The 144,179-nt window shown below is 34.1% G+C and overlaps 9 protein-coding genes and 1 long non-coding RNA gene across 18 annotated transcripts in view; 5 read left to right on the top strand and 5 right to left on the bottom strand.

The window, feature by feature from the left end:
- LOC109723708 (uncharacterized protein At5g39865-like) lies at window positions 16,858-21,574 on the top strand. Of its 5 annotated transcripts, none has more exons than XM_020252171.1 (4): window positions 16,858-17,581; window positions 20,054-20,139; window positions 20,914-20,959; window positions 21,252-21,574. In XM_020252171.1, exons 1-4 carry the CDS (start codon window positions 17,039-17,041, stop codon window positions 21,408-21,410), a joined length of 834 nt encoding a protein of 277 aa, XP_020107760.1. In that variant the 5' UTR covers window positions 16,858-17,038; the 3' UTR covers window positions 21,411-21,574. The 5 variants fall into 5 exon arrangements, 3 of the variants coding, with proteins under 3 accessions (XP_020107760.1, XP_020107759.1, XP_020107761.1); XM_020252170.1 differs by having other exon boundaries at window positions 20,911-20,959; XM_020252172.1 differs by lacking the exons at window positions 20,914-20,959; window positions 21,252-21,574 and adding an exon at window positions 20,357-20,557 and having other exon boundaries at window positions 16,861-17,581.
- On the bottom strand, window positions 24,800-29,485 carry LOC109724326 (probable ADP-ribosylation factor GTPase-activating protein AGD11). 5 transcript variants are annotated; one of them, XM_020253114.1, is made up of 8 exons: window positions 29,196-29,479; window positions 28,931-29,049; window positions 28,146-28,239; window positions 27,200-27,275; window positions 26,614-26,777; window positions 26,324-26,525; window positions 25,697-26,005; window positions 24,800-25,394 (listed from the first exon to the last, which is right to left on the bottom strand). In XM_020253114.1, exons 2-8 carry the CDS (start codon window positions 28,950-28,952, stop codon window positions 25,113-25,115), a joined length of 1,149 nt encoding a protein of 382 aa, XP_020108703.1. In that variant the 5' UTR covers window positions 28,953-29,049; window positions 29,196-29,479; the 3' UTR covers window positions 24,800-25,112. The 5 variants fall into 5 exon arrangements, with proteins under 5 accessions (XP_020108703.1, XP_020108704.1, XP_020108702.1 ...); XM_020253115.1 differs by lacking the exon at window positions 28,931-29,049 and having other exon boundaries at window positions 25,697-25,792; window positions 25,889-26,005; window positions 29,196-29,478; XM_020253113.1 differs by lacking the exon at window positions 28,931-29,049 and having other exon boundaries at window positions 29,196-29,480.
- Window positions 34,172-35,417, top strand: LOC109724327. Its single transcript, XR_002219887.1, has 2 exons — window positions 34,172-34,293; window positions 35,191-35,417. It is a non-coding gene; the product is annotated as an uncharacterized LOC109724327 (long non-coding RNA).
- LOC109723763 (E3 ubiquitin-protein ligase SINAT5-like) lies at window positions 37,394-41,520 on the bottom strand. The gene is made up of 4 exons (XM_020252245.1): window positions 41,394-41,520; window positions 39,854-40,085; window positions 38,916-39,302; window positions 37,394-37,882 (listed from the first exon to the last, which is right to left on the bottom strand). The coding sequence occupies exons 2-4, from the start codon at window positions 40,058-40,060 to the stop codon at window positions 37,562-37,564; spliced, it is 915 nt and encodes a 304-aa protein (XP_020107834.1). The 5' UTR covers window positions 40,061-40,085; window positions 41,394-41,520; the 3' UTR covers window positions 37,394-37,561.
- LOC109724075 (F-box protein SKIP5) lies at window positions 62,310-66,752 on the bottom strand. The gene is made up of 5 exons (XM_020252726.1): window positions 66,261-66,752; window positions 64,872-65,016; window positions 64,708-64,786; window positions 63,199-63,257; window positions 62,310-63,046 (listed from the first exon to the last, which is right to left on the bottom strand). The coding sequence occupies exons 1-5, from the start codon at window positions 66,361-66,363 to the stop codon at window positions 62,692-62,694; spliced, it is 741 nt and encodes a 246-aa protein (XP_020108315.1). The 5' UTR covers window positions 66,364-66,752; the 3' UTR covers window positions 62,310-62,691.
- Window positions 69,268-77,143, bottom strand: LOC109724076 (mitochondrial fission 1 protein A-like). The gene is made up of 5 exons (XM_020252728.1): window positions 76,840-77,143; window positions 74,327-74,456; window positions 73,581-73,702; window positions 69,846-69,909; window positions 69,268-69,641 (listed from the first exon to the last, which is right to left on the bottom strand). The coding sequence occupies exons 1-5, from the start codon at window positions 76,930-76,932 to the stop codon at window positions 69,547-69,549; spliced, it is 504 nt and encodes a 167-aa protein (XP_020108317.1). The 5' UTR covers window positions 76,933-77,143; the 3' UTR covers window positions 69,268-69,546.
- On the bottom strand, window positions 77,577-85,585 carry LOC109724402 (integrator complex subunit 9). Its single transcript, XM_020253220.1, has 11 exons — window positions 85,448-85,585; window positions 85,040-85,339; window positions 84,066-84,283; window positions 82,608-82,919; window positions 82,281-82,491; window positions 81,035-81,127; window positions 80,852-80,943; window positions 79,483-79,600; window positions 79,268-79,353; window positions 78,362-78,413; window positions 77,577-78,273 (listed from the first exon to the last, which is right to left on the bottom strand). Exons 1-11 carry the CDS (start codon window positions 85,454-85,456, stop codon window positions 77,764-77,766), a joined length of 2,001 nt encoding a protein of 666 aa, XP_020108809.1. The 5' UTR covers window positions 85,457-85,585; the 3' UTR covers window positions 77,577-77,763.
- LOC109723772 (vegetative cell wall protein gp1-like) lies at window positions 86,958-92,135 on the top strand. The gene is made up of 4 exons (XM_020252257.1): window positions 86,958-87,078; window positions 87,322-87,635; window positions 90,706-90,884; window positions 91,007-92,135. Exons 1-4 carry the CDS (start codon window positions 86,958-86,960, stop codon window positions 92,025-92,027), a joined length of 1,635 nt encoding a protein of 544 aa, XP_020107846.1. The 3' UTR covers window positions 92,028-92,135.
- Window positions 107,268-122,925, top strand: LOC109724152 (pre-rRNA-processing protein TSR1 homolog). Its single transcript, XM_020252867.1, has 21 exons — window positions 107,268-107,453; window positions 107,539-107,621; window positions 108,305-108,382; window positions 110,271-110,402; window positions 111,401-111,451; window positions 111,568-111,708; window positions 111,800-111,922; window positions 112,049-112,126; window positions 114,599-114,691; window positions 114,768-114,887; window positions 116,213-116,296; window positions 117,138-117,236; window positions 117,346-117,534; window positions 118,008-118,083; window positions 118,783-118,886; window positions 118,986-119,245; window positions 120,092-120,178; window positions 120,306-120,533; window positions 121,110-121,188; window positions 121,283-121,346; window positions 122,463-122,925. Exons 1-21 carry the CDS (start codon window positions 107,363-107,365, stop codon window positions 122,570-122,572), a joined length of 2,370 nt encoding a protein of 789 aa, XP_020108456.1. The 5' UTR covers window positions 107,268-107,362; the 3' UTR covers window positions 122,573-122,925.
- LOC109723688 (two-component response regulator ORR9-like) overlaps window positions 140,545-144,179 on the top strand; it is a 4,601-nt gene continuing 966 nt past the window's right edge. Inside the window, exons 1-4 of the mRNA XM_020252147.1 lie at window positions 140,545-140,855; window positions 141,427-141,524; window positions 141,648-141,725; window positions 141,850-141,920. Coding sequence (XP_020107736.1) covers window positions 140,750-140,855; window positions 141,427-141,524; window positions 141,648-141,725; window positions 141,850-141,920 — 353 coding nt within the window. The 5' untranslated portion in view covers window positions 140,545-140,749. The remainder of the gene's footprint in view (window positions 140,856-141,426; window positions 141,525-141,647; window positions 141,726-141,849; window positions 141,921-144,179) is intronic.

Raw genomic sequence — 144,179 nt, 5'->3', positions numbered from 1 at the left:
TGGGGTGGTAGTACTAAATTCTACGTCGCCCAATCGGATTAAAGGAAGATCTTTTCTTTTATAACTTCTCAGGGAAATTTCTCCTCAACTTTTTTCTTTTTTTTTTCCTTTTCTTTTGATCGAGTGGTTGATGTGAGCTTTGATTGGGAGATCCAAGTGTTTCGATTTCGCCATTGCGATAAATTTTTTTTTAAAAAAAATTTAAAAAGAAAATAATATTTTTGTTCGTGGGAAATGTTCTTCAGCTACCAACGGGGACAGTGCGCACGTGCGAGGGACAAGAGCACGTGTCGCTGTTAGATGTTGGCTCCGGTAGCAGGTGGGATGATGTTGAACCATTCAATCATTTTTGGGGCTCTTTGGTTTGATGCAAGTTATAAGAACATAATAATTCGAAGTACATGTAATTGTTCATATTTTTTCTATTGAATAAGCTGCCAGTGAGATTTGTATTTATAAATTTCCATAATTTTTAGATGGAAATGTGAAATTATCTCTTTTTCTAAATATAATATAATCATAAAATTCTTTGATTATTGATTAAGACTTTTATATTTATATATAATTTATATATTTTAAAATTATGTATGAATTTAATAAATTTTAAATACAAATATAAAAAATTAAGGCATTATTGAACTAGTAGACTGGAAAAAAAAAATAAAGCGTATGAAAAAAATTTATTGAATCCTAACAAATATTTTTTTTTTGAGAGATAGGTAGCATGCTACCCGCTTTGTTTATTTCATTTAGAAATAAACTTAGCTGGAAATGTGAATCAACTAGGATTCGAACTTGGGTCTCGAATACCAACCACCAAGCCCTTTGCCACTTGCTCTAGAGACTGTCGGTTATTTTGCAGACTTTTGAATAACATTAGTTGGTACAGATGCATTTCTCCAAACATGTGAATTGAGATACGAAAAGATTATTTCTACTGATATACACCGTGCACATGAATGAAGATGTTAAGATTATTTCTATCTAATGCTTCTAATCAAAATGTTTTTTTAGGTTATATGACTTTATATTTTACAAACTATAACAATTTACAGAGTCCAGCTACTATACTTTTATGAGTATTGGCTTTCTTGTACTCATAAGTTTTCGGCCTTTAGATTTATTCCATTGATCATTTCCACCCGTTAGATCATACTATTCAACCAACTACCCACTCAACTCTAGGAGACCACTATCATTCTAAGTGGAGACTACTATCATCCTAACCGCACATCCCATCAATCAACGGTTAAAAATTTATGAGTACAAGAGGGTCTATATTCATAAGAGTATAGTAGCCCCAGCCCAATTTACAAACTTGTGGATAGCAAAATGTTATGTTTTAGGGTAAACTTCAAATGCCATCCTTGTGGTTTCACACTTTCTCACTTCAGTACCCGGTGGTTTAAAGTGTATCAAGTTAGTACCCTATGGTTTCATTTTTATCTTTTCGTCAGCTTCTTCGTTAATATTTTGTTAAATTATTTACAAAAAACTTCATATACCTCACATAGGTTTATCGAATATTCACTTTAGTATTCTTTAGTTTTAACTTTGTCACTGATTTAACGAAAAAAAAATAATAAAATTGATAATTAAAAGAGAAAAATAAAACCACTGGGTACCAAATTGATACACTTTAAACCACAGAATAACAAAGTGAGAAAGTGTGAAACTATATGGGTGGTATTTGAAGTTTTTTTTTATTTTTATTTTTTATAAAGGATAGAACAGGAAAGTGCTTTATCTTTATAATAAACTACATGATGACAAAATTTCTTACAATTACAGAAATTTACTAATCCTATTTACTGGTGGGAACTTCAATGAAACTAAATATTATTTTACAGGTGTCAGAGTTAAGTTGGACAGAGTCACAGGGAGGCTCTCTCAAGTTTATCTACAGATCTTTCTTTTCCTTTTTATTTTTATTTTTATTTTTATTTGAGGAAGGTTTATCTACAGATCATTCAGTGTTGTTGGTGATTGATTAGCATTATTAAAATATAATAATGAGGCAAATGTCATTTTCATTCACAACTAGGCTCCTTCTTGGAAAGAGACTCTCTTTCTTTTGGTGGTTATATAAACATGCCCATGGCCTAAAGATAGATAAAGAATCATCTCTCTGAAGAAGCAGAGTTTTTTTTTTTTCTGTTCTATTTTTTGCTGAAACATCTCAAGAAGTTTTTTGAGTTCTTGTTCTCTGCCAATTCCCCTGCCATGGACAACAAGGACAATTACCAGCCTCCACCCCCACCAGGTTTCTCTCTCTCTCTCTCTCTAGATCTATGTGTGTTTTGAGTATGAATACGTGTTAAAAATACTGTTCTCTACAAGTTTAAGCTTTTAGAGAAAGAATGAATATTTTTGTATACTATAAAAGCAGCTTTGAATTTTTCTAGATCTTAGAACCTGTTTTGGCAAAACACTTGATGTAGAGACAAAGAATTGAAGAGTCTATTGTAATAGGAAGAAGAACGGAATTTTAAGTCTCAAAAGTAGAAGATCTAATTTAGTGCTTTTGTTTATCGTAAAGAGAGAAGTTTTTGAGTATATATTATTATAGTTGTTAAAATATTGAAGAGAAAAAGGTAAAAATTTTTCTGTAGCGAAAAGCTAAATGAGATTTTGAATCACAAAAATAGAAGCTCTGGTAATTTAGTATTTATGACGAAAATAGGAGTGCGGTGAGATTTGAACTCAAAAACTTTTTCCTAATTCCAAACCAACAAATAGTTTTCTCTAAAATTTCAAAAATAGAAACCAACTATATTCCCCTTTTCCTATAACAATTTTTTTGGGAAGTTTCAAAATATCTTTTATTTTATGTTTAGGTCTCTATGAATTCTATTTTATAATCCTTTTGAGTTTTATTTTGATTTGTTTTATGCTGTGATTGTGAAGGTTATCCAACTGCTGAGGAGCAGCCACCACAAACTGGAATGAAGCCAGAAACAAAGAACAGAGGAGAGAAAGGCTTCATTGAAGGATGGTAAGTGTATAAATATATATATATATATACATATATACTCTTTGAATATATATATAGAGTTGGATGGGTATTACTATTAGGTAGCCAATAATCCATTATTAGCCGACAGTTTTTTAATTGTGGATCAACTCTTTTCATATTTCTTTTAACATGATTAAATACTTAACCCAGTGGGACCCTCAACCCTAGGGGGACCACTCAATTCTAACCGACTTATATCATCTTATCCTACAAATTTTCATTCAATTGGCTTAAAAACTTGATAGCACAAAGAGCGTTTACTATTTAATAGTATTCGCCGAATATATATTAAATATATATTATATATATACACACACACACACTCACACAACAGAATTTAGTATAGGGGACACCATGCTTGGGATACTTTTATATAAGTGTCCTATTTATATCAAAATTTTTAAAAAAATCCTGCTAATGGCGAAGTATAAAGCCCAATTCAATAAAAACAAAAAGGTACTCTACTCAACCAATACCATTCATGCCATTCGCCCGATTACAAATAGAAAAAAAAAGAAAAGAAAAATCGACGATTACCATTCCCCCCCTTCTCTCCTTATCAATCCACTGAATCAGAAACAAAGATCCTTCCTCTAGTCCTCCTCCGCCACCGCAGCCAACGAGTATAGTTCCGGCATTGCTACAATACTTAATAAAGTAGTTGGAAATTCAGCCGCATCTTTTTTTAGGTAATAGCGACACTCTTTTAACCTGTCACTATACTAGGACCTAATACAACACTTTTTAAAAGGTCTGGTAATTTAGAGCAGCACTTTTTTTGACCGCGACATATTTAAAAAGTTCGCTATAAGACCTTTTTGTTGTAGTGATATATATATTAAAACACTATTTTCTGGTGGCTTAAGTTTTTAGTGTAATCATGGGCTCTTTGTTTTGATTAATTTTCTCGTTATTTAAGTTCAACATTTGTTGGCTAATTAAAATATATATTCCAAGGCTAGATCAGAGGGAGAGCGTTGAATATAGATATTATTAAAACACTATTTCTTTAATAACTTAAAGTTTCTTATTTCATCAATTTCATATTTTAATTTGCATGCTTATATCTAACACTCCTTCTCATGTCTAGGCTCGAAATATTTTAATAGGCCCATGACATAAATCTGAATTAAATGTGAAAAAATTTAATTATACTAGGAGTCTGTTGTGATTCGAATTTAGTACCTTCTGCTTTGATACCGTATATTAAATTAAATAAAATAACCATTGTTCTCTAAAAGTTTAAACCGGTCGAAAATAATATTTTTACATTTATTTTTAATAATATTATATTAATTTGTATATTTTTCTTCTTGATGCAGTCTTGCTGCACTTTGCTGCTGCTGGCTTTGTGAGGAATGCTGCACTTGAGTAGCAGACTTTGGGTCTTTTATTTGCTTCACATGGGGACTACTTATTGCAGTGTGCTTTGTGAACTTATTTTGATGTAATAAAATATTAAAGAGATGTTATATATGCATTTGTTTGCATGTAATTATAGTGGTATATCGTACACTTTATTCTATGTATCAATTAGTTATTAATTAATGAAATTATGGTGGTATCATAAACTTTATTTTATGTATCAATTAGTTATTAGTTAAAGTTGTTTGTCAAAAATAAACAGTCATTTTGTAGGAAAATTCTATTGGTTTTGGATTTTCACTAATCCAGTCCAATTATTTAAATTGTGCATATTTAGTCCAATTTTTTTAAAAAAATTGGCCAAATTATCTCTCTTTTAAAATATGTATAAGTATACATATTAAATTTTTTAAAAAATACAAATGACAAGTCATGTATATACCTTTTTCTCGAAAAAAGTGAATCTTTGTCTAACACAAAAATTAAAAAACACTAAAAATAATAAGCAAAGAAGAAAGAGTATGCTTTTTCTTAAATAGTGTAATTTTTATAAAATGATCGATGCAAAATAAGTAGCACAATTTTTTTCTTTTCCGGAGAGAAAGACAATAAACTACTCACTTTGTATATTGTTTTTTTAAAAAATAAACTCAGTTAGAAATATGAAGCAATTTGCGCTATATATGGTCGATCAAATAGAAACTTTTTTTGTTTACAAATAAAGCAACATACATATAAATTGTGAACACAAATAATATAAATCATTCCATATGTTTCTTTTATTCTTCTTTCTTGTTCTTCATTATCTTCATCTCTGTTCTTCTTTTTCTTTGTTCTTTTTCTTCTTTCTTTTCCTTTCTTCTGCACCATTATTCTTCTTCTTTCTTCTTTATTAAAAAAAGAAAAGAAAAGAAAGCAAAAGAAGTCAAAATTATCTCGAGCTTCAAAACCACCTTTAATTTCATATAATGACTAAATTTATCTATTCTGTAACGATTGGGTCGAAATAACTAGCTCAAGATGTCTAAGCCTAATTATTATTATTATTATTCCAGTGTGTAGCTTTTTATATTTTAATAAATATCTCTTTCCCGCTTGATGTGGGAGTACTATTCAGGTGTTATGTATTCAATCGTCTCTAAAGCGAAAGAGAAAAAAAAGAAAATCTATATATTAGGGGCCAACGAAAAAAAGAAAAGAAAAAGATCTCACTATTCTATCTATAGAAACATTACACGAATCACACGAATTTAATTAAGATATAGATTTAGCGATTCTATCGGAAAACAAAAGGCATAATTTGACATAATTTTGTGACGTTACTGTTAGTCAACACTCAATAGCAAAAACATATTGATTGATTCATATAATTTAATATAGTACCAGAGCAAGGTATTCTGAGGTCGAATCTTACTCGATTCCTGGCATTATTTAATGGTTCTCTCATTTAATCAAATCCCACTAGACTCACGCCCTCGTTACTTAATATCCTCCCATTTAATTAAATCCGGGATAATTAAAATACCTCGCACCTAGACGAAAGAAAATGTGCTGAACATAAAAATATTAAAATATCGTTCTCTAATAACTTAATTTCATATAATTTAACATAATCTTGTACTTGGGCCGGCTTATTTGGTCTTATCCACAAGTAATTATTAATGGTAGTCATTTCATCCGCGTCACAATATATTCTACCCCCACTAGTGGTGCACCATAGTCTCGATCACATAATTAGATATTAGGTTCATTTTATACATGTCCTTCCAAATATAGTGAATGGCAAATATATTTTTATAAAGTTCAACTTTCATATGTTGTTTTCTGTAAAAGATTTGAAATTTTCATATATTTCCATGCCGTTAGAATCTGTTAATAAATTTTAGTTAACCATAGGTTAAGTACTTAACTCTGGTTAATTTTTGACATTTTTATCCTTCTTATATTATACTACTGTTATGGCTTTTAGAGGGACATATTTGCGATGACAAAATTGAAAATATAAAAAGTTCTCTAACAGTAACAAACCAGAAGGACATATTTAAAAATATTAGGACTTTTGTAAAAACAACATATGAAAGTTGATATTTATAGGAATATATTTATCATTCATCATATATTTGCAGGGATCGTATGAAATTAACCCTTAGATATTTCACTGAAGATGCCTTATTAAACCCTAGCATTTTGCTAACGCAAGTGTGGGGCCATCATAAGCTCTATTACAATTTAGGGTTTTATGAAGCTCAAATGACAAAGTTACAAAGATTGTTAGGCTTTAGGGTTTTCCACTCGAATTCTCCGCTGTAACTCAACCTTCTCAGAACAGTACTCATATTCAGTCTCTTGAGTACTCGAGCCATCTTCTTTTTTTTTTTTGAGAGATATGTGGGGGTGGGGGGCGAGGTAGGTTAGCACGTACCCCTTCGTTTATTTCATTTAGAAATAAACTTAGATGGAAATGTGAAATAAAAACCTAAGGATTCGAACTTGGATCTCGGATGCCAACCATCAAGCTTGCCACTTGCTCTATGACGGTCAAAAACTCTTACCTAATTAAGCCGTACTGACTAATAATGTTGGCTTGAAACTATTGAAGCTACAATTACTGGAAAACTACAGAAGTTTTTGTTTTTTTTTTTTGAGAGATAGATAGCACGCTATCCGCTTCACGCGCCAGGTATCGTTTTTTCAATTTGAAAGCGTACAGAAGTTACTCCTCCTTTTGGTGAAAACAAAGGAACTAGTATTATCCCAAAATCGACTGAGAGATAGAAGATATGTATTAAAAAAAAAAAAAAAAAGTTATTTCTTCCTCTCCCTGTATGGTATTTATAGGCTCTACTCTACGAATCCAAGTTCGCGAAAAATCCTCGGCCAAATCCTGAAATCTTCGGAATAATTATATATCACTTGCTAAACAAAAGAATCAATATTAAGCCATGTCCATCTCAAGAGAATCTGAGTTTGACTCTCATATTTGCGATTTTATAGTACGGCGTTATATGTAAATTAGCGCACGTCATATGATTCATCTGATATCCACCACAAAAGTGCTTTTTTTCTTTTGGTTTTGTCAAAGAAAGGTAGTATACTATCTAATTCATTCTTTTTAATTTTTAATTAAACTGAAAATGGAAAGCAATTATGTTTTGAACTTGAGATTTCGGATACAAATCATTAAGCTTTTTATCACTTATGCTAGAAACGCCCGGTGTGAACAGAACTAGTGTTTTCGCTATCCGCTTCGTTTATTTCATTTAGAAATGAACTTAGCTGAAAATGTGAATCAACTAGGATTCGAATTTGGATCTCGGGTACCAACCACCAAGTCCTTTACCACTTGCTCTAGGGATGGTCGGTGTGAACAGAAGTGTTAAGGTTGATTTCGTGGTGAGAATCATTTATGCTTGAAAAATGTGGAGCTCAAAAAGAGCTTAAGTATTGGTACTATCATATTCATAGATGGATTCTCCAAGAAGCATTTATACTTTGGAATCAATGGTTAGGATTCTATTTTAATAGTTCCATGATGGGTGTTACTTTTTATTTTTTTTTATCTTATTTTATTTTATTTATTTTTTTTGTTTGATAATGGTTGTCAATTAGTACACGTGGTATGATTCACCTAATGTCAACTACACATGAATAGAAGTGTTTTTTTTTTTTATTATTTTGTAGAAAAAAGATAGCATTCTATTCGGTTCATTTATTTTTTCAAAATTACCCTTAGCCACATCCACCGCGAGAGAATCTAAGTTTGACTCCTATATTAGCGATTTTATACTATGCTATTATATTTCAATTAGTGCACGTAATATGATTCATCTGAATATCCACCGTACGTAAAAGGAAGCGTGCATTGTTTTTTTTCCCTTTTTTTCGGCTTTGTGAGAGAAAGGTAACATGCTGATATCCACCACACGTGAACGAAAGTGTTTTTCTTTTTTTCCTTTTTTAGTTAGTTTTGTGAGAGAAAAGTAGCATGCCGTCTGCTTTGTTCATTTTCTTTTACAAATAAGCTAAGTTAGCTAGAAATATGAAATAATCAGGTTTCAGATTTTAGATTCCGAATACGAACTATCAAATTCTTTATCACTTGTATTAGAAACGGCCTGTGTGAACAGAAGCATTAAAGTTGATTTGGATTATTTCCCACTAAGCCTACATTCAGGTGATAAGAATCATTTATTTTAGAAAAATGTGGGACTCAAAAAAAAAAGAAAAGAAAAAGGGTGAGAACTGGTATAAATTCTCCAAGAATCACTTATACTTTGAAATCCACATTTAGGATTCTACTTTAGTAGCTCCATGATGAGTGCTTTTTTAATTTTTTAATTTTTTAAAATTTTATTTATTTATTTTGGAGGTAATGGGTGTCAATTTTGGTGAGTAAAGTTAGAATAAAATCTAGGTAAAATTGCGTGGGGACCACCTCAACAATAGGAAATTCTGAAATAGCCCTCTCAACTTTAACTTTTTAATCGAAACTTTTTTGTTCTTTATTTTCTTGCAATTGGGTTATTCTAGTCATTTAATTTCGTTAAAAAATTTATTAACAATTCCAATTTCGTTCGCTAGATCGAAACTGATTCAAACCATTTAATTTTTGCGAAATCACTGATGAATTTGATAAAATTTTTAATTTATTTGATTAAAATATTTGATTCCAAAAAAGTGAAATTCGAGGGGGTTTGAGTCAAGTTTTGGTCCGCATTTCTGATTCTGGATCAGGTTTTGATATGAAGTTATGAACTCGATCCCAATCCCACTAGAAAGTTTGGGCATGGATTCAGGTTTCGGGTTCGGATTTGGATCAAAGCCCGATCCAACGGCGCCCAAAATCCGACTATAGTATGAAACTAAAAATAGGACAGGCCCAGTTTTTAGCTTTACCCTCAATTTAGGAACATATTACACTCTGTTGTCAAAATTACTTAATTTTATAAACTGAATCAAACATAGTAATACTATATACACTGTAACTCAATATTATATTACTGTATTAAACCAAACGCGCTAATACAGCATCAGTAGTAATCTCATTCAGAAATTCAAGATATCTGGATATGTCGAAATAATCTGTAATATTACATAACGCAAATCTTATGCTCTATTTGAGACTGCGAAAAAATTATGTCACAAGCAAAAACAAAGAAAAAGAAAAAAAGAGTAGTATCTCATTGTTCAAGATATCTGAATTCCACATGGGCCCTTACTTGAGGGCAGAAGTTGATTTTGATGAGTTATTTGGTCCTGCACATGAACACAAAGTGAACTTTGATGATGCTCATTAATGCTGGCAATCAAGCTTGCTGTTCGCGAGCCACCTTATGGTCGGCTTGAAATGAACTTGAGATAGATCGCTCGTTTAATAAGTGAGCTGAACACGAGCTGGGATTAGCTCGCTCGTATTAGGCTCGATATAGCTCGAATAAATAAATTAATTAATATAGTGTAGAGTTATATAGCGTAGAGCTATTATGCTTTCTAAAATATAAAAGAGTTGGTGCTTCCGACTTTTTAACCTTTGGGTCAAGAATTATAGGATTGAGATAATAGTGGTCCCTCTTAAAGTTGAACGGTCCCCTTTATTAGGGTTTAGTGGTCCCCCTAGGGGAATAATATTAACTCAATGGCTAGAAATGGTCAACGGAATTAATCTAAGGGTTTAAAAATTAAAAGCACCAACTTTTTTATACTTCTAGAAGCACTATAGTCGGACTCTCTCTCTCTCAGAGAGAGAGAGAGAGAATTGAGCTTCTGTGCTTTTAAAAGCACATAAGCATTTGTGATTGTGACTTTTAAGCCATCGGATTGCCTTAAGATCCGTGCAATACTATTAACATTGTGTACCGTTAAATCCCTTTACTACTGTTGCATGGATTTTGAGGCGTTCCGATAGCTAAAAAATTACAAGCACGTTGAGCTCCTGTGCTTTAAGGAGCTCAACTCTCTCTCTCTCTCTCTCTCTCTCTCTCTCTCTCTATCTCTCTCTCTATATATATATATATATATATATATATATATATAGTAGGGCTACTGTGCTATTAGGAGTACAACAACCCTTATACTCCTAACTTTCTAACTACTCATCAAGTTTGATTGGTGGTTAGAATGAAAGAGGGAGGAGATATTGGGTAGAAATTGGGTGTTTCAATTTCTCTTTTTCTTAAATTTCTCTTCAATATCTCCTTCCTCTCTTATTCTAACCAACCATCAAATTTGATGGTTGGTTAAAAAGTTATAAGCACATGGGCTGCTGTACTTCTAATAATATCAATTTCTACTATTTGGATTTTAGGCCAACCCAGATGTAAAAAGATTTATATTTTTGTAAATTTTAATTATTAGATTAAATTCTATATTTCTAATTCTCTTCGAACTTTTCACTCGGCAGTAGCACTGATAATCTAACTTGCTGGTCGCGAGTCAGCTCGTGATTGAACAAGTTAAGCACGAAATGGATTTTTCAGCTCGATATTTTAACCAGCCATAATTAACCTATACATTAGGGACTAAATCATAGTGAACTTGGGCCTTTGGGATGCGAGGTCCCAATTAATTCTGTGTTAGGTCTTTAATTATTTGGGCTCAACACAATCTTAGAATCTAATTAATCCTAAAAAATTGAGCTGAGATTGTTAATAAATGGTAAACCCCAATAAAGTTCATGTGGTTTAACACATTTTCACTTTGCCATACGGTAGTTTGAAAAATTTTACCTTGCTATTTTTGTAATTTAATTTTTATTTTACTATAAAAACCCACTATTAAGTAAAATAATTTTATCTAGTTATTTCTTATTTGATTTAAGTCCACGTATAGAAGAGCATCTAAAAACTAATTAAAAGCTTATATGTTTGAGACTATCCATAAATTTCCCGCAAAACTTAAACTGGTCTCTCGAACGGTTTGAGTCAATCAAGAGAATTAATTGACTTAGAAAATTCTTTTTTTTTCTTTAATACGAAAAGATTTTTCTAAACTCTAAGATAAAAAGGGTGTAAAATTTACGCTCCTTTTTGAACTGTACATGTAACAGTTCTTCCGAACAAAGAACACCGCTATCTGTACATCCGAAAAGAAGTGTACGTCTCGTACTCCCTTATCTTAGGGCCAAGAATTAATCCTTGTCTTTAAATACTAAAAATTTAAAAATTTTTAAAGCTGTAAGCGGAAGAGAGAGCGTAAGATATATACCATACTGTGGAGTGTACCGATAGCATTACTCTTTGCTTATTTACCCCTAACTATAATTCAAAATTTTCAAATTTATTCTGAAATTATCAAAATATCCTTCTAAACTCCAATTCCTATTAGTAAACTTTACAAGGATTTGGGAATATTTGAAGGAATTTCTGAAAATTAATGGGAGACGTTTTGGTCAACTAGAAATATATTATATATTTTTAAAATTTCGAAGGGTATACCAGATATTATACCTACTTTTTTATATGATTGTTTAGATTTGGGGCAAAAGTATATAAATCTTAAATATATTAGAATCATATCAACATTTATTCATTATAATTAACTATATAAATTTTAAAAAATTTATATTTACTACGCAAACTTTTAACTTTTTGCCATTAAAAAGCTTAAGGAAGCACGCCAACAATATAGAAAGAATTTTTTTAATAATAAAACTTATTCTTTTATTATAAATTTGGACTATTTCAAACTGTACCCTCTAAATTTTAAAATTTTATAAATGTCCCATCGAAATCTAAAATATCATTTATATCCTGAATTTATCAGGAATGCCTCCACTTTCAAATTTTTTTAAACTTTGTTTGGAATAGAAATGTATTAGATACTAATTAACTTTATGAAATTACGATTTTATCCCCAACTATTTTTTAATGGGGCAAACTATTAATACTTACTGCTTTACTTTTTTTTTTTTTTAAGGATATAGATTTTAATTTTATGATTTTTAGCATGATTATTTTTATTCTTTGTTAAATATGTGATTTATTACTTATATTTGATTAGTTTTTTTCTTCAAAAAATTGTTAAATTTTTTTACTTGATAAGTCTACTAAGTTTTTAGGTTATTGAGAGTAAAATTGGAATTTTAGAATTATATCTTATTAAATTTGATTGAATTTGATAATTTTAGAATATTTTTTATACTTAAAGTATGATACTTTGAACTTTGAAAGGGCTTTAAGAAAATTACAACTTTTCAGGAGGGTACTCAGGAAATTATCCCTAAAATAATTATGTTTTGTCGTTTAATTGTTAAAAATTAAATGCAATAACTGTGGTTTATTGTACTAAAAAGAGTTATTTTTAGCATAAAAAAGATTCAGTTATATTCATTTAAGAGTTATTTTTATATATAGAATATGTCGAATCGTTGGCGCTAACAATTAATCACAAAAGCTCGAATTATTAGAAAGATGCAATTAATTCACTTAAAACGTACAGATACAACGCCCACGAATTTTGATTGTGACTCAGTCCAATCAGCCTTACGTCACTTCGAACATGACTCGATCCAATCCGATCTCATGTCATTTTGAATGTGATACCGTTCAACCTAACCTCCCGCCACAGAGTAAGATGCTGATCTCCTTATGCAAACAGTATACAGTATAGATATAAATATAAATACGTTTATTTTATATACGTGCACATATACAAAGGCACTCTTATTTCTGTTTCTTAGTTTGATTAGTATAGGTTTTTTTTGTTTTAATTTCTCAATTGAAAACTAGACTATAATTTTTAATTTCAAGTTTTTTGACCTAAAATCAAATCACTTATAATTAAAATTTGAAATTTTGAATCAAAATAAATAGAATTTTAATTTTTCTAGTTTTTTCCCTTCTCATTCCTCCCAAAGGACAGATTCCACATTCCCTTTCAAACTCTTCTTACCAACCAAGCAATCATATATACTCAAACAAAAACAGAAAAATCAACTTGACATTATTATAATTATTAATTATGTCATTGTACTTATTCTTCATTATCTGTAAAAATAAAATAAAATAAAATAAAATCTAGAAAATCCTCTCCAACTGCCAACTTCCCCATCAAACCCCTCTTTCCCCCACAGGCCACAACCAACTTAATATTTCTAATAATAAATGACTGTTGAGAAAATAATAATAAGGGATAATTATTACCTCACTTAAATATTTTCATATAGTAAATTATAAATATATCCCTATAAAATTCAACTTTCATATATTGTCCCTGCCAAAGTCTTAATGTTTTCAAATATGCCTCTCTGATTTGTTACCGTTAAAGCACTGTTTATTTTATAAGTGAAATGATTTTTTTGCCATAACAAATATGTCCCTTCAAAAGTCCCAAGTATTAATTAAAGAGGGATAAAAAGGTTAATTCACCTCAATAACTAACTAGGATTAAGTATTTTATCTATGTTTAACTCATTTTTTCCAATAGATCCTGACGGTAGGGACATATTTGAAAACATCATGACTTTTGTAGAGACAATATATAAAAGTTGAACTTCGTGAGAATATATTTGCAATTCACTATGTTTGTAGGAACCTGTATTAAATTAACTCTTATTTGAAATAGAGCATTTTATAAATTAAAAAAAGACTAAAATACAGTAAAATTTTCTATAAATATTTGATTTTTTACTTTTTTTTTCTTAGTTTCAAAAACTTACATTTTATCCTTTCAAAATTTCAAGTTCAGACATTTAGCCCTTTTTTTGGAGGACTATATGACTATTCTATTCATTTTTTATAATTTATATCGAAAATGTTCTTAAAATGACAGAGATATATTATATTTTTCTATAGAACTAGTAAAAATAATTTGGTTATTTCGTCCTCTCTATCAACGTAGTAACCTTCTGAAAATATTTTTGAAATTAAAAGAGCAAAATATAAGTTCTTAAATAGATAATTATAGGAGAATTTTCTGTATTTTAGCCTTAAAAAGTTTCAAGAATTTTGCTGTAACAGAATTTTTGAAATGTAAAATAGAACTTATAATATAAAGCTTTTGAAATCGCAGCAGAAAAAAAAAGCTAAATTATATAAAATCTTTCCATTAATACCCAATTTTTCATTTTTCCGCTCTGTCATTGAAAAATATATAATGAGGATTTTAGGAGTATTTTGGGTATAAAAAATAAAATATAAATGGAACACTAACGAAACACTGCCAGCGGGGACCGAAATAATATTTCTTATTTTTTGAGGGGGATAAAGTGTTAGTTTTTGAATGACTTAGGAGAAAGTGAAAGAACATGTATTGGCAGAAGAGTTTTCTATAATTTAGCCTAAAAAAAAAAAGAAAAAAAAAATTGTAGAGAGAATTTTGTTTTTCAACTTTTCCTAATACCTAACATTAAAAAAAAATGTTTTCGTGACGTTACTTCTACTTAGGCTCTTATTAGGACATGTAATGCACTATATTAAATTAAATTATCTCCTTTATTTTTTTTCTTAACCAAAAAAAAATTACCAAATTAGATCTTCATCTGGTTCCTGCCACAACAGAAAACTTTATATCGAAGTTGTTACTACTATTCCAAGCAAACGAAGGGCCTTAAATAGGAATAACTTCAAATATCATTTCAGTAGTTTCATATTTTTTTATTTTAGTATTTTATAATTTAAAATATATTATTTTCGTACTCTGTGATTTTCTTTTTTTGTTATCTCTTATTGTTAAATCGTGATAAAGTTAAAACTAAAGAGTATTAAAGTGGATTTTCGATAAGCTATAGATGGGTACCTAAAGTTTTTTTTATATATAATTTAAAAAAAAGTCAACGAAAGGGCTGATGAAAAGAAAAGAAAAAAAACAACAGGATATTAAATTGATCAGTTTAAACCATAGAGTACAAAAGTTAGAAAGTACGAAAAGTTTACCCATCTTTTTATATTTAAATGAAAAAAGAAAATTTTTTTCGGATACGATCTTACTTAAAGTACTCTTTTTGTTTTAAGCAACAAAATTTGAAGCCTTGTTTTTTGTTTTAATAAAATTTTATATAAAAAAGTGCAATAATTATTAATTAATAATGGATTGCTTGAAATTTTTTTCATTCAAGATATTCATTAAGAAAGAAAGTTAAAATTAAAAAGTTTTTTGCTTTCCAAGTTTTTTTAAAAAAGTTGTATCTATTATTAGCAGGATACATTACAAGCTAATCAATAGTAACAATAAAAATAAAAATATCTCCTATCATTATAACTAATTATGTAAAATTAATATTTTTAAAAAATAACAATAATACCAAACGAGGTCTAAGATTTCAGTGTTAAGTCTAAATTACAGAAATCCCCGTAAAAATTCACTTTTTTACTTTTGTCTCGTCTGTCATTTAAAAATCTACACTTTATTTTCTTAAAAATAAAAAATATTCACAGAGAGTACAGTGTTAAATGTATTGATAAAATGACTAAAATATCCTCTCCATCTTCGTCTCCTCTCCAACCCTCGTTCATCCGCAATTTCTCCACCTGTCCTTTGTGCCTCCCTCGACCCCAACTCCAACTTCGCTGACTCCACCTGCTCTCTTTGCACCTCTTGCACTCCCGACGCCGCCTCTTCATTCGACGGCAGTGAGAATAGATCGGATGGGCGTGGACAGAGGGTGGGCGAGGGTGAGACGACGGAGGAGGCGAGGGCATAGACGTGGGCGTGGACGGAGGGATGGACGAGGGTGAGGCGGCGGAGGAGGGTGAGGGGGCACGGCTAACAACATCGTCTATGAGCAGGAAGATGGCGCTGCTAAGAAGGATATTTTTTTATTTTTTAAAAAGCCAAAGTGTATGTCTTTAAATAACAGCGGGGTCAAATCAAAAAATAGATTTTGTCAAAAATTTTTCTACAATTTAGCCTTTAGTTAATTTAACATTAATAGATAAACTGACTTTATCTAAATCTGTTGCAATTCTTTTTATTTTTCTATTAAATTAGATATTAAATAAAATAAAATAAATTTATTATTTATTAATTTTTTTAGGGTTAATTGCATACAGGTCTCTAGAAATATAGTAAATTACAAATATATTCCTATAAAATTTAATTTTTACATATTGTTCTTACAAAAGTCTTAAATGTTTTCAAATATATCCTTACCATTGAAATCAGTTAAAAAAATTTAGTTAACTATAGATTAAATATTTAACCCTGATTAGTTTATAAGATAACCTAATATTTTTACCCTCTTTATATTATACTGTTGTAATTTTTGAAGGGACATATTTATGATGGCAAAATTGACATTTTACTTATTTATTGTTAAAATATAAACGGTTCTCAAACAGTAACAAATCAAAATGATATATTTAAAAATATTAGAATTTTTACATAAATACTATATAAAAATTAAATTTTATAAAAATATATTTGTAATTCATTATGTTTACATAAACATCTATATATTTAACCCTTTTTTCAATTTCATAATACAAAACGAAAAGTGCATTGCACGCGCATTCATACTATAAAGTATATAAATAAAAAAAATAAAATAAAATAAAAATATAAGAGTAACAAAGCGATCCCCCCATTTGCGCCCTTTGTTCGTTGTACGTTCTCTCTCTCTCCTCCTCCTCCTCCTCCTCCTCCGATCGTCTCCTCCAAACCCTAACCCTAGAAGGGCCGCGCCTCCGATCCACCACCCCAACCCCTCCGGCGATCCTCTCCATGGACGGCGGCGGAGGCGGAGGCGGCGGCGGAGGATGCGGCGGCGGCGGAAACAAGAAACCCTACTTCTTCACGCGGTCGCTCACGTACCACCACCACCCTCAGCACCGGCCCCTCTCCTCCCCCTCGAAGGCACTCCGCCGCCCCTTCTCCGACGACCCCCGCCCCCGGCCCCGCCGCGTCGTCCTCTACTCCACCTCGCTCCGCGGCGTCCGCCGCACCCACGAGGACTGCTCCACCGTGCGCGCCATCCTACGCGGCTTCCGCGTCGCCGTCGACGAGCGCGACGTCTCCATGGACGCCGCCTTCCGCCGCGAGCTCCAGGGGCTCCTCGCCGCCCGCTCCCGCCCCTTCTCCATCCCCCAGCTCTTCGTCGGCGGCCGCCTCATCGGCGGCGCCGACGGCCAGGACCCCGCCCACGTCTGCTCCGCGTGCGGCGGCGTCCGCTTCGCCCCCTGCCCCCGCTGCTGCGGCAGCCGCAAGCTCTTCGACGAGGCCGAGGGCCGCATGCGCCGGTGCGACGCCTGCAACGAGAACGGCCTGGTACGGTGCCCTCACTGCTGCTCCTATTGATCCTCAAAATCAAGAATTCTGATTAAAACAAGGAATTTTTTTTCCTTTTTTGATCTTTTTCTTTTTTGATTTGGGGTTAATTTGAGTGTAATTGAGCGGTTGTTGATTGCGTTGTTGTGGTTTTGTGTATTAATTTGGTATCACAGAAAAAAAAAAAAAAAAAAAAAAAAAAAAAACCTTCTTTGGTGATTGAGAGGAGGAGAAAAGAACAATTTGGGTTCTTTTCCCCCCTGATAGTGTGTGGTGATGGCAAAAAATGAAAGTGTAAGATTGCTTGTGTAAAGATACGGTACAGTAATTACTATGTCAATGTAAATATTGAGATTGAGTTGATTGTTTCTTCTGAATATTTCATTTCTCTTTAAACATTCTCTTCCCATGATTTGATTGAATAACTTGACAAAATGGTGTTTCCTTTCATGCTTTGTGGATGCAATCATGCAACAGCTTAGGGTGTATCTTTAATGATTTTTGCTGCTCAACAAATTAAATTGGTCTTCAGGTGGTTATAGGTACAAAATTTAGTAATATCGAGTTGTAACATTGTTGGATTAGTTGAAGTAGGTGTATGTTGGGCTTTTGCTGAGAATGCTGCATTTGACTTACCGGAATAAAGCATTTAGTTGATCTATTGTTGCTTCTTTTCAGTAGGATTTCTATTGGATTACCTTCGAGGTGATTTCATATTGTTATACTTTTCTCAAGCCTGCGAGGAACGATGATACATATCTCCTTTTGTGAGGCGGGAGTTCCGGTATTAGTCGTAACCGATGTTCATCTTCAATTATTGCCTGCATAGCTGATAACTATTAAGTTCCGGTATTAGTTATATGGCAATATGGCTCTAGGTTGAAGATGATTAACTAAATACTCATTGTTAGGAGTTCTCTGTACACCAAATGATCAAACTCTTATTGAATTCCTTATAAGAACAGCAAAATATCGATGCACATGAACACTCTTCATCTATTAGAAGAATATACACAATAACCAATTGCAGAGAACTAATACAGAGGACTTGAGCATTAAAAGAAATAAAATCAGGTGCTAGCATAGAATGATGTTATAGAATGATGCCATGGAAGTAAAAGTTTTGTCCAATATTTTTTTCGCAATGAGTTGGGTCATTAAAAACAAAAAACTGAAAAAATCTCTAATTATATAGGTGCTACTTCCTAATTAACGCCCTAGAGTTAAACTTTGATAGATACATTGACTGAGGGGATAAGTTTTGTTACCCGTGTGAGCTGTTTGATGTTGATATCAAGTGTTTTCTTTATGCAATTTTTAGTTGGGAAGTTTACTGGTTTTTAACAACATGAATTGACATGGAAATGGAGTAAGTTTGGTGTTCTTTATCTATGTGAAGAAGCAAAAGTGAGGGACCGCACATAAAGGATCTTTGTTGTGACTTATAAGCATTATTAGAACACAGAAGATCATTTGTCGGAGTTTTGGCTTTTAGTTAATCATATCCCAGACTCCCAATTCATTGATTAAATATTGTGGATGATAGAGGTGAGGCGTTTGTATCCTTTTGTTATCATTATTGATGTGTATCTGTAGCATTCAATTGCCATTTTGCTTTTCAGTCTGATATGAAAGGTTTATAAACCCAACAACTTTTGAAATATGCTCAGAATTTCCTTTTGGTATTTCTGGCTTTTTTTTTTAATTAATATTATCTCTTATCTTTCCCTTGGAGATATTCTGTCTTACTTCTGTCGGCTACATGAAACTTTGAGTATAAGCAATTTGGTCCGCGTTTCTTCTTCTGAGAGAAAAGCAAGTTGCTTATGCTGTTAGTTTAATTTTAGTTAACTTCATTCATTGTCAAAGCTATATATTCCTATTGGTGGAACAGTTGATAGATCTTTCGTAACTTATTATAGCATGCAACAGTTCTTGGATGGATAATTTCATCAATGCCCGAGTTTATTGAAGATGTACTTGGTCATGGAATCAAATTCTATATTTTTATATGTTTTTTCCCTTAAATTTTGACCTTGACATACCTGCCTACTTAGTCATGAAATTAAAATACGTATTTTATATGTTTTCTCTCAAAGTTGTCTTGGCATACTTGATCATGAAATCAAAATATTTATTTTTATTGTTTGTCCCCTTAAATTTTGATCTTCACATACTTGGTCATGAAATCAAATTATGTACTTTATATATTCTATTTTAGATATTCTCGCTCCTCAATGCATGTGGGAGGGCATTGACATTTTCATGTATTTGACTATATATTCTGATTTTACAAGCTCTCTTGATCTTTACTATTCCAATGTAAATGAATGATAAGTAAAGGTTTCGCAAATGCTTCTCGTGGATTCTTCGAGGGTGATGGCTGTTTTGATTTGCAGTGTTGAAACTTCCAGTTTTTGCACGATGATGCATAATTATATGCTCTCATTATTTCATTTTGTTTGTATGTAGATGGTCTATGAATTCTGTAGTGGGTTTGCGACTTATCTAAGTTCCATTGGTGCACGTTGGATTGTTGATGACCGAGGATTTAGGAGGTAGTTCTGTGATCATATGTTCGATTTCGAAGTTTAGGGCCTCTTTGATGCCAAAACAAGTTATATAGTAATAACTTGTGTTGGATGGTTTTCTTTCTTTCTCTTTCTCTCTTTATTTTTTTCTTTTTCTTTTTTGTTTTTAACATTAGAGTTTTATTTTAGTACTTTGCGAGTTTCTAATTATCATGGTTTCTGAGGGTGCTTTATTCCTTCATAGTCACTTTAAGATTGTAACATAAAGGGGAGGAGATATGCCGAGCAAGTTATTCTAGCATGCGAGGGGCTCACACGAGAACTTGATGTTTCCTGATCCACTGTTATGGAATTTCTTTTAAAAGAGCAATGTTGTTTCATGTATTATATATGCACTGTTGTTTTCTGATTCACTTTAATTCAGTTCCAACTTAATTGTTTTTTATTTTTTGAGAATTTTACCTTCAGTAGTGATAATTTGAAGATGGGCTAAACTTAGCACTACTTTTCATGTACAAAGAATTGCTTTAAGGAGAAGCCTCAGACACCCTTTTTTTTGATTTAGTCACTTTACCACCTCTGCTTTTATTTGTCGCACATAACTATTTGCGCTCAATTATTTTGTAGTTATTGTTTTGTTATATTGTTAGAACACACTGACAATAGGTTACAAATGACATGAAGGGATTATTGCTCTATTTTTGGCTTGTATATGTATTTTGAGTTGGTTTGTGATCTTATTGGCCTTTTGTAACCTACCATTAATCCATTAATTTTATGTTGGTTATTTTGTTTCAGCAGAATCAAAATCATGTCTCAAATAAAATTATGCGACGGTGAATTCCAGGTGTGCTAAACTTTTTTTATGATATTATAAGATGGGTTATTTTTCCTGGTAATCTTTAAACTCTGAATATCTAATTGCTCATTTAGTATTAAGGATCACTTGTTTTCTTGTGAGACTGCAAAAATTAGAATATATATATTTTAACCGATTCATTGCGATATATGCAGCATGATGTTTCTTACGGATCGTACTTTTTTACCATATGTAATGTAACAAATGGAGCATAATTAAGACATTTGAATAATATGAAAAAGCATGCTTACTCAATCCTTAATTGTTTCTTTGTTTATAGGAACATCAAAACATGCATTGGTCCCTTAAATGTTTCTTTGTTTATGGGAACATCAAAACATGCATTGGTCATAATGATTATGATGATGCTACAAGTGATATACACAAAAATAAGAAAGAAAAAAGCAAACCTATCTTTTTCCCCAGTGGTGTGAATTAGGTGTAAAGTTAACACATGATGATGGTGTTGGCAATGTTTAGTGGTGGGGCTAGCTAATCAAATAAACAAATGCAGTGTATTTTGTTGAAGTGGATGTGTTATTTTTATAGTGTCTATGATGATTCTGGTAACATGTCAATCAATGTTGGCACCATTTATTTCCCCTCCTTTCTCTCTCTCTCTCTCTCTCTCTCTCTCTCTCTCTCTCTCTCTCTCTCTCTCTTTGTTATTTTGGGTGGTGGGTTGATTGAATGAACAAATTGTGGGTGGTGGGTTGATTGAATGTACAAATTGTCATTAAGATATTGTTATAGCATTTAAGGGATGCATATGAGATGTTTCATGAGGAATCATGCTTTTTAATGAAGATGCTAGTGAAGTTACTCGCGTATTATGGTGGGCTAATACTATAGAAGATATAAGATTGACAAAATTAGAATTTTAAATTTTTTTAATTTGTCATAAGGCGTCAATAAATATAAATAAAAAATATAAAACATATATGTGTAAATATTGCAAAATCTATAATAATAAATAAATTACACATAACAATAATGAAAGAAGCAGTAATAAAATTATTAGTTCACACGCACCTTGATCACGCTGCTGAGATTGAAGAGGCGATTCGCGTTCTCCACGTCACCTCACCGTCGTTGTCGGCGTCGAGCTTCTCTTTAGTTACGGTCATGTCAATGTCGTACGGATCCCCCCACACCCACCGCTTCTTTTCCCTCATTGACTTTAAATTTATCGCAGTAACCTAATTTCAATACCTACACAATTTAAAAAAAAAAAATAATAAAGAAAAATATAAAAAATGAACCCTTCTTGTGAACAAGAAAGAAAAAAGAAAAATATGTGATAAAAAAGAGTACGAAGAGATCTTATTTTTATTTTTTTTTTTAAATAATTTCTTTAGATGAAAATGAATTATATGAATATATTAATTAAAAAGTGAGTGGGTGGAAGACGAAGCATCGTGCAGAGATAGAGATGGGAAGGTGAGATGGGAAGGTGAAGCATCAAAGAGTGGAAAGTAAGGCTGGCAAATGAATGAGCCGGCTCGTGTCTGTTTCGCGTTCGGCTCAATATTCAGCTCGCTCGAGCTCGACTTGAAATTAAATGAGCCGAGCTTGAACAGAAAATAAAACTCGAAATATATTTCAAGTCGAGCTTGAGTATTACTGGGCTCGCTCGAATTGGGCTCGAAAAGCTTCGATGCTATCAATAGTATCAAGTGCTTGGTGCTATCGAGTTTTCTGCCGTTAGATCTATTCATTTGACCATTTCTACATTCTTAGATCATACTATTCAATCAACCACCTACTCAATCCTAGAGGATCACTATCATCCTAACTGCATATCCCTTCATCCAAGAGCCGAAAACTTAATAGCATAAAGTGCTTGATACTATTAATAGTAAATTAGCCTAATTCTATATATATATATATATAGTAGGGCTACTATACTATTATGAGTATTGGGCCCTTCGTACTCATAAGTTGTTTTCAATGATAGAGCTTCCGAATCGACGATTCACTCCATTAAATATGATCTAGAGTATTTGAAACTTCTAGAAAATAAATTTCGTAATTTTTCGAAATCATAATAAAGTCCATCAAGCGGGCATAAAATGAACGGTCAAAATCGAACGATGTCTTAAAAATGAATAATCGGATCCTTCAATTTAAGATCGGAGTTATTGATCTTTATCTAGGTAGTGAATAAAATTTTCTATCAAAAATTCAACCTATTCGGATTCTTTTGCACCGTTAAACTAGCAAGTATTCCATACCGGCCGTTAAAAATTGTTAATTTCGTGAGCTTTTGATCGTAAGGTAAATTATGTCGAAAAATTATGAAATTTGATTTTTAGATGTTTCAAATGTTCTAGATAATGTTTAACGGTGTGGATCGTCGATTCGTAAGCTCTATCATCGAAAACAATTTATAAATACGAGGAGGATCGTACTCATAATAGTATAGTAGCCGGACTCTCTCTCTATATATATATATAGAGAGAGAGAGAGAGAGTGAGAGTTAGGCTGAAATACTATCAATAGCACCAAGCTATTAGTGCTATTAGTTTTTTAGCCCTTGGATTAAGAAATGTATGGTTAGGATGATGTGGGCCTCCTAGGATTGAGTGAGTGGTTGGTTTAATAATATAATCTAACGGATAAAACTAATCAAAGGATTAAATCTAACGGTGGAAAATTCGATAGTACTAAATCCTTGGTGTTATCGATAGTATCCCAGTCGGACTCTAAATATATATTTATTAATTATATATAATAATATATATTGATATTTTAATTATATATATTTAGAGTTTAAGTTATTAGGCATATTTGCTGGCCCACAAAAGGAATCAGCAAATCCCTACTTTAATTGCTCTCTCTCCTTTTCACCTACTATAATATCATATTTCATGCATTTAGTATGTTTGTTGAACTATTAGACATTCTTTGTATCAAATTTTAGATAATGTTTTTATACAAATTAAACTATAAATTGCATGATGTTAAGAATTTTAAGCGGCTCGTTTAATGCTCGAGCTCATTCAACTCGAAGTTAGGCTCGATCAAGCTCGGCTCGAATTAATTTCAAGCTGAGCTTGAGCCTAAATTTAGGTTCGAAATTAATTTCAAGCCAAACTTCAGTCGAGATAAGCTCGCTCAAGCTCGGCTTGTTCCCACCCCTACTGGGAAAGTGGGTGAAGTAGGAATTGCCAAAAAGGAGAGAGAGAAAGAGAGCACAGTTTAGAAGTAAAGATCACAAATAGGAAAAGAAGATCACAAATAGGAAAAGAGAAAAAGAATAAAGATATGTTGTTGTTTTCCTATTTTAAGTATTAGTTTACTCAAACACAGGAAAGAGTACATTAATAAATGGCACATTAGCAGCATTGTAGACTACAGTATGTAAACATTCAAAATGAAGATTTATTTGTCTTTAAATTCTACATGTTAATTTGCGCTAATTGTTCCTCTTATAGTCTATTGTTTCTTGTTAATACAATAATCCCAGATTAAGTCTCACTTTGCAGTACGTAATGTTGAATATAAATATTAAAAACATCGCTATCTGATAGTTAAAACTTCTGAAGAACAACAATTGTTTCATATTCTTTTAATATGACATCAGAGCAAGAGCTCCGAGTAAAGTCCTATTAAGCATCTAGTATTATTAATTGTCTCCCATTTAATTCAAGTACACAACTTATCGCATAATTAAACCTTCCAACAAATGAATTACATAAGGTTTGAGGACTTAATTGCAGTGAAAGATTATGAATTCAAGCTGCAATAGCATGAAAAAAAAAAAAAGGGGACCATCTAATTCTTTCTAAGTATGTAGATTTAAATATTCTTGATGGAGTAATCAAATACTATGAAGCAACTTAAAGGAGCTCTCAAAACTGCATCAGTTAAAATGAGTCATGAACACTTCTTCCTCTTACAGCATAAATAGCCGCGAAAGCACTTTGAATCATCAAATACCATTGACAACTAACCACTGTATCAAATATGTGATCCGAAAATGGCGCAAATATAAACAGAAGAGAGAACCATCTCATTAGTTTTAATGTCGATGCGAGGCTACAACGTATCTGATCAATCAACACTCTCCTTCGGTTTCGTGAACTGCATACTTGATTCAATGAGTAATTCGAAAAGTTTGTACTTCGTCGTGTGATGATCATTGGCTGAGAGGGACGCACTCGAGCTCGATCTCCAGCTCGCCTCGCTCGACATTCTGAAGTCTTAATGTGATTTCCTGCTTGATCTTGCCGTCCACGAGAGAGATGACACTGTCCTTGACTAGATTACTGTCGTCGCTGGCCAACCATCTCCCGAGCTGCAACGAGTCCAAGGCTGAGGAGTTCTCGTAGGCTTTTGCCGCAAAAACCAGCGGCTGGATGTCTATCTCCGCCTCCCCCATCCGATCATCTGTCGAGAACGTGTCCTTGTCGTACACTTGCTGCACCAAGAAATGTAATCGAATTCACAAAATCTCGTAATCAACGAGGAACTGCAGATCCAATCTCTGATAGTCTCGAAAACAAAAGAAATCAAATACGCAGTATGTTATTGCAAATCGAATAAAACTTGCAAAACTACATGGCAATGTAAACAACTACGATGCTTCGTAGGTGGAATCGCAATAACCAATTGCTTACTTACAAGTCAACATGACGAGAAGCAATCAAAAATTATTTCAAAAGATAAGCATGTCGACATAAACTGTTGAAAAAGTGAACTGCGATAAGTGAATCCTCTCACCAGCTTCAGCGGCGGGATGGGATCTGGGATCGATAACATTAGCCTTTCGTTCCACACTGGATTCAAATTGCTCTTTATCACGCGTGTTTTCATCGACTGCAAAGGGAACAGAGGGAGGAAAAAAAAAAAAAAGCCTGAACCATTTCGCGACCCCGATATATTTAGATTTAATCGGTGAAAATATTTGCTTACTTGGTGTCCGAGATTGAGGATAACGTAAGGATCGCTAGTCATCACATCCCTTACGGCTAAGTTGGTCCCCCTTATTATGTTGACCTTTACTAAACCAACAAATTCGACCATCCCCATCTACAAAAAAAAAAAAACAATGATTATACTGTTACGAAAGAAAACAAGATATCTGAAGTGCAGTACTGACGCAAACTTGAGAACCTGGTTGGCCGAACTTTTGGAGTGACTTTTCTACTCTAGAAAGCAGAAGCCTGAAGCTAAAATGAAATTTTGGGCTTCTGCTATAGCAGAAAGTTAAAATGAGCTCTTCTACCCGAAAGTAGAATCTCCAATAAAAGCAGTTCCAGTCAAACTAGCTTTTCTTCAAAAACTTCAATTATTTGAGGCAGTGATAATTCAGTGGTACAGTACAGTAAGATAGTAAGTAAACAATACCATCTTCTTCGCGGCCTTATTCTCTGACTCCTTTCGTCTCCAGCTGTTTCTGAAGGCATGGCCTAGACCATGACGGATTCCGGTGTGTTGTTTCTCATAACTTTTACCGCTGTAACAGTTGTTTTGTGCGGCGAAATTGGAATACGCTGTAGATAGTATAATTGCATTGGAGCTCGAAAAATGTTGCAGCTCATACTTTCTCCTGAATATCAAAATAAAAAGGTTAACTTTGTTCTTGATTCTGCGAGAATCTTCCAGAGAAGTTCACGTTTGGTTCCACGGAATCCTACCTGATAAAATCCGCACGTTCCTCCGTTGAAGAATCTGGTCGCGGTTTCTTATAATTTTCAGGCAAAAAGGCCTCATATTTCGTGTTTACAGTGGCATTACCGCCCGCGTTGGTCAAAGAATCAACTTGTTCATCTGTCCACTCATCTAGCTTCACTGAGAGGACCTGCGGAGGGAAAAGTGATAGACTTTATATTATTTTACGCTCACGATTCTCTGCGTGAAGTTCTCAATAAGTAAATCTGCTTTCATTACATAACATTATTTTAAGTGAATGAGCTTCAATTTCGGATTGAACAGAACCAGGTGAAACTGAAAATTTGAATGGCAATTTAAGTGGTTCCGACAAATTCAAACTAGGATTTTAACATTTTGGAAGATGTACTACGTGAATTCTGGGTGTAGTTCACTGAGTCGCTTCACTCCCACAACATGCAAAGTTAACGCTAAAAGATTACTGAAGAATACTCCATTTTACCAAATCACTATTAGTGATAACTGATAAGAAAGGATGTTAAAAATTTAATAGCAAAACGAGCAAATGGAATGAGTCGATACGAAAACGCAAAGTTCAGTTTAAGATCATACCTTAGATATATGTACACCAAGGCTTCTGTGCACTCCAGAACACTTGATACAGATAAATACACCAAGACTAAGTGACCTAAGTATCGTGATTTGTGCTCATCAGATATCAGCATGTTAGATACACTAGATTAATGTAGAAAACGACATTAAAAGAAAAGACTCAAATCTGTTTACATCGAAGGCGAAAATAAATATAAACATCTTCCTATCCAAAGGCAGTTAGTGAAATATTAAGGCCTCATTTCATTACGCTTCTGCTTTTTCATTATTAAACCCAAATTCAGTTGAATGTGCATGCCGCTAGATGGATCACTAGTTTGCACGCTATACATCTACGGATTTGCTTTGCAACTTAAAACAAGAATTCAGTATGCCAAATAACTTGTTTCTCGTTTACTCTATGTTTTCGAGGAAGATGAGTTTCAAACATATCTTCAATAATAAGAATAAAACAGCACGTCAGGCGGAAGTGATTCCCTAAGTTATGATCCACACGAAAGCCAAGATTCTTATTCAGACATTGGCCAAAAATTCAATTCTCACACAAATCAGAGAATCCTTGTGTGCATTGTGAAGCGAAGTTGGGGGAAACAATTATCAGATGATTCTGAACTCCGTCTTGCGACAGTACCGGTAATTTATAGTTCTGTATATTTTAAGATCAGGTGACTTTTTCAGCACACACATGAAACTCTTACATTATTATCTATTGTTTCCAAAGCATTTGCATTATAGTGCGACAAAAGCCAAATTAGCAGTTCAGCATCAAAATCGATTCTTGAACTCATGTATATCATGCTTAATAGTAGTTCTAATCAATTTCCTAGCACCAAATGCGTGCAGAGAATATGAACGACATATTATTAACCAAAAATGCACAGAATTATAGCAAATAGGATATTGAACACGAAAGGCTCGAGTAAAGTTCCCAGGATCAGATACTTACACCCATTTTGGATCTGGAGAGCCACAATCGGCGCAAACTCGATTACCTGGTTGGGTCAACAAATTTTCCAACCTCTGCGGTGGAGTAGAGGGACCTGCAATTTGCAACCATATATATTATTAAATCCAGAACAAACCACAAACTACTAAAGTGGAAAAAAGCCTAAAATTTCAGAACAAAAGAATGAGTTTGTTGCCACAAATGCTATATATTATTGCATGCAAAATAGGTTTAATACACACACAAAAAAAAAAAAGATGAAAAAAATAGCCTACTTATAAATTTAATCGGAAACTCGATTCTATGGTTTTTGTGAAATGATGTTTGATACAGTGCAATACATTGAATTGCTGAACATAACAAAATTGAAACTTGACTGTGTAAAATTTATGCTCCATGTAATTTACAGTAAACTATTGATTTACACATCAGGTGATCATCTTACATGGATATAATTAATCAAGTAGATTGTAACAGATGATCAAGTTTCAATTTTCTCTTGCATGGACAATTGATACCCAATTATTTGTAAGATATGATTTTTTTTGTTTTTTTTAAGAAAAACACCAATGTATCAGAAACTTTATATCTTCCAAGTATATGTAGACACAAATAAAATACATTTAACAGCAACAACAACAATTCAATGGAACCCATTACCCCCAAACTGGAAAAAAAAAAAAAAATCAAAAACAACAAAAAGTGGACCCTAATTTGAACATGAAATAAAAGAAAATTCATAAAACATCAAAAAATTATGGGGAAAAATTTTAAAAAAAAAGGACCTGGAGGATTTGTTGAGCTCATGATTCTCCTGTTGGGTAATCATTTATTTACATGCTCTGCCCAAAATCACAGCAACCTCCTCTCCCAAACCCACTTTTCCATTTGCCTCAACCCCTCCCTGAAAACAAAAAGAAAAAAAAAAAGAAAAAATAAAGAAAGAAGAAAAAAGATATTCTTTAAGAGAAAATTATGAAACCAACAACAACAACAACAATAACAAAAACAAAAATAAAAGCCCCCTTAAATTGTGTTAAAAAAGATTACCTTTGGCTAATAGGCCATGGAAAGGGAATGTGATCAACCCATATGACTGCATGAATCTTAATAATTAATTAACCAATTGATTAATCAATTAATTAATATATGATGAAAGAGAGAAGGGAAACTTTTTGATGGGTTGACCACCCTATCCACCTATAATAAATATAATAAATAATACATTAATTTCTTCTTTTTCTTTTGATTAGTGGGTTTCCATTTCCTTCAACACCAATGAGAAAAGGAAAGGGACAAAAGTTGGAAAAGAGGAGGTTAAAGGATGGTTGATTCTTGGTGGTGGTGGATAAGACAATTGGTTTCCTTTAGATGTCAACAGTTACACATACACCAAATTTTACCCGAATCCAAATCCGAACCCAATAGGACAGATTTAATTTAATCGATGTTAGACAAATATGATTTCGGATATGGGTATAAAGAACGAATATCTGACAATTCGGGTTCGGATATATATATATATATATATATATATATATATATTTTGTCCGTTACTCAATCCAAACCAGAATCCAAATTTGAATCAAACGAATATGATTTCAGATATGGGTATAAAGAACGAATATCCGTCATTTTTGGATTCGAATATATATTTTGTTCGCTACTCAATCCAAATCAGAATCCTAATGAATTTCACGTTATATATATATATATATATATCGAGAGAGCTAGCCTCGTATACTGTCGATAGTACCAAAGCTCCTGTACTATGGTCTCATTTTCGATCTTAGAGTATTCAAATCAACATCCACACCGTTAAAACTGATCTAGAATATTTAAAATTTTTAAAAATATAATTTTATACTTTTTCAATATAGTTTACTTTATAATCATACCATTTCAAACTTCTCAATTTTTTATGGCTACTATGGGGAGTTTGTAGTTTAACGATTTAGAAGAATCTAAATTTATTCAAATTTTGATAAAAAATACTTTAAACTCTCTAGATCAAGATCAGCATCCTTTATCTTAAATTCAAAAGTCCTATCCTCAAATTTTAAAGATTGTTCAATTTTACTGTTCATTTTGANTATATATACATAAATTTTTAATTTAATGTTAAAATAATTTAGTATATTTTTTATTTAACATGAAAATTAATACGTGCAGCGCACGTGCATTAACTAGTATATATATATATATATATATAGAGAGAGAGAGAGAGAGAGAGAGAGAGAGAGAGAGAGGGGGGCTGGAATACTATTGATAGCAAAAGATTTTTTTTGCTATCAAGTTTTTAACCTTGAATGAAAAATTATAGGATTATGATGTATTAGTCTCTTAGGGTTGAATTGTCCCCACTGGGTTATAATATTTGATCCAATGGTTAGAAATGATGAAAACAATTGATCTAAAAACTAAAAACTTGATAGCAAAAAAGATCTTTTGCTATCAATAATATTCTAGCCCAACTCTATATATATAGAGAGAGAGAGTTGANCTAGCCCAACTCTATATATATAGAGAGAGAGAGTTCGTAAGCTTAAAATTGAGACATATAATTTTATATTTATAATTTTAAATTTTAAATTATTATTTTTAATTTTTTAAATTTAAAATTTGATTTTTGATATTTTTAAATTTAAATTTAATCTTAAATTTAAAATTTAGAACTTTAAATTTTTGAATTTAAGATTTAAAAAATTAATTTTTATTTTGAATTTTTTAATTTTTAAAGTTATATATTTTAAATTTTAAATTTTAATTATAAAATTTAAATATTTAAATTTAAATATAAAGTTGTTTCTATTTATAACTACCCACTATTCTTCTTATTCCATCTTATCGATCAAAACATTATTTTTCTTATTCCCGAAAACAACTCAATTATTATCCAAACACAAAATTGGTCTATTCCAAACTTAACCCTGAACTTAATCCTATCCGTGAAATAACTAGTTCTTACTTAATCCCGAACCAAACGAAGCCAAAACCAGCCGTTAAACTTTTTTCGAGAGAAAAAAAAAATTTTATTATCTGCATTAAATACAAACGTACTTTTTTATATCATGAATCACTCAATTTTCATTTATCTAGTACTTTAGGCTCAATCAATAATATTTTAGACAGAAAAAATTAGGTTAGTTAGATCATTGGTCCCCAATTTTTGCACTATTTTTTTACTTTTTTTACTTGGATCCCTAAACAATTTTTTGCAATCAAGTCTCTAATCTTTTGATATTATTACAATTACGTCCCAGTCGTTAAAAAATGAGTAAAAATTAACGGAATCACTGCGTCAACACCTACTTGGCTTTCTTTTGCATGTTAATTTCGGTCTCTAAATTTTGCACATTTTTCTCTTTAGTCCCCGAAAATAAAATTCAAAATTTTAAATTTAAATTTAAATTTAATATTAAAATTAAAATTTTAAACTAACCAGAAATTAGAATTTTGAATTTGAATTTAAAGCTACAATTTTGATTTAAAGCTGAAATTGAAATTCAATTTTAAATTGAATCTAAATTTTGAATTCAAACTTAAAATTTTGATTTTGATTTCGATATTTCAATTTGCATTTAAAATAAAAATTTTGAAACTGAAATTTAAGTTTAAAATTTGAATTTAAATCTAAAATCATATTCAAAATTTTGATTTTAAATTTGAATTCAAAATTTAAATTTGAATTTAAGATTTGATTTCAATTCTAAATTTGAATTTAAACTTTGAATTCAAATTCATGTTTTGAATTTGAAATTCAAAATCAAAGTTTGAAATTAAATTGGAATTAGAATTCAAAATGTGAATTGAATTTAAAATTAAATACAAAATTTGAATTTGAATTTGAATTTAAATTTGAATCCAAAATCAAAATTTAAATTTAAAATTTAAATCTTAAATTAAAAATCTTGCTTTGAATTTATAATTTAATTCAAAATATAAATTTACATTTAAATTGTATAATTAGCTAGTGCTGATATAGCGCCTTCATGGCGTTGACACAGCGCTTCCGTGGCGTTAACACGAAACTGACATGCCATTTTTCGTTAATTTTAATACTTTTCTGATGACTGAAATTTAAATATAATGAAATTAAGAGATTAGGAAGTTGATTGCAAAAAAATAGATTAGGATCAAATTAAAAAACAGTGCAAAGATTGGAAACAAATGGTGTAATTAATCCACGAAAAAATCGCAATCCAATGGATGATATGGATTAAAATTTGAGATAAATTCGACGGCTAATAAATAAAGGACTTGATTGTGCTATTATTTAACTACACTTCAAATTTTAAAGGCAAGGTTTTACAGTGAAAAAAAAAAGAGAGAAAACCATTAAAAGCGGCAAAATGAAAATGAGCTAAATCATCTGGAGAAAAAATATTCAAAGTTGAGGGGCCCATCTACTTCAGGGGTTCTTCGTATATTTTACCGTGGATAAATTAAGAATTAATTGTATTTATTTTGAAATAAAATACTATCTTAAGTTTTGTTGTGGTTTTTAAAATTTTTGAGTTGAGACTCTAAACTTTTGGAAAGGTTTTGATAGTTTTTGCATAAATCGGATCAATGTGAGAAAATTGGAGGACCAAATCGCAATTCATGACAAGTGTAGGCACTATCCATCCACTTAACCCATTAATAAAAAAATAAATAAATAAATAAAAATTGAATGAGAGTGAGTGGTCGTTGATCGACCACCAGTGTCCCCACAAGCACCCAACACAACTGTCTTAATAAATTAAAAAATTTTGGTGGGGCCCAAGCAATAGAAACTATAATATAACAAAAGTTATCTCCGATATTCCGCCAAACGGGATGATTTTTTACCAGAATATTTTATCTCGGTCAAAACTTGCTATTTCAGGCTTTCACAGAATAGCTTGAAATTTATTATTCCACCATTTTTGTGGAATAGTGTTATTCCAATGTTTAATTTCAAACTTTGTTAAAATTATAAGTTAAAGTAAAACTAAATTACATAAATATAAGTTATATGTTATAGGCCAATTTGTATAAAAAATTTACTAATTTTGGGCTTTTGCAAAAGTGGGTCACATTTTTCGTTTTTGCAGATTCGGTCCGATTTTCAGCAAACTGATCAAAATACCCTTGTACTTTTTTCTCTCTCCTCTTTTTTTTTTTTCTCTCGTTCTTTTTTTCTTTCTCTTCCTAGAGAGCAGCGAAGGCGGAAACGCCACGCCCCTGCCCCGGTGACGTCGCCCTTGCCCGCTCCGGCGACGTCGCCGGCGACGAGCCCGCCTCCCCCGCCTCGGCCTCTCCCCCGACCCTTCCTCCTACCGCACCCTTGCCCAGGCCCTCTGCCGCCGCGGAAAGGCCCGCTCCGCCGCCTCCTTGCTCGACGACATGCTGCACCGCGGCCTCCCCGCCGACCCAATCCCGCCACCAATACTGCCACCCACGCCATGGCCAAACCCACTGCCAGCCCCCTCCTCCTTCTCCTGCGCCGTCCTCGCCCGCGCGCTCACCTTGACGCTCCCCAACATGAAGAGCACCACGGCGAGCGCCATTTTTCCTCCGCCGCTTCCCATGGCCGCTCTGTAGAAAGCATGGATTTTGAGGCCAAGTGGGTGGGGGAGTGATGCTGCGACAGGGGTGGTGAGATGAGACGAGCCATGGTTGGGGTTCTTGTATAGGGCGAGCATTGAAGGAGGAGGAGGAGGAGAAGGAAGAAAAAAAAAGAGAAATTGTGTAAATTTCACCCAAACAGTACAGTTCTATCTCAAAGAGTGCAATTGTATTTTAAAAAATTGCATTTTATATAAAAATTATACTATTTGAGACAGAATTTACACTCTTTGGGACGAGAGTTGCATTCTTTAGACGAACGTTGCACTATTTGGGTAAAATTTACACCATTTGGGGTGACAAAAATTACACTTTTTAGGCGAAAGTTGCAATTATTTTTTTTTTTCTTCCTCCTTCCACTCGGGCGCCTCCGTGCTGAGAACCCCGAGCTCGCCACGTGGCTCGGCGGCGCCGCCCACCTCTCCGCGCTCCTCCCCCGCGACTCCGACTGGCTTTGGGCCGAGTCCGCATCCCTCCGTCGTCGTCTCGCTTTGGCGCGCCGACAGAGAAGGAGGAGGAAGAAGGAGGCTCGGCGTGGTTGGACAAGCTTTTTGAGGTGGGTTCATCATCGGATTCCTACTCCTACAGTCTCGTTGTCGACATGTATAATTAGTGTGTATACTGTCGTTTTAGCTCAAATTCATGTTGTTGCATGTTTTAGATATATGAATTGAATTTGGAGCATGTTATCAATTGTTAATAATTATACATGTTGAATTTGGACTTGACATAGGAGAAAACCAGCGATTTGGACCTGTCACTTGTTTACACTACCAAATTTAGCTCTAGAAGCTGTTATTATTTTGTATCGCCGCAGTATCAGTGTGGTGGGTACCCCAGGTAGTGTAGTTTACTTTTACGCTCGTGCTGGGATGCCGAACCTATTTTTACAGTAGAGTTCAGACTGTTCCGAACTGTTGGGTGCCGTTGGGACTAACGGTGGACCCGGATTGCCGTTTGGCATCAGATTGTGTTGAGGGTACGTGACTTGTTGGTTGGTAGACCAGTTAGACCCTCTATACTTGACTATAGCCTGTGAGAGCCTGATTGAGCTCGACAGAGATACGCTTGCATACTCGGTTGGATAGCTCCCACGAGTGCCACTCTGAAGTCGAGCCTAGTGCTATTGCGTTGGTGTCACTGTGTCTTGGTTAGACTCGCTCTCCACTAACTACCAAGCGTGGTGGTTGTTAGTGTAGCTTCGACAGGCGGGACGGGTGTATTACAGTCGTTGGTTAGATTGGGTCAAGATTTACATTCACCACAGATGGTTAGAGTTAGAGCATGATAGTGTAGTGGCATCTAGCTGTAAATGTAGTTCCAGCTTTCCTACTATTCCAGCTCCTTTTTGTAGACTTAGTGGGTGGACCGATGATATTGAGGGCGGCACCCACTGAGGACTACTTATTTTCACAGTAGTTCTCACGCCCTGTTGTTTCTTTTCGTTTTGCAGAGCCTTCGGTGCCGGCTGCTACACCCTCTGAAATTGATCGTGCAAAGGGCGTCGCGATTTAGAGCCTTACCAGACGAGCCAGAGCTAGTGAAGTACCTTATACAGGTAGTTGTAATTTTTGAGTTCTTATACATACCGTTATTTCTGTTTCTCGCGAGACGAGCTTTTGTGTACAGATGTTGTATGTATAGAGAACTTTTATTTACTACCAGGTTATGTTTTGTTTCTTACAGCTCTATACTACTGTTTGTAGTATTTTATGTTTTACAGATACAACTATCGTTTCGTATACAGAGAAAATTCTTTTGTATACGGCGGATTTGTCGGCGTGCCCGGAAAACGTGTAATCCAGGGCGTGATAGGTAATATCATTATTTTTTATTTATAAATACCCACTATCCTTCTTTTTCTATCTTATCTATTCAAATGTTATCTTTCTTATTTTCGAAAACAACCTAAATTTTATTCAAATACAAAATTAGTCTAGTTAATTATTCCTTATTGGTTATACCTGAATTTATACCTATTTCTGGAATAGGCAGTTCTTGCTTATACACAAACCAAATGATAGAACAGTCTTATGATGTTTCTAACCTTATTCATTTGAATATTAAAATATATTCGTTACAAATTTACACTCTAAAAGGGTATAATAGAACCGTCTTACCAGGCTTTAATTTTTATTCGTTTGAATATGAGCAAGTATTTATTGCAAGTTTACACTCTTAGAATATAATAGAACAGTTTTATAATGTTTCAATTCTTGTTCCTTTGAATCTTAAAATGTATTCCTGCAAATTTACACTCAATAAATAAATATTAGGCTAAATTACAAAATCCTCCCTTGCACTGTTAGCTTCTATTGCAAACACCCTTTTGCGTTAGAATTTGATTCAATTTGAATCCTTTGTTTTTATCACTGCATCAAAGAGAGAGAGAGAGAGAGAGAGAGAATAAAAAATAAAAATAAAAAAAAAAAAATTGACCGTCGCTGATCGAGTTTGGGTGTGAGATGTATCGCGAGAACGAGTTGGTCGGCAACAGCTGTTGCAATATTCAGTAAAATACACATTTTCATCCTGCACGAATCTTAAAGCAGTGCTGTAAAGATGCAAAAAAAAAAAATAAAAAAAAAAAACTACGGGATCTTAAATGGAAAAAAAAAAAATGTTACATTCGGCGAAATATGAACTCCGCTCCGCACGAATCTTAAAGCGCTGCTGCCAAGATGCGAAGGAATTTATGAGATCTCTAAAAGGGGGGAAAAAATAAAAGTTACATTCAATTAAAATATAAACACCACTTTGCACGACTCTTAAAGCATACTATAAAGATGCAAGAGATTTTATGAGATCCTTTATTTAAAAAAAAAAAAAAAAGGTTACATTCCATGAAATATGAAGGGTTAATTTCATTTACCTCTCTAAATTTCCAAAATACCATAATTTACCCTTACAAATTTTATTATATCATAATTATCCCTCCAAATGCATACTTTCTTTCAAAAATGTCCTTACCGTTATACTTCCTCTATTCAAGTTATTTTGATCTTCAAAAGTATTTTAAAAATTATTTTTAAAAGTTTTTCATATATAAAAAGGTATTCACGATATTTTAATTTTTTCCAAATATGAACTCCACTTCGCACGATGCTTAAAACACTGCTATCAAGATGCAAAACATTTTACGAGATCTCTAGAGTTACAAAGAAAAAAAAAAAACGTTACACTCAACAGAACTATAAACTCCACTTTTGCACGAATCTTAAAGCGTACTATAGAGATGCAAGAGATTTTATGAGATCGTTTTTGTTTCAAAAAAAAAAAAGAAAAAAAAAATGTAACAATCCAACGAAACATGAACTCCGCCCCGCACGACTCTTAAAGCACCGCCGTCGGGGAGAAGGGCCTTTTCATGCTGAACAAAATTTCCCAATTAAACCAACACACAATGAGCTGCAGAAAGCCACAGAAAAAAAAAAATCAGCAGAGTTTGGTAATAAAGCTTTCGAATGGGGTTTAAGAAGAACCAAACACATCTCAGCACAGTCTGCAGTCCGCAGTCTGCACATGTTCTCACAGAACAAGAACTCATTTGCCTGCAGCCCCGCAGGGAAGACATCAAACACCATCGAAATCGGAAAACATAGAACATGCATATTACATGCTGTTGTTAGTAGCTAACTTTGCAAATAACCAGCAGATTAGATAACCAATCATAAGAGATCAAGCAAAGAGAGATTGCCGTTCGGTTTATACATCGCAGTCAGCACCCCCAGATTTTCGTACTTTCAGAGAATACAGCTGCTGATCAAGTCTGACAGTTAAAAGTTTCGAAAAAGCGCTTCGCGCAGAAGCAGCAGTTGGCTCGCTCATTGCTCCTTCCAGATCCTCCCGGTGACCCGCAGCTTCAGCTCCTTCCGGTCGCCGCCCGAGAAGAACAAGGCCATGTTCCGCTGGATGATGAGGCCGTCGAAGCTGTCGCGGACCTTGCGGTGGCTGTCGCGGATGCTGCGGGGAACCCCCTGCCAGATCAGCTTCCGGCCGTTGCCCCCGACCTCGAGGCTGTAGCTGTAGTTCTTGGCCTCGACGTCGTCCCCCATGAACCGGAGGAATGCGATGTACACCGGCGCCATCCCCAGCTGGAACGCCTCGAAGTGGAGGCAAAAATATTGGCCGAAACAGCTGAAAACCTATGTATATATATATGTATTGATAAAAGCAACATTCATTACTGTGGTTCAATTAGAAAAATATGAGAGAAAATGGGAAAGCGAAAAAAGGAAAAGCCGAAAAAAGGATAAAACTCTAGATACTGTAAGATATATTAGTACACTACATCCTTGATTTTAGTTATATTTGTTAAATTATATGAAACAATCAGTGTTTTCCAAAAGCTCAAGTTACCGGAGAATGGCATTCTTAATATTAATATTCAACACTCCCTCTCATGTCTGGACTCGAGGCTTTTTGATATGGATTTCGAACTCGGGACCTCCTGCTATGAAACAATCGTTGTTTTCTTATAGCTTAAGCTACCAGAAAACGGTGTTTATATTATATTCGCCAATAGTAAACAACCTAGTAATTGCATATGTATGGTATAGAACGCAACGCGAAGAGCTAACAAAAAGATAGGTTTGATCATGCCACATGACTTTTCCCTTGGTTAACATTTAGTCATATCATAATTTGCGTAACGCCACGTGTCCTCGTGTCGCAAGAGTAGTTAACAGGCATTATTTCAATAGCGTATTTCCGTTTGGAACTTCACCTCGCACTAGAGGCATAAGTCTCAAACAAATTTATGAACAAAGCACGGAAAAATGTTTGCTCTCGTGTCTACCTATAAATCCTGTTCGGCGTAGCAGGAGCTTCTGCAGATGTGCTGTTTAACCAAGGGCAAGTTTGATAGTGCTCGCTGGTGCTATGCAGTGCAACAGGATGCGGCAAAACGGCCTTTCGCTGAAGCATCTACTCTGATGCTTCAGCGGACAGTGCTTAAGCAGACGTTGCTAAGGGTTTAGGGTTTATAGTTTAATGTGGCCCTTTGTAACTATTTATCCAGCTGTAACTCCACTGAAATGAAAGAGTGTAGTATCAGTTCGACCAAACCACATTAAACCCGTCTCTTCTTTTTGTTTCTTTTCCGGTTATGGGCCTTGTGTTTTGAGCAACATATATGCGAACATCCAAAAAAAAAAAAAAATTGCGTTCGAACAGTACCGTTAGCATCCATGTTGCATTCTCGACCTCATGAGGGTTCGCTTTGACATATCGATGGTTAAAGGTGCTCCCGTTGTGCATGTCGACCTTATGATCATCCTTTAAGTGCGTCACTAAATACGGAATGTCGCCGACGACAGTGCATTCCGATCCAGCATACGGGCAGTTGTAGGGTCGATACTGACACTGCGATTCGTGCTTCAGTTTGCAGTAGTAAGGATATATACCCATACACCCAAAACTCTGGTATTTGCAGGGGAGTTCGAGAGAGGCCGCCACTTTCTCTAACGCAAGGCATCTAATGTTGCCAAGCTCATGCCTACAAGTCGGGCAACGGTTGTGAACTCGTGGCTTGCACCCCGAGCATAATGTGTGGCCGTTCGAACACTGCATACACAAAGAGAACGTTAGATAATGTTTCCCGGCTAGGAATTACAGTAACAGGACAAAGTTTTCGAGGCGTGGCATAATCTTGGATCTTGCCATACGGTAAGCAAAATTAGATTATGATGATAATTTATTAAATAAAAACTTTCCAAGACAGATGATAAGAGAGAAACAGGTCGCATTCTCTAGGCTCTAAAAATAAGAGATTAATAACGCTGCAAAGATGCGGCGCATGGTAAGTTGGCAATTTGGATTAAATTTCCCCGACAAATGGAAATATCAACTATTCCCTGTTAAGATCTCCAAGGAATCGTATCGAATTATGCCGAGAATCAAAGAAACCTCATCTATTCATTCTTCAATAACTAATTTTAATAATAAATTTGCACCAAAAATCCAACTTTAATATGCTATAGACGACGGTACGCCAAATTGCTACATCCAGCTTTAGTTTCTAGGATCGTAAACAAGAAATTGCCTATAGATGTTCTTCAACAACTCATTATTGTATTTGTAGTCGCTTAAAATAAAATTGAAAATAAAAAGGTTACCTGATGAATGGGGGGATACATAGCATTCAGGCAGACAGGACAATCTAAAAGTTCGCGGACGCTGCTAGCAACAGATACATTTGGCTTCGGTGAATGCTGGATATGGTCACTGACATGTTCGCTGACATCCATTATCTCTTCATTTTTACATGGCTCAACAACCTCCGGGCTAGCTCTCATATCATCGAGAAAAGTGGCGGATGCCATAAGGAGCAGAAATGATTAAAGGGCCCTGTTCAAAATGAGTAGGGAAATTTATCGCAAATTTTCATCGTTAAATTTGGAAATTATAAAGAAATATTTTAGGCCATAATATGAAATATGTGACAAAATAAGGCCGAAAGGGAAAATCCATGATTTATTCTTACTCCTTGAGGCAAGGGTCTCATGGAAAGACTCGAATACGATTATCAAAGCATTGCAATACGACGGCTACATAATGAGACAACAAAATACATGACAAATAACTATTTCAGAGAATATTTTCCTAAAACAAACAAAAAGGTTGATTGGATCTCCCTTATCTCATATCTCATTATCATGCGTGATCGCCTAGATGTCCAACTTAGATTCGACAAGATTTATTGTTTGCAAAGCCTTATTTTAGAGCTGAGATAACACTTACACAATCAAGTGATCTGAGATTCAGATGAAAGACCACGAAGAACTAACTACGACTCGAACTAGACTATTTAATTAAATATCCTTTCGGATCATTTCGGTGGCACTTAACTAGAACTAAAGAGATGTATACTGAATTAATCATCAATACAGCAACTGCAGACCTTTCCAAGAATGTCGATGCTCGATAATTTTGAACATTTTAAGCGCCGAGCCGACAAATGGCCTGTGCAACTTTAATCAAAGAGAAATGGTCTTTTATTCAGTAGATTTTAAGTCTAATTGAAAAAAATATTACCCTACAAATCTTTTTAGAAGAGAAGATCCACAATTTTGGTACATTTTTAGCAGTTTCAAAAAGATAATTGGGAAATTTGAAGCAGCAACAACTGATTTCACAGTAACTCAAACATTTTATTTTTATTGATCTTAAGAAAATGCATCTGAAAATGAACTGCATTATGTGTTAAAATAATAGTAATAATAATAACAACAACAAATAGGAGCTTAATTGCATCATGGAATAATCAATTATTACAAATCAATGCAAGGATCAACTCATTCAGAGACTAAGTGGGCATTTAATGTACTCCTAATATACCACATTGTCAACAGATCAATCAAAACAAGCGCTACAAAAATAAATAAAATAAAATAAAATAAAAAAAGGCCAATATTTGTAAGCACATAAAACCTCAAAAGGTCGGATTTTTCCCTCATGAGGTAAATCAAAAAGGGGGGGAAATTGTGAAATGAGCGAATACAGTACAAAAAAACCCCCAAAATCAAAACTTTATCAAACAAAATGGATCAAAATTCGAAAAAAAAACAAAAAACAAAGCTTGGATCAAACTGGGGGATGGAAATGGGTAAAAAATTGGAAGAAAAAAAAAAAAGTGATTTTGACGACATTTATTACCTGTGAGGAGAAGTAGGGGGGAATCGAGGAGCTCCAAATCGCTGTAAAAATTGGAATGGGGGATTCAGTGAGAGGGTTTTATTATGCAGAGCGAGAAAGAGAGAGAGAGAGAGAAGCTTTAATTCGAATTGTGTCTCTTCTCTCTCTCTCGTGCCTCTTCTTTTTGTCTTTTTGTTAGGTAAAAATGTATGGAGACCCCTCAACAATGGAAAATTTTTAAATCACCTCTTAAACTTTGACTCTTTGGCTGAGGGCTCACGTAAAATAGTGAGAAATAATTTTCATAAAAAATAATTTTAGTGAAAAAAAATTTACGCTTTATAATTTTGATTTATAGGAAAAAAAAAGTTTTTTATCATCACATAATTGGTCCAAAGAAAAAAAAATCTACTTTTATTTAGTTTCCCATAAAACGAACCAAAAAATTAATTTTGAAATGAAAATTATTTTTTCTCTTGTTTGATTCGAAAAAAATATTTTTAGATTTGGGGACAAATTTAAGTTTTCGTATTTCGCTGTCTTTCAGTGAAAAACGAAAACTGAAGCTGCATAAATTTTTTTTTCTTTTTTTTACCAAACCAAACAGATATGAATTTTTTGCCTTTCAACTAAACAAATGCTGATGAAAAATCTCTTTTTTTTTACGAATCAAATACTATAAGATATAAAAAAAAATTTCCACCGAAAATTTTTTTCCATAGAAAATTAATTTTTACAGTTTTATGTTGAACCAAACGTAGTAAGTGGAAAAAATGAATGAAAAAAATTTATACGGCTTGAATTTTTATTTTTCGCCAAAAACCAATAAAAAAACAAAAACTTTAATTTTTTTTCAAATTTGTAAATTTAACAAAAAAATATTTTTACATTGAACCAAATAAGAGTATTTTTCATACCGAAAATAATTTTTCGGTTCATTTTACGCCGAACCAAATGACCCAAAGTTATTAAGCGCCCCTTTGCACTTTAGGGCCTGTTTGTTTGGGCGTAACCGGAGAGGAGTGAAGTCATTTTCGACCGTAAACATTTACTTCTACTATTTGTTTCGCCGTAATAAAAATACGGATCAAAACCTAAGTTATCCGAAACAGCATAATTACCTTCACTCTGGGCCGAAGTCAATTATGGTGAAGAAAGACGAAGTGAAAAATAAAATAATACAATGAGTTATGCTAGTTATATTTAAATATAATTAATTATGGAACTAATTATTCTTTTATTTAGTTTGTATACTTAAAATATAATAAGATTTGATGAATTAAGTTTTATTATTTCCTTCATTTAGTTTGTATATATAAAATATGATTAGCTAAGTATTTATATTTTTTTATTTTATAATTTTATTATTGTATTATAATAATTTATGTATAAAAAATAATTTAGTTATTTTAAATTATTTTTTTAATTATATAGGAAGATAATTATATTATTTTTATTTATTATTTATTATTTATTATTTATTAAGTTATTTATTATTTATAAATAAATTATAGTTTTACATTATTCACTTTATGCAAAATAAACAGCAGAGTAAAATTAGTTTTAGGGCATGTTTGGTTTACCGAAAGTGTAGTATCGAAAATGATACTTTTAGAAAGTGAGGTTTTATCGGTTGTTTGGTTTACAAAAGTGAATATAAAAGTTACTTTACGAAAGTAGGCTGATAAAGTGAGTTATAACTAAATCTCACTTTTTTGACTTCGGCTCAAAATCATCGAAAGTGGAAAGCTTAACTAAGATGATATATTAGTTCTTAACTTTAATATTTAAATTTATTTTTAAAGTTTAATTTCACTTTAAATTTGAATTAAAATTATGATCACATTTTGAATTTTATTTGTGAATTAAAATTCAACATAAAATTTTAACTTCAAATTTATGACTTTATATTTAAATTTAAATTTTTAATTTTTATTTTGAATTCTAGAATTTAAATTTATATTTAAATTTAAATTTTAATCAAATTATTTTTAGTTAAGAACTTCAATTTGAAATTTGAATTCAAATTGTTCCAAGTATAAATTCAAATTATTGACTGAAATTTAAATTTAAAACTTAAATTTTCATGTTAAAATTTAAATTCAAATTTGTTATTTACATTTAACTTCAATAATGAGTTTCAGTCTGAATTTGAATTCAAATTATGAATTCAAATGTTTGATTCGAATTGTGATTTAAACTCATATTTTAATTTAAATTTAAATATTAATTTAAATTATGAATTCATATTTGAATTCAGAATTTAAGATCAAGAAGTAAATTAATATATGATTCAAATTATAAATTCAAATTTGAATAAATTTTCTAATTTTTGTGTTGATCTTTTATTTTAAAATTTAATTTCACTTATAAGTTTTAACTTAAATTTTAAATTCAAATTGTAAATTAAATTTATGTCTTAAATTTTTAATTTAAATTGCAAGTATAAGTCGTTTGTTTATATTTTTACATCTTTATATATAATTTAATAAAAAATATATATATAATTATAGTTAATTTTTTACTTTATAGCAACCAAACAATTGAACTAAAAAATTACTTTTATAAAAGTCACTTTTTCCACTTTGCTGACTTTCGAGTAACCAAACATGCCCTAACCAAACTCCACTTCAACCCAAGGTCTAGTTTCGGTACCCCAGTCTCAATTACATTACTATGTATTAAAAAAATTCAATTACCACCCCATACTTTATCATCATCTCAAATAGATTCAAAAATATTAAAATTTAAATAATTAGATTGTAAAACTCTACTTAAACGAGTTAGTATATACATTAATCCACATGACAATATATATCTAATTTGTAACTCTAATAATATATAAAAAATTAAAAAAAGGAGATCTCCTATTTATTCAATTTATATGATTCTCTTGCTTAATTATAAATAACTTTACATACAATTTATATTTACTAAGTTTTATAACTGAATTCAATAATTATTCTAAATAGTTGGACCTATTTGAAATAATAATAAAATATAGAAGGATAATTAATATAATTTATTTTAGTACCTCAAAACTTGGAGGGCTTATTAATTTGTCGATAATTTCATTAATTTATGACTTTATTACATTTTAGTAAATAGAATTGGAATAATTAATAACTAATAACTAATAAAATTACTAAATTTGGTAGAAATTTTAACATAATTAAGTATTAAAATTAAATCTCTATTAAGAAAATACTTGAGGGGCCTGTTTCAGAATGACGTATAGTCGAGGGGGGTCGACCTTTTGGTTTGCCTTTTTTAATTGCTATTTTTTTATAGGAGTTTTTATATACTTGGTTATCTCACAACTTATCATACTTAATAACTCTACTAGTCACTAATCACCAATTAGTCTAATTTTATATTATTAAAAATTAATTTTGTAAACTAAAATCACTTAATTCCAAACCCAAAAAAAAATAGTTGAGGATTAATTTCAAAATCAACTAGAGTTGAGGGGGTCTCCGTGTATTTTTCACCTTTTTGTCTTGAGATTAAGAGGCATATCTAATATTATATTATATTATATTATATTATTTGTCCTAATATATTATTTTATTTTATTTTATTTTATTTATCGGGGCTCCGTATTGCGATATCTCGGAGTAATAATCCCAAGTTACCAACTATATGGTAAAAATGCAGTGAGACCCCTAAACTTTATCATATATGTAGAAAGTAGGAATGTCCATAGGTGCGGATATCCAAAATTTTATGCAAACCCGAACCCAACAAAATAAATTTATCCGATACTAAATGGACATAGTTTCGAATACGATATCAAAAAAAAAAAATCGACGGATTTGGATTTGGGTATGAATTTTGATAGTACCCGACCCGAATTTATTTTACATTATATATAGTATGTATATAAATTTTTGAGAGTTAGGCCGGTATACTAGGTCGGTAGCATAGAGGGATCCATGCTATTAAGTTGTTTTCAATAATGCGGCATCCAAATCGACGATCGGCTCTGTTAGACTTGATCTATACTGTTAAAAGTATTTAGAAAATAAATTTCATAATTTTCTGGCATCATTTGTCTAGTGATCAAAAAGTCTCAAAATTGACAATTTTAATGGTAGATGTGATGCGTTTGTGAATTTAACGGTGTAAAACAATCCAAATATGATGAAATTTTTATAAATTTTTTTTTCACTATTTAGAGTAAGATTAGTACCTCTGATCTTAAATTCAAATCTTTTATCATCATTTTTTTATGAGATTTTTATTTTCAGCCGTTCATTTTTATACTGCTCGTTTGATAGGTAAATGATGCCGAAAAATTATGAAATTTAGTTTCCAAATACTTTCAATAGTGTAGATCAAGTCTAACGAAACTGATCGTTGATTTGGAAGCCGCATCATTGAAAACAACTTGGTAGCACGGAGGCCTCCGTGCTACCGATAGTATACCAGTCTAGCTCAATATTTGATGTCATATTTGAATTTGTATTTTAAAAATTTAGATTTAATGCAATATATTTGGAAATATTAAAAAGAGAAATAATTATTTTAGGTTCGGATTTTCAGGTTCAAGTTTCGAATTTTTGGTGGGATTCGAGTTTGGATATGGAGTCTGGCTCAGGTTCGGATTTCGATTCGAATTTTTGGCCGGATTCGAATTTAGATTTAATATAATATATTTTGAAATATTGAAATGAGAAATAATCTTTTTAGGTTCAAATTTTTGGGTTCCCGATCGGGTTCGGGTTTCAAATTTTTGGTCGGATTCAGGTTTTGGGTTTGGAGTCGGGTTCGGGTTTGTGTTTTTGAAAATCTGTCCGGAATCCGACCCATGAGAGCAGAAACCTTCAAATTTTTAATTTCAACAATTAGACCTCCTAAACTATATTAAAAAAGTTTAATTCACATAACTATTTCGATCGCATATCTTGCAATTTCGATAATTTCGAAACGCAAAGAATATTTTTTTCCTTATGGTTCTAGTAATCTATTGTCTATTATCTATTATCTATTACTATTCATTATTTCTCCAAAATCTTGCCACATGACAGCATTTTCTTCAATGTTGTTGGTTGTGGGCTATACCGGTTTCTTTTTCTTTACTTGAACCGAACCGGGTTGTCAAGTATGAGTGTCATCCTGAACAGGCTCAAGTCCTCCAAATAATTTTACCTTTTTTTACTTGAACCAAACATGGTTTTCCTTTGTCTTTACTTAAACCAGATAGAGTCAAATTGCTTCATTGGACTGAACCAGACCAATTGTTTTATACGTTTTCATTTTTGAACCGTATTTTCTTTTTAATTGTTTGAACCGATCCGATTATAGTTGAGTGAGGCCTCTACCCTAAACTGGCTTAAGTTTCCCTTTTTTTTTTCTGCCTAAGCCAAACTGATGCCTTCTTTTTTTCCTTGAACTGGTTTGCTTCATTGGACCGAACCAGACCAATTGATTCATAGTTTCCATCTTTCAACCGATTTTTTTGTTGAGTGAGGGCTCCACGTTGAATGATTGTATTAATTTGTATAAGCACCACACTCTAAACCGAACTCGCTCATTTTTTTTTCTAAATTATTCTATTATCTTAATAGTTTGCGGAATTAAATTATTAAGTTTCAACTATCGATAATATTTTACTTCGGACGTGAACCGCGAACACTTTATAATTATATATTCTCAATAATATAATTTTTGTCAAATATTATTTTATCTGTGAACAAAAAAAAATATTCTTTTTTCTCCTTTTCTTTTGCTTCTCTATATTGAATTTTTGCTTGAATACTAATTCTGAAATTTATTTAGCAGTGAAAAAAAATATTTTTAAGTAATGACAATTTATTAATATTGTATTATTTAACTAAAAATATACTTTCTAATATTAATTATAAATTAAATATAATATTAACTATCCGCCTCATTACGCGGGTATCTTAACTAGTTAGGCATGATTATTGAGGGCACTTTGATTTTTTTTTTTTTTCATATGTTAGAATAGAAAAATAATTTTTTTATATTTTAAAACTTTCTAAGGGTATGTACATAATATGTGATCAAAACAACTATATAATTAATAATTTTAGTTAAGAAGGGAAGCATATTAAACTATTTAATAAAATTTAAGAGTCTCATAGCCAAATTAAAAGCTAGAGTTTTGGGGTCTCTATACAATATTTTTTTCTAAATAATATAATAGAAAAAATATTTAGGAAAGATCCCGCTTCGCTTCTATCTTTTTCCCACCATCATTATTGTATGCAATCCATTTGTTTTTCCTACTCATCGATATTGTCGTGATGCTCTCAGAATTTGAAATAATGTTATGTATAAGTTATAATATAACTAAATCTCTTAATCTAGTTATAATATTTTGGACGATGACTAGATTCAAAAATATTAAAACGATTAAGTATGTTAGGACTATAGTAGTTTTAGAATATGCGACCCCTCGAAAAGTGGGCCCTTCGCAGTTGTACTAAATCTAAACGGCTTATTGTCAGGAATTAAATTTTCAATTAGTTTTACTGATGGAGTGATCTTATTGAGAAAAATTGATAGCACGGAGATTTTATTAAGAAAAATTGATTATACAAAGAGCGCAAGTCATAAGAATAAAAGATTATGCGGCAATTTCAAAACAGGGAACAGCATAGGGGATATAAAATTAAAAAAATCTTATCTCTACACTCTAAAATGAAATGCACATCTTGCATTCATTAATTCGAGAATTTTAAAAAAATTAAAATTTTAGTATTAAAAAAAAAGGCCAAGTTGTATAAAAAAATAACGAATTTTGAGTATTTGCAAACTGATCAAAATATCCTTATTACTTTTTCTCTCTCCTCTCTCTCTCTCTTTTTTTTTTCTCTCGTTTATTTTTTTTTTCTCTCGCCAAAGAAGGCAGCAAAGGAAGAGGCAAAGCCGGAGGTGGAAACGGCCCGCCTCGCCTCTCACTCTCATGCATTCGCCCACGCACCCCCGCCTTCCTCACCTCCGACCCTGCCAAGGTCGCACCGCAACTCTTTTTTTTTTTTCCTCTCTGACCCTCTTCCACTGTTTCCGACTACAACTTCTCTCTCGCTCTTCCCCGGCTTTTTCGTCGTCTCCTTCTCCCTCCTCCTCCGCTGCCTCCGAGGACGACGCATCTTCGCCGACGCCGATGCTGCGGAGGTCGCTGCGGCGCTGCAGCCTCGGAGCGGAGGGTCCTTAGCGACGGCGTCGCCGACGCCATGATCTTTGACAAACAGGGGTGACAAAAATAAAATTGTAGTAGAAAGAAAAAGAAAAAGAAAAAAATAATGACCAAAAATAAAAAAGAAAGATGAAGATGAAATTGCGCTGTTAAAATAAAATTGCACTATTTTAAAAGAACTTTGCACTATTATGGATATAAGTTGCACTATTTAAGATGTAAACTGTACCCTTTAAAATAAAAATTATATTTTTTAAATAAAAATTACACTCTTTGGAATATATTTACATTGTATCTTCTCTTATTACACTCTTTGATATGTAAACTATATCCTTTAAGATAAAAGTTACACTTTTAAAACAAAAGTTGCACTTTTTGAGAAATATTTACACTGTTTTTTTCTTTGTTGCACTGTTTGAGATGTAAACAGCACCATTAAGAGATAGTTACACTGTTTCTCCCTTTGTTGCATTGTTTCTTCTCTTGTTACACTATTTCTTCCTTTGTTGCACTCTTTAAGAGTAGAAATAGTGCAACAAAAGAAGAAGCAGTGCAACAAGAGGAGAAATAGTGTAATATCTCTTAAAATCTGTAGTTTACAGCTCACAGAGTACAACAAGAGAAGAAATGGTATAAATATCTCTCAAAAAGTGTAAATTTTCTTTAAAGAATGTAACTTTCATCTTAAAAGATATAGTTTACATCTCAAAGAGTGTAATAAGAGGAGAAACAGTGTAAATATCTCCCAAAGAGTATAATTTTCGTTTAAATAGTGTAATTTTCATCTTAAATAGTGCAGTTTACATCTTAAGTAGTGCAACTTATATCCATAATAGTGCAACGTTCTTTAAAATAATGTAATTTTATTTTAACGATACAATTTCATCTTCATCTTTCTTTTTTTATAATTCTTTATCTTTATTTTTTTCTTCTTCCTTCTTTAATTTTTTTTTTCACCCGTCTCTGCTAACGGTCACGTCGCCGGCGCTGGCGACGACGCTACTAAGGACCTCTCGCTCCAAGGTTGCAGTGTCGCGTGACCTCCATAGTATCGGCGTCGGCGAAGATACGTCGTCGTTAGAGGCGGCGGAGAAGGAGAGAAAATAAGAGGACGAGAAGGGCGGGGAAAAACGAGAGTGGGCAAGAGAGGCGTTTTTGTCGGAGACGGTAGAGGAGGGTCGGAGAAAGGGAAAAAAAAAGAGTCGTGGCACGGCCTCGGCAGGGGGTCGGAGGCAAGGGAGGCGGGGGGGGTGCGCGGGCGAGAGCGAGGGCGAGGGCATGAGGGTGAGAGGCGAGGCGGGCCGTTTTCGCCTCTTCCTCTGCCTCCGCCTCCGCCNTTATTTTAAGAGTATAATTTTCATCATTTTCTTTCTTCTTCTTTATTTTTTGATCTTTTCTGTAGGAAAAAAATAATTTTTATTTTTGTTTTTTATTATTATTTTTTTTTCTATAACCTTTTTTTGTTACCACCTCTTCCTTACTTTCTATCGCAACCACCGCGACGTCGTCGGAGGCGATCTCGCCGCCTGCCGCCTCCGACGACGTCTTGGCGTTCCGACGCGCGGTGGAGAAGAAGAGCCTGCGTCTCGATGTCGCCGTGCCCTAGTGAAGAAGAACGGTGGCGGCGCGGCCTCAGCAAGGTCGGAGGTGAGGAGAACAGGTTGCACGGGCGAGGGCGAGGGCGAGGGCGTGCGGGGCGGAGGCGAGGCGAGTTGTTTTCGCCTCCGCCTCCGCCTCCGCCTCCGCTACCTTCTTTGAAGAGAGAAAAAAAGAACGAGAGAAAAAAAAAAAAGAGGAGAGAAAAAAAGTAATAAGGGTATTTTTGTCAGTTTGCTAAAAATTTGGCCTGAATCTGCAAAAACGAAAAAGGTGGCCTGGTTTTGCAATTGCCCAAAATAAGTGGGCTTTTTATGCAAATTGGCCTATATTGTTCAATTTTATTTTTTAAAACCCCGTAGCTTCTATTTTTTTTCAGAATTAAGTGATTTTTAGTCAAATAAATTAAAATTTTATTAAATATATTGATAATTTCATTAAAATTAATAATTTTAATTAATCTTTAGCAAATAAAATTAGATCAATTAACATGTAGCAGTTAACAAAATCATTAAAGTTAATAACAATTCAACTAAGTATAATAATGCAGATTAAAAAAAGGGTAAATTATAGAAAATTTCTCTGTAAATATCCGTTTTTTTATTTTCCCTCCTTAACTTTCAAAAATATATATTTTGCCCTCTTAAAATTTTAAAAATATTTTCAAGATGATACGGTGTTAATGGAGAGGGCAAAATAACCAAATTGCCCTTACTTCTTATATAAAAAAAAAATAATTTTTTAAATATATTTCTGTCATTTTGAATGATATTTTCAGTATAAATTATAAAAAATGGACAAAATAGTGATGGAACCCTGATAGAGAGGGGCTAAATATAACAACTTGAAATTTAGATTTAGACCAATTCAAATGTAAAAATGCTTATATTTTTTGAATTTCAATTATTAAATTAAGATTCTAATTTTTTTTACATTTTTTTAATTTTTCATCCAGTAATATGGCCGACAAGTTAACTTGTTGTTCACGTGCGTCAGCACGTATTCAGCTTATTAATAAACTAGTCGAAACAGAAATTTTTAACTTTTTGATGGAGGCCATTCAACTTTTATTTTGTTTATTTAAGTTTTTTTTAAGTTAGTTAAGTATTATATTAGCTATTAGTTATTAAATATCCTTATTTTATTAGCTGAAGTGTAATCAACACTATTAAATTTAAGGGAAAACTTCAAAAACCCCCCATGTGGTTTCGTAGTTTCTTACTTTGCCCCCCTGTGGTTTAAAATATATCAATTTGCCTCCATGTGGTTTTGTTTTTCTTTTTTTCTTATCAATTTTATTATTTTTTTTCCTTAAATCAGTAATAAAGTTAAAATTAAAGGGTACTAAAGTGAATATTTGATAAATCTAGATGGGTATTCGAAGTTTTTTGTATATAATTTAACAAAATGTTAACGAAAAAGCTACCGAAAAGATAAAAACAAAACCACAGAGGGGCAAATTGATACACTTTAAATCATAGGGAGACAAAGTGAGAAACTACGAAGCTACCTATAAGGGAAAATTTAATAAAGACACTCACGATAAAGTTCCTAATTTTTAGATGATAAAAACAATACTCACTTGTCAAAAAAAATAAAAATTTAGAAAGCATCAATCCAGGAAAAATAAAGTTGAGGTACCAATTTCAAAATCGCTTAGAATTGAGGGGGTTTCCACACATTTTTATTTTATTTTAGGGTTAATTTCATACAGATTCCTACAAATATAGTGAATTGTAAATATATCCTTACAAAATTCAACTTTCATATGTCGCCCTTACAAAAATCTTGATATTTTCAAATATATCCCTACCGTTAGAATTCGTTAAAAAAAATTAGTTAACCATAGATAAAATATTTAACCCTAATTAATTAATGAGGTGAATTGACCTTTCTATTCCTTTTCAATTAAGAGTTGGGACTTTTGGAGGGACATATTTGTGATGGCAAAAAGGTCATTTTACTTATAAAATAAATAGTATTTTAACGATAACAAACCATAAGGACATATTTGAAAATATTAAGACTTTTGTAGGGACAACGTATGAAAATTGAATTTTATAGAAATATATTTATAATTTACTATATTTGTAGGGACCTGTATGAAATTAACTCTTTATTTTATTTTATTTTATTTTAGGGTAAACTTCAAATACCTTCCCGTGGATTCACACTTTCTCATTTTAGTATCCTGTGGTTTAAAGTATATCAAGTTAGCCCCTGTGGTTTCACACTTTATAACTTTAGTACCCTATAGTTTAAAATATATTAAGTTAGTACATTATGATTTTATTTTTTTTTATTATCCATTTCACTAATTTTTTGCGTTAAATCAGTGACAAAGTTAAAATTAAAGTGTACTAAAGTGAATATTCGATAAACCTACGTAGGGCATCTGAAGTTTTTCGTATATAATTTAACAAAATATTAACGGAGGAAAAAGAAATCAGTGATAAAGTTAAATTAAATGGTACTAAAGTAAATATTCGATAAACCTGAGTCGGGTGTCTGAAGTTTTTTGTATATAATTTAACGAAATATTAACAAAGAAACTGACGAAAAGAGAAAAATGAAACCACATGGTACTAAATTGATGCACTTTAAACCAAAGGGTACTAAAATGAGAAAGTGCGAAATCACAGGGTACTAAATTGATACACTTTAAATTACAAAATATTAAAATAAAAAATGCGAAACCACGGAGGTGGTATTTGAAGTTTTTCCTTTATTTTATTTTATTCGCACTTTCCAAATTTCCCACGGAGTACGCCGCAAAACGCGTTGATTTTAAAGCGGACGTAATTTAAATTATAAGATACTAAAGTAAAAAATGTGAAACTAGGCGGTGGTATTTGAAATTTTCCCTTTATTTATATTTTATTTTCACTTTCCAAATTTCCAACGGAGTACGCGGCAAAACGCGTAGATTTTAAAGCGGTCGTAACGTTCAGATTTTCTGGTGGGGCCCACAAGAAACCGTGATACACAACCGTTACACGAGACTTTTCCGTACGGGACAATTTCAACGGTGCCCCTTTGAAACTCGAAATTTCGTACAACTCCCTCGTGGGCCGTAAAGTGTAAAATATCAAAAAGACCCTTTTACATATGCAAAATTATTACGCATGCCCTTCCGATTCATCGCCGTCAAAGAGTCGTTAATTTTGTTAATTTCACACATGAATAGGGATGTCAACAACGTGGATTCGGAGCCAATTTGTAAAAACTCGAATCCAAACCCGACAATCAAATCCGAAATTTGAATATGAATTTGAAACAATTGTTTTCCTTTATACTATTTCAAAACTTATTACAGTATAAATCTAAAATTTTAAAATATAAATTTAAATGTAACATCAAATATAAATATATATATATATATATATATATATATATATAATATAAAATCAATTCGGGTTCGGATCTGATTCGGATCAGGTAATGTTAAAATTTATAGAATTTTTATTTTTAATATCCATATCAATATGCTATTCAATATTTTAGGAACAAATCTTAAAACAACTTTTTATATAAGCTTTTTAGGCATTATATATATATTTATATAAAGGGAAAAGATTTTAATTTTATAAATTTTACCTGTAAAACAATATTGGGTTATTTGCATACACGTCCCTGCAAACATAGTAAATTACGAAAATATCCCTACAAAACGGAAACTCCATAAGTTGTCCCTGCAAAAGTCCTAAGTTATGCAGATATGTTCCTGCCGTCCAGATCTGTTAGAAAATTTTTTTAAACTATGGTTAAAATACTTAACCATGGTTAATTAAAGTGTAAATTGACGTATTTACCCTTTTTCCTCTTCCTCCTCTTCCTCTTCCTTCTTCTTCGTTGCCGGCAAGGAGATGCGGCGGCGACGGCGGCGACGGTGGCGAACCCTCTTCCTTTTCCTCTTCCCTCTTCCTCTTTTCCCTTCTTCTTCCTTCTTTCTTCTTCCTCTTCCTCTTCCTCTTCCCTCTTCTTCGTCACCGACGAGGGAGAAGAACCTCGTCGGGGTCGGCCTCGGAAAGGCGGGCGAGTTTCTTGGCGAGAAGCTCGAGGGCGTTGTTGTCGACGAGGGCGGCGACGAGGGCGTGCATGGGGTCGTCGTGGTCACCGAGGACGTCGGCGTCGGTGAGGTCGGTGAAGAGGGAGACGACGTCGACGACGATGTCGGCGATGTCGTGGCCGAGGAGGCCGACGAGGGAGGGGACGGCGTTGAGGGCGACGAGCTCCAGGTAGAGCTCCGGTGCCCCGGCGTTCTTCCCTCTTCTTCGTCGCCAGCGAACCTGACCCCGCGCCGCCGCCGCCGTCGTCTACTTCAACGGTCCAAAGAGGAAGAGAAAGAGAAGGAAAGAGGAAAACTTTTGGAGGGATATATTTGTGAGGATAAAATGGTCATTTCATGAATCCACTGTTAAAAAATAAACAAATCACTAACGGATGTTAACCGGAGAGACATATCTACATAACTTAGGACTTTTGCAGGGACAACTTATAGAGTTTCCGTTTTGTAGAAATATTTCCGTAATTTACTATGTTTGCAGGAACATGTATGCAAATAACCCAACATTATAAGGTGTCTCAACATAGGTAAGAAAAAGTGAATTTTCTATGATTTTACTTACCACTAACATTCACGTGTCTCATTAATTTATTTTTTTCCTCAGTTGTAGGTGTAAAATATTAAATAACTTTGAAGAGCACGTCTAGTACATCAACTTTTTAATATAAAAACAAGTGTAAATAACTGTTTTTTTACATGAGGGTTCATAGGGTGCCACTCCAACACCCCATCACGAACACCCTTACTGTCGACGATCTCCGCCAACGACTAGAATTAGGGTTATCCACGCCCATATTCAAAACCTTTCTATTTAACAGGCCTGCTAACTTGGCCTTTTCATGAGTCTACGTCACATAGTGCGACTCTTCTTTCTATTTAACATTCTAATGCGGAGCGCATTGTGGCTCGCTCAGTGGCACTCACTGCTCACAGGCAATACGATTGGTGCTTCCTTTTTATCGCGCGCGGTTCCTACCACAGGTAAACCTCTAATTCCACAATAAGATGGCATATTTGGGCACATCCTCGGGCATTCATCTACTATGGAATAGAGTTTCCATTTCGCATGTGGCATTTTGCGTGACAGCTCGCCTCCTCTTATTAATGGTTTCATTTTTATTCATAATCTTTCGATGAGTCCAATCGAAATGAATGACATACAAGCTTAAGGATGTCAGCGGGCCAGATTCGAAACGGACTTTTAGAAATACTAGCCGAACCCGACTATTAAAGTCGAAATTCGAATATAAATTTGAACCCGGTCAAAATTTAAAATTCGAACCCAAAGCAGAAAATCCAAACCCGAAATAATTATTTCTCTTTACCATATATCAAAATATATTACATTAAATCTAAAATTTTAAAATGGAAGTACAAATATAACATCAAACATTTATTTATATATTATATAATGTAAAATCAATTAATTTAGGTTCGGGTTCGGATTCGGTTTCGGGTTGGGTACAGATAAAATTTATATTCGAATCCAAATCTGTTGTATTTCTTATTTTATATTTCAAAATTATATCTGTTTAGTATCAAATAAATTCGCTCCGTTCGCATTCGGATTTGGATAAAATTTAGGATTCGCATGTTAACTTTATCTTGTGAAGACCTACTATTAGATAGAGCAACAAAATGACACTTTATTTTTACAAATTTTTACGAATCACAGAATAGTGAAATACAGATTATAGAAGGATAAAAAGTTATATATATTGTAACGCCCTATAGTTCGCTAAAAATATTACTGTACTATTCGGTTTAATTGTGTGTTTACTTTACACACTCATTTGATACAGTTAGGACCGCCAACAAGCCAAATACGAGTGAGTTAGTGCCGGCTCATTTTTACTCAAACGAGCCATAAATGAGCTGGTTCGTCAAAATATCGAGCTGAAAGATACAGTTTGTGTTCAGCTTATTTATTAACGAGTCGAACATGAACTGACTCGCGAAACAACAAGTTAGATTGTCGGCCCTACTATTAGGTGATCCCAGATCGCAAGTTGAAATATTTAGCTCATGTTCGACTTATTTATTAAACGAGCAATCGATCTCGAACTTTTTTCAAACCGAACATAAATTGGCTCGCGAATAGCGAGCTGAATTGCGAGCCCTAGGTACATTAGGTGTGCATGAAACATTTTTCAAATTACTAAAAATTTTTCAACATGCACTAATTGGCCAGATATAGATAGCTACTGCTTACCAACCTTGTCTCCATATAATTGCATTTGATTTTGCAACTTGTAGGCAGTCTTTGGCCACCATGTTGGAAAAAAATTGATCTTCCATTGTTTGGAATTACATTAGAATAATATAAATTTATTAAAGACTAAATTACAAAAACAAAATTTTATAAATATTTTTTTTTATTTTTTCTTTCTGACTTTCAAAAACTTACATCTTACCCTCTTAAAATTTTAAAAATATTATTAATTGTCTCTAGCGCAGGTGGCAAAAAATTTGATGATTGGTAACCGAGGTCCCAAGTTTAAATCCTAATTGATTCATATTTTTAGATAAGTTTATTTCTAAAATAAATAAACGAAGCGGATAGTATACTACCTTTCTCTCAAAAAAAATTTAGAAATATTTTCAGAAAAAATGACCACATTGCTCTTACTTCTTCTATAAGAAAAAAAAAATAATTTTTTAATATTTTTTTGTTATTTTGAAGAATATTTTCAATATAAATTATAAGAAATGACCGGAATAGTGATGGAATCCTGACGAAGGGGAGCTAAATGATGTTGAGGGGATAAAAAATATAGAATTTTTTAAGTTAGGGAAAAAAAAGTGAAAAAACAAGTAGCTACGAAAAATGTTTTCTATAATTTATTTAGCCTTTATTAAAATATAAATTTGAGCATATGTATATTAGCTAAAAAGACGCATTCAATTATTTTAGCATTTTAGCACTACCTTATGTATGTTTTTTTTTTTTTTTTTTTTTTTTTTTTTAAAGGAAGTAGATTTTCTGATGTGGGGAAGGGGACACAGATGGATGGGAATCCAGAATCTCATCTCCACCACTTGCAGTGTTTCATCTCGTAAGTCGTTCCATCTTTGGAATAATATGGTGTCAGAAGTAATTCTAAATCCCTTTCGTTATGTGAGATTGTGAATTTGAACCTCCTGCTTTGACGTTTAATGCATTATATTTAAGCTCTGTTTAGTATTGTGAGAGAGACTGCATTAGGTGCAGCATATAATATCACGTTGCATGTGTATATCGCGATAAGCCGATTACGATATATTCTCTATTATACGATTCCGACATAAAATTGTGAATTACTCATCGATCGGGCCCTAAATGGGTTAAATCCCAATCTATTTACAATAGGGGCTTATTAGTAATTAGGGGTGGAAACGAGCCGAGCTCGAGCGAGCTTATGTCAGCTCAAATTCGGCTTGAAATTAATTTCAAGCCTAAATCTAGGCTCAAGCTCGGCTTGAAATTAATTCGAGCCGAGCTCGAGCGAGCCTAATTTCGAGTCGAGCCGAGCTCGAGCTCTAAACGAGCCGATTGAAATTCTTGACATTATATAATAAATAGTTTAATTTTTATAGAACATTACCTACAATTTGATGCAACATGTCCAATAGTTCAAAATACAAAATAATTATAAGAAATGTGAGCTAGGGTGACTTCCTGACTAGATGAGGGTCTGAGAGAGAGAGAGAGAGAGAAAAAAAAGTAGGGATTTGGAAATTGAATGTTATTAATATTAGCATTATTGCAACGTGAAAGTCTGAAAGAAGAGAGTGCTCGTTATGTAATTAGGAGTTTGGTCTCAATTTACGATTGAACTGTTGGTTTAATTTTTATGGGCCAAACAATAAAGCCCAAATTAATTAAAGCCTATATATAATTAAAATGCATTATATTTATAATATCATCCCCAATTCGTTGCTATCCACGTTTTTTAGACATTGGATCTACTTTGGATTAAACAAATAGCGCTTGGATCAACACTTTTCCACTCTCACAACCACGCTACCAGCCAATCATCTCCAAGCTCACCATCTCTCCATCCAAGGCTAAAACACACCAAGTATTCACTTGGTGATACTTGTAAAAGTATTCTACGCCCTACTATATAATACTATATATATATATCTATATATATATAAGTCCAACGCTATATCTTTTATGAGTATTGCTCCTTTATACTGCATCAAATTTTCGACCTTAAGATTCTATTCCATAATACATTTTATCCCATATAGATCATACATTCTAACCACAACTACCTCATCAAACCCTAGGTGGACCATATCATGTCTACATGGGACACTCATCATACCAACCACGAATTCCATCAATCAAACGTTAAAAATTTATGAGTACAGAGGGCAGGTCTCATACTCATAATAGTATATAACCCCAAGCTTATATCTATATTATATGATAAATTTTTTTTTTTTTTTTTCATAGCTGTTTCGAGCTTTTTCGAGCCTAATTCGAGTGCGAGTGACGGCGATGTAATACCAAGCTAGCTTGAAATGAATTTCGAGCCTTTTATTTTGTTCAAGCTCGGCTCATTTAATTTCGAGTCGAGCTCGAGCGAGCTGAATATCGAGCCGAACACGAGTCGAACACGAGCCGGCTCGCTCGTTTGCCAGCCCTATTAGTAATGGCAATCAACAATAGTTAAAAAAAAAAAAAGAAGATTAGGACCTAGTTAATTAAAAATTAATTACTGTTGGAAGCGTGATTTGTTTTGATACCACTTGTTGGAATAATAATCCAAACTTAATTAAAATATAGTTACAGTCACAGATAAGTTTAAATCTTCTATTTGATTATGGTTAAGATTTGTAGTTATTCAAAGTAAAAGTTCGATTTATCATATAAAGTTAGGCATGGGTTAATTAGATGAATTAGTAATAGTAGACATGGCTGCATTGGTGTTGCCCAGAATATAATTAATTATTTTTTATTAATAAATTATTAGTTTAGTTATCTTTTTCCTCCTCCAATATCTCTTCTCTATATTATTTTGTTTTATTTTAGATCTTGAGTTATATAATCGGTATTAGCACAAATACCACTTGTTGGAAACGTGATTTGCTCTGATACCACTTGTTGGAAGCGTAATTTGCTCTGATACCACTTGTTGAAAGGAGAGTAGTATAAAACTAAAACTTTATTAAATATTCTTGAACTAAATTTTGATGGTGGATAATTTTTCACACATTTAGAAAAGTCTATATATAGTCATAAATCAAAATCCTAATAACAATAATTGAACCAGATTTAAACTTATCTCTTATATTTAACCAACAAAATATTAAAAGATAAACTTGACAGAAATAAATCTAAACTTATAAAAATTATTTGGTTACTCATCAATAATTACAAAAATTAAGAATAACTGCAAAAATTATCGACAGTTAAAATTAGAGGGAAAAAAAATAGAATGCATCCGTTATATTGCTGACATGGCATTCCCAACCAATAAGGTTGTCTTCTTTGAATTCACCCGTCCCATCATGATTAATAAACAAATAATTTTTATACTTATATCTCATGAAAAGATATATTATTAGTTTATTACTTATGATGTGATACCAGTGTGATAGAGGCGAATTCTTCACATTAAAGATCTGATTAATTACAAAACATTCAAAAAAAAAAAAAAAAAAAGGACAATTGAAATATTTTTATAATAATTATATAGTTTTTTTATGGAGGATAATTAATGCACTATGTCCTCTACTTCCAGAATTTAAGGGGAGATGGGGACGTGCATTTAAAAATCAAATCGAGGGAGTTTCAACTTTCAACGACCGTTGGAGTAGGGAATTATTTATTGGGACAAATCCCAATACATATTTCACTTGTTGTTTTTTTTTTTTTTTTTCCTCGTTCCGTCCTTATTTATAAAGTATACAGTGTAGTTAAAATTATGAATAAATGAATACGGCTTTTTGTAAAAATATTAAATAGCAAATATACCTCTAAAAAATTTAAGTTATGAGATTTATCGAACTAGGCTAGAATACCATTAATAGCATGAAGTTATTGGTGCTATTAAGTTTTCGACTTTTGGATAAAGTGATGCACGGTTCTGATGATAGTGGTCCCCTAGGGTTGAGTGGGTGGTTGGTTAAATAGTTTAATCTAACGGATGAAAATGGTCCAAGCGGTTTATCTAACGACAGAAAATTTGATAGCATCAAGTATTTGGTGCGATCAATAGCATTGTAACCGGACTCCAAATTAATCTCTCTAAACATCCTTCTGTCTACAAGTTTTGGCTCTTCTCCTCTCTTGAATCGATTTCTATCTCGTTATTGGGTTCAATCCAGGTCCGACTCTTTACCTTCATTGAACCAGCTATTCTCTTTCCTTAAACCGCCTTTCTCACCTTTTCTTGAATTGAACCGACTCATCTCATCTTTCGAACCTTTCTCGCCATGTCCTTTCACTTCCCCACCTCGAAACGTATAATCATTTTTCTTTTCAAACTTAACACGCTTGAAATGATCATTTTCTGAAATAGTAAAATTTAATAAAGATAATGCTGAATATTTATTCTTATTTCTGTTGATAATTTATTATCTATAATTTTTGTCTCCAACAATACTTACTTGTCGTATCGCGCGAGCTATTACACTAGTATGACTTGTGTTCCAATGGTGAGTCTCATTATCTTTCTCACCACCCCCTCCTCTTTATCCATGGTGACGGCGAGACCTACGATGTCGGCGACGTCAAAGGTGAGGCACTCGGTCGCGGCAAAAATGAGATATGCCGCACATGCCGCGGTGAAAGCTAGGAGAGAGAGAAAGAAAGATAACATTTTGCAGAAACAAGTTTGTAAGGGCAAACAGTCATTTTACACACCCACCGTTAAAAAATGAACAGTGAATCAAATGGCAATGAACGAACAAGAATTTTTGGAGAGATATATTTACAAACCAGAGAATATTCAAAGGGATAAATCTGATCATTTAAGTTTTATAGAGATTTATCTGCTATGTGATACTTTCCTAGAGATCTGTATGAAATTCACCACTAAAAATATAATAATTATTATGGTAGGATGTGGTATAAAGTGGTACAACTATAAATAATTTATTTACTTTACTTGCATTCAGTTGAGAATAGTATTTTGAAATTTATTATTTTATATATAGGATGATAAGATTGCATCTATTATAGCAAAAAGATTATTTTTCTAAAATAAAATGTGATTAGATCGATAAATATACCTCTTGTTTAAATTTCTGGCGATAGAGTATCCGAATCAGTGATCGGTATTATTAAATTTGATCCAAGCTATTTAAACTTCATGTGTTCTGAGTTTTATAATTTTATGAACATAATCTGCTTACTATTCATGTAATCTAAAGAAAATTAAAAACACTTTTGAGAATTTTGGGCTTTCTATAGTATAAAAATGACACTTTTTTTCACCACATTACCAAACTAGGATGAAATTAAAAGCTAGGCTTTTGCTTGATGAAACCTCATTGAGGATACAAAGTGATTTCAAAGAAGCCCATAAGCTTTTGGGTGCAAATTTCAAGGAACAAAGTTCACATTGGTCAGGGTTTGTGTTCCTTTCTGTTTTTTTATCTTCTTCTTATTCTTTTTCTTTTTTTTTTTTTTTAAATCTCTACTTCTCAAATATCCTTAATTATTTATCAAAGAAACACAAAAAACATTTCATTAGTTTTTGGTGTTGTTCTATTCTAATGTTTTATATTGTAAAAAGGATATATACATACACAAGAGTTTATGAGGATAAAATTGTGAAATCGAAAATGGCAAAAAAAAACTGTCAATGAGTATAATTTGATTTTTTAAAATAAAAATACCCAAAGATGATGCTCAATAAGGAATCTTATGAAAGAAACTTGAATAAAACTAACTTTGAGAAAATGTTAGAAACAGTTTCAACAACTATGCTTGTTACCCCTAAACCAATCTTCCAAGTGGTTAGGTCTTAAATTCAAATCATGCTAAATCCAGGCAAAGTGAGGAGTATACATTTGAGCTTAAAAGTCAAAGCTTCTTATCTGAGAATTTACTTGCAGTGTAGGGACCAAAGTATCACACAAAGGGTTGATATTCACACAATCACACTACTATTCATCCACCGAATTTGCTCAAGATATATAGAAAACATAACCATTTCTAGTAAAAATGACTCTATTAATATCATTTTTCACTGAAAGAGCGTTGGCATAAGCATTCAGCAGGTATCAGCAGCAAATGACAGCATAAATCGATCAGCTGCCGCCAATCCAGCATATAATTTATATGCAACTGCATTGTACTATTGTAGTACAGATACAAATCTACATGATGGCACTTCGAGGTTACTAAAGATGATACACAAACTGAACTCTAATGGTTCCACATGAACCAAATGCCATCCAATAACCCAAAGCACCGTTCTCCGCATCCGAATAAATCACAATGTTAGAAACACAAGCTAACCCTAGCAGCAAACACTGAAGCATATATATTATTTATCTACCACTACGCCAACTTCAAACCAGAAGAAGATGGAGGTGCGCGAGTAGATGGCGCGCACGTGCTGCAGCGCCAAAGTCCCGTTGGTCGAGACAGCCTTCGCGCCCCCCTCGATCCTCGTGCGCGCGACCGTGAGTCCGTGCTCGTCTTGCTGGCCCTTTTTTAGGGAAGGGTATGCGGTGGCGGTACTCACAATCGGGAAGGAGAGGTAATCCAGCGGGTTCTCCTCGCACTGCAGCACGCACCCTTCAATGGTCAGCCGACCGCTGCGATGAAGAAGGCAGCATCCTAGTTCAGCCCTGATCGTCAGGTTCGCGATTTTGCAGGTTGAAAGGAACTCCAAAGCGCTGCTTAGGAAAATCACAATATAATAAGGAGTTACAATAAGCTACCATAATAAAATGAAAAACCCATAAAAAGGCTGAATTCTATTGCTCGGCTCAATCATATAGAACAAGATCAATAAGATGGCCAGACTTAGAAAATGAAAGAATCCCACCTGTCTGAGCCACGAGAACAAGTTAGAACAGTTTCATCAGGCAGTTCACCTCCACCTATCTGATCAAAAAGAAAAGGACCAAGATTAGAACATCCCACACAAAACCATTTATAATTTTGATGGACAAGGCCTTAACCGTTGGTTCGGTACTCCGGTTCTTCGTGCAATTGCCCATTAGAACATTACACTCATGGAGGTATTTTACTTGCTACACTATTCTTCTCTTCTTGCCAAACTCTCCATTGGACTCTAGTTTGTACACAAATCCCCGCACTTCGTCAACAATAGTTAGGATTTTAAATGGAGTAAATACCTCTGCTAGTGAGAGTTTCTCTAATTCGCATAGAGGCTTATATAAGACCTCGTTTATTGGGTAGAAGAACCTAGGGTTTCTTTGCTTGGTGAAAAAAAGAGAGTAGCAGAATGCGAAGTGAAGAGACTTGAAGAGGCTTCAAACAATGGCTGCAGGGTTGAGCTTCAAAAAGCATCGCATGGTTGAGCACTAATACAAGCTTGCTATCTTCTTGAGCTGTGATTTCTCTAGTCCTGTGAATTGACGACTCGAGTTTACACTTTTTAGTTCTGGATATTGAATAAGTATCCACATTTTATTTGTCCAGAATTCCAGCTGATGAGTCAAAATAGATAATTATATTAGGTCCGCTAACAGATTATAAATGTGTTGTAAGAAGAAAAACAAAATCCCATTCCCAATGTAGGAGAGCGAAGTCGAAGTAACCATAAGCAGTGTAAACAGTTTTATATCATATATTGAGGTGGGTGGAAACAAAAGATCAACTATATGTAGTTTCAACTACCGTTTTCTATGTATTACTCTACAAGTGATCAATCAAAAGCATTTTCATTTTAATTGAGGAAATGCTCTATGCCAAGGATTACCCGGGCTCGTAAGCACTTAACGCGTTGATCTCTCAAATCAAGGTTGCACTCGAAGAGCAGATAGGGGCTTTCTTTATGAAGGACAAGAGGCTGCCATGCAGGCATCATCCCAAAAGCTGCCCCACCCTCAGATTAGGTTTGGTAGAATTTTGTAATTCTCTTTTGCATTGGTTGGACAGGCCGTAAATCAAGTCCGAGCCACAAATAATTGATTCAGAGCAAATATGTTCGGCAGTTGGAAGATCATTTCAACGAGGAAATCACCAAATGAAAAATGAGATTACCAATAGAAATCTCCAATGACAAAGCGAAGAAATGACCAGCAAAAATATTAGTTTAATGTAGGTTTTATAAGAAGAAAGAATAGAAGTATCAAACCCACTGGCTGCATTTTTTACACTCATAAGTCTTCACTCAGAAACTCTCATATGCTTATCAAAATTGCCATCTCATTTTTTTTTCTTTCTTTTTTCAGCAATTCTTTCCTATCTAATGATAATCCTCAACTTATTTCCCACTTCAATTTTCCCCTAAATTCTTTACTCTCTGATTTTCCAATGAAATGGTATTTAAATGACTTATCAACAAAACAAATTGGCTCAAACTTACAAGGCAGAGAGGCTTTTTTATCTGGATGTTGCAGGCAACATGGTTACCACCAGCAGCAATCAGAATGGTGTCGCCGGGCCTTCAACAAAACTAAATTATTTTTTATTCTGCTCTTCTAAAGCCCAATCATGCAAAACAAAGGGAAGAAAGCTAAACTCCCTTACCTTGCAGCAGATATAGCGGCCTCGAGATTCAGAAAGACTCCAGGCTCAGCAACACCTTTGATAGGCCTCTCCACACGAAGCCATAGTCGAGGGTGGCAGGCCAGAAAACACCATCTGTGGCAAACGAGGGCGGTGTTATACCTATCTGCAAATTGACCACCAACGTGCTAAAAAGCTCGTCTTAAAAAGAAGCACACTACAAATCTCAGACTAGGTTTTTATTGCATATACCACACTGCAAAAATGAAAATTGTGCAAAACTCGCCTACAGAGTATTGGTAAGACACGTTCATTGCCAAAAACATTACTTACTTACGCATGCACCCTTGTCGAACACCTACACAAAAATGGATTTGGCACATATACATCTCGTAGAGACTTGAATGCAAATAAATACGATTTTCAAGAGCATGCACCCAAGGTCCCAAACACCAACTTGCAGGGGCATTCCCACAAATTAACAAAACCTTTGTAGAGATACCACAGCCCGTCAACCACCATAATTGTATACAACATAATATCACTCTAACCATAACACAAATCTGGAAAAATAGACGACCATGACGGTGAACCAAAATGTAAAGCCACAAAACATGGGGCTCTCAATTGCGGTTTTTGTTCACGAACAGCTCATATTCGGCTCGAGAATTGGCTCGACAAGAGCCTGCTCATGTTCGACTATTATTCAAACCCAAGATTAACCATCCATAACGACAACAATGAAAATCCAATTATCGAATATACTTTTTGGTTGGGGGAAAACTGAGGAACTGCTCAATCTATCATTCCTTGTTCTACAAAACAAAACCAAAGGACCCAAAAAAAAAAACACAAAACAAAACAAAAGCTCAGGGGTGCTTTCCATGATGAAAGTGAGTTATTCTTGGATAATTTAGAAACTACTAGCTATTATTAAACTTTATCGCTCATTATATGCATTTATTGGAATAATGCTCTATCATTAGAGTTATCACCCTAATCAATAGATTCATTCTCCAAAATCGGATTCCTTCTTGGTTGCCCTAGAATAGTGGCAGAAAAAACTGCTCTCCTTGCAGAATTCGTCGCAGAACGAAACATGCCCTAAAATTGTTTGCAGCAATTTAATCAAAGCCCAAGGAGAGTAGGCACAAACAAGATCATAAAAAACACACCAATTCCCTCCACAGGGAGCAACCAAATCAATCAAAATTCAATATTTAACCAACTCCACCAGAGCTTCGAAAACCAAAAACCCTAACAGGAAATTAACCATCGAAATCACAAAAAAAAAAAACAGAAATTCTCCATACCACAGCTACAAATCCGCCTTCTACAACAATCACAAGGATAACCAGCATCGAAATAGCTAAAAAGATGTATCATTTATTAGGGTTTTGAGAAACGAACCGGGGATGGGGCTGAGGAAGCTGAAGATGTGCATGAGGCAACCATCGTCCAAGCTATTTATAGGCGAATTGGACGGCGCCACCCAACCCTTCCGCTTCGCCATGACTCGCTCTCTCTCCCTCTCTCTCTCTCTCTCTCTCGAATTGGGTACGCTTTGTGATTAGGGTTAGGGTTAGGGTTAGGGTTAGGGTTAGGGTTACGTCTAGGTTGTCTCGTGCGACATGGGAGGGCGATTACCGACCTCGGTGGAGAACAGAGATAGGGCTAAATGTGGAGAAATTTTCCTGCACCGGGTGTATAACTACATCTCATACACCGCACTCCAAATTTATGAATACCCCCTCAAGTATAGAGTATTTTAAAAACAATCGACATCATTTTTATATTTGGGTAAAAAAGTATGGAGACCCCCTAACCTATACAACTTTTATTTTTCGATTGTGACCCCCTCAACTTCTTTTTTTTTTTTTATTTGAGTTTTGTACTCAGTTATGTTAAAAAATTTTATCAAATTCAATGACTATATTAGTTATTAAGCTCTAATTACTCTAGTTTTACTTATCAGAAGTTATTAAATCAATTAAATTTGATAAAACTACCACCGAATTGGAAAAAAAAATTAACTAAATCACTTAATTCTAAAAAAGATATAAAAGGTCAGGGCTCTATTTTTGAAATGTGGGCATATCGAGGGGTTGTCCAAAAATTCTTACCTAATTTTTGTATTCACACTCGTAAAACTTCTAAATTTTTTAATTTATATTTTCATAATTAATTATTTTTAAATTTTTATTAATTATTCTAGTTTTATTTATTAGAAGTGATTAAAACCAATAAATTTGTTAAAATTCCCAATAAATTTGAAAAAAATTTAATTTTTATGGGTAAACTATAAATTAAAAATGCTAACTCTACAACTCAAAAGAGTTGTAAACCCTACGAGCCTAATCCAAGGATAGTAGAAATTACCAACTGCTTTGGATTTTTAGTTAAAAAATAATAATAATAACATGACAAGTGAAAAAAAAAATTAAAAAAAGAAAGAGAGAGATAGGGGGTTTCTAAGTTCAGGATAGAGAAATTCAAAGTTCAAATTTAATTTTAGATTTAAAATTAAATATCAAATTCAAATTTATATTTTGAATTTAAAATTAAAAATTAAATTTGAATCTTAGCACTCCTTAACTTCAAATTGCCAACCCAGGGTTTAGCTTATTTTCACTTTGTCAACCGTAGTTCTAGAAATTGCACTTTGCCCCTTTGTAATTTAGCTCATTTTTTACTTTGCCACTCTATAATTTTTTAAAAAAAATTTTTTTACTTTATCATTTTTTGATAAAATAAAAATTAAACTACAGGGGATAAAATAAAAACATTTTCCATGGTAGGGTGAAAAAAGTGTAAATAAGTTAAACCACAAAGGGGGCAATTTGAAGTTTATCTTAGTTTATAAATCTAAAATTACCAAACCTCTAACAAAGTACAATGTGTCTCCTAAACCTCTTTTGCGAGTTCGGTTGCCTCTTAAATTTCAGTGAAGAACTTCTGAACAACACTTCATTAAACAGCCTCGATCTGTCGCCACGTATCACTTTTACTTTTATCTAAGAATTATAATTTTTTTCTCTAAGATTTAAAAATTGTGTGTGAATTTTGGTATTAAAATACTCAATAAACTATTAGATGGAGGCAAAACTAATGCATAGCAGTGAATCCGAAAAAGATAAAATTAACGAGTGGCAGCGAATCTAGGATTTCCCAACTAAGTGTCTTTGGGGCTCTCCCCAATGTATTTTTATCCACGAACAAAAACAGAGTAAAGATGCAAAAGAATGCATTGATTGCGAAACTTGCAGTTGTGAGTGTCTAACTTGAGTGATTTATTCTAGATAGCAAGCTGTAGTGGAATGATTAAGCAGACCAAGCCAGTTTTATAATATAAAAATATACCAAAAATTAAATATTAAAAAAATCTCTTTATTCACCACAGCTGTCCAAATTAGCAGCTTTTAATGAACACAATATATATATTCAGTTTTTTTTTTTTTTTCTTTTTCTACTCTACCGAATTTGGGCTGTTTGGGAACTTTTGAAAATTTTACATAGTGATTTTTTCACTTTGGTATTAATATGTCATAATATCACATTACTCTATATAAAAAATATCACATTTATATATTGTTTGGATGACCAACCACTATATGACTCCATTTTACCAACTTGCTATGATTGTTTTTTTATTTTTTAACTAAGCTAGAACCTCTTTCTTTATTATATAGCAAAAAATACTCCATTTGGACTACAAAATATGTATTTTAAAACTCTAGAATAGGCACCCGAACAGTACATTGTTAAAAAAAAAAATTTAAAAAAAGTCCAAGGAAGCTTAAAAAAAAAAAAAACTCGTGTTTTTCAACTACACTATTTCTACATTGCTCCCTAGCAGGTCCTATATATAAGGAACATTAACCAACTTGTTTTCATAAAGCCTTACATTCTAATTCAACAATCATCATAAATATTCGAGCCTATTTAAGAAAGATGCAGAGTATTGTATTAATAATTTAATAGATGCCCAAAAGGAAAAAAAAAAAAAAAAAAAAAAAAAAAAAAAAAAAAAAAAAAAAAAAAAAAAAAACAGAGAATGTCTATGTACGTATGAACCCTTAGATCTACAAGGAACAGTAAAATGACAATAAATGTAAGAATATTATCTCCGCATATAATTTCAGTTTCCATAGTTTCATACAGAGGCACGAAATATGAAGTCCTGTAAATTCAACAAATCAAATACTACCTAAAACATCAGTGGTTCGAAATCCCGTAGACTTAAATGAACTGCGCACTATTTGAAATCCAGTAGCCTCATGGAAAGGAGAAAAGCTTAGAATCAGATCAATATTATTGCTAACAATATCTCAACTATCAGACAGATTCAATGTTGACACATAAGCTTAAATAATCATGAGATGGTGAGTGAGAAAAGAAAGAAAAAGGAAACAACAGAGAGAGAAAATTTCATCAGAATGCATAAAAAGGTGAAAATAAAGATCTTATATATGAAAAGAACTGGAAAAAACATTAGATGCATATTTTTTATATTTAATGGAAAAAAAACCTATTAACAGAAAATTTACATTCTTAGAAAGCCCATATTCTTATTTTATTGCTTATGAAGATTCAGCAGAGTTAGAGATAAAAAGATACTTGAAGCGAAAACACTTGGTAGTTGACGTAACGACAAAAGGGTGAAGAACTCGTCGTAGTGAATCTGAAAGAAAATTTTTCACTTCTTGCGAGATGCGGCGGCAACAATCCCTCCGACTAGAAGGCCCACCACTCCAAAAGCAGTAGCAGTAATGCCCATGCCAATCAAACCGTCTGTTGCCACAAAAAAGATCTGGTCATTTCGCTTATATATAAGCACATGATAAGACGTGAGCGTAAGTCAACAAGAACAAATATTTCTCAAAGCATACCAAGTTTTGAGCTATCAAATGGGTAAGAGAAAGCATTATAATAATATACTGAAGATAATCAATTTAAAGTGCTAGCTCAAATTTTACGCATGAACAAATATCTCACCTCTTGCAATTTTATCTTCCACTACCTTTTGCAAAGTCAGTGCCTGCCTCCAATCAGGTGCAATCTACAATACCATTGAGCAGGGATTAAATGAATGTAAAGTGAACATCGAAGCCTGTTATATCCTACCCTACAAGATTTCAAGCTCGTGTAATTTATCGAACATAAGCATCACAAAATGATTTCACATTAAGGCGACATTGAATCTCAGGAATAAAATTCTGTGCTTGATTTGTGCAATTATATTAGATTACTAGATCATTGTCACGTATATCCCTGTCAATCTTGGCAACAATAACAGATATTTTCTATAAATGCCTCTACACATGGTCTTGGATGATTCTATTGAAAGTATGCTATGGGATGGAGGGCAAATGCAGTACGGTGAGCAGATAAATGGATGCACTAGGTGAAGACAGATTTCTCTGACAATTTGAAAACTGAAAACACAATTTCAAAAAGCTAGGTAATGAAATCTAAACTTTTGAAGTTAGGTACCCATTTGCAAATTGACATAACAACCATTTTGATATATTTAGATACACATAGGAAATGATACATCAAGCAAATCAATAAATGGATAATTCAGTAAGTCGGAAACCCACTATCCAGATCAAAACAAGATATAAGACCAAATACAAAGTGCAGTAAGAGGACGTATCCACATTTGATCCTGCAGCATCTTCTAATCTACTAGATCACTCTCCTTCCGGTTTACTTTATAGTTACAATGTCTGTATTCCTCTAACCATTTCAACACTATTTAATTCTCCCCAAAAAGGATTAACTAAAACAGTCATCCTCTAAACTGGTTAAGCAAAAAGTTAAGCCATTTTGTCCTATAGACCCAACCAATAGAAAACTGCAGCATGTAATGTTTCTTCCCAATGAATAAGACGCCTATGGATTCGGCTATGGGTTCATGTGAGGCTAAAAGGTGATGAAGGGTTGAATGGTAAAGGGTTGGGTAGGTGTTCTTTTTTTTTTTCCCTTTTTCCAAACGGGGCTACTAATAATTATAGATTTGCAGAAAAGCGTTCAATGGCAAAGGGTTTGATAGGTTTTATTTTCCTTTTTTCTCCCAAATGGGGCGGCTACTAATTACAGATTTGCAGAAAAGACGAAAAGATCATAAAAAATGGGAGTTGGGATTGTGGGAGAGCTCAGCTTTGTGGAGGCAATGCACGTGCAACCTTATGGCCGAGCAGTTTTGAACAATGAGCATGGTAGGGCGGGGTCTGGTGACAGTGGGCGGAAATGATTTGGATGAATGGCAGCGGTTCAAACAGATAGAGGCAATGGTTTGTTGTAAAAAAAACAGAAAGAGAGAAAGCAAAAGAAGTTGGTGAAAAGGAAGGGAACGAAAGAAAGGCCAAAATTTGCCCATATGGAAAGTAAATGCAATTTTCCTTCCCAAAACACACTAATGATTGCAGAGGTCTTGGACTTCATTTACACTACTTAGAAGCCTAATCCTAGCTGACCTGCATCTCAACCAAACTTCCTGATAGTCAGGGATTTGGTTTAGCCAAAAATTACTAAAAGACAAAAATCAAATTCTAGCAAATATCTCTAAAACCTAATCTAACTAAAACACAAATTAAAGAGTTTAATTGTTTTTCTTTCTCCTCACCTACATCAAAAGGCATCCTCATCAGGCTGGAATTGTTAACCTTATAGACAACAACAAAATATGCTATCTCTATTCTTCCTCTATCTCAGCTGAGGAAGTTCTCTCTAGTTCTCCTCTCATATCTTTGTCTTCTTATCTTTCTTCTCTTTTCCCCTTTTCTCTGTGCAATACAGTACCACAATGCTACAGTGATTCTAATAGTGTTATTATTACAGCATTATGCTACAACACCGCTAGAATCTTTCATCTTTGCCTTGTTCTTCTGATTTTCTTCCTCCTCTAAAGCTACAGTACCTCAGTGCTAAATACTCCATAGTATCTGTGGTATAGAGATTCTGATGTAGTATCACTTCGATAATGCTGTGCTATAAGATTCATTCAGTACTATAACAGTACTGCTTCTATCACATCCATGCTGAAAAAATGAGTTGTTCCATGACAGATAACTAAGGGTGACAATTCAGGTCACTGTCCAGGCTCGTGCTTCGGCGGCTCGAAATAAGCTAGAGATCGAATCGCTCGTTTAGTAAACGAGCCGAACACGAGCTGGGGTCAACTCGCTCGTGTTCGGCTCGATAACAACTCGAATACATATATTTTATATTTATATAATTTATATAATTTATATTTATATATATTTATATATATAAATAAATAATATATATAATATTTTTTTTATTTGATTTTTAGCAAATAAAATATAAAGCTGAGCTCAATTATTAAAAGACTCATTTATATGTAAAGTTTCAGCCATTAGATCAAAGTCTAATGAGTAAGATTTTATAAATTTTTTTTTTTATACATATCCAATCTAATCTATTTAATTGTTCGTTGGCCAACTCGTGAGCCAGCTCGTGTTCGGCTCGTTTATTAACAAGCGGAACACGAGCTGAATTTTTCGGCTCGATACTTTAATGAACCGGCCCCAGCTCACTCATGTTCGGCTCGTTGACACCCCTATAGATAACTCAATAGTTGACAACAAAAGGAAGTAAGAGGATTAAAAAGACAACGGAGCAGACTGGCAATGGCTATTGCAACAAAATGACAGGCCCTTAAACTTTTGCACATCAAAATTTGTGAGCATGGGTAGATGTTACAAGTGTTCAGTGACACCAATTAACCAATTAATTATTGCAACACAAGGATGCATTCAAATGTTTGATGACTGGTAAATAAGCATCTTGAATCCAATCACTGTATAAGAGCTCTCCAGATTTTTATGTACTTCAACAAAAATTATTTCTACAAACACAGAGAAACAGGAAGAGATGGATAAGACTTACCTCATCATAAATACCTTTCTGTTATAATTAAGTTGGCTATAATGCAACTAACGTGAATGGAGGCTCCCAAAAGTACGAGTGACTGAGGCTTCAACACTAAAATACTACTCTCTACTCTATTTTAAAATGAAAACTAATCTAGACAAGCAAAACATTTTGACAGCTAATGTGATGCGTGATTGTCAGTTGGAAGAAATGTTTCTTTAGGTTATTATACATGGCAATAACTGTGTGCATCATACTTTAACAACTTTTTATGGCAAATAAACAAAGTGTGATTGTAATTAGATTGGCAAAAAGTTAATTCTATCAGCTATTCCATTATCCTCCAAAGGATTTATTAGTATGATAGCCACACAGAAATTTGACATACCTACAAATTACAACAGAATATAACAAAAAATAAAAAACTCAACATAAGTATACCAAAATAGTGTGTGCAGCATTTCAGTCTATCATCAGAAAACCTTTACAAGATTGTGACTGAATGATGAAAATATATCAAGCTGGTAAAACTTTAAACTCGTTAAAGTTAAAAAAAAATAAATTTTTTAAATGCAACAATACCAAAAAACATGAGAATCCATCAGCATTACCATTTAATTAATAACTACAGCAGCATATAGGATGGGTTGCAGTTCAAACTTCAAACTAATATGACCAAGTTGTTGTCCACAAAAATATTTACCAAGATATAAAGTAAATTTCAAAACATCCTTTGCACAACAAGCAAAAATAGTACTGGTATCGAATGGAAGAAAAAGTATCTGAATATGTAAATAGACTGTATCGGTGGTAAAATAAATAAGGTAAAACCTCCAAACACCGCTCCAAAAGCTGACGACTCCTTGCATAATCCCCGTTTCTATAGTACCCAACAGCTAACAAATATAGTTTTTCCCGTGTTTGCAATGGGCTGCTAGAACTATCCAGAGAAGCTGCCAAGACAAGAAGAGGCTTAGTGTCAAGACATTACTCTTACTCAAAAGTCTATAATTAAACAAAACAAACATAGTAGTTCAAAAGGAACAAATTGCCTCTCATATTCTCATATAGGTAAATTCACAGATACTAACTAAAAGAAAGAAAGAGAGAAGCAATTAATACCAGGAAAAAAAGGGTTAAATTGCACCACTAGTCCCTGAACTTTTGAACTTTTGGGCAAGTTTCATTCTAGCCGTCAAATTTTAAAGTTCAAACATTACTAGTCACTAAACATTTATCCACTGTTTTTTCATCTCATATTTCGACCTTACCACATTGAGTTATAGTTTTTTTCGTTATATAAATTGAATCATTGGATTGAAAGTATAAGATTGGTGAAGAATCAATCAATTTATGGCATATGAATACCCAGATGAATTAGGTGCATACAATAATTTTTACTCCACGATAAGGACCAAAATGAAATATTGTTGAAAGTTTAGGGACTAAATTGAAACCTTATTTAAAAGTTCAGGATCTCAAAAGTCGAAATTAAAATTTCGAGGATGAACATGAAACTCAACTCAAAGTACAGGGACTATTAGTGCAATTTACCCAAGAAGGAAAACATATGTTACCTTCAAGCATCCCTATTCCACGATTCACATCATCGGGTTGTCTAGAGTGAACGAGGGCCCAAGATAACCTCATAAGGCTTTCAGCCTTTTGTTCTTCATTCCCAGCCTCAGCAACCTCTTTCTCACAACCCTGCCAAGAAATCAAGCACAATGATATGAGCTTGTCTGCATGCTATAACATAAATAAATTGCACATGTTTAAAAAAAACCAAATGATTACCACCCACACGCCACAGGAAAAACAAAATTTGCAAATAGATTTAAAGAAAATTATGGAGCTTAGCCTGAAATTGTATATCATGTTCTAGAGCATCAATATAATCTTCTAATCTGTATATGTTTACTCTGTTCGATTTTCTAAAAAGAGTATGTTCGTCAGCCTCTCTTAAGGGTTCACTAGGAACCAAAATGCAAAACAGTTTTAATCCTGAGGGAAAAGAGAAATAATAACAAGATAGTTTAAGCAAAAAAAATTTAAAAAATGTGTCAATTTTAAAAAAATTGCTCTGGCGATTTCCAAATTTTGCAAAAGCCATCGATCAACAAGCCAGAAATTACAGTACGGTACAAACATGCGTATTCAAGTTAAAGAGCAAGTAAAAATTAAACAACTCACTAACATCATGTAAGAGATATTGTAAAATACAACATGGCACTTCATAATATGTTCCACAGATCACATAGTATTGCTTGAACCATGCCATAAGGCGATAGCAAACATATAGTAATTGCATTTGAATTCTAGAAAGTCATGTGTGGGATTCAAGTTGATAAATAATGATCCTAAAGTTCTCAAGTGGGAATACATCACTCTGTTTGTAACTTCATATACGCTGCAAAAATACTTTAGTGTGAGCGGGTTCACTCTTGACAGTTGATACGTATAACGAAAATTCAGAATTACATGGAAAGAGGAAATGGAATTCAACATCTTCTCGACTGATATCTGAATATCAAAATGATAAACCTATGACAAATAGAAAGATAAATTCTTTTGACATGATAAAAGGTAACATTCTTTTGACGCAATAAAAGGAACCCGAAAAATTCAACCTTTGTCCCTTAATCCCTAAACTTTACTCTGCAGAAGGAAATAACAAAAGGAAGTAACAAACATTTCTACAAATTGGACGGGTCTATTTGTTTAGGATTCTTTCATAGTTAAAGTTATAACCCCGAAAACAAATGATCAAAATCTTTTCACACTAAAATTGTTCCTATACTTCCATATTTGTTTAGCATCCTCTTTAGAAGAAGTTAATAACAATTGGTCATTCAATTGAAATGAAAGTGACATATGCAAATGGTTAAGCAAATAATTCATTCCATTGTTCACAAAACACTTACTAAATTGTTGAAAATCTTATAGTTATAATAGTTAGAAAAAGGTAAAAGTGTAGAGGAATCCCCTCAACTATAGGCCATTTGGAAATAGACTGCTCAACTATTTTTTTTATTGAAATCCCCACAACTTTTCATTCTTTTGATTTAGGTTATTTTCATCAACTAAAAATATTCTATTAAATTTAACAGTTATTCAGTTAAATTTAACTATTCTGAACAGTTGATGAAACTATTGATTTCGTAAATTGATAACAACTAATGGCTAAAGGAGCTGTTAATTCTCATGAATCCCCGACTCAATTTACACAAATATCTTAAATAAAATAAATAAATAAATAGGGGTGTCAATCAAGAAAAAAGTAGAGTTGAAGGCCTATTCAAAAATAGCCTATAGCCATGCATTCTTATCTAAAAGATTGTAAGCTCTAAGCAGTAAGCAAACTGAGAATAATTGGATCCTTTATTCAATACTTTTACTTGAATCTTTGGGATCTTTCTGAGTACTTCAGTAATTCAATGATATAGTCCAAAACATCATCCAATTCCAAAAAGAATAACTTGGATACAAAATAATTTTGTAAAAGTGTTTCAGGAACCCTTCAAGTGAGAGGTAATTTTGGAATAGGCCCCTGAATCAAAATTTTCAATTGTCACCCGTCAACCTTCATTTGTCCAGGTTTGATTTGAGTTCTTTTAGCCAATTAATTGCAAATTTCATTAAAACTAGCTACTCCGTTGGCTATTGATCATTAATTATTAACGAAATGCACCCCTCCAACCCCCTCCCCAAAAAAAAAGTAGAGACATGAAATGAATTTGACCAAATCACTTATTAGTTTAACAAAATTCCCAATTCATTGACTACAATAATCCAAATCAACACAAAATGCTGTCGATCGAAAAAGGTGAAAGCTCAAGTTCTCAATGCATTTCAACCAAAGGAATTCTAGGGTTTAGGGTTCGATTTCAAATTTGACCAAATAACTAATTTAATTTGACAAAATTTTCAATTCATCAGCTACAACTAACTCAAATCAGCACAAAACGATGCCGATCGAAGAGGTCAGAGCTCAAGTTCTCCGTGCATTTGAGCATATCCAGCACCGAAATTGAAGTTTCTAGGGTTTAGGGTTAGCGTTAGGGGGGGCAGCAGCGAAGGGGACGCTTACGGCGATGATGTCGCGGTCGCACCATGGGAGGTTGTCGCCGCCGCTGAAGAAGGACCCGACGGAGTCGCAGAACTTGCCGATCGCCGCGTCCATCCCCGGATCTGATGCTACTGCTACTGCTGCTGCTGCTGCTGCTGCTGCTGCTTCTGCTTGTGATTAGGGTTTTGGGGTGGAGACAACGAAGAAGCTCGGAGGAGGAGGAGGAGGAGGAGGAGCTAAAAACAAGTGAGAGAGAAACGAGTGAGACTTGAGGGCCAAGTAATGGAAAAAATTTACAAGGAAATGAAAACAAGTGGGGGTGATAGTGGTTAGGATAAATTTATCTCCATCGAATTCGATAATACGCAAGTATATATTTCATATTTGAATTCCACATTTAAAAAAAATAATAACAAAAAATATGAATATAGATATAATTATTTTAAAAAAAAAATCTGACTACGGTTTTCACCCCCTAAATGATAACTGGAATGTAAATATATAGGCCAATTTGCATAAAAAATTCACTTGTTTTGAAATTTTTGTAAAAATAGTCCGCTTTTTAAATTTTACAGGTTCGATTCGATTTTTAAAAAAATGACCAAGCTATCCCTGTTTCAAAATGCATAAAAAGTATATAAATTAAATACCTTAAAAAATACAACTGACAAATCATTATTACAGTCATCTTTTTTTTTGGAGAAATAAAATTCTTATCTACCATATAAATAAAAACTTCCAATAAAAATATATATATATATAATACTTCTTAAATAATATAACATTCTCTTCCAAATAGTACAATATTTGTACAAATAGTATAATATATGCATTGTTTATACACATACTGCATAATCTTTGTAATATATTGTAATATATTATACTATTTGTCCATAATATACTATGTTATTCGTTTATACAATATATTATAAAAATCATACAATATTAAATTCCATCACAAACACTACAAAGAGCTTCAAATATTAGGGCAGACGTCCTTTCGTCGTCGCAAGAGATTACGGTCTCACTCGCACTGCTCTTAATTAGCCCCTCTTCTGGCTTAGAGACCTGAATGAACCAATAACCATCCGCGGCTTTATCGTCGTCACAGATAGAACCAACTATCCCTCTCTCTTCTAGGGCTAGAATTAGTCGAGCGGGATCAACAGAACCCCAGAGGAGCATCTGTTCGTTTGATTGTTTCAGCGGCTTCTTTCCAGAGACGAGGAGATACTTCCCTTTGCTCAGGAGAAGCCTCCCTTGCAATCTGGCGATGGCCATACTACCTTCCAGTAATCTTCTGGGTTCAAGCTGAAATGCTAGCTCGGTTGCCAGTTGAACTTCAAAGCCTTTTCTCGAGTTTGGTACTCGTAACCGCACGTTCTCGGAATAGTATAAGAACGCGAATGAGCCGCCTTCTTTTATAGGGCAGTGAGGTCTCAGAACTTCGGGGAACTGCAAATGAAATGATAAGATAATTAGCACAAAGAAATTGAAAAATGAGAGAGAATTGCTTTATCTAAGGAGATACATGAGAGGCTACCAGAACGAGCTTTGGCCGTAGCAGTTCCAGCAATGGTTGAACTTTCTGCATCCTGCAAACCAAAGAAGTATCATCCATCAGTAGAGATTAAAAAAAAGAAGAAAAAAAAAATAGTAGCTAGCTTAAAAGACGAGCCAGAGCTTTCAACGAACAAAAGTAAACCTGGACAAAGTTTGCAGAATGTGGCCGAAATACCAACATGACAAATCACGAATTTTCAGGTTTGCCATTGTATCTCACATTTCGAAGGTTACCGACCAACATAATGTAATAGCATTTACCGATGCGAGCAGCATACACATTTAACGTTTATTTTGTTAACTTTCCCAGAACTACAATTTTCAGCATCGGGCTTGTTTAGATACCAAATCAACCCCTATTTATAGCAGCTAAAAGGCGGTTCTCATGAATCTAAACAAGTTTCAAGATAGGCACAAAAAATAAGGTCAATTACCAATACATAACAAGCATGAAGAATCAGACAAACACAGCCAAGCCGATTATGAAGCTGCTTCATAACCAGCATGATTTCACTTATAAATGCAAGACCAATTAAAAAAAAAAAAACAGATAAGCAACAAGATTCATTGATCAACTTTCTTCCTTCAGTACCAATTTAGTGGAGCACGGGCCTACTTAGATTAAAGATAAAACATCTGCCTCACAAAAGTAAAACTGAAATAATGAACTCAACTGGAGTTCAGAGAAAAATCAAGGCCTCCAGAAACTATCCAATTTCTACTTAAATACTCTTCTAAGCATGCACGAGTACCGAAGAAAAACTAAGCAATATAGATAATTAGTATCAACTTGACATTTAATATTCAGAGATAAAAAAAATAAAATAAAATAAAGTGTTTGCATAAATAGAGCATCAAAGGAACACGGTAATGGGGAGCTCCTTACTTCAACCCAGAAAGAAAAGAACATTGGAGAACCTTCATTGCCAATGTCTTGAAGGGCAAAAGAGCCATTTCAGCATCAACTTCTTGCTGCAAGTCATACATTTTTTTTTAGATATAAGATTAAATAACTCAATGCAGAATGCCCTAAAAGGAAGATATCCTAATAGGCTGTGACAAAATTTTCACTGGGCCCTAATCAAGCAAATGGAAATATACCTCTAGAATAAGTAGTGAATTGTGGTCGGAATGCCAACGATTAAGCAACTGAACAACCGAACCAAACCTTAGACTCCAATGAGGAGAGAATACGATGCACGGTTCTTGCCACGCCATCCTGAAAAGATTTTTTAGTTTCATTAGGATGGTTAAAACAAACAAATGTGAAAACAAATATTGTCAAACAACTTGGTTGAAGTTTCATCCAACATCGCAAACAGCTTTTGCTGTTCATCTCAAGGAAAGGTCCAAAAGTAACTAATGCACTGCTTCGATCTCGTATTCCAAACTTGTAAGGTTATTATTAAAAGCTCGTCAACTTCAGAAGAAAAAGATGAAAGTATTGATTTCAAAAAAAAAAAAAAAAAGAACGAGCGAAGCTTGCATTAGGTCAAAAATGCATGGTATAGAGTGTTGAAGAGCCATTTTGATCTATTTAAGAGATGAAGCAAAGAAAAAAGAAGGGAGGGATCTCTAAAAAGTACAGCATTGATGAAACGTTGAGCATATCAGTATTATACAAGCCTTTTCTACAGTCAGCTGGAGCAGGACTCAAAAGTTCAGAAGAATTTGTAAGAGAACTGCTAATTACCAACCAATTATAAGATTAATTTTGAAAATTGTGCCCCTAGTGGTCAAATAGTAAATTGATCAATATGAGAATTACATCAACCCACATAAATCGCATGGTCAGAACATTATTAGTATGCTCTTTATAATGACAGATCATAATGGCAGTACAATTTTGATTGGATATTCAATTCCTCACATATAATTCTCTCTACTTTTAAAGGATACAAAGAAAATATGACAATGCGCGGAGCCTTCAAATATTCAGTGCCTTCTAGTTAGTTTTTGCAACCTCATGCCTCTTTATTTCATGTTTATGCAACTACATGCCACTTCTAACAACCATCGGTTAGCATAAAAGTCATTCAAAAAACAATAAAGCTACTTACGAGGACAAAATGAGGAAAACTTTTTCGAGGTAGTGTAGCCATATAGAATGTCAAAATACAAATGCAAGAGTCTAGTAGCCTATCAAGTAGATAAAGTGGAAAGACCAAAAGGACGCAGAGAATGACAAGGTTAGAGGTGATACCCCAACTTCAAAGAATGTGGATACCTTAACCTATACTAGTATCCATTTTACAAATCATACTGCAATTTCTTTTGAGAATTCATATAGCAGACCAACCTCAAATAAGCCCATGTAATAATGGATACCTTAACCTATAAAGCGGCATCAAGAAAAGGAAACAATATGAATTATTTGTCCGCATAGGAACTTGGCAAAAATTGCAGAATTTGGCATTCTACGGTAGAACTCTTAAAGATGAACATCATATCATCACTTCAAAGTTCTTACAATAACTCTCTTTCATACAGCAGTGGAAACACACAAAGCTTTCCCTCTTTGATGAGCTCCGCATGTCCAAACAATGCTTCGCCTAAGAAAAGCTGCATGACCATCAAGAACATGATATCGTCATCCACCAAAAGGTTCATGGTAATAATGTTAAAATTATCACATTCATGTATTGGCAATAACCTTTTCTTGACGTTCTTTACAAAGCCATTCTGGGATAGCATTAGTAAATGATAATGTCTCCTCTGCTGTCGCAGAAACCATAAATATGGGCACCTAACAAATAATCAGTATCGTTAGAATAAAGAATAAGGTTAGTTAAATGACATAATCACAGCTGATAAGAGATGTAACATCTTACCCTGCTTCGAACAAGCCAATGCTAAAAATACACAACAAGAGAAAGAGAAAGATCTTGCAGCAAACTGAAGAGAAAAGAAGAGCATTCACAAATATAGCTAATACTATGTCTATATAAAATACACCAAAATGCCGTCATACCCACATCAATATTATTAAAAAAAAACAGAGGGTGGAGAAACGAACAAAAAGTTAAAACAGTAAGAGAACAGTGTTCCAAATCCAGATAATGCAGGCTCTGTTCACCAGTAGATGTTCACCAGTGGAAGTGGTAAAATATAACATGATTGTTGACCGACCCAGTCCAACGTGGGAAATAACCAGTACAGCAAAGCCTCTCCAACCCAATAAGTAATTCGTCGCATGCACTATCTTTTCTTCGTTTCCTTTATATGAAAGCAAAGACTTGTAATCCTTTATTGAAATAAAAGGTAAGGTCCCCACATTTTTAAATCGACCAGATTAGTTCCTAATTTTCCTAATTTTTCCATTGTCATTGCAGAGTTTATTTTCAGCATAAATTTCCTGACATCCAATCAAATGCATGCTGTCCATGCACATATATATAAAAACATAATAAAAAAGAGGATTTAGCATGAAAAAAAGAAACATCCAAAAATAATCTGATGGCTTAGAGATAAAAAAAAAAAAAAAAAAGAGACTAAAAGATCATTTAACATTATTACCAATGTGTGCAATCTATAACCTAAGCAATGTTAAAGATTTTGGGTGAAAATGCACCTACAGAAGACATTCTGAAACTTCGATAAGACTAGGGACGAGACCATTATAGCAAAAAATTCAAGGACTAAATCATCAAAAGTTCAGCGACTAACCTTACATCTAACCTTTAAATAAACAATTTGAAAAGTAATTCAGTTCTGCACAATAGAAATGCTTTACCAAACTTACTCACCAAAGACATACATAAAATATCCTGCAGGATAATTGACAGTAATCATGCTTATAATTGTACGAGCAAAAAAAAAAAAAAAAACCAACACACTATCAAGAGAAAAGAGAAATGCACAAAAGGGAAGTAACAGATAGCAATGTTTTTTTAAAGTACCTTCAGATTAGAATTGTCTAGAGCACGAGAGATATACTCCAAAAGTTGAAGAAGTATACCAAGTCGACCTATTGGGATCAGGACACTACCTCCAGCTTTCAAGGAATCCACAATGCATGAGCATATGAAACTGATCTTCTCAATCTCCTCTAGATTTTCATCATTGCCACTTAAGCTTTTAATAATATGATCCTCGTTATCATTATCCGTCCTAGAAGAAGTTGTACACAACAATATAAAATCTTACAGTTCACTTACCGAAGTAACAAGGATCAAACAAAACAAAGGTACAATCAAGGTATTTGTAATAACACAATAATAATCTACCTCAAAGGGGGAGAATTGCACTCGTCTGGTTTAGTGTCATAATCGGTGCTATTCATAGATGAGAGATCAGAAAATAGAATCAAATCGTTCCCCTGTAGAGAGTGGTAGTCAAAACCCATGGCATGACCAGACTCAAATATGGAGCTGGACAAATATGTTATGCTTCTTCGCGGACTGCTTATCATCCAATTTGAACTTCCAATCTCCAAGCCTGAACTGAAAGCCTTCAGTATTATGGCGCCATTAAAGCAAACTTCTTCCGCATACTTCAGAGGCACTACTTTCTGCATACATTCCTTTACTTCCGCTGCACTGACAAATACCAGATTATTGCATCCCCAATTTAAATATGGTATCACAATACCAGGAACACAACAAATATTCAAACAATCAAATAAATAATAGTGATAACATATCAATTAACTTCATTTTGAATCAGTGTCACAGCAAAAGTAATATCTTGGTAGGAGCTAAAAACGATAGCCAGACTGCATGTATAACTTATGATATTTTGAGATGCTTTATGGCAACCATAGCTAGCCTATGTTGCTTCTTTTCATCGATCCTTAATGACATGTAAGCCAATAGTGTTTTTTTCCGAAAAAAGTTTCAAACAAGAATATTATCTCCAAATGCAGTTGAGCCACTAACTTTAATTTGTTGCAAAATATCAACCAACTTGTTTCTAATTTCAATTTGACCAAACTTGCTTGGTGCAAAAATAAAAATAAAAAGTCAAGAATATCTGATATTACTATGCCAATTATTCCTCGCTCAGACGTAATTGCACCAAATTAAATTTTGTGGATCAGGCTTTGTTGTTAAAACCAACAAACTTTAGTAACTTCTCAGTGAGGATTATTTTTCTCCGAATGAGTCTTTTGCGGGAAATATTGCAATGGTAAAAGTTTGGTCGGCATTTTTCCATTGAATTTTATTTAGTGGATCGAATTGCAATTAGGATAAAAGTTAGTGGTATTTTACGTAAAGAAAACATGAAGGCTTGTCACGTCTAGAACTGTGAATGTCAAAACCTACTAACAACATGAACAGATAAACAAGTTGAGGAAGAGCCATCAAACATGATGAAGAAATAGGTTAAACAAAAAAATCTCTTGAATGAAGTTCTCATTATAACAAATTTCAAAGATCATAGCTAAAATAATTATCTTGCCCAGATACCAAGTTTGCCACCATACAGAACCAGTTAAACATATAGTCTCCAAGCTTTTCAACCAATATTCAAATATCATAAACAATAATCTAGAAGTCAAACGCAATCATTATGAAATACATGATGACGGCATCAATTTAACCCCCAGTCAAACTCTGACATCTCGCAATCACCAACTTCAGCTCAAACAGCAGTTCTTTTCTACGGTCATTGGTTCACATTCACTTACCAACACTAATAAACCATCAAAACTTAATTATCAAGACAAAAACAAGATAACTAACCTGTACTGAGGCATCCAGCAACCCAACTCCTCCCCCTCTTCCCCCATAACAACGTTCCTCAATTCGATTGGAAGCCTTTCAAGCTCCTCCCACTTCATCCAATCCGGCCTCCCCTGCCTCTTCTCCAACCCATAATACCTCACAAACTCAGAGTGCATTGCAACCAGCTCCTCCATCATCAGCCCTCCAATCCTTGCAGTCACCTCCGTAGCATATATCTAAAAGAAACATTAAGGAAATTTATTAAAAAAAAAAAAAATCAAAATCACCATTCAAACTCGGCAAAGCTCACAAAGACTTTGCAGAACCAAATTGCCAAAGAAAAGTTTATATCCAGGTCCCTAGCTTCTAAGATAACTTTTAAAAAAGTCCTTACTTTTTATCTCCTCACGAGAGATCCCTTTTAGTTATTCTTTCATGAAAGCTTTTACTAACTAACTTTTACTAGAGTTTCAGAATATTCTAGTAAATTTCTTAACTTTTTCTCCATTCAGCAAAATTTTACCTTCGAAACATGAATTACAAGGATAGAGTGTTAGGCAAAATAAATAAATTTACGACTTTACGACAAAGGGGCGCGTATGTGATGCCTACTGGGATAAAGGGTCGAGATTGTTAATTAAACCTTCTTAAATTCCTTTGAAACATGCTACGGACTTTTTCTGAAACAAAATTTAAAACCTCAGGGGAAAAAAGTTTAGAAATATCTGCAAAATTATCGAAAAGTGAGGAATATAAATCCAGCAATGCCAAAATCTCATCTAAAATTGTTCAATAAATAAGGGATAAAGGGCTAAAATTGTTCATTAATTATTCTTAAATTCATCTAAAACATGCTAAGAAGGACTTTCTTGAAACAAGCAACAAAAGAAAACATGGATAGAAAGCTAGCAAGTTATGTGAATTATCTAAAAAGTAAGTGTACGCACAATATAAAACTACCCAACGCCAAAATCACACGATTTTCTCGCTACCTTCGCGGAGAAATTAGGGTTTCGGGCGAGGAAGGGGAGGCCGAGCATGGCGGCGGGGGAGGAGACGACGACGGCGTCGAGGAGACAGGGGTCGAACAGGTGGTGGGCGGCGACGGCCTTGTACCACGGCGGAGCTGCGACGAGGTCGCCGGAGGAGGAGGGCGAGGAGGAGGGTACTGGGGCGAATATGGCGATGGCGGAGAGGTCGAGGGGGCACTCGAGGAGGATGCGGAGGCCACTGAGCTCCAGGACGTGGCATGGGGGGCGGTGGACGCCGCCGCGGCCATGGCTAAGGCACGTCTAGGGTTTGTAGAACCGGGAGGAGGCGAACATGTTAAAAAGAAGAAGGAGAAGAGAAGGATGAGAGAGAGAGAGAGAGAGAGAGAGAGAGAGAGAGAGAGAGAGTACCAGTTTCATGGAGAGGAGGAGGGAGAGGGAACGACGATTTTGAACACCGCAGCGGCTCGGAGCGAATGAATACAAAGGTGATAGTTTTCAAGTTTTGGGGACTCGCTTATGTGTAGTAGCATCAGTTTAGATGTGCGAGTAGCAAGCATCTAAGTGACGTGGTACGGAGTTCTATAGAAAATTTACTACATATATTGATATAAAATATTTATTTTTTTAATAACAAAATATGTTAATATTTTTATAAAATATTTTAAATTTTATTAAAAAAATTACTTACTAATTTCAAAAATAGAGAATTTTGAATTATGTCATTGGCACAGAGACTATATCATGCCAATATCTTGCTGACATTAGAGATACCAATGGGTCGGATTAGAGGCGGATTTTCAAAAACCTAAACCCAAACCCGACTCCAAACCTGAGACCCAAACCCGACTCCAAAGTTGAGACCCGAATCCGAACCCGAACCCGGCGAATTTTTAAAATCCATATCCAAACTCGAACTCACCTAAAAATCCAAAACCCGAATCCGAACCCGAACGCGACAATTCAAACCCGAAACAATTATTTTTTTCAATATTTGAAAATATATTATATTAAATCTAAAATTTTAAAATACAAATTTAAATAGGCCTTTTTCTATAAGAAAATCCACTAGTTTTCGGCTTTTGCAAAACTGGGTTATTTTTTCGATTTTGTAGATTCAGTTCGAATTTTTAGTAAACCGACCAAAATACTCTTATTATTTTTTCTCTCTCATTTTTTTTTTTCTCTCATTTTTTTTTCTTTTTCTGAAAAAGGCAGCGGAGGCAGAAACGGTGTGCCTCGCCTCTGCCCCTCACGCCCTCCGCGCAACCCCCACCCTCCTCGCCTTCGATCCCGCCAAGGCTACGCCATGACACTTTTTTTTTTCTCCGATCCTCCTCCACCGCCTCCGCAGCCCACCGCCTCCGCAGCCCACCGCCGCCGCCGGCGACGAAGAGGAAGTGCTTCTCGGAGATGAAAAGCACACCGGCGAGAGAGGGGAGAAAACTCTGGCGAGGACGGTGGCTGCGATAGAGGGCAAGGGAGAGATCGTGACCAAAAAAATTATAAAAAAAAAATTAAAATTAAAAAAATATTTTTTTTCTCCATAAAAGATCAAAAATCATATAAAAAAAAGAAGAAAATAAAATTGCTCTATTAAAATAATGTTGCACTATTTTTTAAAAAACTTGCACTATTTTAAATAAAGGTAGCACTCTTTGATACAAAAATTACAGTTTTTGAAATCAGATTTACACTCTTTAGAATGAAGTTGCACTCTTTAAGATGAAGTTGCACTATTTCTTTTTTCTTCTTCTTCCTTCAATTTATACTATATTTTTTTCTTCCTCCTCTTCCTCCTCCTTTCTTCTCCTTCTCCTCCTTGAGTGTCCCCACTACCCTCATCAAATCCCTCTGCTCCTTCTCTGTCGCTGCAGCCGACCAACACAACAACAACAAGAACAACGCCGGCATACTATCCATGCTCATCACCGTCAGCGACGTGCCCACCCTCCTCGACATCTCCGACTCGGTCGCTGCGAACGTCGCTGGCAGCCTCGGCGGCGTCGACAAGCTGTTGGAGCCTGCGTCCGCAGCTTCGGGTGGATCTGCGACTGGGCCATCGCCGCTAAAGATTTGATACTTTACATTAAAAAACTAAAATTTGAAATTAAATTATGATTTTCTTTAAAAAAAAATTAAAGATGCAGGATTAAGAAAAAAAAAAATTCCTTCATTCTCCTACCTCTATTAAATTCATAAATGCAATTTCATTACATGAGCTCATAGTAGAGTGGACCAAATCGAGTGGATCCGTCATTTGTCCGAATTAATGATTCCCATAGAGAAGATCAAACAAGAAATTATTGTACAGGCGGGACTGCTGCTTGCGGAGGCGCGCGAGGTGGGCGGTGATGACCCAGTCGCAGATCCACCCGAAGCTGCGGACGCGGGCTCCAACAGCTCGCCGACGCCGCCGAGGCTGCCGGCGACGTTCGCAGCGGCCGAGTTGAAGATGTCAAGGAGGGTGGGCACAGTGCCGACGGTGACGAGCATGGATAGCACACGGACGTTGTTGTTGTTGTTGTTGTTGTTGTTGTTGTTGTTGTGTTGGTCGGCAATGGCAGCAGAGGAGGAGCAGAGGGATTTGATGAGGGAGGTGGGGACACTCAAGCAGGAGAAGAGAAGAAAGGAGGAAGAAGAAAAAGAAAAAAAAATAATATAAATTGGAGGAAGAAGAAGAAAAAAAAATAGTGCAATTTCATCTTAAAGAGTGTAAATCTGATTTCAAACACTGTAATTTCAGTCTCAAAGAGTGCAACATTTATTTAAAATAGTACAACATTATTTTTTTTCTTCATTCTTATATAATTTTTTATCTTTTATGGAGGAAAAAAATATTTTTTTAATTTTATTTTTTTTCTTTATAATTTTTTTGGTCACGATCTCTCCCTTGCCCTCTATCGCAGCCATCGTCCTCGCCGGAGTTTTCTCCCCCCTCTTGTCGGTATGCTTTTCATCTCCCAAGAAGTACTTCCTCTTTGTCGTCGTCGGTGGCGGCGGCGGCGGGCTGCGGAGACGGTGGAGGAGAATCGGAGAAAAAAAAAAAAGAGTCACGGCGCGGCCTTGGAGGGGTCGAAGGCGAGGAGGGCGGGGGCTGCGCGGGTGAGGATGAGGGCATGAGGGGCAGAGGCAAGGCACGCCGCTTCCGCCTCTGCCTCCGCAACCTTCTTCGGAAAGGAAAAAAAAAAACTAAAGAAAAAATAATAAAGGTATTTTGGTCAGTTTATTAAAAATTCAGACCAAATCTGCAAAATCGAAAAAACGACCAAGTTTTGCAAAAGCCCAAAACTAGTGAATTTTTTATGCAAAAAGGCCATTTAAATATACCTCAAATTTTTATACATATATTATATATAATGCAAAATAAATTCGGGTACGGGTCGGGTTCAGATTTGGATCGGGTACAGTCAAGATTCATATTCGAATCCATATTCATTTAGCATTGGATATATCCGCTCCATTCGAGTTCGGATTCGGATAAAATTTCTAGTATTCGTAGCTATTAACATTCCTAGCTAGTATGATACGGCACGATATATACGGCTCGTACCGATTGGTACTTTAATCCTTGGCAAATAGGGATGCAAATGGATCCAAGTTGGCGAAGGTCGCACCCGAATCGTTCCAAATGGGACAATAAATGAGAGTAAAGAAAAAGATAGTCCGTTCTGAATCTGCCGTCGTGATCTATCATGATATTAGAGCGGGAGGCGAGAGATCTCTTTCTTTCTTCGATTTGTCCCAATCCGCCAAAATTTTACTCTGCTTTCGATCCGCCTCGAATGGAGAGTGATAAATGGGATAAAAAATTGAATAGAAATTAAATTGCTCCGAATCTGTCCCAACCCGACAACAAGCGGGCAAGAGAGCCAATCATATTATATCCCTATCAACAGATTTACTGTTGTAAACTTGTAATGGTAATAACTTTATTAGAAATCACTAGTTAGATAATAAAAAAAAAAGAAAACTTCAAATATCATTCCTGTGGTTTCACGCTTTCTTACTTTAGTACCCTATTGTTTAAAATTTATTAATTTAGTATCCTATGATTTTTTTTTTATCTTTTTATTATCGATTTAACTAATTTTTTTCGTTGAATTAGTGACAAAGTTAAAACTAAATTGTACTAAATTAAATATTCGATAAACCTAGGTGGGGTATCTGAAGTTTTTTTTGTATATAATTTAACGAAATATTAACTGAGAAGCTGATGAAAAAATAAAAATGAAACCACATGACACTTACTTGATATATTTTAAACTATAAGGTACTAAAGTGAGAATATGCAAAACCATAAGGATGCTATTTGAAGTTTACCCTAAAAAAATAAAAAAGATGAACCTCAATGATAGGATTTTCTGAAAGCTTTATTCAAGTTGTTTTCAACTATTGAATTATTTTTTTAGATTACCGACCGTCCCTAGAGCAAGTGGTAAAGGGCTTGGTGGTTGGTACCCGAGACCCAAGTTCGAATCCTAGTTGATTCACATTTCTAGCTAAGTTTATTTCTAATGAAATAAACGAAGCGGATAGCGTGCTTCCTATCTCTCTCTCAAAAAAAAAGAATTATTTTTTTAGATTTTGCAGATTAAATTTATTTTTTTAGAAATTTGAACAAATTACTCTCTGTCCAAAATTTATATTATGTAAATTTCTATGTCCCGAAGTGTAAGAGGAATTTTGACAATAGAGCACAGCTTTGGGAAAAACGAAAAAAAGTATAATGATCTGACCCACTAGCATTAATATTCCGTTGAACTGAAATCACTATTTCAAAATGCTTAAGCTTATTTATTAATTTTAGTGTGCCGCTGTATTAAGCCCTTCATACTCTCTCATATTATTCATTATGGGACTATTAGGGTGTCACAAATAGCACATCAAAGCTTGGTCTCCACAGATATCGAACGATGATGTAAAAATGTCCTTTTAAAAATTTTCAATAGTCATCTTATTTCTACATTCTGCCATCACAAATAATATAAGAGGGGTAAACAGATCAATTTACCCCACCACTAATCAAGATTAAGTATTTTATCTATGATTAACTATATTTTTATGACGGATCCTAATAGCTGGGGTATATTTAAAAACGTTAGGACTTTTATAGAAATAAATATAAAAAGCTTGACTTTATAGGAATACATCTGCTATTCGATATGTTTATAAGGAGTTGTATGTAATTAATACTTTTTTTAAGAGTAAACTTCAAATACCACCCTTGTGTTTCGCATTTTTTCACTTTAGTATCATGTGGTTTAAAGTATGTCATTTTAGTATCATGTAATTTTATTTTTTTCTTTCGATCAGTATCTCTGTTAATTTTTTGTTAAATTATACACAAAAAATCTCATATACCTTATCTAGGTTTATCGAATATTTACTTTAGTTTCCTTTATTTTTAACTCTATTATTGATTTTTTTTTCTCCGTTAATTTTTTGTTAAATTATACACAAAAAAAAAATTTTAGATATTCCACCTATAGTTTATCAAATATTCACTTTAATATCACGTGGTTTACCGAATTGTCATTAATTTAACAAAAAAATTAATTTTTAAAATAATAAAAAAGGTACAAAATATTAAAATAATATTATTTTAAATTATTAAAAATTAAAATAAATGTGGCATTTAAAGTTTTCACTTTTTCTTTCTAATTTAGCCGGATGAAATTCACCCAAAAAGGTACTCAATCACAGGAGAAAGAAGAGCAGCAGCAGGAGCAGCAGCAGCGGCAGCAGCTTTCCCCTCACTGTGCTCTGAAGTCTCAATGGAGGCGAAGAAAGCAGTAGGAGAAGAAGGCCCCGACCCGAACCCCTGCGCCGTGGCTCCGCATGCAAAGTGTGGAACCCCTGATCACCCTCCCTACGCCGAGGTACGTACTTTCACTGGTCGTAGTTCGATCGTATTCTGTTGTTGTTTTTGTTGGAGTGTTCTTGATTTGTGGGGGCGTGGTCGGATAGATGGTCCGCGTGGCGCTGCTCGCGCTCGCCGAGGAGGAGGAGGGATCGACGGAAGCGGCGATCTCCGCCTACATCGTCTCCGCCTTCTCCGGCCTCCCTCCCGGCCACGCCAGCCTCCTCCCCTACTACCTCACCGACCTCCTCTCCTCCGGCTTCCTCGCCCCCCTCTCCCCCTTCCCCCCAAAACCCTAACCCTAGCTCAGAACCCTCGCCCACCACCACCACCAGCCGCCGCCGCCGCCGCGGGAGGCAGCCGAAGAACGCCGCCGCGGCTGCGCCGGCGGAGGCGGAGGCGGAGGCAGTGCCGGCGGTGGAGGCAGCAGAACCCTCGCTCAGAACCCTCGCTCACCCTTACCCTAACCCTAACCCTAACCCTAGCTCAGAACCCTCGCTCACCACCAGCAGCAACCGCCGCCGCCGCGGGAGGCGGCCGAAGAACGCCACCGCGGCTGCGCCGGCGCCTCCGCCGCCGCCGCCGCTGCCGGCGGAGGCGGAGTTAGTGCCGGCGGGGACTGAGACGGCGACGGCGGTGGAGGCAGCAGAACTCTCGCTCAGAACCCTCGCTCACCCTTACCCTAACCCTAACCCTAACCCTAGCTCAGAACCCTCGCTCACCACCAGCAGCAGCCGCCGCCGCCGCGGGAGGCAGCCGAAGAACGCCGCCGCGGCTGCGCCGGCGCCTCCGCCGCCGCCGCCGCCGCCGCTGCCGGCGGAGGCGGAGGTAGTGCCGGCGGGGACGGAGACGGCGACGGAGACGGCGACGGCGGTGGAGGCAGCAGAACTCTCGCTCAGAACCCTCGCTCACCCTTACCCTAACCCTAATCCTAACCCAAGCTCAGAACCCTCGCTCACCAGCTGCAGCAGCCGCCGCCGCCGCGGAAGGCCGCCGAAGAACGCCGTCGCCGCTGCGCCGACGGAGACGGCGACGGCGGTGGAGGCGCCGGTCCGCCGCGGCAGAGGAAGGCCCCGGAAGCGCGCCGCCGTTGCCGCGGGAGGTCTCCATTGCGGTCAAGGAAAATAAAGAGAAGAAGAGAGAAGAAGAGGGGTAAAAAAAAGAGGAGAGAGAAGAAAAAAAAAGAGCCAATTTCATACGGCTCCTTAAAATATAGTGTAAATTATAAAATATATTTTTTATAAAGTTCAACTTTCATATATTATTTTTGTAAAAATCTTGATATTTTTATTCCTGCCGTTAAGATCCGTGAGAAAAAAATAGTTAATAATACGTAAAATATTTAACCCTAGTTAGTTAATGAGGTGAATTGATCTTTTTATTCCTTTTCAATTAAGTGTTAAGATTTTTGAAGGGACATATTTATGATGATAATAAGGTCAGTTCACTTATAAAATAAATAGTACTTTAACAGTAACAAATCAGAGAGCATATTTAAAAATATTAAAATTTTTATAAAGATAACATATAAAAGTTAAATTTTATTGAAATATATTTATAATTTATTATATTTGCAGAACTTGTACGAAATTACTGCTAAAAACTATAGCAGATACATTGATGACGTGAAGTTTTCAATGAAAGTACAATTGTAGTATATTTTTGTTATTCAAAAGAATAGATGTATTCGACTGGGCATAGATGATGTGAAATGGCTATCACGTAGTAGATTTTATAGAGATTTTTAATAAATTTTTGGGTATACTTTAATTTTGCTCCTCTTGCCTTTTTAAGCCGAAATGCTATTTGTACATCCAAATTGAGATGTATAAGATACACCCTATCAATCTAATAGATGAGATGATTTCACTAGTACTATATATAAAAAATTTCAAATACCATTGTATAGTTTCGGGCTTTCTTATTTTAGCATTCTGTGATTTTATTTTTCTCTTTCCGTCATCTACTCCGTTAAATCAATAATAAAATTAAAACTATAGGTAAAAATTCGATAAATCACAGTGTATTAAAGTGAATATTCAATAAATCATAGATAGAGAGTTTTTTTTGTATATGATTTAATGGATAGTTAACCGATGTGCCAGCGGAAATAGAAAAATGAAATCATAGGGTACTAAAATAATACACTTTAAACTATAGGGTATTAAAGTGAAAAAATGTGAAACCACAATAGTGGTATTTGAAGTTTTTCCTACTATATATATATATATATACACACACACACCTGTGAGATAAGTGTAAATCTTACGCACTAAATTTTCTACTATCTAAATTTACTCATTTATTTTTTTAATACTAAAATTAAATAAAATTTATATTTTTAAATATAAGAGTGTAAGATTTACATTCGAATGTGAGTAGAATTTTTGTTTTTAGCTTTATCAATCCTGTATTTTTAAAAAAGCTAATCATACATTCATTGGAATGTATAGCTAATACCTCGGTTATTCAAAAGACAAGGTATTTTCACTGGTCATTTAGATTTTGTTTGAAATTGTGGGGAGATTAATTGCGTTATATACGGTAAGAAAGTACGATGAAAAAATATTCTGTTTGTTTTGGTACGTAATATTGCGTTCCTTTTATCGCGATGAGTCAGTTACGATATATTTTCTACAGTCCCACTAGAGAACGTAGAAGCATATTTCTATATATATGCTTATTTCAACTCTGTTTTATATAAAAATATAAGATAAGCCTTAATACAAAACTAAGCCTTAATATGACTAGTAAGTAACTCTCGTTCATTAAATAGGTGGGTGCAACTTATACACCCAAGTCGAAGTGTATAAATAGTTTTTTCTTTTGTGATCCTATAATTAATATTTTATCGTTCTATATATTTTAGACAGCATGACCTGGCGCCCGTATTTTTATGTGGCACTAGTGAATTACCCGCGCGATGCTGCGGATATAAAAATTTTTTATAATAAATTTTATTTTTTTTAATATTTTTATATAGTTTTATAAGTCTAATTATTAATTAAACAAAAATTATATAAAAATAATTTAGTAGTTAAATCTATTTAAATAAAAGTCATTAAAATTGATATATGCGCAAAGTAAATTTATATAATAATTTATTTTATAAAGATACATATGAAAAGGATTTGAGATAAATCTATCAAAATAATTTTAAAAAATCAATAAATAGAAGGAAAATAAAATTGTAAATGAAATTGTTTAATAAAATTAATTATATATACACAGAAATACACTATATTTCTAAAATTTTACTCCTAAAATTTAAATATTATATTTTTTTTATACAACGATATTTTACGTGATTTAAATTGTATCTATCAGATTAGATTTTATTACGTGATTTATTATGCGTATTATTAATAAAATTAATTAATTATATTATAATTTAATTAATTATTATAATTTGGAATTTAAAATTAAAATTATGAATATTATAAGTTAAAATTAAAATTTAGAATTTAAAATTTTAAAATTTTAAAATTTGAAAGTATCAAAACTTTAAATTTTTATATCAAAATTTAATTACTAATAAGCTATTATACAATTTATTAATAAAATTAATTATATATATATATTTATATGTGTGTGTTTGGAGAGAGAGAATGAAGTGGAGGGTTGGGGGACCGGTGTCAACCTAAGGTTCTCCCAACCCTCCTTTAATGTAATAGAAATAGAGATAATAATGGATTCTTAATTTCTTACTATTATAGTAAAATAAAAATTAGATTATAGAATAGTTAAATATATATTTTTTAAAATTATATAGTTTGGTTAAGGGGTTTTTTTGCAAATAGCCCCCTGACAATTTTTTTTTTTAAAATTGGCCCTGTGTAAAAATTATTTGTAAAAATGGTTCTGGCCCCGCCCCGTCAGCGCCACGTCAGCGCCACGCGGGCGGGGCTGGGCCAAGTGTTTATATTGAACACGGTGAACCATTCACCGTGTTCAATACAAAATTTTTGTATTGGACACGGTGAATGGTTCACCGTGTCCAATACAAAATGGCTAAGTGGGATATATTTGTATTGGACACGGTGAATCACCGTGTCCAATACAAATAATTGGACACGGTGAATGGTTCACCGTGTCCAATACAAACACCCGCAACTTAGCTATTTTTGGCTAAGTCGGATGTATTTGTATTGGACACGGTGAACCATTCACCGTGTCCAATACAAAAATCTTGTATTGAACACGGTGAATGGTTCACCGTGTTCAACTTATACAATTGGCCCAGCCCCGCCCGCGTGGCGCTGACGTGGCGCTGACGGGGCGGGGTCAGGGCCATTTTTGCAAATAATTTTTACATAGGGCTATTTTCGAAAATAAAATTTTTTATGGGGCTATTTGCAAAAAAAGCCCTTTGGTTAATTAAAAGTGCGCAAAACAACAAGGGGTAACCTAAGTTTGCACAGAAGAAAGGATATATAAATTTTGTACTTTTTTTATTATCTAAGAAGGCATATTTGGTCATTATCTTATCAAATTATTTTTTTAATACTAATTTTTTTAAAAAAAAATTAAATCCTAGTATAAAGAGTAAAGATCTTTACTCTTCTTTTATTAAAGTGTACTACTACTACTACTATTTCCCATTGTAAATATGGAATTATGGATGGTTTGTTTCTTGCATGTCTCTTTTTCACTACTCTATGTTATTTTCACCTTTTTTTTCTTTTAAAGCAAATATCATTAGTGAGATTTTATTAAATTGAACTCCATATAATATTTTAAGGGAAAACTTCAAATACCACCCATGTGGTTTCGCACTTTTTCATTTTAATACTCTGTAGTTTAAAGTGTATCAATTTAGTACCTTGTGGTTTAAAGTGCATCAATTTAGCACTCTGTGGCTTCATTTTTCTCTTTTCGTCGGCCCCTGTGTTAATATTTCGTTAAATTATATACAAAAAACTTCCGATACCCTACCTAGGTTTATCAAATATTCACAAGATAAAAATGAAACCACAGGGTATTAACTTGATACACTTTAAACCACAGGGTACTAAAGTGAGAAAGTACGGGGGCTAACTTGATATATTTTAAACTATAGGGTACTAAAGTGAGAAAGTATGAAACAGATTGGGGGGGAGGTTTCCAAAACTTAAAGTATCGTTTAGTTTAGAAATAAGTTTTTCTTGCTTATTCCTGATACATGAACAATGTCAGAGTTTATAGGAATTAGATCAACTTTACGTTTGGATGAGAATTGAATTATTTTTGAATTATTTTCAAGAATAAAAAGATAACGTTTGAATGATTAGATTTAAATAATGGGAATAAGAGTAAATTTATATATATATTTTTAATTTTTAAAGCCAATCAAGCATTTTGAATTTGAGCATTGAATTTAAATTCAACTTTAAACTCTATGTTCAAATTTTATATTTTAAATTAAGTTTATGGATTCAAATTATAATTTAAATTGTAATTTTTAAGCTTGAAATTGAATTCAAATCGTAAATTTGTTTTTTGTTTTGAATTGTCAATTCAATTTTAAATTTTAGTTTTTTCAAAAAATTATATTTTAAATTTTTTTGCTCATCATTTTGAAATTTCAATGTTAATTTTAATAGTTTAACTTAAATTTAAATTATAAATTTAAATCTCTATTTTGAGTTGTGAACTCAACACTAAATTCAATTTTATATTTTATACTTTAATTTAAATTTTTCATAATTACTACTTTTGATACTCAAAATTTTCTTCATCTCAACCAAAAAGTATAAACAAGTAAAGCAACCAAATAGAATCAACAAGTACTGTCAAATTAAATAGTGTAAGATAAGAATCAACTATTCTAAATGGCAAAGGGCTTGGTGGTTGGTACCCGAGACCCAAGTTCGAATCCTAGTTGATGCACATTTCTAGCTAAGTTTATTTCTAAATGAAATAAACGAAGCGGGTAGCGTGCTACCTATCTCTCAAAAAAAAAAAGAAAAAAGAAAAAAAGAATCAACTATTCTGATTTCAATAGTTATTCTAAATCAAACATAGAAAAATTTACCATTTCATTTTCGATTTCAATTCATTACGGTTTCGATTTTGATTCTGATTCCCATTTTGAATCAAACACGCCACGAAAATATATATAAAATAGTGTCCTAATAAAAAAAAGGGTTAATATCTAACATGTCTCTAAAACTTTTAAAATATTTAATTTATCTCTGGTTGACAAAAAATACTCTTTTTTATTTTGAAAAAAATTATTCAAATATTCCTTTGCCTTCTAGAATTTACTGATGAGATTAGAGTTTTACACGAACATTTTTGAAAATAAGGGGTAAATTTGAAAATTTAGAATAATGATAAAAGATATGTAAACTAAAGTACTTAAAAAAAAAAAAAAAGGGCTTTTAGATATATGCCTTTCAAATTTACCGAGAGATACCCAACATCTATAACTATATACTAAAGGCCGTGTAGTTAGGTTCATTTATTACCACGTGTTTCCGGTATTATGTACGGTGCACCTGGTGCACCGTAGACCAGAAGGTTAGATTCATATGCTGACCAATTCATAAATGCCTCATGGAAGTCCTGCTGTGCACCTGCTGCAGCATACACCGCAGAGTTTGGGGTTCTCAAAGTGACCTTGAGAAATGTGCTGTACGGTGCACCTGGTGCACCGTAGGCCGGAAGGTTAGATTCATATGCGGCCCAATTAATAAATGCCACATGGAAGTCCTTCTGTGCACCCGCTGCAGCATAGACTGCCGAGTTTGGGGGTTTCCAAAGTGACCTCGAGGAATGTGCTTTAAAATCTCTGTAATTACTTTTTTTTCAAAGCAAGAGATACATTCCTTACAGAAATAGAAATTTATATTTACTATTTATGCAAATAGCCCCCTTACAATTTTTTTTTTAAAAATTGGCCCTGTAAAAATTTATTTGCAAAAATGGCCTTTGCCCCGCCATGCAAGCGCCACGTCAGCGCCACGCGGGCGGGGCTGGGCCAGATGGTTAAGTTGAACACGGTGAACTATTCACCATGTTCAATACAAAGTTTTTGTATTGGACACGGTGAATGATTCACCGTGAATGGTTCACACGGTGAATCATTCACCGTGTCCAATATAATTAATTGAACACGGTGAATAATTCATCGTGTCTAATACAAATACCTCTAACTTAGTCATTGTTGAGGTATTTGTATTGGACACGGTGAATGACAAAAATTTTGTATTGAACACGGTGAATGGTTCACCGTGTTCAACTTAAATACCTGGGCCCGCCCTGCCCGTGTGGCGCTGACGTGGCGCTGACATGGCAGGGGCAGGGCCATTTTTGTAAATAATTTTTGGACGGCGCTATTTTTACAAATAAAATTTGTCAGAGGGCTATTTGCAAAAAAACCCCTTTATATTTACTATTTATATGCTTCTTTTCTTCCAAAATATCGTTGTTTATCATTTATTACTTTTTCTCTCTCTCTAAATAAAGACATATTTCCTTTTAAAATTTTTTTTTTATTAAATTAATATGAACTTGCCATTTATGCTCTATTTTTTTCAAAAAGTAATTAATTTCTTCTTTTTCCAACAAAGGCACATACCTATTTTAAAAAGTTACTTAAAATTTTAAATTTTTTCTTATTAAATTAATTTGAACTTACCATTTATGCTCTTTTTTTTCAAAAAGTAATTAATCTCTTCTTTTTCCAACTAAGGCACATACCTATTTTAAAAAGTTACTTAAAATTTACTAATCACAAATTTCAAATGGTGGGAAGTTCCGACACCAAATTTTTTAAACCAAAAGTGTATAGTAATATTCCCTCTTAAGATTATTTCTTGTTTTAATCATTAATTCCTTTCATAAATTTAAAAAAATATTATAAAGTCGGTCAATTAAAAACCTACAAATGAAGTAACTTCGACAAAAATTATCAGAATAGGAACATACCTCTTTTAAAAAGTGATTTCAAATTTACTAATCACAAATTTTAAATTATGGAAAGTTGCAATGCCAAATTTTGTAAACCAAAAGTATAGCAATTGATGGGAGGGAAATATTTTTTCATTTCTCACCTGCCCTTTCTTTTTTACAGACCCCTCTCCTATTTTGTCTCCTATTAAAATCTTTCCCTCTCCTTCTCTCTTTCTGTTTCTTTCTTTTTCTCATCTCACTCTATGCTTCGATCTCTTTCTCTCAATTTCTCTATCGCATGCTAAAGTTTTGGAGAAATGCGGCGCCATCGCTTCTTATGGCGAAGAAGATTGTACGTCAATTTTTTGATGGCGGCCTCCGTAGCGATCGTGAAATGGTTCCGGGTATAGACGATCAACTGTTTAATTAATTACATTCACCACTTACATTCACCACTCATCAATAATGTTCAGTTTCTTCTTTATTTCTCTCTGTTGGCAAATTTTTCTTCATTATTACAGTTTGACACATGACATATAGGGTGCGTTTGGTTCGCATTATGAAAGATTATTAGGAATAAAAGATATCCGAAAATTTTATTTCTATTCATCCTACTACTAAGAATGTGGAATTCCTGTGTTTGGTTCGCACGGTAATATTAATTAGCCATGTTATTTAATATTACAAAAAATATACAATTTATTTATTTTTTTATTTAATTAATTTTAGATAATATTACCAAAAGTTTCAACATCTTTTTAGAAGAAAAGGAGAGAGGGTATAAGTTAGAGAGAGAGCGCATAATTAAAAAAAAAGAAAGAAAAATATAGTCAAAATTAGAGGGATAGAGAGAGTTGAAATTTTAGAAAAAGAGAGAGAGAGAGAAAGCTTAGTTTAGAGAGAGAAAAAAAAATTGAAATTTAGGGAGAAAAATAAGTTTAAAGAGATATATAAGGTTAGAGTGTAAAGAAAAATAATATCAATTAGCCGGCGGATAGGAAGAAAAGAAAGAGATTAGACATATTATGATTACCCCAATTCATTAATATGAGGATACCCACCCTCCCTCAAGGGAATGAGATTAGTACTTTGAGTTTAATCTTATTCCCAAGTGAATNTACTTTTTTTTTTTTTTTTTTTTGACACCTGGATTGTTTTTCGCCACTTGCAAAATTTGCATATTGACAGGTACAAGTTTTTTTTTCCCTACATGCATGGCTCACATACAAATTTTTGACCTCTTTTGCTACTTCAAAAAACAGAGAACTTAGGTATATTATTCCTTCCTTCATTCTTCTATATTAGTTATAGATTGTCCTTTGAAATTAGATTTTATTTCAGTTTGACACATGACATTAGAGGTTTTTAGACCTTTTTTTTTTGACAGTTGGATTTTTTTTTTCCACTTGCAAGATTTTTATGTTGACAGCTGGAAGTTTTTTTTCCTTACATGGCTCACATACAAATTTTTTACCTCTTTTGCTAATTCAAAAAATAAAAAAATTACCATTCATATTCACCCATATATGTATTGTAATTTTAAAGTTTTTTAATTGTCCTTTGAAATTATATTTTTTCTCAGTTTGACACATGATATTTAGAGGTTTTGACACCTTTTTTTTTGGACACTTGGATTTTTTTCACTTGCAAGGTTTTTATGTTGACAGTTACAAGTTTTTTTCCCCTACCTAGCTTACTTACAAATTTTTTACCTCTTTTGCTAATTCAAAAAATAGGGAAATTACTATTTATATTCACCTATATATGTATGGTAATTTTCAAGTGTTTTTACTGTAGTTCTTTCTCTCAATTCTCTATTAGTTATATTGTTCTTTGAAATTATATTCTTTTTTAATATGAATTTAATTGATTCATATCTTTTAGTTCGTGGCATTTTGTAAATTTAACGGTTGTTATTTTGGTATTCTCTTTTTTTCCCCTATTTTCTGTTCTTTGTTTTGATACTCTCTTTTTTTTTCCTATTTTTTGTTCTTTACAGGCCTCTTTGGGAAGGAAGTTTTAAAAAGAAGGTATAATATGCACCAACCATTTATGTGATTTCAGTTTTATTTTTTGTTTTTTTTACTTAATATACATTGACATTTACATATTCTTCCTAGTTATTTTCTCTTTTTTTTTCCCTTCTACCAAAATTGAATATGTGCTTCATAATATTTGTTAATAATGTTTAGATATTTTAATTAGATGATTAATGTTCGAAACTATGGAAGCAATAGCCTTTCTTTCAAGGTTACGAAAATCTTTTCCGTAGAGGATTTGATTTCATCAACCTTCTCAAAGGATCTATGTACCAATAGGTATAACATTACTTTGCAAAAATTTACATTTTTTCTTTGTTAAAATTATATTCTTCTACTTTCTTTACATAACTAAGAAAGTCTTCAAATTTATTTCCAGTGCAGATGCGTGTACCTCTACTTCACATAACGCTAAAAAAAAAAAGGCCACGAAACATGTAAGTACTTTTACTCTATTATACCATTTCGATTTACAAAAAAAAAATAATGATTCTTACTTTTCTTCTGTAGATTTGATGAAGATAACCTACAACACTCTGAAGAATGATAAGTTCTCTATTAAGATCCAACAAAAAAGAGGCATATTTGATATGGATTCTACTGTTGTCACGTATAGATTACTTTCATGTATTAATGTTGGCACTACTGTTTCCCTCTATATGTATAAAAACTGTTTACATTTTCTGATGATAGTTATTTCGCTCTAAGGAATATTTATATATACTAAATCTGTATTATGTGGTATTGACAATGTATAATAGAATTATTACAAACTTATAAATCACACCCGCTGCAAAGCGCGGGTACTGTGTGGGGGTATTGTTCTTTGCTTGACATGTGTTCGACTCAACAACATGGTACACCCGGTGCACCGTAGACCATTGATTGTCAAGGTTTGGAGAATGACACTGTCTCTCAAAACCTCCTCTCTCTCTCTCTCTCTCTCTATATATATATATATATATTATATTATAATTCTAAATTTTGGATATCGAAATTTTAATTTATTTTCAAATTTTCAACTTCAAAATTTAAAATTTTAAATCCTAAATTATAGGAATTTTGAGTTATTTTTCTAAATTGCTTTGTTTCATTGCCTACCTACTATTAAACCAATTAGAATACTTCTCCATTTTTTGTCATTTATCTATTGTAAATTCAAATTTTAGAACAAATTATGTCTAAATTTAAAAATGTATTACAAAATTAAATATATGTTCATAAATCTTAAAAAATATGATAAAGTCGGTCAATTAAGAACCTACCAATGAAGTAACTTCGACAAAAATTATCAGAATAGTTGTATCTTTTAGACAAACTGGCTTAAAAATAAACATATTATAAATATTTCTTTTGTGTTTAAGAAACTTTTAAAAATTTACAAAATGTGAAGAACCTAAATCTGTATGTATATACTATCGTACCCGCGGCAAAGTGCGGGTACATCGCTTGTACTCTTCTAAAACTCAATCTTAGTACTAAAATTATAGAGGAAAAGGGTATATTTGAAGGAACATTTTAAAATCAATACAAATATTTTAGTCATTCAAAAATGAATAACATATTTTTGAAGTTTTCAAAAACATATTAGATATTATCAAAAAAAAAAGAAGTTGTGGATGTTAAGAATTTAACTGATAAACATAAGCTACCAATAGTCCAAAGAGACAAATAAAATAATGCTAAATTACAAAAAATTTTCATGTCAAAATCTTACGCCATGGCCTCTTAAAAAATTGAAAAAGGTTCAAAGGGGTACGGTGTCAACTTTGACTAGTGTAGGCCAGGCCCGCGCTTCGCGGCGGGTAGATAATATTTTAGCAAATTTAAATATTTTAATTTATATAAATTTTAATAAATAATTTGTAGTATTTCAGTAACTTTAAAATTTTTAATTTATACAAATTTTAATAAATATTTTGTTTAATTAACTATAATTAATCATAATTAAAAAATAATTTTAAGTTGTCTATTTCAAAGTGTTTAATAGTTGTATAAGACTTTCTAAACTTTTAATATTTTGACTAAAATAATTTTATCAAAAATTTTATAAATTAATTAAATTTATTAATAGGTTCACCAGATTTAATAATTTTAATAATTATCTTTGATCATTTTAATTTAACTAAGTATAAAAATTAAAATTAAAAAATTAGAAATTATAATTAAATAGGGTATCTATATTTTTTTACCTATATTAAAGGAAATGATACTATTTGTTACACCGGGTGTATAAGTAAATTTTATGTACTTTATTTTAAAAAAGCTGATATAAAAATTTAAACTGTAATAACTAATTTTTTATATGGAGGCTTCCAATAGAGTATAGATCGCATTGAAATTATATTTTAATTTTATAGTATTAATTATTCAAAATTAGGGTTGGTATATGTAATATTTATAGACAGGGTGTAGGCAACTTATTTATACATGAGGAATGGGTTGGGAGGAGAATCATTCCATGCTCCGGGTGTATATTATTTCTTAAACACCATATTGATATATCACTATTTTTTAAATTTAAACTCTATAATATTTGGTACATAAACTGATTATCTCTTTATATCATGTAGATTATATATGCTAAATTATATTTTAATTTCAAATTAAGAAAAAAATTTGGTGCATGTTATATTATTGTAGACAAGATGTTTTCAATTTTTCTTGAAGTGAATATAGGAGAATGGGGAGGACACGGATCACCTCCATACCCAATGATATGATGGAACTCTCCTTTAATATGGAGTAAGTATATATATCTTTTTCCAAATTAAAAAAAAAAAACATAATATTAGATAGTAAGTAAATCAGTGCGATGCAAGAAATTTCACAAATAATTTTTATTATATATTAACAAATAAAAATTTATATTTACTATGGTGATAAATATTATTTTGTTACTATTTTTTAAAGCTAGTTTTAATTTTTGTAAGAAAAATGAAATAAAAATAACACAACTATCAAATCGATGTTGAAAAAGCTTAACAATTTTAACATCTTGATATTTTAAATAAATCAAAAAAAATAAAATCTCAATAAATATAAAAACACACAAAAAATCTAAAAATATGCAAATTAATAGAAAAATATGACAAAATCAAACAAAAAAAATTGCAGAAGGTATGTGAAATTTAAATGTATCAAATATAATACCGGAGATTATTTTTTGCCTATATANATTTACACTAAGTCTTTAATTGATTATCTTCTTCTCTAATCAAATGAATATATTAATTTGATCAGATTAATCTAGTTTCTTGATGAAGGATAGCGGTACAAATTGGCTAAGAAAAATACACTTAAGTCTTTAACTGATTATCTTATTCTCTATCAAATGAATAAGGTAATCTACTATGTTGGGAAAGCAAGAAAAAAAAAAGTATTATTGAACAAAAATTTGACAAATTTTTTATTCTACTCTAGTGGATATTTATAGTGCACTTATAATTAAAAATTTTTGTAACAGTTATCTATGCAAAATAAGAGATAATATAGAAAAGAGTAAATGGGGGATTTAATTCTCACATTTAATTTCTATTGGAAACTTTATTTAAATACTCCACTCTTAGAATGAAAAACAGTCAAATTAAATATGCATTAATTTAGAGATTTTTATTTGTTTAAAAAAGAGCATGAAGCACTAATTACTTTCAGTTACTAATTACTTTATATATATGAAAACGTTGGATTATTATGAGAGGGTTTGGTTTAAGGAGAGGTTATGAGAATGAAGCTCTCCTAGAAAGAAAAACGGTCAAATTAAATGTGTATTAATTTAGAGATTTTTATTTGTTTAAGTTACTAATTACTTTATAGAATAAAGGGTTTGGTTTAAAGAGAGGTAATGAGAATGAAGCATAGCTTGCCACGTGGCAAAAGATATTGAGGTTTCATATAGGTTTATAGATGATAAAATGATCAAACTGCCTCTCATTCTCTTTATCTCCTCCCCAATTCTGCTTATTCACAGCCTTTCCTCTTCCATCCTTCACGCCTCCTCGACCCCAACTCCGACTCCGTTTCCTCCGCCTGCTGCCCCGCTCCTCTAGCATCCTCGTAGCCCCTCCATTTTGGCGACTATAGAGAGGAGATCGGGATGGGCGTGAGCGGAGAGGTGGGCGAGGGTGAGGGCGAGGGCGAGGTGGCGGAGGAGGGGGAGGGCGTCTGTGTGGGCACAGACAGAGGGGTGAGCGAGGGCGAGGCGGCAGAGAAGGGCGAGATGGTGCGAGCGAGGACGTCGGTGAGGAAGAAAGAGATGCATTCGAGATAAGAGTTTTAAGAATATTTTGAGTATAAAAAATATATATAATAATATAATATAAACGGAATCCTAACGAAACACTGATGGGTCCGAAGTGAACATTTCTTAATTTTTAAGATGGCAAAAACCTAGGTTTTCAGAATATGGGAGGAAAGTTAAAAAATGCTATTGACAGTAAAATTTCTTTAATTTAGCCTAAAAAAAAGACTTTTGCTTATACATTCCTCATTATTATTCAAAATTTTTAAATTTACTTGTCTATTTTTAAAATATTCTTCTAAATTTCAACCCTCTATGAGTGAACCTTTTTAAAGCTATAGGAATACTTTAAGATATACTTTGAAATCCCAAAAAGCATTTTGGTCAACCAAAGAATAAATTAGATTACAATTACAATATGTTTAAAAGTATATTAGATATTATGTCTAATAAAAATAAAATAAAATAAAACAATGCACTGTAGCCTCTCAATAAAACAGAGTCATTATGCGACTAACCCTAGAAAATATTTTAATTATAAAATTATTTATTCATAATTTTTATTTATAAAATTAAATTTAAGTGATCGATGATTTATCACTTTTGAACAATATATAATATTCAACAGTAAAATTTGTTTAAATATTTTTTTTCAAAAATAAAAAATTCGGTTAATTTTATACTGGTCTCTACAAATATAGTGAATTGTAAATATATCTTTACAAAGTTCAACTTTCATATATTGTCGCTACAAAAGTTCTGATATTTTTAAATATATTCATGTCGTTAGGATTCATTAAAAAGATTTAGTTAACTATAGATAAAATACTTAACCCTAGTTAGTTAGTGAGATGAATTGACTTTTTTATCAATTTTTAATTAATAGTCGGGATGTTTGGAGGGACATATATGTTACACCAAAAAGTGTTTTAACGGTAACAAACTATAAGAACACATTTAAAGATATTAGGACTTTTGCAGGACCAACATATAAAAATTAAAATTTGTGGGGATATATTTGCAATTCATTAATTTTTCAGGGACGGGTATGAAATTGACCCTAAGAAATTTATAACATTTTAAAATACAATAAATAAATTTTATACTAGTGAAATAACCTGCGCGATGTAACAGGTAGATAATTAAAATATAGATATTACATAATTATTGAGAATAAGACAGCTGGTGATGGCACCGCGAGTCGTCCTTATCAAAGGCGCATGAGGAGCAGCGAATGGGGGTCGGAGGGTTTCGAGTGGCGAGCGACAAAAATAAGAGAGAAAAAGAAAAATTTTAAATCATAGAGATCCATAACCGCTCTGTAAGTAAGATAAGAGAAGAGGGATAGACACCTTTGTTGGTTCAGGAGATAAAAAAAAAAAGAAGAGAGATGGGACGAAAAAAAGGAGAGAGAAAGAGGGTTGAAAAGAGTGGTTGCGAGAGAGAAAATAGTTTTACTAAAATAAAAGAGAATAAAAAAATAAAAATAATAGTGGGTTTCACCACCCTCAAATAAGGACTTTTTTTCGAAAATAACCCTGTAAAATTTCGTATTTGCTAAACTAACCCCGTAAAATTTTTATTTGTTAAACTAACCCTCCTCTCGCCACGTGGGCGCCACGTCAGGGATTCCTCAAAAAGACGGTGAATCGTTCACCGTCTTTGATATTTGTTGTGAAGGCGGTGAATGGTTCACCGTCTTCATAAGACCGTGAACCATTCACCGTCTTTAGTATAAATCCCTACTCTGCGCAAATCTTTTCAAGTCCATAATATGGTGTCCTTGATAAGACGGTGAATCGTTCCTCGTTTTCTCGAGGGCACAGAAACGGCGGACTTGAGAGGGCGGAAAGGGGAAAGGGCGGAAAGAGAAATTTTGCACTAAAGGCGATGAATGGTTTACCGTCTTCTAAAGACGGTGAACCATTCATCGCTTTTACAACAAAAATTATAAAGACGGTGAACGATTCACCGTCTTTTTGAGGAATTCCTGACGTGGCGCCCATGTGGCAAAAGGAGGGTTAGTTTTACAAATAAAAATTTTGCAGGATTAGTTTGGTAAATACGAAATTTTACAGGATTATTTTTGAAAAAAGTCCCTCAAATAAAGGTGGTACATCTATATGAATTTAGAGCCATGAGAATTCATGTATTGGTATAGCCGTATAGATATAGATATTTTCTACGCCTATTAATAAATAAAATTCCATTAAAACCCCTACTACGGGTCCCAAACCCCGCCGCCCCCCTTCGTGTTCCCTCTCTCTCTCCTCCTCCTCCTCCTCTCATCTTCTTCTCCGGCGCCGGCGATGGGGGGCTCCCGCACGCAGGTGAACAAGCCCCACAAGACCCGCTTCGCCTCCAAGGCTTCTCGCCACGCCCACAAAACCTCCGTCTCAGGTCCTGCTCAATCCCTTTTACACTTATTCCTCTTCTTCCCTTCTACGAAAACCCTAATTCGTTTCTCGGATTGGTTGAGCTTCAGATAAGAGCCGCATCGCCAAGCCGGACGCCCACCGCGCCGCCGTCAAGGGCGCCCGCGCCGCCCGCATCCAGCGCAACAAGGCGGTAAGCCTTCAAATTAAATAAGTAAATAAAAGGAGAACAAATGATATCATCTCTATCACATTGATTTGATCTCTGTGTTAGAATTTATTTTTTGATGATGATTTTGCTCTATACGGTAAAAATTAGACAGCGAAATTTTAGTTTGCTTGTAATAATATGCTCCGGCCAAGTGATGGATGAGAACTTATTTAAAAAGGAAATCTCGGAATTTGAAAAAAGAAAAAAATTGTTGCTTCCAAGTTTTTGGTTTTTGTTTATCTTGATTTAAAGATTGCAAGCAATTCGTGATCTCTTTCTATGCTATTTCATGAAGAAATTATGTTTTAAAAGAACAGAAAGACGGCAATAATATCAAACGAGGCGAACAAGTTTTCATTTTTTTTTGTTTATTTATTCATTTTGTTGTCGAACAAACTTCGTAGATGTATAGACTTCAAGCGCCCCATCATCCGACTGCAATAGCATGATATTTGTTTGTTAAAAAAAATGATGAGACGGTACAGAACAAGACCCTAAAAGTTTCTAGATTGTGGATTTTGTATGAAGGATGGAAATTTGTGGGTGTTCTGATAATTGTTGATAATGAAACATGTAGTGTATCGTCTCCTGCTTTGTATTGATGAAAACTTCTAATTCTCTATCGAGCTTTGATGCTTTTCATGAAAGATGATGCAATTTTGCAGATCAGAGATCAGAAACGAGCTGCGTTGTTGAATGAGAAAAGGGCCTCAAGTGGGTCAGCCAGCCCTCCTCGTGTTGTTGTTAGTATTTCTGCAACTTGGCCTTTTCTTTCTGCTTTTTTGCTTAGATGAACGAATGCAGTTCGTTGAAGATTTTTTTCCCCCTACTATGCCAAGATTTCTGTCTATTTATTTTTTTCATTCCCTTCCATATTGTTTGATTGAGTGCATCATCATGATTGTAATTTTAGATAGATAGTCTGAATGTGGTGTCATTGCTTGACCTAATAAATTTATAAGCGGATCAAGCTGTTTGTTGAGGGTCAAGGATTGCCATGCTAGTCGGCACAGTCTGGCATGGCAGGCACATGTCAATAAGCCTATGCCGCCCTTGCTGACCGTGACGACATATAACATGGGGTGTGTGTTGAGGTGTGCCGACGTGCCGTGCGTTCAGTGTTTAAAAAAGCCCAAGGCGCTCCTAGGCGCAAAGGGCTGTTGGAGCCTAGGCGTAAGGCGCAGGCGCGCGCCCGAGAGAGATCAAGCTCACACTTTCATAGAATTTTGAAATAAGTAAATAACCAAGAAGTGTCTTACTATACTTTCTAATAATTATTAAGTAGCACTAAATATACTCTATAAAATCATATTATCACAATAAATATTCTATAATTACCTAAATAATCACACTTCCAAAAGGAAAAACATTAAGAAAAGAAAACAAGCAAAACAACATATATGATAATTTTGAAAAAGAAAATAATATAGATAAAAGTAAAGAACAAATTACCTTTTTTATCACCAAATAAAGGTCAACATAAAGGTAACTATTAATTCACAAACATATAGAAAATTTTGATGTGAAAATCATATAATTATAAGCACAAGATCATAAAAAGTAATATGCATAAAAGTTTAAAGTTTCAAGCCAAAAATTATTAAAAAAACATTATAATCATGTGAAAGCAGTGATTAAAAAAGCGCTTCTTAATATAGGGGGAGAGGCGAGTTGAGTTGAAGAAGCAGAGAGGGATAGCCGGAGGCAACTGGAGGTGATGGACGAGCGGGAGAGAGGATCGGTCGGAACGGAGAGAGGGAGAGGGAGCGGACTCAGCGAGAGGAGAGGGAGCGGACTCGGCAAGAGAGAGATGGAGCAGATAGATGTTTAGGGTTTAGAACTTTAGATTAGATTGGTTTTGGGTTTATTTTATATGTTTTAAACCCATTAGACCAATAAATATAGGATCCAAACCCATTAAAGCATATATTTTTAGATCCAAACCCGATAGAATCAAATATATATTAGGCGCGCCTTTCTTGCGCCTTGCGCCTTGCCCTAGGCGCGCGCCTAGGCAGCCCAGGCGCACGCCTAGGCAGCCCAGGCGCACGCCTAGGCAATGGCGCCCGCCTAGGGGCTGCCTAGGCAGCCCAGGCGCGCGCCTAGGCGCTGGCCATTGAGCCTAGGTGCCTAGGCGCGCGCCTAAGGCACGCTTTTTTAATCACTGCGTGCGTTGCTGCTGGCACGTTGGCATGTCCCCCACCCAACAGTGGCATGGCAATCCTTATTGAGGGTTCTTTTTTAGGTCTGACTGTTTATGATATTGTTGTACTTTTTATCTTTATATATCTGAGATTTCCTGAGTGGGATCTGTTTTGAACATGTGTATAAGAATTTGTAGCTTATATATAAACATTATTTATCAGAAAATGTAATGCTGTTAGGCACATTGACTTGTTAAATCCTGTTTAGAAAAAATTTCAATGCTGGATTGGAAGAGACACACAATATGAGAAAACTTGGAAGACAACTTCATATTGAAAATTCATAGCGTTGTGCTGACTAGTTATTTTTGGTTGTTGAATTGCCTCTTAGGACTTGCTACCACAGGTTTATGTTTATTTTTGTACTTGATCACAACAACTCTTTTCATTATGCTGCGCTTTGTATATTTCGTGGTTTGAAATACAGGTCCTTTTTGGCCTCTCTTCGGATGCGAACACAAATTTGGTTGCAAAGGATCTTCTGACATTGTCACTGGAGGAAGATAGGGAACCTAATGGAACCACAATTGCGTCTTCTTTCTACAAACTTAGAATGACGGTTAGTTTCATTTCTGCATGTTATATCTATTATGCATCGCAAGCATGGAATTTCACTCTTTATTGGTGTTTAGTTTAGAATTACTACTAATAATCTACTAATTGTGAGTACATTCTGCTTTCATTGGCTTGCCGTATATATAATATCAGTATAATTTCTCAGATGATTAATTGTTTAATTCAGTATATACGAGATAATTTCTTTTAGAAGATGGCTGACTTTGGTTCATACAAAATAATAGTCATGCAGACCGTTTAACTTTTTTGCAACCTTTCACACACATAGTTCATTAATTTGTTGTTTCTCAAATCAGATGTTCTTCTTTTTTTATTGCTTAAAGGTCTTATCTAAAAAATGCTGCAAGGTCAGTTAAATTTAAGATTATTCTTCATGTGAGTTTTTGAATTACATTATTGATTATTACCAATAAAATACACAGATGAAATTGTCATGTTTCTTCGGAGCTAGTGCCCTTTCATGTCTGTATATGGCTTATTCAATGATTTGTGCTCAAGTTTCATCAACTTAAAGCCAATAAGATTAAGGCCGACTACCTGCTAATTTATCATCTAGCCGTTAGAGCAAGTTTGTTCTTTTATTGCCTGTTCTTTTATTTGCCTGAATTAGGTTTGTTCAAGATCCTGCCATCAATTTCAGGATGTTTAATGTCAAGTTGACATTATGGCATTAAAATCTGTTTGCTTGGTAGACTTTTGTCTTTTTGCATGTTAAAAAAAAAAAGAATGATTTTTTTTTTTGGTTTTTGTTTTGGGACCGGTTAGTGTTTTAGCTACCAAGCTTTATTGGCTATCACAAGCTTTATGGTGATAACTTACAAAACTGTGAGGTCCTTATAAAATGGTTTACACTTAATCTAAAAAGACTTTTTTCTTTTCCCTTTTGGGCTATCAGTGAACACAATTGTTGGAGTGCTATTCAGCTAATGCAAAAAATCTAGTACATTTCTTGATCCTTGATACTTGTTATCATTTTGGAAGGTGTTGGAAGCTCCATATGGGGATCTGCTGTCATGCATGGAACTGGCAAAGGTTTTTTTTTTTTTTTTTTCCCCTCCTTTTCCAAATAATTCAATTAGGCATCAGCTGCATCAAATTTAGAACTATGTCTTTACTACTTATTTGATATTCTCGTTCTTTCTACATAGGTTGCCGATATGATTGCTTTTGTGGTATCTGCAAACTCATTGTGTGATAAGGCATCCAGCAGCCTGATTGATGATTTTGGAAAACAATGTCTTTCCGTCTTTAGATCCATTGGCTTGCCCAGTACAGCTGTTCTGATTCGGGTAAATATTCAGTAACAGCATAATTCTCTACCAGAATATTTCGTTATTCATGTCTCCGAGACCAATGTTTTGTTTCTTTGACATCTAATAGGATCTTCCACCAGACATCAAAAGTAAACAGGAACTCAAGAAGATGAGCATTTCTTGTCTTTCTTCTGAGTTGCCGGAGGACTGTAGATTTTATGCAGCAGATACAAAGGAGGACTTGCATAAGGTGATTATTACTTGTTTCCTTTCTGGAAGTTGATTACAAAAGGATCTGGCCTTTCCGTTTATTACTTTAATTTTTCACGTACATTATTCTTTCAAATGCAAACTGTGGAACCTTTTCCTTTTGCAGTTCATGTGGCTTTTCAAGGAGCAACACCTCTCATCTCCTCATTGGAGAAGCCAGAGACCTTATGTTATGTCTCAAGAGGTGAGTGCTAATCCATCAATTTTGCCCATGCTAATTAACCTTTTATCTTTACTGACAAATATATGGTGTCACTGATTTATAGCTAGTAACTTTAGTTGTAAATTTTACGGATGGAGCTGGTTGGTAGCTTTCTAGCAATATAAATTGTATGGTGGACGATTAAATGAAACATTAATTAGATGAATTGTTTTTCTATCTGCTAAGGTGATTTTGATCCCAGTTCCATAACGGTTAAACTTCGCCTTGACTACTTGATTAACCTCGCCCTGATTGCGTAATTTACATTCTTGAATTTTTAATGGAGTAGAATTTGTTTAGTAATTTAACCAATTTGGATTATTTCAACATGCTTATAGAAATCTCTCTTCACTGTTCCAACAGTCAGGGATTGGCTTTGACCAGTTGTGTTAACAGTGATGCTTTGGAGTTTAAGCTTTACCTTATGTTTCCTGTCCTGTATACTTGGTTCTGAATTTCTAGGCTTGCTTTGACTTATTTGGTGCTTAGTTAGTTAATTCGCGAATTATTTGCGAATTTTTGAAAAAACGAATTAAACGGCCGTATTCGTATTTTTCTGAAAATTCAGAAAAAAACACATTTTTTTGGGTAAAAATACTTATTCCCGAATAATTCGCGCGCCGAATTATTCGCCAAAAAGACGCCGCCTCGCGGTCGCCGGCCTCGCTGCTTGCTCGCGCTCGCGCTCGCGCACGGGCCGCGGGCCTCGCGGCTCGCTCGCGAGCGCNTCCTGTTCACCACTTCACCTCGCCCAAAATAGAAAAAGAAAAAAAAATCATTTCGGACGTTCGCCCCCTCTCCCAAAAAAAAGATATCACTTGATCAAAAAGATTTAATTTCTTATGGACTATCTTAATCTCTTATTTGTTTAATTATTTATTTATTTTAAGGCATAATATAATTTGCTATTTTTTTTACTTAATTAGCTTAATTTTGTAACTCTTTATTCTTATATTTTCTTAAGAAATATGAATATTTATGCTAACAGCATAAATCTTGAAAGAAAACAAATTTAATTTAATAGCCGAATTTTTTATCCTGAATTTTTAATTGGTGAACGTATAATATCCGTATAAATCACGTATCCGAATAATTGACAAATCCGTTTTTTAGCTGTATTTTTCAACGAATTTAAAAATTAGAAGACGAATTTTATCCGAATTATACCCGTACCGAATTTTTGCCGAATCTGAATTAACTAACTATGATTTGGTGTCGATGATACCATCTCAATAATCTTTAGCTTGATAGAAAGAGGTGAAATACTAGAAAGAGAAAGTGTATCCAGATTAGTAGGTCTTGGAATTGGTATATACTCGTTAAATCAGCCACTAGCACCATATTCGACTTCGCCCGTTAGTGCTTCTGCCTATTAAAACATGGCTTCGTGTTTTAACGCCTGCTTCTAATCTGTCAATCTTAGCATCTTGTGCCATGAGTAGCTACACTGGTCTGAAGGCTTGGCCTGTAGGCTTGGCCTGTTCGTAGGTTGGGTCTGGCCATTCGCCATGTGAGACTGGGTTGTAATTCCTTATTTTGGGGTAAAATACTAGCAAAATGATATAGTTAACTGGTTTTGCAGCTCAAATTTTGCCTTTTTATTCCAGATTTATAATTTAGATATGGCCAAAAAAAATTTAAATAATCTTGAGTGGATGTTTTGGAAATTTCATTGCCATTTCATGTGTATTTTTGTAGTTTGTAAGAAGATGCTTAACCATACCTATGTGGTAGAGAGTCTTAATTATCCTTAAAGAATGATGAGCATTATAATTCTATTTTGGTGCAAAACTGAAAACTTTTTCATATCACCTTTACGGGCATAGCATATCTTTACGTGTTATCCTCCTAAAATGTTAAAACTGCAAAAGAATGCAATACAAGTTGTAGTAGTATTTGGCACTAGTTTAATTCCTCTCCACTGAACAAAGGAACCTTCTCTGATATGAATAGTCAATATATATATGAGAATATTAATTAAGCTTATTATCACCACAATCAAGAACTATGTTCAAGAGCCAACAAATAGTTTTAATGCACGAGTTAGAAACTGTTAGTTTATATTGAGGCGCATTTTTTGAGGGTAGACAAAGGTGATTGAGGTGATAGAAACCTATTATAATTAGCCTTAGAAAATACAGGACAATGGTTTCATTGAAATATTGAACTATTGGTTTTCCAAGGAATATGCTAGAGCGATATTTACGTAGTACCTGATAAACACTCTGGCTGTATTGTATCCTGAATTAGTTTCATCGTCTGCTACTTTTATTGGTTGTGTCAGACTTGTTTTGCTTTTATTGCTCTCAGTCAGTTGTGTAGAAATTCTAGACAAAAACTATATCATGTACTCTTAGTTTATTGAGACAGAATTTGTTGTTCTAACATCAGTTAATGATAAGATGTACTTTGGACTTTTGTAGTTTTGTTTGTAACCTAAGCTGTTGTTATCAGGTCTGTATGGAGCCCGGCGATGGCATTCCTGGAATGTGCACGTTGCTTCTGTCCGGCTATGTACGTGCTCACAGTCTCTCAGTGAATCAGCTGGTAAGTCGGTTTAGTCTAAAATATAATGTTTGACTTGATCAATCAATCTGTTTTTTGATATTCTTCTTCCATCTAGGTCCACGTATCAGGTCTTGGGGATTTTCAACTAAGCAAGATTGATATCCTCAAGGATCCATCCCCTTTAAATGTAAGGAAAGATAGTGCTTCAATGGATTCAGAAGACAATGGGATACAGGTTTGTTATAACTTTAGTTGTTAAAAAAGTCTAACATTCATTTCTGCTCCTTTTGGTCTTAAATATCCATAGACCACCTTTCTTTTTGTTTTTCTTCTCACCTTTAGCTGTGTCTCCTATTCAAATGTTCTCTATGTCCAATTTTCTTTTTCACAACTCTCAAGTGTGGATATTATTAGCAGGCAGTTTTGATGTATGTAGTGATATTGAAGTGAAGCTTGGTCATGCTGGATGTTGAGATTTATGATTTTGTCCTGTGTAACTGATTACTTAATGTTCCTTGAAATTCTCATTAAGAAGACATTAGCCTTCTACAAATTTTTTCCTATATATTTGATATCATCTGACCTCTAGTTGAGGGGAAATTGTAAAAAATTTTGTATAACTTTCTCAGTAAACCTAGATAACATTAAACGAGCAAGAGTTGTTGCAAGAGCAGATGTTTGGTTTCTTCTGCATGGATCAGTAATTTTGGTTCCTTCATATTTATGAGTTCCAAAATTGATGATAGAGAGTACTATTTGAATTGCTTTAATTATTAATTAACTAAAATTACTCTATTGTCATATTGTAATGCTCAATGTATGAGAACTTTTAGCTTGTTGCCCACAAAACCAAATTTGCATGTGAAAAGCTCGAGTTACAAGAAGCCACTGTATTTGTTGTCTTGGAATTTGACTCAGCATAACTTTCTTGTTCGCATTATTGCAATGACAGGCCTTGGATTTTCTTTTTATGCTTAATGTGGTACTTAATTATGTTGATGACATCAAATATGTGCGGACACATTTATAGTTGAAAAAACCAACTAACTTTGGTTGGCCTAGTTCTCGAATGATAATTTTACTTGCTTTTTAGGATTAACACTCACTGTTTAGATGGATCTGTTCCCTTCTTTCGGTGATCACAGTTGAAAAATATACACTCTGTTTTACTATGCACACTTGGGTTTGTCAGGTTGCCTTTCATCATAGTAGGGTTACGTGGATGTAGCCCGCATCATCTAGTTATTTGTTCATAGTTCCAAGGCTAGTTAGTTTATTTGAATTTACAGAGTAAATTAGTCAATGGAACATGCTTGACTCTATGGTGAATTATTTAAGGAAATAGTTTTTTGGAGAAATCCTCAGTAATCTTCATCTAATAATGTTCAAATTTTCATTATACATCTTTTTTCTATAAATATGGGTACAAAATTGTTGTTTTCCTGTTCAGCTATGTATTAGCTTCTTTTTTTTTTAATCTTTTTGTACTCTTATGATCTCTGTTTGGTGATTGTTAGCAGCAATTATTGTTGGTATAACTGTTTCTTGGGAATCCTGCAGATTATTGGGACGTTAATTCCAGATCCGATGGCCCATGAGCCTTTGATAATTGAAAATATCCCAGACCCCCTTGCCGGGGAACAGGTTGGCTGCTTCTGCCCCTTCGTTCAAATTAAACAAACATCTTTGGTTCATAACTGTTTGCATATAAATATTAGTTTGTCTACTGCATAATAAAGAAGATGTTAATGCATAAACCCTATGCACATAGGCTGCATTGTGCTGACTGTTGAATTTTCCAATTTTCTTGGGAAGATTTGCTTTTTAACTGATTGCTTGTTTCTGGGTTAGTTCTAAGGTTGCTGCTTAAGTTTAGACACGCTATTTCACTCCAGAAATTTGATTCTAGTTGATTTTGTGGCTTAATTGAAACTTGGAGATAGCAATACACCAGATGGCAAGTTTCGGAACACAAGGAATTTTGCTTTAGTGGAGAAGGATCTCATGTCAATTTAGTGAGCTCCAGCTCCAGAATTGGGCTTCATCATATACAACATCCTGGCTTGAGTTGTGACCAGCCTTTAGGTTTTTTTTTTTTGAATTTCAGGCCAGGGCTCAGCGCAACATCTAAATCTATTCTACGTGCTGGGCTTAGCCTAGACAGTTTGCCTCTAAACTGACCCAAACCAGATCCTGTTTGAGCACCATTGATAGCTTGCCTTTTAATTAAGCTCATTCAAAACATGGCCCCAATATACCTTTTCTTTTTTTACTTTTAAATGAGTAGGGGTCTTCATAGTGGTTTATTCTGTCTAATATTCATGCGCACCTTTTACATACCCTAAGTCACTGTTATATTATTAGGAAATTAAAACTTGATGCTACCTAAATTAAGCATCCAGGATCTTGTAATTTTAGTTGATTCGTTTTTTAATTCTGTTCTCTTTGCATTTCTATGGTTAATGTGCTGTTTATTCTCAATTAGACATGGCCAACTGAGTCAGAGATGGCTGAAGCTGATGCAAGTAACAAACAGAAAAAGCTGATAAGGAAGAAACTGCCTAAAGGAACTTCAGATTACCAGGTTTCTTGAACAGTTATATTTTACCATTTTTTGGTATTGTATCTCCTAGGAGTACCTAACTACATGAACCTGCAATGAAAAACTAAATTACTTCTCCCTTGTGTTTTAGGCTGCCTGGATTCTTGATGATTCAGACAATGAGGATTCTGGTAGCAGTGAGGAGGAAGGTGATGGAATGGTATTAGATGAGCACAAAGACCGATTGGTGGAGGAAGGAGCTGACTATTCAGATACTGATGAAATTCCTCAACTTCTTGAGAACTTCGAAGAGGAAACAGAGGCTGATACTGAGATGGCTGTGAGTTTCATTTGTTTATGAATTTCTAATATCTTGCATAAGTAATGTTAATTGTCCTATCTTTGTTATTTTGTTCTTGTTTTATTCTTGAGATTAGTATAAACAATTTGGATCAGCTTTATGTCTTTTTTAAAGAGCTTCTATGTAATTGAAGCACAGATGGCTGAATTATTTTTGTTGATAGTGAGAGTCACTTACATGAAGTCTACACAAGCAAGTTTTCATGGCTAATTGGGGGTTATCGTAGTTCTGTGTAGGATTGTTGGCTTTCAAGTCATTATTTGCTGAAATGTTAATGTTACTTCCTGCTTGTCGAGTTACAAGAATTGCTAATTTTGTTTAATATCTTTTCAACCAATTTAAATGTCTAACGTATGTCCATCTTATTGGTTCCTCTTTCTTTTTTGTTTGGAATAATGTTGTGTCATTGTTATTTTGTTGTTACAAAATCTCAAAAGATGGAAACTTTGCAGGATGACGAGAATTTGACCAAGGAGCAGATTGAGGCTGAGATAAGAAGGATCAAGGACGCAAATGCCGAAGATCAAGGTTTGCATTTGATCTTTATGGAAATGCTTTTTTTTTTTACTTCTCTTTTTAATAGTAAAAAGTAGTGCAGTGCGCAGTGTTAAGGAAACTATTTTGAAAGTGTTTTTGCTACTTTGTTCGACTAACATGCAGTTCCTAATATTTCTTGGTTTATGTGATCCAAATTTATACATAGGATTTGAGTTATGACTTTATCTGAACAGAGCTCAGAGTTCAATCATCAACAGAAAAAATTTTAAAAACTCGTTCTACAAGATACAAATAAACAATAGAAATCTTTCAAGATAATAATTACGACTCTTCACTTGGATGGTAGTATATACTACAGATCTCTAAGGCTGTATAATCCCTATTTTAATTCATCTACCAATTTGTAATCAACAAATAATATCACAATAATTTCATGTTTATATGCTACTTTATGTTTGGGTATCTTGCTGTAAAATTTGCTTTACTATTCTTCTTATTTTGATTACCAAGGTTTTTTCCTTATTTTACTGCACGATAAACATTAAAACAATTACTGTAGTATTCTTGTTCATGTATTTGTTATGAGGGTGGAACATTAGTTGCCTTTGTTGAGGGTAAGGTCTTTGCTTATTAGTTTTAAATGTATAGTGGTATTGTTGCTTTGCTTGTATCCAGATATTAGAATTTAATTGATGGTTTGCTATTTAAACACCTCTTTTGTGTTTGCAGAATTTCCGGATGAAGTAGATACCCCAATAGATACTCCAGCTAGAAAACGTTTTGCGAAGTATCGAGGGTTAAAGTCCTTTAGAACATCCTCATGGGATCCTAAAGTGAGTATACTTGGAAGTAACACAACTTTAATTGCATGAGACTTATTATAATTTCTTCATGTAAAGTTATCTTATTCTTTTGTTTTAATCAATTTGTAGGAATCTTTGCCACCCGAATATGCAAGAATTTTTGCTTTTGATAATTTTTCACGAACACAAAAGCATGCCTTTGTTAAAGTTCAACAGTTAGATCGAGGAACTACGAACGATTGTGCGCAAGTTGGATCGTTTGTAAGGCTCCATGTAAAGCATGTTCCTGTTGAAGCTGCTTCCACAGCATGCCATCTATCGAAAAGATTACCGGTGGTAGCTTGTGGTCTTCTTCAACATGAGTCAAAGATGTCTGTTCTTCATTTCAGGTATTCACTTACCCAGTTTTTCTATTAAACAATCTTGTGAACAACTTCTTGTATTATTATTAGCATTATTTTATGGACAAGAATTTAATGTGTAATTAAGTGATATTTTCGGCACACTAGCTGATAGTTTATTTTTCGTTTTATGTAGAGGTTTTGTTTTCGGCCTTTCTGTTTTTGGATTTGGTAACTTAATATTGAAGAATACCCATGAAAGATAGTTTATCTGTAGATCAATTGGTTTCATGCTTTGTAGATCGATAGCAATCAGTCATTTAGTTATTTTGACATCCAGTAGAAAGATGCAAGTTCAGAAAGGCGTGCAATATAATAGAGATATGCTATATGATTTTTAGTAATTATTACTTGAGAAATAGCTTGTGACAGGGCCGCTTTTGAGCAGCAAAATTATTGCAGTTGGAGAACACATACCCTGACGAGGCCTTACTAAATGACATAAGTAACCTATGTCTTCCAATGTCTTCAAATACTATCATGAGGTCTATAGTGGAAAACTCAAGATGTTAAGCGGGTCATGCCGACATTGAACCCTATATGTGATTTTTGATTACTGTACACCATGAAATCTCAAAGACCGAACCAAATATTAAATAATGGAAATTCTGTTTAAGTCAAGTTATTTTCCTGGCTTTCTTAAATAGAAACACTGAAAATTTTCACCGTTCTCAATGTTACTATGCCATATTTTGTTTGTGTGATACGGTTAACTGGTAGTTAACTGCTGCATTTAGTTTGTCTTTTCATTGTACTAGAAGATATATATTTTTTCAGTAGAATTACACCAGACAATCCGTACTCATCAGAACTACAATATTGTATCTTTTTCAGCGTAAAGAAGAATGACTCATATGATGCTCCCATCAAATCGAAAGAAGTGTTCACTTTTCATGTTGGTTTCCGCCAGTTTACAGCAAGGTAATATGCATATTTTATTTCGTTGTACTCCTAGATCTCTAGACTAGCTGCATGATCTATCAACTAGTTTTTGTTCTTGTTTTCCAGTTCCCCGCTGAAGAATCTTCTTTAACTTTTCTTATGGCAGGCCATTATTTTCCTCTGATAACATAAACTGCGATAAGCATAAGATGGAGAGATTTCTACATGCAGGACGCTTTTCGGTAGCTTCTATTTATGGCCCAATTTGCTATCCTCCCCTTCCTCTGATTGTCTTGAAAAATATGGAAGGAGCGCCACCAGCCGTTGCTGCTGTTGGTTCATTGAAAAGTGTGGACCCGGACAGAATTATTCTCAAGAAAATCATTTTGACTGGGTATGATTTCTGTCATGTCAGTTTTTTTGTACACTTTCACAATGCCATGTGTTTCTGATAAATTTATGTAGGCTATGGATTGCACTTTCGTATCATGCACTTTTGAGTAACTGTTTGAAATACTAATTTAAATTATGGGTTTGATACATGGAATCATGGGGTTGATCAGCTATATAGGCAAACAAGTTTTTCAGTTCTTTTTTTTTTTAAAAAAATTAATACAACCCAGTTTCACACATTAACAAGGTCAGAAAGCTTTCCTGTTTCAGCTCCTTGAAGTTGCCAATTCTATGGGTGAAGCGTCCTTTCTGAGCTTATTTAACAATTATGGAACTTTACGAAGACTAGTGATTCTGGTGAATTTTGAAAAGAATTAATTTTCCTATTAAGTAACATTTAATAATTATGATGGTAGATGCTTTTAAGATTTTCCCAAACTGTCATTATCATGGTTTTGTCACTATATATATGTCTCCTTTCCCTCTCGTAGTGTTAAGAATAATCACTTTTAAGTCATGCATCTAAATATTTTCTTAGTCTGACTTTCATGGAATTGAAATGTTACTTGCACCGCAGTTATCCACAAAGAGTGTCGAAATCAAAAGCAATCGTGCGATATATGTTCCATCATCCAGAGGATGTTAGGTGGTTCAAGGCAAGTTGAATACCTGTATTTCATGTTGATTATACTTTGTACAATTAATTGGTACCTCAGATTGAAATATTCCAACACATGCTCATGTTTGCAGCCAGTAGATGTGTGGACAAAGCACGGCCGACATGGAAGAGTAAAAGAACCTGTCGGAACTCATGGTACGCTGTGCCTTCTGTCTTTCTGTTATTTTAATGAGATTGCATGCGTGATAAAGGTGGTATCTCTGCTTAGCTCTTTTGCCTCTTGGCTTAATTTGGTTCCCTTTAAATGAGCTTAGTTTCGAAATCTTAAATTGGCAACTTTTCATGAAAAAGGAAGGGTAAATTACATTTTTGGTTCTCAAACTATGGGTGCGTGACACTTCAGTCATCAAATCTTTAATTGTTGCAATTTTTGGCTCGAACTATGAGGCGTGTGACAATTTAGTCCTCAAACTTCAATTATTTGCAATTTCTGACTCGGAACTTTCTAAATTGTAATAATATCCTACTTGATGATGCAACAATAATTAAAATTACATTACTTTGATATTAGAAATTCATCAATACTTGCTAAAAAAAAATTGAATTGTGAAATTTGATTGCAACAATTTAGAAAGTTCGAGAACTAAAGTATCACATGCCTTATAGTCCGAGCAAAAAATTGCAACTAATTAAAGTTCGAGGACTGAAGTGTCGCGCGCCTCATAATTTGAGCCAGAAATTGCTACGAACTAAAGTTCAAGGACTAGAGTGTCACCCTCATAGTTTGAGGACCAAAAGTGTAATGTACCCAAAAAGAAAACATAAAATTATATGGAGACCCCTTCAATGACAGGCTGCCTCCAAAATAAATCCTTTAGCTTAATATACTTCTTTCTTGATGCCCTTATTAACTGTTTGGTGTGAGTTATTTTTGTTAGTTGAATTAGGGGATCTAGCAAAACCAACTTCTTTGTTAGATTTGGCCTGTAACTGTCAACAGAAATATGCAGTTCTGCTACTCAAAAGAGGGTTTAGCTGTTAAGTTCTAAAGTGATCTGCGATTCGCCGTTTAAGATATGATGAAATCCCCAAGTAAGTTGAGGGGTGTTCATAAAAAGAACAAGAGATGAGGGGCGATCTGAAAATAGAATATGGTTGAGGGGATCTGCATATAGTTGTACTGAAAGCTCTAAAAAAGTGTTAGTCGTGTCACGGCATGACAAATCGGAATTTAAGCCAAGTACGTTTTAGGAAAATCAGATATACTTTTGAATGGTCATTAAAATTTTTTTTCCTTTTTTGATTTGTTAGGGGCGATGAAGTGCGTCTTCAACAGCGCTATCCAGCAGCACGATACCGTGTGTATGAGCTTGTACAAGCGCGCTTATCCCAAATGGCCGGAACAACATTTTCCATCGTGAGATAGGCGTATTCGGTCGCTTTTTGTCGTCTCCTGTAACGGTACAACTATAACCTTTTATGCGGCGGAACATATGGTCTCAATGACATTTATACAGCAGGCCCTGGAAGGAACAACAACTCGTGCTGGCGATTCTTTTCCTTTTTTCCCTTCCTGTTTGCTGTCATTTTTTTTTTAAATAGTTTGATTGATTCTCTTCTGTTAGCTTGCTTGTTAAGGGAAAATTTTTGACTTGTTTGGCGACTACGCCGGTAGTAAAAAGATTAATTTTTGTTATGTTGCACAAGATGCCGTACCATTAGTGGTTTGTAAAAGACTCATAATTTATATAATATATTTGTGAGATTCTTTTTCTTTAGCCATGCTTTGTATTAATTACTTATCCGCGCAGCAGTAATCTTTTTGTCTTAGATGGCTTAAGGGGGCTTGTTGTGAAAGGTTCCATTGCTACTCTACTCAAAACTTTAGGGGCTGTTTGGTTCCTCAGAAAAATCTTTTTTCCTGGAAAACTTCTTTTTCAGTTTTCTGCTGTTTGGTTTCAAGGAAAATTGATTTTTTTGAAAAGATTTCATGGAAGAGTAGTGTTTTGGTTTTTCGGATATTTTTTTAGGAAAACAAAAGTATTAATTTTTCGTGAAATTTGGAAAAAAAAAAAAAAGTTTACAGAAAACCAATCGGGTGGAAAATTGAAAAAGTTGTGGTAAATTTTTTCCTTGTAAAATTTTGTCACAAGCTTTGGAGGGACTGAACAACCCCTTGCCGATTATATATAACGTGGCATAACATTGTAAAATATACAAATTAAATCTATAAAAATAAAGGATGTATTCAAATTTTAAAGTCAACGTGCCGTTGACCAACTTAAATTAAACAAATTGAAAAATTAGATAGTAAAATTAAAATTTTAAAAAGTTGAGTAGTCAAATCCAAATAGTCCATAGTTTAGAAAGTTCCTTACATTTTTGCCTTTTTTTTTTTTTGGAAATAATGTCTGTCTATGTAGCCCTGCCTTCTTTTATCTTTTATTATCTCTCTGTTTTCATGTATTTCTCCTCAATCTAAATTTTGCTATAGCAATTACTCGACAAACTACACCAGAGTTATGACCCTAAACTTGAAATAAGAATTTTGCCTATGATGATAAATTTTTTTTTTTCCAATTCACATTAGACTCTCTGCTTCATATGAATAATGAATTTACTATTGCTTTCTGAGAATTAAGTAGTGACTGTTAACCATTTCACCATCTTAAAATGGATATACCAGAATTGGTTATGATATCGTTTTCGTTAGTTGTTACATACATATTTATTTGCTTCTATAAAATCAACTCGCAGCAATGTGTAGGTACCTTCACCGGTACGGGTTTAAAGAACAATTTCAATCTAATAAGGCTCCTCAATGGGAAGCTCAAATAATAAATTAGTGTGAGGATCAGGAAGCAACAGCATGAGTTTTGACAGGCGTAGGAGCGAGGGAGGAGAAAGAGGATGGTGAAAGAGTAGCATGGGCGGACGAGGTTGGTGGACAGCTAAAAAACATCAAATGCGACACTTATGAAGAGGAAGCGTCCAAAGCTGGGTGTGGAAAGGCCTACAAAGGTGAACAGAAGGACGGAGTAAATGCTGAAGCCCCAAGAGGTAAGGCGAGGGAGATGATCAATGATGTTAATGCTGAAGATCCAGGAGCTAAGACGAGGGAGCTAGTCAGCGAATCCAGGTGGGTGAGCTCCAACAAATCAGAAGACGAGAGCTTTAAACCCTAAGTCCCATTAGCGGGGACTTATAAGGAGGTGCTACTGAGAAAGACATCCCACCAAACACTTCAACGCAACTCATACCTTAGCCTTAGATCAGTGACCCGAAGCCATTGGAGGCTAGCGTACCGGAACACCAAGGGAAGTGCTTAGCCTTGGACCACAAGGCTGCCGAGTGCCGAGATCCAGTTAGGTGTCTGCGGTGCCGCAAATTCGGCCACCGAGCTTTCAGGTGCAAGGAGGAGGTTTAGCGGCTCGAAGACAAGATGAACAGAGTTCTCCGCTACCGCGATCGCGAGCCGACTTCGAAGGTATATGTACTGTATACTGAGGAGTTCTTATGAAGAGGAGAGTTGCGCCGCAACGCAATCCTAGCTGACGTGATTCGTCCGGCGGAGCTAGGCCGCAACCCCATCACTACCATTAAAAGTGCGCTGGCGCGACGCTCTAGGGGATACACTGAAGACTTCGTAGTCGCAAGATATCGCGAAAGGGACTACGCAATATTTTTGCCGGAATGGGTCTCGGCTGAAGTTCTCGTGAGGAGGGAAGTGCTCACACTTGACGGATTTTGGATCCGCTGCTTCCCCTGCGGACAATACAGGAACGCACGTCCACACCAAGCATCACTCCGTGCTTGGATCCGCTTGATCAATTTGCCATTCGAGTGTTGGATGGTGGCAAGGGTGGCAGCCATGGTGAGTGGCTTCGGATAATTTGTTATGGCGGATGAGACCACCAAGGTGATGACGGACCTCCGTGCATTCCGATGCCAAATCACCCTCGACTCCATAACTGACATCCCACAGAATCTCACCGTAGTATTAGGGGAGGAACTCTTCTCTGTTATGATACATTTGGAGGATTGGGAAAGAGTCGTGGATGTTGCAGGCCGACACCCTCCAGCACTGCCACAGAACGAACCAGCAAACGGGGACAACCAACCCGATGGGCGTAGGGTCGACCCATTGGCAGATCGACAGGAGGAAAATATGGATGAAGATATGGGCGATGAAGCAGGTGAGCTTGACAAGGTGCACTCCGAGGGGTCGCTCACCCGAGGAGCTCGGTAAGCACCTGTTCAGCGATTGATGAGAAGAGAAAGGAGAAGCCTGGCTGGATTGGCGAGGCTGTCAAAGCGCCCTCCTTGGAACACGATAGGGCAGCGAGCACCGTCAACCGGTGAGAACCGTGGAGGAAGAGCCCTCCGAAGGCCGGTGTATGGTCAGCGAGGCGTATGTGTGTCGAATCCCGAGGGTGGGATTACTGAGATTAGACAACGGGCAACGAGGCAACCGAGGCTGAAGCTTCTTCAGGCGACGGTGAACCCGAAGACTAGCACCCTTCTGGAATGGCGCAGGGAGGGAGACCTGGAGAAGCTCTTTTCCTTTACTCTGCTTAGAAAAAACCCCTCCTTTATGACAGAGAGGCTGCATAGGGTAGAGGGCTTAACCAAAATGAGGATGTGTTCCAAGCTGAAGCCAGGGCTGGGTCAACCCTTGGGAGTAACCCTCATTTTGGGTGAAAGGCTGTCTAGGTCTTTAATGATGGGTGGTGGGGGCCACGTGAAGCTGGGTGCTAGGGAAGTGCCTCCGGTTTGCGTGTATGGGCAGAGTGTGAATTATCTGGGATGAGCCCCAGACTGGTACCTCGAGCTCGGCCCATGCGGCCAGCTGGTGGCGCGTGGAGTGACATCAAGTGCATTAATTCAGCAAGTGGCTTTCGTTGACCTACGTGGACTAACTGAAGTACATAGAGATGACCCAGGGGAGCAGTGGGGCGGAGAATTATCGCTCGCAATTGGAGAAAATAGGAATGGCATGGATTCTGAGGATAGTGGGTATCAACCAACCCAGTGTCTCGAACTTGGCACTCCCCAGGAGCTGGACTCAGGCCTCAGACAGATGAAAGGGGCTGGTAGAGGGATCCAGGATGTGCCGACAGTGGCGGAGTCGAAGCCTCCTGTAGCAGCTCTCAACCCAGCTCCTTTCCGAGTCAGCGAGAGTATCACATCGGCAAACTCGTCACCAATCATCCTCAAAGCTATGGCTAGGAAGGTGAGGCTGCGCGAAGGGGGGGGTAGCTCCGCAACTCAGGCTAGCTTAAAGAAAGTCATCACTAAGAGCCGACGCTGTTGAGTGAGGCTGGGAGGCGACGAGGCGAAGAAAGTCGTCGAGTTTGTGAAGCAGCAGTGAGCGGCGGGGAGTGGGTTTTGAACAATAGACCTTTTTGGGAAGTTTTTGGTAGGGGGTGTCTATTGTTGCTTGGTGTTTAAAGTTTGTAGCTGGAATGTTTGAGGGCTTAATGACCCTTCTAAGCGTCTTGTTGTTAGGGATGTGATCGCTAGTTTAAGTAATGTGATAGTGTGTCTCCAGGAATCGAAAGTAAATCATATCTCGAGGTCTTTCCTTCGTAGCTTCGCTGGCTCTTTTCTGGACAAATGTGTTTTCGCTGAATCCAACGGTGCATCGGGGGGGGGGGGGTTGATTACGTGTTGGAGCTCCCGCATTTTCTCTTGTCATGAAGTTATCGTGCGCAATTATTCTATCAATGTACTACTGTTTTATGACAAAAGTAGGACAAAATTTTTCGTCACAAATGTATACGACCCAGCTTCTTAGGACAGTAAGGAGGATTTCTTCGCAGAGGTGGCACATTTGAAGGAGTGCTGCAAGGGTCTATGGGCTGTGTGTGGCAACTTTAACAATACTAGGAGTCAAGACGAGCTAAGGGGGAAGATGTGGAGCCATCGAGTGATGAACCTTTTTAACGACCTTATAAATGAGCTGGCGTTGATTGAGCTACCGATGGCGAACCAATCCTACACTTGGTCCAACATGCAGCGGAACCCGATTCTGGCTAAACTGGACAGATTTCTCATTTCGACGGAGTAGGAACAGGAATTCCCTCTCTCAAAGGTCGAAGCCCTTCCTAAAGTCATTTCGGACCATTGTCCTATCCTTTTATCAGTAGAGAGAACTGTCGCGAAGAAAAAGGTCTTTCACTTTAAGGACGCTTGGCTTAACCATGAGGACTTCTTAACCAAGCTACCGGGCTGGTGGAAAGAGGGCAAACACATGAAGTCGGCAGCTCTCATGTTCACGGCCAAACTGAGACATTGTAGAACAAGAATTAAAGAGTGGTGTGCGTCTCAGTTTCATAGTGTAAAAGCGAAAAAACTTAATTTAAAAGGAGATATACATGACATTGATAGAGAGGAAGAACTTCGAGAACTAAATCCAGAACGGATTGCTAAAAGGGTGGAACTTAAAAATAAATTAAATTCTATGTTGAAAGATGAAGAATCCCTTTGGAGAACTTGGGCCAAGCAACATTGGCTAAGAGAAAGTGACGGAAACACTAAATTCTTCCACGCCATAGCCAATGGAAGGAGAAAAGTGAACGGGATCAGTATGATTGAAGAGGAAGGCCAAGTATATCGAACGGAGGAGGATAAAAAGCAATACTTTCGATACTTCAAGAAGCTTTTCACATTGGACGACTTAGCATCGTCGGCCTTGGGGGACTGGAGTGGATTGTTCGAATCGGGTTTCGGACTCCAACCTCGCCTATCTCACTAGACCTTTCAGTTTGGAGAAAATCAAAACAGCGATTTTCCAACTCGGGAGGGATAAGGCGCCGGGTCCTGACGGGTTCCTGTTGAGCTTCTATCAAACATTCTGGGAGACCCTGAAGGAGGATGTTGTGAGTATCTTCCAATAAATGTTTGAGGGAAAATTAGACACTGGTCCCTTTAACTATACTTTTATCTATTTAGTCTCTAAGAGGGAAGGGGCCAGGTGAGCGACTGACTTCCGACCTATTAGTTTATTGAATGGGATACAGAAGATTCTATCAAGGGTTTTGACCAACCGCCTCGAGCTAGTAATGCGCGATCTGATAGGGCCCTCCCAATCAACCTTTCTAAAGGATATCACCGATGCTTTTGCTGCAACTTACGAGCTTATGGGATGGGGCAATAAATTAGGTTTAGAGGGCGTAGGTATTAAACTGGATTTTGAAAAGGCTTACGACAGGATCAACTGGCCGTTCCTATTTATGGTGTTAGAATGGTGGGGCTTTGATGAAAGGTGATGTAGTTGGATCAAGCTTTGTGTTTGCTTCGCCAAGGTAGCTATTTTGGTGAATGGTGACGCAACCAATTGGATAAAGACGAAAAGGGGGATCAGACAGGGTGATACGCTCTCTCCGTTTCTCTTTCTTCTAGTGGCGGAATGCCTTGCCTGGATGACGTATAAGGCCACCTCCAACAACCTCATTAAAGGACTCGGACCTTTAGAGGAGACCAAAATCTCCTTTATTCAATATGTGGATGACACGTTCTTCTTCTGTGAGGCTAAGAAAAAGTATATGTGAAACCTTAAGTTCTTGTGGCAACTCTTCGAATGGGCCTCAGGGTTGAAAATTAATAGGGAGAAGTCTGAACTATACTACTGGGCAGGTGGAAGGGAAAGCGTCTAAACTTGTGACTATACTCAACTGTAAAGTTGGAAACCTGCTGACCAAGTACCTAGGCTTGCCTTTAGTTAACCGTCCCTCCTCTAAGGAGGACTGGATGGGCATCATCCGGAATATCCAACGTAAAATTGACGGATGGCAAGCGAAACTTCTTTCTAGAGGTGGTAGGCTTATCCTAGTGAACGCGGTTCTAACTAACCTCCCCCTTTATTTTTTATCAATGTTCAAGGCGCCCAAATGGGTAATTGCGCAAATTGAGGCCCTACGTAGAGACTTCTTCTGGAATGGAGGAAGCAATGCACCCGGTAAGGATGCCTAGTCGCTTGGAAGAACGTTTGCAAGAGTAAAAAAGAGGGGGGACTCGGTGTCTTGGATTTAGACACGATGAATCACGCACTATTGACCAAATGGTGGTGGAAATTCTTCTCGGAGCCACATCTACAGTGGAATAAACTAATACACGACTTGTACTATCGCAGAAGAAGACCACTTAAGGAGGGCAGATCCTTCCGGCCCAGTTTCTATTAGTGGAAAGTTGTCCATAGACTTAATGAAATATTCAAGTAGGGGTTCATTCACAATCTGGGATATGACGATTCCATTGATTTTTGGTCCGACCGTTGGTGTGGAGAAAAGATGCTGCAATCGGCCTTCCCCGAAATCTACTTCATCTCGCATTGCAAAAGCTACAAAATCAGTGACTGTTTGACCACCCACAGGTGGGACTAGAGCAAGATTGGTGGCGAGGTTACCCTTACTGGACACGGGCCGACTCCTTGCTATCTAGCACTCAGGGATTGTTTATCCAACTTCAAACTTGAGGACTGACCAGATAGTGTGAACTGGCAATAGAACCCTGACAGGAGGTTCATAATGAAATCCGTCTACTCGATGTTGAATGACGGGGGTCTAAGGGATGGCCGAAGCAGCAAAATCTGGCGAATCCGAGTTCCACTAAAAGTAAAGTGTTTAGCTGGATCATCCTTAAGAAGCGGCCTCTAACTGCTGACAAGCTACTTAAGAGAGGCTGGACTGGAAATACTACATGCGTGCTGTGCAGGACTGAAGAGGAAACGGTCGACCACTTATTGGCTCGGTGTGTGTTCTCCAGATTTCTAATGGTGATGAACTTGGAGAACACCCTGCTGGGGGATAGGCTGGATGAAGTGACCACAATCTGGGATCTAACGATTAAAAATGATCAAAGACGTAGATCTATCGGTAAAAAATTTACAAGCACCACAGCCGGACTCATATATAATTGAGCTAGCTCTCTCTCTCTCTCTCTCTCTCTCTCTCTCTCTTTATATATATATATATGCAAGGAGAGAGAGGAGAGCAGGGTTTTGGGGGATAGGTGTAATCCCCCAAACCCTCCTTTAATGTAGAAGAAAGAATAGACCAGATGCACCAAAGATTTTTTTATAGATCATTCATATGTCTACAATCAATGGTTTACGGTGCACCGGGTGTACCGAATAGTAGAACTGGACACAGGTCAATAAAAGAAAACTATCCCACGCACTTTCGTATATAGTAATAGAAGTAATAGATAATAGATAGATGTAAGTTTGACTTTTAGAAAGCGGTGAATTAATTCATTGCTTAAGTCTAGTTTTACAAATAAAAATTTAAAATAATTATTTTTATAATTAAAAAACTCTAGGATTAGTAGTTCGGAAATCCCAAATTAGGACCCTCCTGTGAAAGCTGATGTGAATTTTTATACTCCTTCATCCAAAGACAAATATTTGGCAATTATTTTATTAATGTATTTATGATGAAAATATATAAAACTTATCTGAATTATGAACTATTTCAATTTGGTTATTCAATCTTTTTTACTATCTAGTTTTGTAAGTTGATTGTAGTTCGTCAACGGCACTTTGACTTCAAAATTTAAATGTGTTGTTTATCTTTATAGATTTTGTTAGCATATTTCATATAATTTTTGCAACTATAAATTTATTAAAGTGAGTAATTAGTGAAAATTTTGAAGTCAAAAAAATCAAACAAATTGACATAGTAGGTAATAAGAATCAAAATTTTGAAAGGTTAAGTAGAGATCTAAAATGGTTCATAGTTATATAAGTTTTGTATATTTGTATCATATTTTTTAAATATTAAAATATGATGTTCTGATTCAGATTCAGTTTTAAGCTCGATTTCTAAAAAAAAACTTAAAAATATACAGTAAATTAAAATTTGATTTGAAATCTGTATTTTTCAAAACAAAAAAAAAAGAGTAAACTTCAATTTGCACCCATATAGTTTAGCTCAATTTTATTTTGCCACCTTATAGTTCAAAAAAGTTGTACTTAACTATCACATGATTTTATTCTTATTTTACTAAAAAAAATTCACCATCCAATATGGTAACAAAATAAATTTCTTAAAAAGTACAAAATAGTTAAATATAACCTTCAAACCACGGAGCGGCAAAGTAAAAATATGCTAAAATATATGATAGTTCAGTGTAACTTTTGAATTATAGAATGAGAGAACGAAAATGGTCTAAACTACAAGGGCAAATTGGAGTTTACCCTAAAAAAATATGTGACTACATATACATTTGGCATTTTTGCATTAAAAATCTACTGTTTTTGCATTTTTATAAAAATAAGCCACTTTTTTATGTTTTTGCAGATACAACCCAATTACACATAGAATTATAACTAGTCAGTTGTGCTTTTTAAGAAAGATAAGATCTATTTAATGCTAGATTCTGTTAAGATTTTAGATTTCAAAATTATGCAACACCATTTTCAAATTTTGCAACATATGCTGCAATTATGCAATATACTATCTAATAGTGCAATATTCTATCAAAGATGCAATACTTTGATCTTTTTTAATAAAGTTTTAAATATTAATTATATTAAATATATTACACTAAAAGCCATGACAATTTTTAAAAGGAAAAACTTCAAATACCATCCCTGTGGTTTCACACTTTTTCACTTCAGTACCCCGTGGTTTAAAGTGTATCAATTTAGTGTCTTGTGGTTTCATTTTTTATCTTTTTATTATCTATTCTATTAATTTTTTTTATTAAATTAGTGATAAAGTTAAAACTAAAGGGTACTAAAATGAATATTCGATAAACCTAGGTGGGATATTTGAAGTTTTTTATATATAATTTAACGAAATATTAACGGAAAAACTGGCGAAAAGATAAAAATGAAACCACAAGGCACTAAATTGATATACTTTAAATCACAGGGCACTAAAATGAGAAATTGAGAAACCACAGGGTGGTATTTGAAGTTTACCCTTTTTAGAAAGTATGCCAAACTTATGCCAAAAAGCATGACATATTACGCCACAATTATAAATCTTTTAAACATTTTTAGAAAAAGAATAGTATTTTTTTACAAAGTCTAAATGGTCCAAATGGTGAAAGTAAACTATATATCAACTAAACGCATGACATTTGGAGGAATAAATTTGCATATTTTAGAATTTTAGAGGGATATATTATTTAGGGTGAAAACATATAGAACTTACACGACTTATGTTAATCATTTTGAATCGACTAATTAATCTTTCAAAATTTTATTTTTACTATCCAGTCTATTAATTTGTTTGATTTAAATTAGTCAACAGCACATTGACTTTAAAATTTAAATACTTATTTTAATGAATCTACAGTTGCGAATTTTGAAGTCAATATGCAGTTGACTGATTCAAATCAAACAAATGAAAGTTTGGATAGTGAAATCAAAACTTTGAAAAGTTTGATAATCAACTCAAAATAATCCATAATTCAGATAAATTTTATACGAATTTATCATTATTTAACAACTAAAACTTTACATAAATCAATTTTCAATTTTAAAAACTTCGTAAGAATAATTTGTAATGCTGGATAATAATCAGGATAGAGTTGAGCTCCTACGCTTTTAAAAGCACAGAAACATCTGCGCTTACTCGGACATCTTTAAAATCCGTACAGTACTATTAATAATGCGTCCTGTTAAGTCTCCTTTATTGGTGCTGTACGGGTATTGGGGCAATGCTTAAATGTGAAAACAGTGTCTATGTTCATACCCTTTTTTTAATTTGTTCAAAAATTAGAAATATTTAGATTCTAAAATGGAAAGAGACGCCAGCATAACAACAAAACGAAGAAGACTGCTGTTTGACTCGTTCAACCACACGAAAGGGCAGCAGGACTGCCAAACAGGGAGCGCCAAAAACTAAATTAGCCATCTAGAAGGTACAAAGATATATATAAACTTATTGAAATTATGAACTATTTTTGAATCGATTGTTTAATTTTTTTTAAAATTTTAAAATTCTTTTCTTTGCTATCTAATTTTTCAGTTTGTTTGATTTGAGCTAGTCAACGGCACTTTGGCTTCAAAATTTGAATGCGTCGTTTATCTTTACAGGTTTAGTCACTATACTTCCCGCAAATTTCACAATTATAAATTTATTAAAGTACGAAAATAGTTTGAATTTTGAAGTTAGACTGGCGTCGACTGACTCAAATCAAACGAATTGAAAGATTGGATAGTAAAGTCGAATTTTTGGAAAGGTCGGGTAGCTGAATCAAAATGGTTCGTAGTTCAAGTAAGCTCTGTACTTTTTAACCTAGGGAGAAATGCTAAGTCACACTTTTGGTCCACAAACTAAGTGGCGTGTGACACTTTCGGTCCTCAAATTATAATTTGTTATAATTTTTTATTCGAACTATGTAAGTTATTACAATCCAAATCCACAGACCAATTTAGTTGACCAAATATGGCGAGAAATTGGGAGCGACATATATCCCTCTATCATCATCCACTTCAACAGTAAGAAAAGAATGTCGACATCTGGCCTGCTAATAAATTACATATACTGAATTTACTTTCTAATGATTAATATTGTAAAATTAAAATGTGACCTAATAGATGGGATCTAAACTATATAAAAATTATGCGTGCAAAAAATTACAAAATTTAAAATTTTATAATGGGTAGGAATGTGGTCTATAAGTAAAATTATATATACTTGGTACACAGAACTGTTTCTCCTTCGTTGCTTCATATTTCCCCTCTCAACTATGAAAATTTTTTTGCTTGTACCGTGTCTATATTGTAAAATTAAAATATAATATGATAGATATGATCTACACTATATAAAAAATCGAAATAAAAAAAATTACCGAGTTTAAACTTTTATAACAGGGTTCTATGAATATATATGGTGTATAAGATGCATCCTGTGCACAGAAAAATATCTGCTCTACTATCCCAATTTTCTGTTATTTATATTGATTGATTTATTTAAATTATTTTGGTAGTTTCTTTTTCTAATTTTTTTTAACATATGCTGTATAAAATAATCTAATTATTACTTATAACTCTTATAAAAAATTATGCCTCTATATCCCAATTTAAAAAAAAAATTTATCTAAAAGTGAATTTCAGTACCATATTAATTTTATTAAATATTATTTAATGTACAATAAAAAAAAAATAATATAAAAGGCTAAATTACAGAAAATTTTCATGTCAAAATCCGATTTTTTACTTTTCCTTTCTGTCATTTAACAACCTACACTTTGCTCCCTTTTAAAATAAAAAATATTCACTTCACCTACAACCGTCAGTGATTCGTTAGGACTCTGTTATAAAATATTTTTTATATCAAAAATATCCCCCTCCTTCTCTACTGTGCTTCGCCTTCCTCCGCCTCGCCGCCTCACCGACTCGCCCTCCTCCGCCTCGCCGCCTCACCGACTCGTCCTCGCCTACATCTCCGTCCACGCCCACAAACACTCTCTCACTCTCCTCTGCCATCTCGCCTTCGCCCTTGTTGCCCTTGCCCACGTTTCCATCCACACCCACCTCGATTTCCTCGCTACTGTCACCGAAATGGAGGGGTGACGAGGGTGCAGAAGGAGAAGGGGAGCAAGTGGAGAAGAAAATGGAAAGGAATCGCGGCCGATCGAGACACGAACCGTGGCCGATCAAGATGGCGGATGAGCAAGATGAGGAAGAAGACGAAATGATAAGGGGCAAAACGGTCATTTTGTCATCACATTTCACACCGTACCCTCTCTGTGAATATTTTTCATTTTATGAGGAGGTAAAGTGTAGGTTTTTAAATAACAGGCGGGAAGTGAAAGATCGAATTTTGACAGAATAGTTTTATATAATTTAGCCAATATAAAAATATAAAAATACTAATTAAAATTTATTATTTAAATATTTTATATGTACAAGCATTTACCAAACCTTAACTTCAAACCATAGAAGCCTTAATTAGTTGGTTGTATTCTATGAAAAAATTCTTTTCTGAGTATTTCACCGATTTGGTTAAAAATAAAAAAAAAAGCTCTTTTGAAAAGCTTCTTTTCCAAATTTTGTAAAAAAAAATAGCTTTTTATTTTTTTAAAAGAAATTTGAAAAGCAAAAACACTAATTTGAAAACAAAAACTTTTTTAAAAAAATTAGTTTTTTTTTTTTAAAAAAAAAACCAAACTGCCGAAAAACCAAAAAAAAATATTTTCTATGGAAAACTTTTTTTTCCAAAAAAAAATTACTTTACCTGCTCTTATGAAAAACCAGACACCTTAAAAAGAGAAAAAAAAAAAAACTTTTCCCTTCCTATAATAAATAAAAGGAAAAACTTCAAAAACCCCCTCTGTGATTTCGGAGTTTCTCACTTTGCCCCCATGTGATTTAAAATGTATCAATTTGCCCCCCCGTGGTTTCTTTTTTCTCTTTTCCTTATCAATTTTATTATTTTTTTTCTTAAATCAGTGTAAAATTAAAATTAAAGGGTACTAAAGTGAATATTTGATAAATCTAGATGGGAATCTGAAGTTTTTTGTATATAATTTAATAAAGTATTAACGAAAAAGCTACCGAAAAGATGAAAACGAAACCATAGGGGCGCAATTTGATATATTTTAAACCACAAGGGGACAAAGTGAGAAACTACGAAACCACATGGGGGATTTTTAAAGTTTTCCCTAAATAAAATAAAGGGCTTTTTTTGCAAATAGCTCCCTGACAAATTTTATTTACAAAAATAGTCCCGTCCAAAAATTATTTACAAAAATGGCCCTGCCCCAGCCACGCCAGCGCCACGTCAGCGCCACGCGGGCAGGGCGGGCCTAGGTATTTAAGTTGAACACGGTGAACCATTCACCGTGTTCAATACAAGATTTTTGTATTGGACACGGTGAATGATTTATCGTGTCCAATATAAATATTTCGATCTTAGCTATTTTGTATTGGACACGGTGAATCATTCACCGTGTTCAATACAAAAACTTTGTATTGAACACGGTGAATGGTTCACCGTGTTCAACTTAACCATCTGGCACAATTCCGCCCGCGTGGTGCTGACGTGGCACTTGCGTGGCGGGGGCAGGACCATTTTTGTAAATAAATTTTTGATAGGGCTAATTTTTTTAAAAAATATTGTAAGGAGGCTATTTGCAAAAAAAAAAAAACCCTAAAATAAAATAAAGTGAAATGTGAATCATTCCCAATAAATCTAGTACAAACAACCATGCATATATGATTCTTGGTACCTTTCACAAACAATCCAAATCCCCTTTGATTTTTATGTATCTTTGTCAAATCAAATCAATGCGTGGGATGCGTTACATTTTTTTTTTAAAAATTATTATTCTCCTATATATCAACCATATTTTACACGTAGTAAGTAAAATATTGCATGGAGGGTACAGGAGGTAACATGCAAATATGCGATTCCTTTGCATAGTACATGAGCTTGGTACCCCCTTCAAAAAGCAAAAGGTAAATTTAATGAGACAACCTCTGACTTATAATTAGTCCACTAGTGGCAGCTTTGAGGTTGGAGGTACGATTCCCATTTTGCGTCTCCATTAGAACCCCCCATGTGGATTTTTTAGTGCAATAATTTTTTTTCTAAAATTTTATTCTAAAAATAGACCTGTTAAATTTTTATTTATAAATATAATTCTATAAAAGCGGTGAATGGTTCACCGCTTTTACCCTTTTTTTTCTCCTAATGAGAAGTTATGAATGCGGTGAATCATTCACCGCATTTAGAGGTCTATTTTTATAATTATTTTTTTAACAAAATTATTTTTATAATTATAAAAATTGATAGGTTTATTTATAAAAAAAATTCCCCCCATGTTCTATGTTAAAAAAAAGATAAACTTCAAATATCATTACTCTAATATGTGATTTAAAGTGTATCAAATTAATATCTTGTGGTTTTATTTTTTTAAAAAAAAATATTTTTCTAAAACATAAAAAAACGAAAAGAAAAATTTTTTCGTGAAATAAGGATTTAAGTGCCGTGGTACGGGATCGTGTCGGAAACTTGCCGGCACGGTGTGTGCCGTGCCGTGCCAATCCGTGCCGATGCTTGCCGGTCAAAAAAATTCTTATGTGCCGATATATAATAGCGTAAAATATTTATTTCTTTTACCAAAAAAATATTCTAACTATTTATTATGCCTTTTATCATACTTTTTAAACTTAAAATAGAGGGTTTTGAGCTGTGCTATCGACATGGGATCTGTAACGTGACGGTATCTTGTTGGTACGATACGGCACGGTAGATACGGTCCGTGCCGACGAATACTTAAAACCTTACCGTGAAATACAAAAAAAAAAAAAATAATAAAAAAGAATTATATTTTATGCGAACCAAATAAATACCGTGTTGAGAAGTCTCAATCTGTTGCCGCGTATTATTTTTATTTTTTATTTTCAAATTTAAAATTTAAATTATAGGTAGAGATAAATCTAATATTGGTTACGGAGGAGAGGTTTCCTACCGAAATTTTAACCTGTGATTGCGGGGAAGATCCGAGAGAGAGGAAATGGCATAGAATTCCGCACCCGGCGTGGAAGGAAGAAGGAAGAAAGAAAGATACGGGGGGTTGGGAGGAGGGGAGGGGAGGGAAGGAAAAATTCTAGAATGCAACGGGTATATTAGTGACGTGGCGTAACAAACCAATCAAATTAATCCTTTTAAGAATATATGTCCCATCATGATTGTAAAAAAGTATTTTTATTGTACTTTTGTTTGAAAAGAAGGAATGTGATTGGCTTGTTATTGATGACGTGGTGCAAGTGTGACAGTGTAGAATTCCTCGGGAGGGAAGACGGCACATGATTTGATTTGATTTGATTTGATTTGGTCTGGTCGGGCCAACTGGAAAACGGTGGTGTTGTGACGTCAGCCCAAATCTTGCTCCAGATTGGGTGGGCCGCCACCCCCCGCCACCAACCCAACACACCCCTGCCCCAAAGTAGTAAGGGAAGCCATGCGTGCCCCGACATCGCCGGCACGTCGCGTACTATTCTTATCGAGCGACGGAATATATTCGAGTCATTTAATTTTAAATAAAATTAAATATAATAAAAAATTTTAAGTTAATTGTGTATAATTTTCTGTAAATATAACAAATAGTAAATATATTTCTATAAAGTTTAATTTTTAATTTTTATTCCGGCAAAAGTCCAATGATATTCATATTTGCTGCTCTTATTTGTTACCATTGTTAGAGAGCTGTTTATTTTTTAACAGTAGATAAATGAAATGACATTTTTATTCTTACAAATATATCCCTTCGAAAGTCCCAACTGTTAGAGTTATATAAAAATATGCTTTCAAAAAAGTATTTTATCTAATAATATAAGAGAGGTAAAAAGATCAATTTAATTCATTCACTAACTAGGGTTAAGTATTTTACTTATAGTTAACAATATTTTTCTAACGGATCCTAACAAGGGGGATATTTTTGAAAATATTAGAATATTTGCAAGGATAAAAATAAAAAGTTGAACATTTTAGGAATATATCTGTTATTCGATATGTTTACAGGGAGTTATATGCAATTAACCCAAAATTTTTCAATCTCCCAAGAGAGGTGAGTTTTTGGTAGGAATTTTTTTTTAATAATAATAATTATTATGCTTTTTAAGATATATCTCAAGGACCTAATTAAGAGTAGTATAGTAATTTTATATTAAAATAATATTTAGAAAAAAAAAAGTAGTCTTATATTTTATGTAATGTGAGGATTTTTATTTGGATATAATTATTCTTACTATAACAAATAAGGCTTTCACTTCTAGAAGCCCCCTCACTATTGTAGCGATCTTTTAAATTTATTATTTTTAACTCCATAAATTTTATTAAATTATTCATATAAAACTCATGTTTATATCTATAATTCTATCTTGTAATTTTATTTTGGAGTAATAGTGCATACTATTGCATTTGCTTTGTAAATTTCAGCCTTATAACTATAAATAAATTCAGAGATTCAGAGGTTTGAGCTCTTTGTATTTTCGCAACAAATTTACAGTATTTCTGAAGCATTTTTTGCTATTTTTCTTTTTTTGAGAGATAGGTAGCACGCTACCCGCTTCTTTTATTTCATTTAAAAATAAACTTAGCTGGAAATGTGAATCAATTAGGATTCGAACTTGGATCTCAGATACCAACCACCAAGCCCTTTGTCACTTGCTCTAGGGACGGTCGGTATTTTTTGCTATTTTTCTACACTCCAAAAGAGCATCTAAACACCCCTTTGTAAAATAGGTAAAAATATACATAACTTATCTAAACTATGAAATATTTTAAAATATACTAACTAAACTTGTTAAGACAAATGACACGTTTAAATTTTAAAGCCAAAGTACCATTCGCTGATTCGAATCAAATAAATAAAAAAGTTGGATAGTAAAATCAAAATTTTGAAAGACTGGATAGCTGTTTCAGAATAGTTCATAGTTCAGATAAGTTTTATGTGTTTTTACCTTGTAAATATAAATTATATATTCTATAATACTACAAAATTATAGAGTTGCCAAACAAGCCCTAGGTAATATCGTTCGTATTTTTTTTACAAATTTCTAATTTAATCTACTAAGCTAATTAAAATTGCAATAAACAAAAGGTAAAAACATAGAGAACTTATTTGATGTACTATCTGATCTCTTAAAAGTTTGATTTTATTATTCAATTTTTTAATTTTTTTGATTTGAGTCAACCAACAGCTCTTTAACTTTAAAATTTAAGCTAATTATTTATTTTAATGAATTTATAATTACCGGAATCACATGAAATATATTAAATCTGTAAAGAATCAAAGTGCCGTTGATCGACTCAAATCAAACAAATTAAACGGCTGGATAGTAAAATTAAAATTTGGAAAGGGGGGATGGATAGCTGACTCAAAATGGTCCGTAATTCATGTCAGTTTTTATCTATACAAAAGTTAATTGAATCTCTTTCAAAATGAGCTGTTGTTGTTGAGAGTGTCTCCACATCTTTTTACCTAATTTCCCAGAATCTGGTATATGATTGTAAAGCAGATCTTATATCACAAGAAGAGAGAGAGAGAGAGAGAGAGAGAGTAGTTGCTTGGTCTCCAATTCAGAAGAAGGAAAAAATCAGATATTTTTTTTTGGAGAGATAGGTAGCACGCTATCCACTTCGTTTATTTCATTTTAGAAATAAACTTAGCTGAAAATGTGAATCAACTAGGATTCGAACTTGAGACCTCGGGTGCCAACCACCAAGCCCTTTGCCACTTGCTCTAGGAACGGTCGATAATAAAACAAAAAAAAAAAGAAAAAAGAAAAGAAGGAGATTCTTGAGGAGGAGATTTGGGGGTGAAATCTGGTCAGATCTTGCTTTCCCAACAGTAGGAGGAGGAGGAGGAGGTGGTGGTGGTGGGGATTTGGGGTTTGTTGGATTGGGGGTGTGGTGGGGGAGGTTAATTTATTTCTCTTTCCTTCACCTTCTTGAAAGGAATACAATTGGAAAGGGAAAGGAGAACCAAACCAAACCAAACCAAACCAATTTACTACAACAAATTAATCCTCCACACATCTCCCTCCTCTTCCTCCTCTTCCTCCTCCTCTTCTCTTGTCAATTTGTTATAAAGTGGTGGTGGTGGTGGAGGTGTTGGGGGAGGATTTAAGGATGGGAAATGATGATGCAGAGGCACAGTTCCATGTTCTTGCTGTGGATGATAGTTTTGTTGATAGGAAACTCATTGAGAGGCTCCTCAAGAACTCATCCTATCAAGGTATTAATTTTTTTTCATCCTCCCTAGTGCTTGTAGTATCAAAACATAGCTCTAGTGTTTTCATGCTAAGTATTTCAATTCAGAGCAATAATACTTACTATCTGTACATTCCAGAAAAAGTGTAAATTTTAAACTCCAAAAAGGGTTATATTATTAGGTTTTTAAACTCTGTGATAGAGAGGTGTAAGATTTATATCTTCTTTTTGTGGTGCGGCAGCTGGCATTTTTCTTTACTTTGAGATAAACAAAATGTATAGCACTTGAAAGAGTACCTCGTGTAATTCATGTTACCATGTTCCAAATGTGCCCAACTTTTTGAAACTGTAAAGTCATCAAATGGACCAAAATGAATGAAATAAAATTTTTGAAGATTGGGTACAGCTTTGGTGAGGTTCATACATTTTCTTCTATTTTATTTAAGTTCGCGTCTACAAAGAAAAGCATTGAGCATAAAATATTGAAAAATTATTCTGTAGCAGCTTAAGCTTTTCGACTGAAAGCTAGAAAGAAAAGAAAATCCAATTTTTGGATTGATTAATTATTGCTTTTTGTTTTTTGGTTTTATTTTTAGTGACCACAGTGGATTCTGGAAGCAAGGCTTTGGAGTTGCTGGGATTGAAGGATGATGAACAAAAAGACCCACCCTCTACTTCTTCCCCTGATCAACAGGTGTTTGTTTAAAATCCCTCATTTTCCAATTTACAAGGGAATTTTGGAGCAAATAATTATTTTGGTAATTAAATCATTATGTGATTTATTGATTTTTTTTTTTTTTGCATTTTTTTTTTGTAGGAGATTGAGGTGAATTTGATCATTACAGATTATTGTATGCCTGGAATGACTGGGTATGATTTGTTGAAGAAGATTAAGGTACTTTTTTTGTTTTTTTTTAACTATTTGGTTCCCCAGAGAACAAAAAAGTAAACTCTATCACTATTGGGTTAAGTCAATGCATTCAAAGTGCTTATAGTAGTTAGTTTTTTTAATAATTCAGGGCTCATCTGTTCTCAAGGACATTCCAGTTGTGATCATGTCTTCAGAGAATGTACCTTCCAGGATCAACAGGTGAGCAACATAAATGAACTCCTCTTTTAGGACACCGACACTTGGATCGATGTAACAGATCAGATTTATTAAATCTTATTCAGATTCAAAGATTGATTAGTAATCAGATTCACTTTTCCTCTCATTATCAGAATCAATTTTGTTAATAACATCACCTTGGACTTGTATTGTTTTGTGTTAAATTGGTTTACATCCAAAGGGCATAGTTTTATATGCTTTATAGCAAGGAATATAGGATTAGCATTAACATACAAGCAACTTGGAAATTAGCATAACTTGTTAAGGAGTTAAAAAAAAATTGTAATATATTTATGTCCTACTAGACATTTATTTCTTGGTTGCTGTAGCAATGCAATTACATGTTTATGAAAGGAATAGAAAGAAAGGATTTCCATGAAATCAAGGCTATTAAATGTTGAAAGGAGGCTAAAAATGCATAGAATTAAGAATTTTTCTCTCTTCTCTCCTCAAAAGGAAATATTTTTCTTCAAATTTTGATGGAAATGTTGATCCCAATTGAGTACTTGTGGGCTTGTTTATCTGACAAGCAAATTTGACAAGTAGGGAAAATTTACTTAAGAGTTAATTCTACTTGATCAAAAAGAAAAAAAATTATAAAACCTTGTATTTTGGGAGCAAAATAAATAATCACTCTTAGCTTTAGGAAAAGCAAAAAAAAAAAAAAAAAGAGGGCCAAATGAAACAATGCAGAGATGAAGTGTTTTTAAATGGGGGTAATGTTGTATTAGGACACATCAATTGTAGAATTTAAAAAAAAGGATAAATACCCACTCCTCAAATATCCTATATATTCCTTTTCTTTTTTTGTTCAAATATATTCCTCGTATATTTCTCCGTTATTCAAAAATAATCCCGCTTTTAGTACCTGTTAAGTCATCTTAGTTTAAACGAGGGTTAAATTTCTATCAAAGTTACAAACGAAATACCCAAAATGCCTCTTTTATCCCTAACTTACGGGCAAATAAGAAAAATTAGTGTCGATAGAAAGATATGTTCGAACGGGTAAAAAATCAAAATACTTCTTTTGTCATAACGTAAAGAACAAATAAGAAAAGTTGGTAACAGTGTAAGAATATTTTTGAAGGGGGTAAAATAATAATTTCATAGAAATAATAGTTATATTCCAAATAGTTTACTAACCGAATTTAACTCATGAAATATATTTGAAAGAAATTAGAATATTAAAAAGATATTTTTTATATTAGCCTTTTAAGGAAGGTAAATAATAAAGTCTAAAACTTTTTAGGGATATATAAGCAATTTTTCGTAAAAAAAAAAAGTTGTAAAATAGGGTAATATTCTATTAGGACCAATAATATTTAACTAGTAACATATTTATATTAACTAGTATTTTTATGTTTTTGAGTCCATCATTGATTGGTTCCCCATGGACAAGTGGAAGGAAGTAATATTTCTGATTTGAAAGGAGTGTTGGGGATCTCCTTCCTCAAATTTCAAGTTATTAATCACTTGGTGGCCACTGCTTCCATTTCCTTTTTGGAAGGGATATATTTTTTGGGAAAGAAGAAACCAAAGAGAAAGGTTCCTTCCTTCTCATTAATACATCAAAATTGCATGTGACATGATTATCACATACCCTGAATATTTTGAAAGTAAATATATTAACTTTCAAAAGTTTGATTCTGTCATTTAAAACTCTCCATAAAATTTGAATACTCAAGATGAATATTTTGTTACTTGATTGAATATTCTATAACCATTTTTGACAGAAAATGGTTAGATAGTTAAGATTGAAATCCAAGGTCATTATCAATTCTAAAAAAGTTATATTATTTTGGTAGTTTTTACATATCTCAAAGCATGGTTGTTTACCTTTGATTTCATGTGTAGGTAGTCTAATCTAGTAAAAAATCATAATCATGTCATAGTAGTAGTTCCCTGATCTGCAAAATCTTGGTCATATATATATATATCTCAATATACATCCATTATTATTGTTTACATCACCATATTTTTTAAAAATTTACTCATTGATGTGATGAGAGAGTAATGCAGATATAAATCCTTTACTAAAGAGAGAACACCTTGTTAATGTGTGTATGCACACATTATACCTAGTTGCTGTAAAAATTTCATCCAATTCAATGTGTCTATTCGTTGTTAATCATTAATTGGTTCAATTTTATTTGCTAAAGAGTTTATTAAAGTTACTATATTTGATAAAATTATCAATGAATTTGATAAAATCTTTAATTGTTTGGCTAAATTACAGAAAAC

Source organism: Ananas comosus, linkage group 18 (assembly GCF_001540865.1).
Source record: "Ananas comosus cultivar F153 linkage group 18, ASM154086v1, whole genome shotgun sequence".
In the NCBI taxonomy this organism is placed as follows: domain Eukaryota; kingdom Viridiplantae; phylum Streptophyta; class Magnoliopsida; order Poales; family Bromeliaceae; genus Ananas; species Ananas comosus.
Note: the sequence above shows the minus strand (reverse complement) of the source record. Positions and strands in the feature narration are given on the sequence as shown.

Coding starts and splice junctions, on each gene's coding strand:
- LOC109724076 (XM_020252728.1), bottom strand. CDS start 76,932: ATGGACGCGGCGATCGGCAAGTTCTGCGACTCCGTCGGGTCCTTCTTC. Junction 74,457..76,839: donor GCGACCGCGACATCATCGCC/GTAAGCGTCCCC, acceptor ATTTCTTGGCAG/GGTTGTGAGAAAGAGGTTGC. Junction 73,703..74,326: donor TGGAATAGGGATGCTTGAAG/GTAACATATGTT, acceptor TTGTCTTGGCAG/CTTCTCTGGATAGTTCTAGC.
- LOC109723763 (XM_020252245.1), bottom strand. CDS start 40,060: ATGGCATCCGCCACTTTTCTCGATGATATGAGAGCTAGCCCGGAGGTT. Junction 39,303..39,853: donor TGTATCCCCCCATTCATCAG/GTAACCTTTTTA, acceptor TTGTGTATGCAG/TGTTCGAACGGCCACACATT. Junction 37,883..38,915: donor ATGCAACATGGATGCTAACG/GTACTGTTCGAA, acceptor ATATATACATAG/GTTTTCAGCTGTTTCGGCCA.
- LOC109724152 (XM_020252867.1), top strand. CDS start 107,363: ATGGGGGGCTCCCGCACGCAGGTGAACAAGCCCCACAAGACCCGCTTC. Junction 111,923..112,048: donor CAAAGGAGGACTTGCATAAG/GTGATTATTACT, acceptor TTCCTTTTGCAG/TTCATGTGGCTTTTCAAGGA. Junction 121,189..121,282: donor AGGATGTTAGGTGGTTCAAG/GCAAGTTGAATA, acceptor TCATGTTTGCAG/CCAGTAGATGTGTGGACAAA.
- LOC109724326 (XM_020253113.1), bottom strand. CDS start 29,247: ATGCAGTCATATGGGTTGATCACATTCCCTTTCCATGGCCTATTAGCC. Junction 28,240..29,195: donor CCATGGCCTATTAGCCAAAG/GTAATCTTTTTT, acceptor TGCAAATTGCAG/GTCCCTCTACTCCACCGCAG. Junction 27,276..28,145: donor TCTCCAGATCCAAAATGGGT/GTAAGTATCTGA, acceptor CACGATACTTAG/GTCACTTAGTCTTGGTGTAT.
- LOC109724075 (XM_020252726.1), bottom strand. CDS start 66,363: ATGGCGAAGCGGAAGGGTTGGGTGGCGCCGTCCAATTCGCCTATAAAT. Junction 63,258..64,707: donor TAAAAAAGCCTCTCTGCCTT/GTAAGTTTGAGC, acceptor CTTTTTGATCAG/ATAGGTGGAGGTGAACTGCC. Junction 63,047..63,198: donor TGTTCTCGTGGCTCAGACAG/GTGGGATTCTTT, acceptor TTTCCTAAGCAG/CGCTTTGGAGTTCCTTTCAA.
- LOC109723772 (XM_020252257.1), top strand. CDS start 86,958: ATGCTCATCACCGTCAGCGACGTGCCCACCCTCCTCGACATCTCCGAC. Junction 87,079..87,321: donor GCCTGCGTCCGCAGCTTCGG/GTGGATCTGCGA, acceptor TGATTCCCATAG/AGAAGATCAAACAAGAAATT. Junction 90,885..91,006: donor GCCGTGGCTCCGCATGCAAA/GTGTGGAACCCC, acceptor GTGGTCGGATAG/ATGGTCCGCGTGGCGCTGCT.
- LOC109723708 (XM_020252170.1), top strand. CDS start 17,039: ATGGACGGCGGCGGAGGCGGAGGCGGCGGCGGAGGATGCGGCGGCGGC. Junction 17,582..20,053: donor CCTGCAACGAGAACGGCCTG/GTACGGTGCCCT, acceptor GTTTGTATGTAG/ATGGTCTATGAATTCTGTAG. Junction 20,960..21,251: donor TATGCGACGGTGAATTCCAG/GTGTGCTAAACT, acceptor CTTTGTTTATAG/GAACATCAAAACATGCATTG.
- LOC109724402 (XM_020253220.1), bottom strand. Junction 81,128..82,280: donor TAGACAATTCTAATCTGAAG/GTACTTTAAAAA, acceptor ATTATTTGTTAG/GTGCCCATATTTATGGTTTC. Junction 78,414..79,267: donor TCTTTTCTTTCTGGGTTGAA/GTAAGGAGCTCC, acceptor TTTGGTTTGCAG/GATGCAGAAAGTTCAACCAT.